Consider the following 144,179-nt stretch of genomic DNA (forward strand, 5'->3'; position numbering starts at 1 on the left):
GGTGTGTCAGCGGAAGATTGTCGGGGAGCACCTGGAGCTCATCCGGGTGCAGATAAAAGGGACCGCCTCCCTCCAGTCGACAGCAAGAGTCGGGTGGAAGAGGACGGAGCTCGGAGGAGAGGAGAGGAGTGGAGGCGGTCAGAAGGACTGAGCAAGGCATTGTTGTGCGGCCAGGACTTTAAGGGGTGATTGGTGCTGCGCCACTGGGTTGTGCACTTTATTTGTATTATAGTGGTGTAAATAAACACGTGTGTGGAGAAAGAACATGTCTACCTGTCTGTGTCCGGGCTGTATCCCACAACATGTACACAGAGAGAGCATGCACATGTCACACAGAAAAGGGCTAAGCTGGGATTTGAATCCAGTTGTGTGCCATTGTCGAACCCCAGAATGTCTGATGTGATGTCAGCAAATAAACAAAATGTGAAACGAGAATTTTGCTCTAAAAGATATTTATGGTTTTAGTGGCACTGGTGCTTACTGGAGATGAATGACGTTCAACGGCCCATCGAAATCCAGAACTAGGCAGTTCATGGAGGGCCACTGGCACCTCAATTTTCACGACTTCCTCTTTTGATGGAAATCTCAGGTTTTCGGAGCCGCTCCTGTAGTAGTCATTGCACCGATAGCGATACTGTCATGTGGACAGAGTACAGTCACAGTCTTACTAACACGTGTACCCAACATGCAATGCTTAGGCACACTTTGGCGGCATATTATGCAGTGGCAATGCCAGGATGACAACACCTCAACGGTCCATGGACCACATCAGGAGTTCGAATGCCAAGTCCTTCCACAAATCACACCCTTTGAATTGCACCCAGCCTGATGACGGCACTTATGGGTTATGACCTCTCAACAGATTAGAATGTTAAACATCGGTGTATCCTGAGATCGGGCGGCTTATCTGTGTGTGCTCACTGATTAACTTGTTTACTTAAGCTCTCCACAAAGGAAAGGCCTGAGTGGCGCTGCCCTTCTTGGGAGCTGAGGAATTCTGTTTTGCCATCCCCGACCCAACCCAACTCAACTGCTGCCATGGTTACACGCCGGTTAGTCCAACGGCCTCGTTGCTCCATGGACCTGCTGTCAGTTCCCAGCTAGCTCAGTGTCCTGGTGTCCTCCTGCGACCTACTGCACTATGCACAGTGCCCATAAAAAGTATTTGCCCCGAAAGTTTTCATATTTTATTGCAAAACAACATTGCATTCCATTGAATTTAATTTGGCTTTTTTCAAATTGACTAACAAAAAATGACTCTTTAATGTCAAAGTGAAAACAGATCTTGTGCACTGGTGTGATCTGCACACCTTAGTTACTGGAGCTTGTAGCTCCTTCTGAGCTCTCAGAGGTCTCTTGGTGACCTCCCTCACCCTTCTTCTTATTGCTTGGTTACTCACTTTTTGTGGATGGCCAGTTCTAGGTAGATTTACAGCTGTGCCACCCTCTTTTCACTTCTTAATGATTGACTAAAGTGGTGCAACCACACAGGGGCGTATCAGATCCCCAAACCCCAGATGCAACTTCTCAGGCACAAGTCCAGGGTTGAACTGAATGATTTTATTTAAAGAAATACCTTCACGGGATTTACTGTACACCCACAATGCAATTCTTTCCCTTTTTGTTTTTTTCTTCCACTTTTCCTCCAGGTGAGCATTGTTCTTCCTCCCAATCCAAATCCAAATCGCCTGTGTGAGGGCAGAGTGGCTTCCTTTAATCTGGACAAGGAAGTACTTTTGGTGCCGCCACATTGTACCCAGGTACTTTAAAATAAGGAATCCTCCTATCATGAAACCCAGCAGGGCCATCCAGAACTACAACTCCCATGCTGCCTTGAGGAGATCTGCCAGATGAATGCTGCCCCCTGTCGTGCTGGGAGAGAATTCTTGACCCCAAGAGGCAGTCTCCTTTCACCCTTCCACTATCAAGGTCTCTCAGCAGGGTGATAATCCACCCATCCTACCCATCCCAGCCAGTGAACTCATGTCCTCTATCACACTGGATATTCAGTCACTTGGATGTTTTCTTGTCTCCATTCCCTGACATCCATCCACCCATCCATTATCAAACCCGCTATATCCTAACTACAGTGTCACGGGGGTATGATGGAGCTAATCCCAGCCAACACAGGGTGTAAATCAGGAGACAAACCCCGGGCAGGGCGCCAGCCCACCGCAGGGCACACACAGACACCAAGCACACACTAGGGGCAATTTAGAATGTCCTTTTCAATCCCCTTTTCATGGAGTTGCTTTTTGTGTTCTTTTGTCTTCACTGTGTAAGTGAGTCCACCATACTGACTCACCACAACGTACACCTTCTAGATAAAGAGCAGTTAGACGACGATCAACTGATTTCCCAGACTGCTGACCTCAACTGAACTCATTCTGGGACTTGGAACACCAAAGGTCTGTTATATCTCATAGTGAATTACTTTGATGAATCATTCTGAATGCTGGTGACTTCAAACAAGGAAACAAGTGTTCCTGTTGTGGACACTACAAGTTGGAACTGCTAAATCCAAATATTAATAACTTTAAATATAAACCTGGGGCACAACCGAGCACAGCGATGTATTCCTGCCTTGTGCTGGCTGGGATTGGCTCCAGCAGACCCCCGTGACCCTGTGTTAGGATATAGCGGGTTGGATAATGGATGGATGGATGGACAATCCGAGCAGGTTTGACCTCACCTTACTGCCACCTACAAGCCTGTTAGTTACAGCAGCAGCTCTCTGTTACCCAAGCCAGAAGTTTTAATGTGTGTAGAGAGAGAGATGCTCTGGGGTCTGTGATTAGTGCACCTGTATCCTTATCAGCTTAAAAGGAGCCCGAGCAAGAGATAAAGGGGAACCGAAAAACCTGAGCACAACCAAGGCAGGATCGAATATGTCAGCTGGCGCCACGGACAGGAGGCAGAGAAGTTAGAAGCCCAACAGAGGAGCGAGAAGAAAGCGTGCTGAGGGGTGTTTCGTCCCCAGCTGACCAGTTTATAGGAGCAGGGGCGATCATGAGGTATGAAGTGTTAGCATCTGTGAAATCTGCTGAATTAGCTGGGGAGATGGAGGTAGGAAAACATGCTGGGTTGGAAGGAATGAGAACCCAATCTATATAAGGTTTTAATCGAGGATTTTAACTATTTGGATAATTTATAGTTGTCAGGTTTTAATATCCACAAGTACACAGTTTTTATTACGGATTATTTATTTATTATTAAGAAGATGGCACCAAATTTTATTTATTTGGACACTTTGTTTGTAATAAAAGCACTTTGCACTTTTTGCAAATTTGCTTTTGAATGTTTATTTGTTCTTGTTTAATTAAAATGAAAAAATTGGGGTTAGGGTTAGGGAAAAAAAAAAAAATTTGGACGTGAGCGTCAATAGGCCTGAACTATTCTATAACATTTCAGTAATTATTTACTACTCTGATGTTTCTGATCATAAAATAGGCCATTACAATATCAATTGATGAGAAAAATGAATAATTAATTGCAGAATTATGAGGAGTTCCTCTTGCTCTTACACGATTTGGCTCAAAAACTAATCAGCATGGGTGGCACGGTGGCGCAGTGGTGGCGCTGCCGCCTCGCAGTTAGGGCACCCGGGTTCGCTTCTCTGCATGGAGTCTGCATGTTCTCGCCGTGTCTGCGCGAGTTTCCTCCCACAGTCCAAAGACATGCAGGTTAGGTGCATTGGCGATCCTAAATTGTCCCTAGTGTGTGCCTGGTGTGTGAGTGTATGTGTGTGTGCCCTGCCCAGGATTTGTTCTTGCCTTGCACCCTGTGCTGGCAGGGATTGGCTCCAGCAGACCCCTGTGGCCCTGTGTTAGACTATAGCAGGTTGGAGAATGACTTACTGAACTAATCAGCATGTCGTCATCTCATAGCAGGCTTAAGTTTCAAGTTTGGTATTTTTCTGCCCAGCTGTTTTAGCTTTAGACCGTCCTCAAGAAACTGTGACACACAGACACACACCCATCATCGAGATATTGAAGTTTTCGGTATCAGGAGAACCTAAAACATCAAGATCTGTCGAAAACCGGAGATCGAAATCTTTCACTCCTCCCCCATAACTGGTTGTGTGAGCAGCACACCGACATCAAGAAACCCTTCTGTTTGTCCCCGCCGTGGAGGATCGTATGGAAAGAAGTCCTCATTATTATCACAGCACAACGCTATGCCACAAAGGTCACATCAGTGTGCCCTCCGTGTGTTATGATCAGCAGTTTTGATTCATTATTTTACCAAAAAAATGCAGATTTAACAAACGGATGGTCCACGCCCATACTTAATTCCTACAGATGTTACTCTACCGCACCATCTGTCAAATATCGCTCTCCAGCAATGTCTACATCCATCATTTGTAATTTAGATTTGATCACAGAACATATGTGGGCAGCATTGACATTCTTAGTATTTGTTACTTTTTCTGTATTTCCCATTATCTTGTAATCTGTGACATTGTGTTGATGAAGGACTCTCTTAGTGTTAATGAACACGTAAAGTGTGTGAGGATTATAGTGGATACAGAAAAAAAATTGGCAGATGAATAACAGAGGTGGCGACGTAATCTAAGATAGCAAGGGCTCAAAACCACAAGATTAAAATAACCAGCCAACCAAGAATGAAAAGGACATTAACTGAAAAGTCAAAGGCAGAACCTGAAAGACAATCCTACCATTAGGGCCTACTTGAAAAGAAGCCAACTACCCTAAGAGAATTTCTGAATGTAGAATATCCACAGAGGGATATTGCATTATACGATTGCCACAATATTTATAGCATAATTCATGTGATGTCACCAGCGAGATAATTGCTGTCCTGAAACACTTTTAAAGTGAGAAGGTGCAAAGATTATTTTGAATTGGAATCGGGAGATCAAGCGTAGTCAGAAATTTTTTAAGCAAGTATCAGTCCTACCTTTTGCCGAAGGCTAAATCTGAAACCAAAGGTCAGAGTCAAAAGGATCAAAATGAAAATGTTTTAAATCATAGGTCAAAAGTGAAGTGAAGTACACTGCACAGTAATTCAATTCAATAATGGATGAATAGAATGGATGACGTGAAAACACACAAAAGACTTCAAATATGTTTTAAACCAGTTTTTAGAGTGCAGAATCGGACTCAAAATGTCAAACCCCTTATGGTAAAAAAGACGTTTCAAAAACAGGTGAATAGAAAGACCAGAAAAAATGTAAAAAGGGAAAAAAATCATAACATCCAGACGGAACTGTGTGAATAAAGAAAATGAAAACAAGAACCAAAACAAATCATCAGCGTAAATCAAAATGAAAACCTTGGAAACTGAAACCTTCTATGTCAAAACCTCAAAATGAACAAATATATATACTAGGGGGTTCGCCCCCTGCCCGCTTCATTCGCCAACCCCCTGGCCTGCGCTACATGCCAGCCACTTTGTGTCTCTGCTGCTCATGTTGTGAATGGGGGGCTGAACGCACCCCAGGGAGATGCGGTCGCTCCCCCGAAACCCCCCCTTAAACGGCAACACAATGGGAAATATATTTTTTTATCTCCTCTTTGCTCGATCAGCTGCTGGTTTACTGCTGTTGCCGTGCCCTGTGATCTGCATATCGCACAGTGCTTTGACCATTTAAGAGCCTGCACAGTAGCTGTCCTACTCTTTGTCTTTTATTTCTGGCCCCGGGCGTGGTCAAATCTCTTCGCACAAAGTCTCATCTCGCTGGACGAGAGTTCTTGATATTTTTAGTTTAGAATTAAAAAATGGAATAAGAATATGAAAATCTAACATCACATTAAAGTTCGACAAATTCTGAAAAGAATGATACCAAATATATATATACGTAGGTTTTAAAATAAACCCGATTTAAAGCATGACAAAAAATTCACATAAAATCGTTGCACAAAATCATTGCACTTTTAGGTTTAGGATTATATATATATATATATATATATATATATATATATATATATATATATATATATATATATATATATATATATATATAGATTAGATTATTTATATATATATATATATATATATATATATACACAATTATGTCCATAAATATTTGGACAGAGACAACTTTTTTCTAATTTTGGTTCTGTACATTATCACAATGAATTTTAAATGAAACTCAGATGCAGTTGAAGTGCAGACTTTCAGCTTTAATTCAGTGGGTTGAACAAAACGATTGCATAAAATGTGAGGCAACTAAAGCATTTTTAACACAATCCCTTTATTTCAGGTCTCAAAAGTAATTGGACAATTGACTCAAAGGCTATTTCATGGGCAGGTGTGTTCAAGTCCATTGTTATGTCCTTATCAATTAAACAGATAAAAGGCCTGGAGTTGATTTGAGGTGTGGTGCTTGCATGTGGAAGATTTTGCTGTGAACAGACAACATGCGGTCAAAGGAGCTCTCCATGCAGGTGAAAGAAGCCATCCTTAAGCTGCGAAAAATCCATCTGAGATTTTGCTACAATATTACGAGTGGCAAAATCTACAGTTTGGTACATCCTGAGAAAGAAAGCAAGCACTGGTGAACTCAGCAACGCAAAAAGACCTGGACGTCCACGGAAGACAACAGTGGTGGATGATCGCAGAATCATTTCCATGGTGAAGAGAAACCCTTCACAACAGCCAACCAAGTGAACAACACTCTCCAGGGGTCGGCGTGATCGATATCCAAGTCTACCATAAAGAGAAGACTGCATGAAAGTAAATACAGAGGGTGCACTGCAAGGTGCAAGCCACTCATAAGCCTCAAGAATAGAAAGGCTAGATTGGACTTTGCTAAAGAACATCTAAAAAAGCCAGCACAGTTCTGGAAAAACATTCTTTGGACAGATAAAACCAAGATCAACCTCTACCAGAATGATGGCAAGAAAAAAGTATGGAGAAGGTGTGGAACAGCTCATTATCCAAAGCATAGCACATCATCTGTAAAACGGTGGAGTCAGGCAGTGTGATGGCTGCCAGTGGCACTGGGACACTGTTTATTGATGATGTGACACAGGACAGAAGCAGCCGAATGAATTCTGAGGTGTTCAGAGACATACTGTCTGCTCAAATCCAGCTAAATGCAGTCAAATTGATTGGGCGGCGTTTCATGATACAGATGGACAATGACCCAAAACATACAGCCAAAGCAACCCAGGAGTTTATTAAAGCAAAGAAGTGGAAAATTCTTGAATGGCCAAGTCAGTCACCTGATCTTAACCCAATTGAGCATGCATTTCACTTGTTGAAGACTAAACTTCGGACAGAAAGGCCCACAAACAAACAGCAACTGAAAGCCGCTGCAGTAAAGGCCTGGCAGAGCATTAAAAAGGAGGAAACCCAGCATCTGGTGATGTCCATGAGTTCAAGACTTCAGGCTGGCATTGCCAGCAAAGGGTTTTCAACCAAGTATTAGAAATGAACATTTTATTTCCAGTTATTTAATTTGTCCAATTACTTTTGAGCCCCTGAAATGAAGGGATTGTGTTAAAAATTCTTCAGTTGCCTCACATTTTTATGCAATCTTTTTGTTCACCCCATTGAATTAAAGCTGAAAGTCTGCACTTCAACTGCATCTGAGTTGTTTCATTTAAAATTCATTGTGGTAATGTACAGAACTAAAATTAGAAAAAAGCTGTCTCTGTCCAAATATTTATGGACCTAACTGTATATGTGTGTGCTTAATATTCCATGTAGGGATGCAGAGACTGGAGCCTATGCTGGCAGTATGGGACACCAGTCAGTAAGCTGCCTCAGACAGTGCCCACTCCCACAAGCACCCACACGGTGCCACTAAGGGTGCTATATAAAATAAAAGGTTACTTGATTGCTTCTTCCTTTGTTTGTGCCTGAGATTTTAACAGTCTGAACATGTGATGCCTGTATCTGACTTGAGATCTGCAGTTTCTCCACCCGATTCGAGCTAAAATGTGAAAATCGTCCTCTTTCACTCTGCTTTAATGGTATCTACGTCATGCACAAAGCGCATTGTTCGGTTTGTTGTCTCCTCATAGCCTGCTGCTGTTGTGTGCTGCTAGACAGAACATTGAGTTATTCCAAAACAGGTTCGACTTGTCCAGGTCTCAGACTCGCCTATCAAAACTCCATTAATTAAAGATTTTTGTTTCCCTGTAGCTGAATATCCTCAAGCAAATGTCAGTCAAATCTTTCAAGAGCTGTCTGCTGTTCTCTCTGATGTGTGTAGCAAAAGGTGCTCAGCATTCTTCACTTTTCAATGAAGCAGCTTTCACTTAATTAAAGTCAAACCCCTCATTCAGAAATGTCTGTGTTAAAATGTGCAGGAATCACCCTTTTTTGTGATTGTCTAAACAAAATGTACGTTCAGACTAACAACACAGCACCAGCATATGGTAAAAAATAATACAGGCTGCAATTTTTGTCTTGTTGGAATGGCAATGCAGCCCAAGATTGGTTCCCACCTTGCAACTAATGCAGTCAGGATAGACATCAGTGCTCTGTGACCCTGAACTAAATTAGGTTAGAAAATGGATGGTTTCTGCTTTATCACATTGGCGGTGGTGTACACAGACAGACACACACCTATCCTCGAGATATTGATGTTTTTTGTTATCAGGAGACCCTAAAACGTCGAGATCCGTCGAAAACCGGAGATCAAAATTTTTTGACAAAGCTAAAGCTTTCGCTCCTCCCCCATAAGTAACTGTGTGAGCAACACACCGACAGCAAGAAACCCTTCCATTTGTCCCCAACGTGCAGGATCGTAAGGAAAGAAGTCCGCATTATTAACACAGCACGTGGCTATGCCACAAAGGTCACATCAGTGTGCCCTCCGTGTGTTATGATCAGCAGTTTTGATTCATTATTTTACCTTTAAAGGTTTGTTATACATAAAAATGCAGATTTAGCAAATGGATGATCCACACCATACTGAATTCCTACAGAAGTTACTCTAACGCACCATCTATCAAGTATCGCTCTCCAGCAATGTCTACATACATCATTTGTAATTTAGATTTGACCGCAGAACATACGTTGACATTCTTAGTATTTGTTACTTTTTCTGTAACTCCCAAGACAAAATGCAAGAATCATTAAATACAGAACTACCACACACAAAGATACCAAGAAAACACGGAAAACAAAGTGGAAAATTATCAACATAAATGGAAACTGACAATATTTGTCCATCAGTTCACTGTAGAACTATGACTAGATGACAACGGAGAGTCAAACCAAAGCCCATGCCAGGTGAGGAGGCCGCACTGCCTGTCTCACTATGTTAATATTAACAAATTTTAAAAAATTCAAGTGGATTAACTGTGAGCAATGGCAACATTTGGCTGTTTGTGGTTATTTTCATTGCTACGTTTCTATAGTACACGCTGCCATCACACAAATGTCTTACAGTGTTATCAGACAGCAGAAGTCTACAAATGCAGGTTTCATTTACACTCCTGTAATAAAGTTCATAGTAACAAATACAGCCATTGTTAGTTGTTTTCTGCACTCAGTTACACGGGGTCTTAAATTCCATTCCTGCGAAGCTTGGCAAGCGTGGAATTTTATTCCGGCTGACTTTTAATGAGCTGTCTCTGTTAACTCTTTTATTCTTATCTAGGCCCCTCTGTGTTTAAACTTGAACAGAATGACAGCGCAGTGGTCAGTGTTGCTGCATCATTGAGGCAGCAAAGTCGGTTTAAAGTCTGTGACTGGCCATTGTGCATGTGGATTCTGCATGCTATCCCCGTCTCTGGGTGATTTTTTCCTTTCCACATTCCCAAAAGTGTGCAAATCATCTGGACTGGTGATTTCAAATTGGCAAGAGTGTGTGTGTGCACGAGTGGGCACCCTTGTAACCCACAATTAAATTAGGCCTGTTTAAAAAGGCATGATATGTATGCAGGAATAAGTCTGCTAGTTTTCAAGTCAAGGTTATTTCTTCACAAACATACGTGCATTTGCAACTTTAAATTGTGTTCTAAAGTTAAGCACTTTCTATACATTTTAAAAAATATCTTGCCCGTTTCGGTGCATTCCATTGGAGGCTATGGGGAATGGAGAAAAAGCTTCAAACTTGCCAGATATGTTAATTTTTCAAGCTAACACAGTTGTAGAGTATTAATCGGTATCTTGTGATTGATTCCACATACATTGTAAAATAGTTTATACTGTACATGTCATTTTTGAAGAAAAGAGATTCAGCCATTTTAAAAAGAAGACTGTGCAACAATCTTTCACCCTCTATGGGGGGTGGCTTCCTCTCGAAACATCAAATCACAGTAAATAAATATAAATATTATTTATGTGAGAACTCGAACAAGGAAATAGAAAATTAAATTTTCTTCTTTTTTGGTTTTTCCTTTCCTTTGTTTTTTTTCCCTGTTAAAATATGTTTTCTGTATTTTCTTCTGGGTTTTGTCTATAAGCCTAATGTTCATGCCCAAATATTGGTAAAAATGTATTGTTTTTTTTATAAAAATAAATAAGATTTTCCACCCCTCTTTGTATTTTATATTGACTACAAGTATGCACATTTGAAAAAAGGTCCAAACACGCTTGGAATCATTGACAGATGACCACGGTGCACTGCACACAGAAAATACAAAATGGCTCGTAGTATTTGGCATTTATGTATTATTATGTACATTTATGTAGTATTTGATGATTTGTGTGTAGAGCTCAGGTGAAAAAATAACATTTTGGTTTAGGCAATAATGTGTCTGCTTTTGCAAGAGATGTCTGACATTTGTTAAGTCGTATGAGTGTTTCTGGGGATTGTGTGTTGAGTTTTGAAAAAATAGTTTCAGAAATACGAAAAAATCTCTTAAGTAGATTTACTTTTCGTTTGAGCATTGGTTAGCAATTCTGTCCAAAATCCGAGGTCCAAATACCCACTTGGGCACTGCCTACATGTATAGTCTCCCTGTGCCTGTGTGAAATGCATTTTATTTTAATTGGCATTTCTGAATTAGGGCAGCATGGTGGCCTGGGTTTGCTTTAAGGGTCCTCCCTGCGTGGAGTTTGCATGTTCTCCCTGTGTCTGCGTGGGTTTCCTCCCACAGTCCAAAGACATGCAGGTTAGGTGCACTGAAGATCCTAAATTGCCCCTAGTGTGTGCTTGGTGTGTGGGTGTGTGCGCGCCCTGCCTGGGGTTTGTTTTTTCCTTGCGCCCTGTGTTGGCTGGGATTGGCTCCAGCAGACCCCTGTGTTAGGATATAGCAGGTGGGATAATGGATGGACAATCTGAGCAGGTCTGTCCTCACCTTATTGCCATCTACAAGCCTGTTAGTTACAGTAGCAGCTCTCTGTTACCCAAGCCAGAAGTTTTAATGTGCGTAGAGAGAGAGATGCTCTGGGGTTTATGATTAGTGCACCTGTATCCTTATCAGCTTAAAAGGAGCCCAAACAAGAGATAAAGGGGAATCGAAAAACCTGAGCACAACCAAAGTTAATTGAGGGTGCCTGTCAGATGGTTCCCAGCTCACATATTCTGCATCTTGGTTAAGGCACCAGCGTCCTATCACCCTGAAATGGGTAAAGCAATGGATAGATTGATAATCTTACAATCTCCAAACAGTCACATTTAGTCAGACTATCTCTTTCCATTAAAACCACAAAAGAATCACAATTTTTCAGAAGATTTGTATTGTTTGTTTTCATATCTAGTCAATATATATTACTAAAAGTAAAAAAATAAGTACAGTAAATGTCTCACAGTCCAACCCATAAACAAGCAATTAGTTTCTAAAGTTGATCTTTTAAAATTTTCAGAAAAAAATCACTGTTAATGACAATAATTATTTAAATAACTCTGTTGGTGAGAGGGCAGTGAGAGAATATGGCCTCTATGTCAAATCTATAAGGTCAGTTGAGCCAAATGTTTAAAGCTCTGGTGGTAACAATACAGGCATACAAGAACAAAGGAGGCCATGACAAGCTCAATCAAAAATCATTCTGATTAGCTGCATCACTGTGATTCACTTTTCACACACTCACTCAGCCAGTCACTCTTAAATAAAACAGCTCATTATGAGGGAATTTGGTCATGAAGATAAACAGGCTAAACGCCTTTTTGTAATGTAATCGTTTGCTTTTGGCACCTCTGCTCATAAATCACATCATAAGCACCTGGGTGGTGCCCTAAAACATCCAGTCAATGTGAAAGGGGTTAACACTGCACGTTAGTACCTTCTAACTCTAGGATATTACTCTCCGAGTTTAGCGGTCTTGAGTGATAGTACTAAGACTCATCACTAAACTGCCTTTTGTTCTAATTACACATGCTTCTTGATATACATATTCAGTATTACGAGAAAAAAAATCCTGAAAAATGTACCTTTTCTGAATGAAACCTGTCTGTTTTCCAGCTTCATCCATGTTCTGTGGAAAATGCTTGGTGCAAAACAAACTGGAATAATGGCCTTAAACGGCCCAGCAACAGGATGTTAACTTAAGTGTTGCCAGTGCTGGATTTTTTAGTATTATTACAGGAATCTTAACACTTTCTGAGCATTTCCAGCGCCATCAACCTTCGACCTATGCAATTTTCTTGTCAACATAGAATTATACATTATGGTACTTGCATTTTTCTTATTTTGGCTGATTTCATGTCAAGACAGTTCAATGCTGTACCTTCTATTCCCTCTGTTATGTACTCCTCTATATTCTGGGCACCATTACTATGCATGAAGAATATTATACAGTACATCATTTTGTATTCTTAAACTCGCACAAATATTACTTGCTTCATATGGTGCTTGCAAAGCATGACAAAAAAACCCATAGTGAGATCTCTGGGAATAACAAATTATGTTGATGCCAGTAAATTGTCCAGTTTTCCTAAAAGTTATTGCATTCCAGTGTGCTCTACCTTCAGTTCAAAGTCACTGTGAGTCCACTGTCATGATAACCTGGTTGTAAAAAAACCACCACATCACGAGGCACACCTGAAATTTGTGATCCTTAAAGCAAAAGATGATGTGCCCCACCTTAACTAAGCAGTCTAGCAGGTGTGCACCTTTCCGGACTGCTTGTCTGACTAAGTGATCTTCACAATTCTATTTCCAGATGATTTGTGACAAAAAAATACTTTCAGGCTGTTCTTCAAAGAGATGTGCTTGGCGCAATGGAACTGGCACACGTCATATGCCATTCTCCCCTTGTACTTCATGTTACATTGAGCATGTGCCATGCTACCACTGTCTTCTCTGGATTCGAGGTCGCATCCTTCCACTGTGTTGCTGCCTCTCCAGAGCTGCTGTCCCAGCCGATCTGAATCTAAAAATAAACACACAGCAAAAAACAAATCAGTCAGCTTGGTCAGAATTCCTTTTATGTCATCACATTTTAGAATTGTAATTATGGGTGGGGTAAAATGATATAAAAAAATACACACTGGTAATGTTTTGTATTTGGGTTGAAATATAAAATATCTGTTGATAATGTTCTGTTAGTAACGGTGTTGTGAGGCTGAGGATCAGGCCATTAGTGCTGTTCTGTACCAGGCCCTACCATATATAATGGTGCTACTGGTTGTATTTGACAAGTTTGCTCTTCTACCTGCGTCTCCAAAGGTTTTCCTCTGAATACTTGGGTTTTTCACCCATATCCAAAAAAGAGTGATCATTAAGTTAATTTTAATTATGTACCATGGGGTGGATACATGAGCAGGCAGTGAAGGGAGGTCCGGAAGAAGACAAGAGAGTAAACTGAATCGTGCTTTGTCCCTGGAAAAGAATACCCAGTTTGCAATGGCATTTCTAAACATTCTGTTCTTGGGTGGAATTCCATGAACATGCTTTACCAAGAAGAACAAACACTTGAATATGGGGAACAAAAAAGATACCAATCACAATAAAATTGTACCAAAAAATGCACTATGCTTTATTATAATACATACATTCTCCCTTACTATCCCAAATGATATTAACATGGTTCAATAAACTGTTTATATGACGTTTTTTCACATCCATTTTTCTTCTCCATTCAGTGTAAAACCATTATCCACTGTCAACATTCGCTCTCTTGGTGAAACCATTCCAGATCCACTATACTTTGTTTTTTTTTTAATTTTGAGGAGTACTGCACCCTCCACCCATCCTTCTGCTGATACCAGCATAGGAGAGACATCCCCACCCACAATTACAGCAGCCCAGGTAAACAGAGAGCTGAGGAGACTTCGTGCCAGCCTGCAGTGGGTCCAGATGGAGTATCGCCACGACTGCTGAAGGCCTGTGCGTTGGAGTTGAGGAGTCCTCTACAGCGCATCTTCAACCTGAGCCTGGAACAGGGGAGAGTCCCGAGGCTTTGAAAAACATCTTGCATCACCCCAGTCCCAAAGGTATCACGTCCTAGTGAGCTGAATGTCTCTCTGATGTCACATGTGATGAAGACCATGGAGCAGCTGCTGCTTCACCACCTGAGGCCACAGGTCCGCCACACCCTTGACCCTCTGCATTTCGCATACCAGGAGATGGTGGGCCATTATCTATATGCTACACCGATCCCTCTCCCACTTGGACAGAGGCAGTGGTGCTGTAAGAATTATGTTTTTGGACTTCTCTAGCGCCTTCAACACCATCCAACCTCTGCTCCTTAGGGACAAGCTGACAGAGATGGAAGTAGATTCATACCTGGTGGCATGGATCGTGGACTATCTTACAGAGAGACCTCAGTATGTGCGTCTCCGGAACTGCAGGTCTGATATTGTGATCAGCAACACAGGAGCGCCGCAGGGGACTAGACTTTCTAGAGTCCTGTTCAGCCATATATACTTCGGACTTCCAATACAACTCGGAGTCCTGCCACATGCAAAAGTTCGCTGACAACACTGCTATCGTGGGCTGCATCAGAAGTGGGCAGGAGGAGGAGTATAGGAACCTAATCAAGGACTTTGTTAAATGGTGCGACTCAAACCATTTACATCTGAACACCAGCAAAACCAAGGAGCTGGTGATGGATTTTACGAGGCACAGGCCCCTCATGGACCCTGTGATCATCAAAGGTGACTGTGTGCAGAGGGTACAGACCTATAAATACCTGGGAGTGCAGCTGGATGATAAATTGGACTGGACTGCCAATACTGATGCTCTGTGCAAGAGAGGACAGAGCCGACTATACTTCCTTAGAAGGCTGGCGATCTTCAACATCTGCAATAAGATGCTGCAGATGTTCTACCAGACGGTTGTGGCGAGTGTCCTCTTCTACCTGGTGGTGGGCTGGGGAGGCAGCATAACGAAAAAGGACGTCTCACGCCTGGACAAACTGGTGAGGAAGGCAGGCTCTACAGTAGGCACAGAGCTGGACAGTTTGACATCCATGGCAGAGCGACGGGCGCTGAGCAGCCTCCTGTCAATCATGGAGAATCCACTGCATCCACTAAACAGGATCATCTCCAGACAGAGGAGCAGCTTCAGCGACAGACTCCTGCCACTGTCCTGCTCCACTGACAGACTGAGGAGACCGTTCCTCCCCCACACTATGCTACTCTTCAACTACAATTGGGCTAAACGTTAACATTATACAAAGTTATTGTCTGTTATACCTGCATTTTTATGACTCGTTAATTTAATATTGTTTTTATCAGTATGCTGCTGCTAGAGTATGTGAATTTCCCCTTGGGATTAATAAAGTATCTATTTATCTATCTTTATTAAGAACTACTCCTAGAAGTTCTGCAATACCAGGATCAGGCCTTGGCCCAGTGGAGCAAACCCCACATATCAGGACCACTATTCCCAAACATCTGTTTAATAGTCAGCAGACGAGGAAGTCTGTCAGATAACAAACTGACAGGAGTAAGGCCACATACACAACCCAGTAAACACCAAGATGCAATGCAGATCCACTACACTGTGAGAGTATGTGGGATGTATTGCATCATGGAGCTTCTAAAAAGTGGGCATGCCACAGTACAGTACACCATTTTGTCTTCAGTACAAACCCATTCAACCCAGCAAATACAATGTTAAGCAGTTTTCCAAAGTGCATAATAGGACTGACATATATTAGGTGCACCAATCACAGTGATTTTTATTTTTCAAGATTTTGAATGTGTACAAAGAGCTATGATATGCCTCTTATGTTTGTAATAAGAAAATATTTATATGGCATAACATTTCAATGCTTTCAGGAACTTAGTTAACTCTACCTTTTATTTACCTTATCAAAGTGACAGATTTGATAATTTTATATTTTTATATGAATGAGCCATTCATACTAAAATATATCAGTGATAATATAATGTAATACTCATATTAGTAGAGTATTTAAAATAAATGCTTTTTAATAGCATTTAATAGCATTTTGGTATATAACATAGTTTAAAAAGCTTTCATAGACACTGGACTCCAACTTTAATGTAAATATTGCATTAAAATTGATGTACTATTAATAGTGGTTGGTTATGGAGTGGCTACTGCTAATTATAGTTCAGAAATCTTAAACATAACATTTTAGAAAGTTCCCAATGGAGGTTTAAAGTCTACAGTATGGTGAACAAGCGGCTCTACTGGTATTTCAATAACTTGTATTGGGGATTTATAGTTATCAGTTATTAAAAAAAGAAAAATATAAAAGTAGAAGTGCACTCCCTAAAGTTAAATTTAAAATGGTAAATTAATCAGTAACTGAACTCGTACAAAATTTATCTGTCTTAAGATAGACGGTTTTGAAGATTGAATTGTTTTTTAAATAGATGTTATATCATTTTAAAAAGGCTCTTTTTGAGATATCTCAACAAAAATGTCATTTTCCCAACAAATTTCCTTGAAGAAAAAGCGTATCAGATTTCAACAAAATAGGTCCACTGGGAGCCCTGGATATTTCATTCTCTCAGGCAGATAGACAGACAGGCATGATCACGATAACAGATTCTTTTCAGATTTTATTCAAATGCACCTTGACAACTAAATAAAATTGAAAATAAAATCAGAAAAACATTTCAAATTAAGGAACCGGGTGAAAAAAAAAATCATTAAGTAAAAGGAGTAAAATTCACAAGGTGTTCTGAAGAAACCAAAGACATGTGAAAGGTTTTACTCCAAGGGGACAAAAAGGTGCTACAACAGACATTTTAGAGGTAAAGTAAATAACATATTTGTATTTCCACCATTGGAATATACTGTATTATTAAGAGTTACAATGGAAAAGGACTTTCATAATTTTTAAGAAGATTTCTCCATGTTTTGTTCATATAAATTGTCTCTGGGCTATGACTTGAGAGCCTGCGCATTTGAAGCTCCATAAACAGAAGGCCGTGCCTTAAGACCAATTACACAAGAATTATCACACACCCCAAACACAAAAGCATCCTTAAATAGCGCAAAACGTCATTGCATCATTCACATTCTTCTTTCTTTCAAAATCCTAAAGCAGCTACGGTAAAACATTACCATGCATAAAAACACCTGTTTTCCGCTGTCTACTTGGGTCTATCTTAAGGAATAATTATGGCTTCATTAAAAGCATCATTATTTACACACGTAATATGCTGAGAATGTCAGCATGCCATAGTGACAATGTAAACTGCATATTTATTGTCAGACAAGAAGATAATCATGCACACCCATCATTTTCACTCTTAAGCAGACAGGGTTTGTGTTTGCAGTATTTCTATTTACCTTTCTTTGTGTTGTTAAACCTAAAAAATTATAAGAACAACCAGAAAGAAAACACTATGTATGATAGGGGCATTAGTGAAAAACTAAGATCTGGAGGAACACTGGTTTCTTCGGCCCAGGTGCCAAGCTGGCAGAGAAGGCTGAGCTGACGTCTCAAGGCACTTCTAACCTTTGTGAGAATGAGATTCAAATAACAATCTCAATTCCTGGCCATGGGTGGTTTTTGTGTGAAATGTGCACAGTTTTCATGTTCTTACTTGGGTTTATTCCTGGTGTTCTATTGAATACCAGCACTAAATTAACCTGGTATTAGTGAGCACGAGTATGTGCATGACTGCTTTCAGAAATGCACTGGCATTATATCCATGGATTGATGGATTGCTTCTTGGTTTGTGCTCAGTGCTGCTGAGACATGCTCTGGCCCCCATCTATTCTATCCTGGAATGAGCAGTTTTGGAAAACGACAATGCAAAGAACATTAGAACAATCTAGACGAGAACAGGCTATTCAGTCTAACAAAGCTCACCAGTCCCATACTGTTAATTCTTCTAAAAAACATCAAGTCGACTTTTGAAGGTCCCTAAAATCCTACTGTCTTCCACACTACTTTGTCACTTATTCCATGTGTCTGTAATTCACAGTGTGAAAAAAACTTCCTAATGTCCATCCATCCATCCATTATCCAACCCGCTATATCCTAACACAGGGTCACGGGGGTCTGCTGGAGCCAATCCCAGCCAACACAGGGCGCAAGGCAAGAATAAACCCCGGGCAGGGTGCCAGCCCAGTGCAGACTTCCTAATGTTTATGTGAAATTTGCCCATAACAGGTTTAATAATCTCAAACCACTGTGCTAATTTCCTTCATGATTGTAAACACTTCAGTCAGGTCAACTCTTGATCTTCTTTTGCTTAAACTGAAAAAGCTCAGCTTTTTTCATCTTTCCTCATAATTCATCCCCTGTGGCCCTGGAATCAAACTAGTCGCTCTTCTCTGGACCTTCTTCTAGTGCTGCTATGTCCTTTTTGTACCATGGAGACCAGAACTGCACACAGGACTCCCGATGTGGCCTCACCAGTGTCTTATAAAGATTCTGCATAACCTTAATTGTCTTGCTACAAATCTTAATGGCTTCTGAAAACTGTCTGGCAGTTGATAGTGTTGAGTCCACTACAACTCCTAAATCCGTCTCATTAGATATACGTTCAATTTTCAGAAATTCCATTGTGTATTCAAACCTAATATTTTTACTTCCTATGTGTAATACTTCACATTTACTTACATTATATTTAATCTGCTACAAAACCTGGGCAGCATGGTGGCGCAGCAGTAGCGCTGCTGCCTCGCAAAAGGAGACCTGGGTTCGCTTAACAGTCCCTCCCTGCGTGGAGTTTGCATGTTCTCCCCGTGTCTGCGTGGGTTTCCTCCGGGTGCTCCGCTTTTCTCCTACAGTCCAAAGACATGCGGTGCATTGGCGATCCTAAATTGTCCCTAGTGTGGGTGTGTGTGTGCCCTGCGATGGGCTGTCACCCTGCCTGGGATTTGTTCCTGCCTTGCGGGGTCCAGTGGCTGTGGGGCATCTGATGGCGAAGAAAGATTCACTGATCTGGACTTTGCTAATGATGCTGTGATCTTCACGGAGTCAATGGAGACTCGGATCACGGCTCTCGAGAGACTGAGTAAGAAGTCTGAGTGTCTGGGCTTACAATTGTCCTGGATAAAAACCAAGATCCAGGCCTTTAATGACCTCTTGGGCACAGCCATCAGCAGTGTGTCTGTCTGCGAAGAGAGTATCAACATTGTCGAGTGGTTTTCTTACCTTGGCAGTGACATTCATGTCTCTGGTGACTCTTCCTATAATGTAAGTAGACGGGATGGGAGAGCATGGGGGGTCATGAGGTTGCTGGAAAGGGGTGTGTGGTGCTCCAGATACCTATACCAAAGGATGATGGTTCAAGTCTTTACAATCCTGGTGCTTCCTGTCTTGCTATATGGTTGTGAGACAATGACGCCATCCAGTGACCTGAGATGAAGACTGGACTCCTTTGGTACTGTGTCACTTCGGAGAATCCTTGGGTACTACTGGTTTTACTTAGTGTAGAATGAGTGGTTACTCATGGAGTCCTGAATGAGGCACATTACCTACATTGTGAGGGAGTGTCAGTTACAGCACTACGGCCATGTGGCACGTTTCCCCGAGGGTCATCCAGCTCACAGGATCCTCATTGTTGGGGACCCGAGTGGCTGGACCAGGCTAAGGGGATACCCATGTAATACCTGGCTGAGGTAGATAAAAGGTCATTTCTGGAGTGTGGGAATGAACCGCATGTCTGCCTGGGGGGCTGCCAACTGGGATCTCATCGGGTGGTGGGTGCAGCACGTTCCCCAACCTGACCTATGCATCACTTAATAGAGGAGAAAGGCATATTGGATATACTGTATATATCACTAAGCTTACGTGACAACAATTCTATTTACACTGAATAGACAATAGATTGTAAACCTGCCAGGCTGGGACTTAGCCTACAGGGCTTAAGGCAGGAAAGCCTAAAAAGTGGGTTCGCCAGCAATCAGTTGACCTTATTAGAGGTAAAGAACAATTCTGATTAGTACAAGCCATTCATCTCGACAAACCTGGACAGCTACTGCCACATAATTTCTCCAAAATAGCACCATGTTGAGTTTTAAAGGTCAATGAAGTACTATTGTCTAGCACACTACTTGGTAACTTATTTCGTGTGTCTATAGTAGTCTGTGTGAAGGTAAATTTTCTAATGTTTATACAAAATGTGTCCCCACATTTTTGTATTGAATTTCTACCAAAGAATGCGACAGGATCAGATTGCTTGCCTGTTCTGTATGAGGGTCACCCCAAGGCAATACCTGAACATTGCTGTGTTTTTAATTGTCTGTGTTCAGTGAGCATCATCGTGCTGAAATGTAAGCAGACACGTGCATGTCTAAAGTACATGCGTAACAGGATCCCTGGGACTGACTGGCATGTCCATCATGCTGTCACATTTCAAATACACTTACGTACTTCAAGGACACCTATGTTAACACCATCTGCTTGTATAAATTTTCTTCTAATAGCCCAGAAAACATTAACTCTATTCTTTCATTGTAGTTTGTGTTGTGCACCTACCTTCAGCAATCATGCAATTTTGTCTTCTGTCAATGTAAGCAAAGTTGCCCTTAGTTATCTAAACAAACAATTTCACAATTTACCTGTCCAAGGAAGTTTTTTCTTCTCACTGAACTGCGGCTGTAGAGGCGGATTATAAACTGTACACCTTGATCGTTCTGGCTCAGAGGAAAGAGGAAGTTCTCATTCCATTTGACCTTCTGTCCGGTGGATGGCTTCAGAATCCGGGTTTTTTTCTTTAATACTAAACCATCAACATTGTGCATCTCCAGTTTAACAAAGAAGCCTACGGACAGACACACAGAGTAAGGATCAAAAGAAGAAAAGACCTAAACACATTATGTTTGAAAGTGGCCTCACATTTGCAAAGACTGCTTCTGAACTACCAGCAATTAAAATATTTTGAAAGTAGGCCACACATTTCTCATTAAAAATAGTTTCTCCAGAACTTTAAAAAAAAAAAAAAAACACCACCCTCCTTTCATGTAAATATTCCTATTCATAAGTTTCAGAATTGATATCTAAGAATTACAAATATTGGGCATTTAGCATTAGAATGGGATGAAGCACAAGAGGCACGGCACAGGCAGGACATACTAAGGCTCAGTGGCATGGAAGGACTTGGGAGGTTCTGCGCTGTCAGGATCTGGAGCAGTATCCTGCTACTGGCTGGCTGAAAACAGGCTCCAATTTGAAGTTCAGCATGGCACGTCTGGATAGGATAAAAATATAAAAAATAAAAGAAAGCATTAATCGTCAGTGAAGCCCAATTTAGAACAGATATTATCAGCTTGTAACAATGTAATACCTGCAGTATTATGCACATGATATAGCTAATGAAAGAGCATTCAGGAAACTGTATTAGTTCCAGGTTACAGATTTCAGATAGTAAATTAGCGTTGTGCCTTTAACAACGCTTATGTCCAGTTATAATCTAGAATTTATTTTTCTATAGTCATCTATTTGGAAGCAGCTTACCCATTCCTCTGCACGCCTTCTCCGCAACAAGGTGGAACACACACTCACCTAAAGGATTATTAGGACCACCATACTAATACGATGTTTGACCCCCTTTCGCCTTCAGAACTGCCTTAATTCTATGTGGCATTGATTCAACAAGGTGCTAAAAGCATTCTTTAGAAATGTTGGCCGATATTGATAGGATAGCATCTTGCAGTTGATGGAGATTTGTGGGATGCACATCCAGGGCACGAAGCTCCCATCCCACCACATCCCAAAGATGCTCTATTGGGTTGAGATCTGGTGACTGTGGGGGCCATTTTAGTACAGTGAACTCATTGTCATGTTCAAGAAACCAATTTGAAATGATTTAAGCTTTGTGACATGGTGCATTATCCTGCTGGAAGTAGCCATCAGAGGACGGGTACATGGTGGTCATGAAGGGATGGACATGGTCAGAAACAATGCTCAGGTAGCCGGTGGCATTTAAACGATGCCCAACTGGCACTAAGGGGCCTAAAGTGTGCCAAGAAAACATCCCCCACACCATTACACCACCACCACCAGCCTGCACAGTGGTAACAAGGCATGATGGATCCATGTTCTTATTCTGTTTACACCAAATTCTGACTCTACCATTTAAATGTCTCAACAGAAATCGAGACTCATCAGACCAGGCAACTGTCCAATTTTGGTGAGCTCGTGCAAATTGTAGCCTCTTTTTCCTATTTGTAGTGGAGACGAGTGGTACCCGGTGGGGTCTTCTGCTGTTGTAGTGTGTTGTGGCTTCACAAATGCTTTGCTGCATACCTCGGTTGTAACGAGTGGTTATTTCAGTCAAAGTTGCTCTTCTATCAGCTTGAATCAGTCGGCCCATTCTCCTCTGACCTCTAGCATCAACAAGGCATTTTCGCCCACAGGACTGCCACATACTGGATGTTTTCCCTTTTCACACCATTCTTTGTAAACCCTAGAAATGGTTGTGCGTGAAAATCCCAGTAACTGAGCAGATTGTGAAATACTCAGACCGGCCTGTCTGGCACCAACAACCATGCCACGCTCAAAATTGCTTAAATCACCTTTCTTTCGCATTCTGACATTCAGTTTGGAGTTCAGGCCATTTATTTGTGAAAGGGACTGGTAATAAAAATTGCTTATGTGGAAAGAAAACTGGAGTAATAAAATACAGTAGATGGAAAACAGTCTCCTCGTAGGAAGAACAAAGCAGTGGGTTGATTTATTAATATGAAATGTTCAGATGAATAATGTTATTTGCCACTCCACTTGCACAAAATGATGTTTAGAAAAGAATCGCACAATTCATTAGGAGGTTGCATTTGTGATATTACAAAATATTCGGGCCACACAAACCTGCCAGGAATATGATGGATTCTAGACCCCTACATGACCCGTTTATTACTAGTAAAAAGGTACATATACTATAGGTTATTAGTTTAAGAAAATGACAAGAATGTGTTTCTTTCTTTATTTTGAATGTGGCATAGTGCCAACCATGCTGCCACGTTTTCAGGTGCTCTTATTCTGTTATGTATATTGAGTGGTTAATATTTGTTTGTTGCCGACTTCAAGAATTACTTTTACTCGTGAAGAGCTTTTGAACTTAATTCCATCAGATTTATTTCCTATGTTTGTTTGTGATGAGGGAGATTTACTGCAAACCTTTTCCCTGTCTGCCTGCAGGAATGCTGCCAGTCAATCATGCTTCACCAGGAGATATGGAGGTAATTAGCCTGGTGTTCTGGAGACACAAAGGCTTTCTTGCTTCACTCCCGGCGATCTGCCTTTCAAATATTCGCTCGCTTGTCAAGTAAATTGACATGTTAGTGTTACTGACTAGAACTAACAAAGGTTTTGCTCGTATCCGCATCTTCTGTTTTACTGAAACATGACTTAACTCAGATCAACCAGATAATGCTGTTCAAATGGCAGCATATCAGTTATTCAGAGCAGACCATAACAGTGGACTTTGTGGCAAACAATGAGGTGGCAGCATGTGCATGTTTATATACAACAGCTGGTACAGGGATGTTTCCAAAATTCTTCCTTTTTCCTCTGCGTTTTAGAAGCTCTTGTCACTCACTCATTGCAAACCATTCTATCTACCCAGGGAATTTCATTCTGTTATACTGGTTGATACAGTACAGGTATATTACATTCCTCCTGTTGCAAATGCTCATTTGGCATAACAGTTGTCATGGGTGGCACAGTGGTAGTGCTGCTGCCTCGCAGTAAAGAGACCTGGGTTTGCTTCCCGGGTCCTCCCTGCGTGGAGTTTGCATGTTCTCCCCGTGTCTGCGTGGGTTTTCTCCCACTGTCCAAAGACATGCAGGTTAGGTGCATTGGTGATCCTAAATTGTCCCTAGTGTGGGTGTGTGTGTGCCCTGCCCGGGATTTGTTCCTGCCTTGTGCCCTGTGCTGGCTTGAATTGGCTCCAGTAGACCCCTGTGTTAGGATATAGCGGGTTGGACAATGACTGACATTACTGTCATTTTCATTATGGGATAATAGATGGATGGATGGAAAGATAGGCGGTAGAATTATTTTATAACTACTTACAGATTTCAATTGGTTCTTTGCCTTTTTGTACTGCTTTTTCTATGTGCGTTCAATACTTTTTCCCTGTGTCATTCCACTTTATTACACATACTTTATTTATGTCCATTAATGCTGTTAATTCTTTATATTTGTGGATTTCTTGAGTTAATACTAATATCTGTTGAGATGTAAAGAGCCTCATCAACCCAATTGCTTAATAAAAAGCACTTATTGCTCTAGAAACACTTCTGCTTCATTTTAGTTATCTCTCTCATTAAGATTTTGAACCCTTATTGCTTATTTAAGTCTTAAACAGCTACATTCTCGGTTTTTAATTGCTGCTTATTAACAATAAGATGCAAATGACAAAATAAACCAGCAGTTATCCATTTTGCTTGTTACCCTTTACACCTGTGTGTTTTTATCGTGCACTCTCTGGTTTAATTAAATACTTGGAAGGAAAGAGAAGAGAAAAAAGTGAAGGGTTGAGAATTACCCATCCGTATTACACTTCAAAGTATTTGGATGATATCCTTAGAATGGAAAAAAAATCTAGGATATGAGAATGACTTGACATAGCAGAGTTAAAGCACTAACAAGCCATGAAATATTATTATTGGCAAGGATTGTTTTCTAATTAAGCAACTGGGTTGGAACAAAAGCCCGCAGCCACTGTGGCCCTCCAGGAATGACTTTGCCCACCCCTGCTCTAGCATCTTCAGTTGAATAGCTGCCACTGACTGATATTGACTGTAGTTATCCCAAATCACACTGTAAGATTTGACACAGAAAGCTGCATTCTTCTGTACAGTGACTTTAGATGCTTTTGTGATAGGCAAGTCATATTCAGCAATAAACGTTTGTATAATGTTCAGGAAACATCAGAATTAAGACGGCAGCGCTTCATCTCATTGTTGACTTATCTTTATTATGCATTTATAACAAAGGTCAAAACCAAACAATAATTAAAAAAAAAAAAATCATTCAGAAGTCCAGGCAGTAGGGTGGCATTTTTGCATGGATGCACTGCATTTGTGGCCACTGAAAATATTCAGCCAAAAAACTGCACATGTGGTATTTGGCTAAGTGAGCTAAAATCCTACATTTTTTGACCAAATACGTTACATAGCTTCTGTTGCTCTTTCAAACAGTGTCTCATCTTCTGTAAAAGGTTAACTTTCCCCGTGGGGACAAATATATCTTCTAAAGGCAATGAGCAACATGTTATACAGCATTGCTTTGTGTGGTGTGACACCATCTTTAGAGTATCATATTGGCTTGTTTACAACAAGGAATACCAATAGAAATGACATACTGTGAGAAACCACAAAGTTTTTGAAAAAGCAAAAGCAAATGGACAAAGGGAAGGAGAAAGGATCATCCTGGGGTAAATTGAACCTGGAACGCAAAGAAGTGTTATTTAAACAAGGTGAGCTTAATAAACAACGTAGAACCATATAACCTGCTAGCCAAGGAACCCACAGAGTACCATGATGAGGATGTCCCACTCACATTAACTGATGTTGTCTACTAGTTCTTTTTCAACTCAATGCACACGTTACGTGAGAGTTTAAAAGCTCTAAATCATTGGAAGTGCACAGACAATTTCTTAATTGCGTGATGCAAGATCTTCATGTTAGAAGCCAGCAAACTGTGAGAGCATAGTCATTCTAGTCAAGGTAAGCTGGCCAAGCTATTGGTCCTCCGTCACCTATCCTCTTAACACTTTTTTATATTTGTCATAACTGGTTCAGGGATTTACAGTATATACGAGTACAATAAGTCATTAGTTAATATTTATAAAACTATATTTGGTTACTTTTTTATTGTATTTACTGTATCTAGCTATACTCAATTTAGATTTTTTAAATATGTCCTCTTTGAAAAGACTGAGTTCAACAATAAAACGTTTTATCAACTTGCAGTTTTATTATTCGGTTTCATTGGAAATCCTAAATCTAAAGTGAAACTGATTTAATTTTTGGCCCTACGCAATGGTACAACAAGAAACTGCCAAAACATAAGTGGAAGCAAGTTATTCAGCCCAGTGATATCTGAAATTGAGTTTTGGCCAAGAATTTTCTTTCTTTTTTTTTGGGTATTTCTCCAGCATCACTCAAAGACCTGCATGTTAGGTTAGCCGCCTGATTTTAAATTAGTATTGAGCATGTGGACCCAGTGATGTACTGGTGCCCTATCCATGGTTGGTTCCTGCTTTGTACCTGATGAAACCAGGACAGACTCCTCATCAGATCCCAAATTTGATCACACAGTTTTAAGAATGTAAATCTATATATTTGTACTCCACAAATGCACAGTAGCTGTATACAGATCAGATTATTGAGTCCTTGAAAAGTTATGAAGTGGGAGGAAAAAGTGAAAGGGTGAAGTTCCGGAATCAACATCTGAATCAGTCAGTCAGTCAGTCATTCTCCATCTCACTATATCCTAACACAGGGTCACGGGGCTGAATCAGTTCTAAAAAAAGTTTCAATCAATTTACAGATTTTTAATTATATATAAATTTTAATCAATTTATATATATAAAAGGGTGCTACAAAAGTCACACTGCTTTTTCAAGACATGTGATTTTCACTTTATGTCACTGTCCTGACCAGTAAAACAATTCTTCTTCCTTCCTTGATGTATTTTTCATCGGTTTAGGTAGCCAGCTGTTCTTTATTAGTATAATAAAAGAAATTAAGCTTATGTGAAAATGAGAATATTTAAGGTTATATTACTGTCATAAAAGGTGAAGTCTGTGTTTGCTGAGACTTTTAGAGCCATCACTGCTTACGTCACATCATCACATTAAAACAAATACTCTGCAGATATTTTCCTGCTCTTTCAGAAATAACCAGATGACAGCAGCTGATATTGGAGGTCCAACATGCCCTGCTCTCCCAGAGAAATAGCCATCATATAAGAATAAGATGATTTTGACACGTAAGGCAAGCAGTATGGTGTAGTAGCTAAAGCACTGAACCCTAAACCACAATGCTGCTGGTTCAAGTCCTGCTAAAGACTCCCTGTGTGACTTTGAGCAAGTCAATTCATATGTTTGTGTTCCACTTTAAAAAATAAAAAAATAACAACCGCAATTCATCCTAGGTTTGCAAATCATACATTATATAATACCAGTGACGGCACAATGCACGATAATGTGCAGTGAATACACTTGACTTGAGCATTCATAGTTAGGGGAAGTGACGGCAAAGGTGGTAGGGATAAGAAGGGCAACCCTGCTGGCTGCTGCCTAGAGCTGATATAAAAACCATCACCCGAAAGTGGACAGTAGACGTCACGTAGTCTACGTGTACCAAATTTCATGTCAATAGTTCAAACGGTTTGCGAGCTGCAGGTGATTTAAAATCCTGGACAGACAAATGAACAGCCACAGTAGCGTATTATATACGAAGATTAAGTAGGGGACAACAGCTAGAAAAAATGACCACATAATTGAATTCACATAATTCTAACACCACCTTTCAAAACTAAAAGGCTCTTACCGGGGCTTTAGGAGGGGTTGTAATATCCAACCAGTGATCTGTTTCTGCAGCGCCAAGATCACGTAGACTGAGTTTACATTCTCCCAGTGTTCTCTTCCGTGGGTTATGGGTATAAATTTTCAACACTAAGGCCACTGTCTGCAGCTGTTGAAGTTTTAAAGAAAACACAAATGTCTCCATGAACTCCACATCCTGTAAACCAAAGCACAGAATGTTAGGAAGCCGCTAGAGCTAGAGTATAAAATGTGTGTATAATTACTACATTTTTCTTTTTGTATGATAGCAAAATGTATCCACTATGGGAATAATAGCTCACTGGCATGACCCGAGTTCTAAAAACTACTTTTTTATTTAAGAAAACACAGATTTACAACAAGCCTGTACATAAGAAAAAATTCTGATCCCTGTATCCCCAGATATTAAGTAAAATCCTTCTAGCTCCTGCAGTTATTTCTCTTTTCTGTGTTGTCTCCCAGAACTCTTCTGCAAAAAGATGTCATACAGCTCTTTCAGGCACACTGTTTTTAAAGAACAGCTTGACTATCAGGTTTTAATTATCAATATGTATTTCCTCTTGCAACTGGTAAGCACAACTGTTATGGTTAATGTTCATACATCTGTAACCCTCCGCTCGGGTTAAAATGTGCTGCAAGAAACAATGCAGAAATAGCAGGTTTTTTTTTATTAATACAGGGTGCCCACAAAAACACTACTTGATTTTAAATGGTTTCAAAATCAAAAGTTATTGGAATATGTTTATAAATAAGATGACAGCAAATACATTAACTCAAAACATTTCTTCTTTTCCACAATTTACTGGGGTAGGTGACTATCTTTTTCAACAAGATGGGGCACCGCTGCATGGGCATCTCGCTGTCCGTAATTTTCTCAATGAGCGCCTGCCAAACAGATGGATTGGTCGCGCTGGACAAAATGACCAGGTGTTCCTCAAGTGGCCCACGAGATCACCGGACATTACTGTTTGTGACTTTTTCCTTTGGGGGTACATGAAAGACAGAGTGTATGTACACCCACTACCTGCAACTATGGATGATCTGAAGGAATGCATTACTGAAGCTATAAATGCGATCACGACGGATCGCATCAATGTTTGCGGAGTAACAGGTGGGGCGCACATTGAGTGTATGTAATCAACAAATACCATATGAAACTTTATGAGTTGATGAAACAGTTGCCTCAAAGGTGAAAGAATATTCCAATGAATTTTGATTTTGTAACCATTTAAAATCAAGGAGTGTTTTTGTGGGCACCCTGTATAATGTCTTTCATTGACATAATTTTCCAGGGGCTTGTACTGATACAATTTTAGCACGGGATCTAAAACAAAACCTTGTGATTACAAATGAGAATATACACCAGGCTACACACTCCATCTCCTTGCTATTTGACTTAAAAGTATAATAGTCCTGGAATGCTACTTACACACCAATCCAGCCAGACTGATATGTTACTTTAAATGAGGAAAAAGACAACCAACTATGGGGACCAATTCCAGCTCTCTATAGTCTGAACAGTCCAGGAGTGTTTTCTTCAAACCACTTAGTAGACATTAAATGATCATTTCTGCCAGGCTTATCATACTTACACTAAGGCCTTCTTTGATGGAGGTTTTGAACTGCACTGGTTTTGGCAGGGTGATTATTCCTTTAATGCTCACTTTATTCTGGTCTCCATAACTCATAGGCAAATATATGTCTTTGCACTGCCAAAAAAGAAAGGTGGTATGTAATGGGATTCACTAAAAAATCATATAAATATTTTAATACTGTTTTTAAAGAATGTTTTAATTTGGTCTGCTTCAGGAAGCACTTGTGAAAGACACTCATAGGTATGTGTTCAGTTGGTTTATTTCTGGAAGATTCTTGGTGACAATAACAGGTGTCCCAAGCCTTGTTCTCACATCAGATTAGCTGACACCAACACAGTAACTGATCAGGTGATAAAATGACTTGTAAAAGCCTTTTATACACTAGCTTTTTTTTGTTTAATAACTACAAGGAGTCTTGACAGGAACAGTCGGTGTTATTCAGATTACACTATAATCCATTTTTAACAATATACATTATGACTGGTCTCAATACTGTAACCTCCCTACAGAATATATCACTTCCAGTTCATGGATCTGCTTAACACCCAGAAAAAAAGGAAAACTACAGTATTTACAAGGCCTTTCCACAAGTAGCAGGATCATCAAAGCACTGGATGTCCACATAACAGTGGACTGTAGAGATACTTGGTTTTAATTCTCCTTCATCAAGGCCTTGCTGCCAAATTTGAATCTAGTTTCTAGAATATGCCCCTGAACTGATTTTGATTAATTAATTAATTAATTAATGTTAAAATAGCTAGATAATGAAATTCAAGGCCTCAAAATATTTGGCCAAGCATTAAATACCAAAGCTTGGCTTCGAGGAGCTCTTACAGTCAGACCATAAGAAATTCTCTCACCGGTTATTTCGAATCTTTTCAAAAATGTACAGTAAGTAAAATCTGAGAAACAAGTGCAACAAGAAAAACCTGAGACAGTGCCGTCATTCTGAAACAAGCTTAATTATGTAATTATCAAAATAAAAACCTACTGCATGGTGTTCAAGTAATAATACTTACCAATTAAAACATACCGTATACGGCATTTATTTGGCTTACCATTCTAAACAGAGAATTACAAGAGTATTGCAGCTTTGTGTGCGGGTACATTGCAGAGTCTTCTGCTCAGAATGTCTACCATGAAGAGGTATGTGGCAAACAACAGGCTTATTAAAAGCTCCATTACTTTCTGGCATGGGAATGCAGCACTTTAATCTTACCCTGACTATGGTGATCCAGATCTGCTCCAAAGATGTCTGGTAACTGAGCGATAGGTTCAGCTTCCCAAGCTCCCGTTCATCGCCAGAAAGATTTATTGCATCTTGAAGAAAAAAAGGCACAAGCACTCAAGATACTGCATTGTTTCCATAATGTAATAATTATTTCCAACTATGTCTTCTAGGCTTACAACGTGTAATTTATTTTACTTCAAAAATCTCAGACAATCTAGCTTGTAAAAATATTGTTTTAATGTGTTGATTTTTTTTGAGCAAAAAAATCGAAAGAAGCTAAAGGTTTGTTTATCTTCATATTTCTGCATAAAGGACACTTGCCCACACTGGATTGACTCCCATTAGGTTGGTATCCTTTTTTAAGAATCTAACATTTTACTGAAAATAATTGCCAAAATAAGAACTTCTAAGAAGTTGTCTTTTTATATTTGCTAGTGGTGGGACATATATTTTCTTCTCTCTTCTACTAAAGAAATAAACACATCAATTATTCAGGAAAAGCACTATATACTTCAGAATCAATAAACAGAATTACTGCATAATGTTGTATTAAAATCATTATGGATTTAAAGGAATACTCCACCACCCAGAAATGATATCTGTATATGTTACTTAATACCATGTTCAGTACTTTGTATTGATGGCCAAAAAAAAAAAAAAGATTAAATCTCATGTTTTCATCCAGAATGGAGAAAACTAAATTTCTAATATACTGTAATTGGGATTTACAGTGATCAACTGAAAACAGTATCAAAAAATCCATGAAAAAAGTGCATTACTTTTGTTATATAATGTCAAGTAATCCAACCATATGCACATAATATCCCAAACACTTGTATTTTTACAAAAATATTGTTAAATAAACAACTTCCAGAAAACCTTCCCATGAAAATGAAAATAAGGTCAGTTGTGCCCGACCGTTTGAACTGAAGATCTGCCTCTGCACCTCATACATTGGTCAGGAGTCCAGTCCAGTACCAGCTTATTCATTATCTAGCACTGTGCTTAAGGTGATATCAACAGAAAGCATGTACTAAAGAGACCTGTAAAATGAATGATTAAAAATGAAAAAAAAAAAAATAGCAAGTGAAAAAATGATCAGGAAAAGACTATGCCTCGTACTTGTGCATACCTGAAATTAGGGAATTCATTCCCGGGCTCCAGATTCCCAGACATTTTTCATGACCGGGAATGAAACTGCTGTAATTCCCGGGAAACCAGGAACGGCCAAGCTTGCATATATAGTGTGTAAAAATCGATCAAGAAATAATCATAGTTGAAAATAATTAAGTGGCACGATTTTTTGGCCCACGGTGTACTGTGTTGCTGATTAATTAAGTCAGCATTCAACAACAGACCAGCTGTAGTCAGTCTCCCGGCAGGCTCTGCACTCTGCAGCTCACGAATGCCGGGAATGGGCAGAGTTTATTGACGCCTGTCAGACAACAGCTTTGAACAGCATTTTGAAATTGCAATGCGTCAGTCGGTTGCATCCGCATTATCTGGGCCAAGAAACTTGTTATCACAGAATGATTACAAGAAACTGGATGCATCAGTAAAAGCTGAAATGGCGGTGTTTCAGAGCAACGGAAGCGCGGGCGTTGTTTAGAACAAGTGTATCAGTATCTGATGACTGTGCCGCCTACGTCAGTGGAGGCACAGTGTGCTTTCTCAGCAGCTGGCACACTCTGCATAAAGATGCGCTCTCGCCTGGACGACCGCACGCTGGACACGTTGTGCTTTCTACGCTCTTATTACCACAACTAACTAGATACATGTACTTATATGGCTTGTAGATAAGGTTAGTCTTTTATTGGTGTCAACATATTGCAGTAGTTTTATTAAAAATAAGTGTCAGTCGTTCTAAAACCGTTCACATGTGAGATGCCCATGCACTGTGTCATCCCCGGGATCCAGGGATTCCTGGTAATGACATGCAGGATTCCCGAATTCCCGGGAATGGATAAACCCATCTGGGAATGGATTCCCTACCTGAAATGCTTCAACAAGCAGAAGGTCAATTCACCTGTGTAGTTTCACAGACCTCCACTAAATAATCTCAAGATATTCCAGTTATGGATATGGATATAAATATCAGGACGGGAGGAAGGTCTACAATTCAAATGCTCTTTAATTTCTGTTCCATTTTCAGTCATGAAAGTGTTTTATTTAACAATGTTTTAGGAAAAATACATGTGTTTGGGATGTTATGAAAATATGGCTGGACAACTTGCCATGACGATAACACAAGTATCGTGAGATTTTTCTTCATGGACTTTTTGGATACTCTTTGATGATGCCCAGTGTTGGTAACCATCGACACTTTTTGTTGCAGAACATTTGTTATCTCTGTTCTGTATTAAAACATAAGAATGACATTTTTATTAGACACAAACTACATAATTTCAAGGTCCTTTATTGCATGAAAATCTCAATTTTGTTTCCTATGGATGGCATTCTATTCAGGGTTTGTATGTTCTCCTGATTTTTCACTGAGGTTTCAAGCCATAAATGATAAATGGGTAATAGAACTGAGATGCAAGGTGTTTGGTTTTCCATTTGTGTGTTTGTCAGGAACTTGTCCTGGACAAGATGCCAAAAAAAACCTATCTAGGAAGGTGTCGGGTACACTGCCTGAAGATGAGGACAGTGGTGTGACAGGAAGTAGTAAGACCTGAATTAAGGTTATACTAGCCCTCAAGAATGATATGTAGCAGCAGTAGCACGATGCTCTAATATATTAGACTCCTGCAAGGTGTAGTAGGATGGACTGGCATTATCCATTTTGCTATGCCTGGAACACACTCCTTCGCTTAAAAAGCCAATGCCAGACACTCTTAATGTTTGCGAAAGAGTCTCTGTCCTCCTAACAGAGCCTATGGAATGCAGTCTCTGTGCTGTATCTGAAAAAAGGATTAGTCACCAAGTTACACCATAGTGATGTCTTGTTGTGGTGCCAGTTAAAATACTTGCTCAAATAAAGAGCTGTAACTCAAAGATTGGCAACTTCTGTGGACAAAACTTTGCATTAATAGTCAAGAAAAAAGAATGTGTTTATGTGCATCCAAGAGAACAATGGCAAAATGTCTACTTCTTTCCTTAAATACTATTGCCAGAAACATCTGTGCTCTCTCAATAAGTTTACTGCTTGGCCTGGCTATAACTTCTGCTCTCTATAGCAGGTATTCTGTTGCCTAGATTGTGGCTGCAACAAAACATACGGTGCTCCCTTTTACTCCGAAGGGCAACCATGTGCAGGACTTGAAGAGAGAAAAGTCTTGTCATTAATTCAAACCTTAGTAAGGAAAAGCAGATGTGCAAGCAAGAGAGAGATCATATGTAAAACCCAAATGTTCATCTTGCTCACGTCAGGAGCTCACTGATCACTAGCTACCCAGCGACATGAACTTCATCCTAGCCAAAAGAGGACAACTGTTTAAAAACCTCCAAAAGAAAACTGTCATACAGCCTGAAATCATAAGGTGCAATCAAGGGAAAGAAAGAGAAAATCTCCTGGGCAAAGAAAGTAAAGCGTGCTTAAAGATCTTTCCACGTAAGCCAGAGAAATTAACAAAGCATCAATTGAACCATAAGTATATCTACTTTGATTCTGAGAAATATTAACTGTAACTTAACAGTTAGGATTAAGTCAGTTAATGTGTTACTGTATTGGTATCACTGTAATTAAAAGGTAATAATCTCTGTGAAGGATAAGTCTTTAGCTGTTTTAAGTTTCTTCCTAAATGCAGTAGGAAAGATCAGAGCAGCATCTCACATGCACATACAGAAGCTCTGTCTGTGTGTGGGTGTGTGTATGTGTATATGGGTGGTGGGGTTTGGGGTAACCCAGTGTAGAAAAGCTGTGAGCAAATGATTGTTGCAATGCAAGAATTAGAAGCTTTATAACTAGCTAAAGAACGTATTCATCTTGACCAAATGAATTAAAAGATCAAAATTCACAAATTATGTGCATTTTTCGATAGGAGAAAGTTGGGTGTTGTACTGTGTTAGTCATTATGGATGAAATGAGAAGCAAAATGACACCTTTTATTGGCTAACTGCTCAGAAGAACAAGTGTTTTTACTAACCCAGCTGTTAACTTGTATAGTTACTCTCCATTAATCCTGGCTGTTCTACAATAAATGCTCCAATAAATGATTTCTGGTCAGACTCTGGATTTGTCTGAAAAGTTGTTTAGGTCTGGGAATGGCTTCAAAGCCCCCTCAACAGGCTACAAAGCGTAAGCCAAAAATATAATATTAGGTTAAATGGTGTGAGTTTTGGGAGTGTGAGCATGTGTTAGACTTGGAGTTATGACATTGCCATCTTAGTAGTTTACTAAATAGTATCCACTTCTTCTAGATCAGGCTATTGTCTCCTGCGCCACAGAAAGCAGGATCACAAAATGGATGGAGAGATAGATGAAAATGTTATTTTGAACATGTTTTAATAACAGCTGGTGATTTTGTGTGTGTGTGTATCAACTGTTTTAAAATAAGAGAAGGACCTAAATGTTTTATAATAAAAAATGATCTTGTTTTATTTGCTTTCATCATTTAATAAAGTTTAATGTTCTATTTTTTTTCTAGGCCAAAAGTTCTAAGTAAACTTCATAAAAGAACTTCATAAAAGCCCACAACCTCCACGTATTGATTGTGTTTACAGTCTTCACTGTGAAAAAATGGACTGATAACTCTTTATGCCAGACGCAGACCTCATGTAAAACAATTTCATACTTTAATGTTAGCTTTCAAAATGTGTGGATCAACGATTGTGTAACCTTTGAATGCTGTTAAATATAATTAAACGTATTGACTTTTTCGTTCTGATTGCGAGTGACCTACTTTGGATTGCTTCCAAGCCAAGCAAAGGCCAAAGAGTAAACAGAAGATCTTTTTGTTGGAGTGAGTTTTGCAAGCAAACCAGTCAATCTACTTACTTGATTTAATAAGTCAACAAAAATCGTGTGCATGTTTTACAGCTTTTTTGAGTGTTGTGCCCTTGTGTACTTTTTATGACAAACCACATTACTGTACTTCCTTTAGAAATAGGAAAATTAAAATATGCAAAATTACGGGAGGAGTTGGGGTTGGGCGGCAGGAGCATTACTTTTCAAGCTGAAGGGCATTTATGCAGTGGAAGTTTTGTGGAAGTTTGCTTATGCACAGTTTTGCGCATCTACATTTTTTTGTGCATACACACATCCATTAGCCATGTTTTAGTGTGAATTCTACGCACGGCATTATGCATGAGGCCCCAAGTCACTCTTGCACTCACTCAAACTTACACTCAATTCAGGGTCTGATAACATTTTCTAATGTGCCTAACCTGCTCAACTGTATGGAAATGGGAGAAAAACTGGAGTACCCAGAGGAAAACCCACACAGACATGGGAAGAACATCCATTCCCTAACTTGCTTATCATAAGAACATAATATAATTTTTGCACTTAATCCATCTGAGGGTTTTGGGGAACTGCAGCCTAACTTGGCAGCACTGGGCACAAGGCATGAAACAGCTCAGGATGGTCCATCAAATCTCCACTTGTGCTCACAACCAAACACAAAAAACAATTTGGAATTAGCCAGTCAACCTAACATGCATATTTTGGTGGAAAAACTAAACTAACTATCCACTATGAGATATTGAAGGTTAAAATAACAGAGTTCAATAACACAGTCTGTCTTGAGAGGCGCTGCTATTTCTCTAGAATTATAAATAACAATGCTATTAATCCCAGAGTCTTATTCTCTACGATTGATCATCTGCTAAACCCAGGTCACTCAATGGAATGCCTCCAGAATACTTCCAGTGAAACTTATGAAGTTATTGCTGTATTTTTCAATCAAAAAATTAATGACATTAGAAATAATACAGTATATCTCCCCAATACTGCGCATCCTCTTAAGCCCCAGTATTTTGTTATAAACAAATTAAATTCTTTCACCAGGATAGATTTACCTGATTTATATAAAATAATTTCTCAACTGAGACTCTCCACCTGCGTCCTTGACCCAATACCAACAACTTTTTTCAAAGAAGTATCAGGTGTGCTAATTGATAGTATTCTTGACACTGTAAACTCGTCATTTGATACGGGGGTCTTCCCAGACTATCGTAAGACTGCTATAGTTAAACCCCTACTCAAGAAAAATTGTATTAATTGTATTTACATACAATCCTATGGGGGAAATTACTTCTGTTCATGACCAAATTGGGTTACGACCAGAGTTTTGGAATGAATTATGGTCGTTACCCGAGGTTCCACTATATAAATAAATTTTGTTGTTGTTGAAGTGGGAGGAAGGCCACAATAACTGGAGGAAAAACTACACAGACACAGGGACAATGCACAGATTTACTTGGACTGCATTTAGGCATGGGATTTAAGCTAAGCACATGGAATCATGAGGCAGCAGCATTATCTGCTGCACCCCTCTATACCAACCTACAACCTTTAAAATTAATCAGTGCTTTTAAAAAAAATAATCATGACCTTTGTGTCCTAGAAAAATATCCTGTGCACAATGGTGGCTCCAGTTCTCATTTTAAGGTCAGCCTTGACAGTTGATACTTCTAAACACAGCACAGTGACGTATGGGAGGAGGGGTTAGAAGAGGTGCAATAACTAATCACATCTTACTGTCACATGGTATCTCGGAAGCTTCTTTGGATTATAAAATCATTTTTCATGAAACAGTACTTCTTTACTTCTTTTATGTGACAACTGATATATCATCATTATGGCTAATTTGACCTAAATATTCTATGGACAGGAGATGAACAATAAAAAGATGTAATCGTAAAGTTGAAAAAAGAAATAATATGAATCAGGTGAGTAATGTCACCCTTTCACAGGTGTATCACAGAAAGTTGCCATGGTAGCTAGTGATTAGAGGGGCAATTACGTTGTTTCTCAAACCCAGACCTGATCTGAATGCAGTAGTTTCACAACATTAAATCTCAATGCTGACATCATTCCAGATAATACACAGAATAAAAAAAGAAAGGTGATGTAAAGCACAGTTATCAAAACCTTTAGTATTGAATCTAACACAGAACAGCCCAATCTACACTTCAAATGATACCTTAGAAATGTCAACTGATATACTATAGCACAATATAATCTGCATGTCTCCACAATAAATGACTTTTTTTTCTATTCAATAAGGGGATGGGTAGTTATTAACAAAAAAAAATCTCAGTTTTTTGACCAACATGGCATGATGACATCTTAAAGGATCTTTTTTCAATTATCTTGAAGTAATCGCACAATAATGGAAGTGGACACTAAAACAAGATTCATTTCTCTTTTTATTTTAGGTTACTTGCTTGTTAAAATTCTGCAATTTTAATTTTTAAATTTTTTCTTAACAAGCAATGAATTCACAGTGAGTTTCAAACAGCTAGCTCCAGATGACTCCATACCCTTTAAACAGCATATATTCACCATAAATTACATGTTTAAATATTAAGAAAAAAATAAGGTGTGGAGAGTTATTAAGCCACTCCAGTACACAACACTTTTGTTGATTTCCTCATAAAAATAAAAATAAATCACAAATACAAATTGTAAATGGAAGAGAATGGCAACAAACTGTACAAGCTATCTTATTAAAAACATAAAGATAAACACAAGAAGTGACTTCTAATCTACCTTAATAAAGGGATAGGTGTCTGTTTGTCTGTCTGTGGGTCAGTCCAGTTGCTATGTCTCAGTCATTCCAAAAGATGCCGCATCGCAAGCATTTTTATTAATAAAATGCATTGCATTTGTCACTCCAACAGATGATGCATCACAAACATTAACACTGCTTTTACTAATCCCATACCAAACAGCATATAACAGTAACCTATTCATTGCATGGTGCACTGCAAACATTAACGCTGAGGTCCATGTTGATTACTTTAACCCATTAGACAGGTAGCACAGCTAGTTAATAAATAAAATGGAATTATAACCTGCCACCACTCCCCATGCAGAACATGGCCTGCCAACCTTTGACCTGAACCAAAGGTAAATTAAGAAACAGAGCTGGTCTTGCAACAAAATACGTAAGCAAACCAGTCAAGAGAAGTAGCCATTAAATCATGACATTAAGCTCAGTTTTTGTTTGTTGTCACTGAGAATAAAGAGAGCACAATATCAGTGGAAAAAATATGCAGAAACAGACAGCAGGAATCCATAAGAAGCATGCTCATTTTGGTAAAAAGACCATAAATATATAATACAATATACTTTACATAAGTTTAATATATTTATATAACATAATATATATTTATATTTATAATATATAATATAATAAATTAAATATTCATATATTAGTGTATCTTCTATACAAAGTACTGTATTTAGATATCCATTCAAAAGTACATCAACAATATAAAAAATGAAGTCTAAATGCCTTATTTAGGTGAATAAAAAATAAAGCTCAGTCATTCTAAGAGCCCTAGAGAATAAGAATTTAAGAAACAAGTGTTCCATCAAAAACACTACTTGTCCCTCTGTTGCAAAAAGAAAAATGTTGTCAAGCAGACAGGAAAGAGCAAGATTAAGAACAGGAAACAGCAACAAATTGTTACCTAGGCTTCGATTGCTGTCTTGGGAATCCATCTTTGAGGATGCACTGCTTTGAACACTGGACACTGAATCATAGCGCTGAGAAATACAAAAAAAGAGACGCTCAGAGAGATAAAACCACCCTGCTGTGAACAACAACCCAATCTTCTTCAAGCAGCTATAAAAAAATAAGTCTACTGCTGTTTGCTTTCCATTTGTAAACCTTTGACAACAGTACATACTGTGGCAATAAAAAAGCCTTTGAATCTTAAAAGAAATATTTTAGGTTGAATAACTCTGTACTCAGTAAACTGTTAGTACAATTTCCAGGTTAGAAAGTATTCTTGCTGCCAGTAATCAAATACAAAAGGAAAAAAAGATTTGACCTGCAGAAAATGGCTCTCATCTCAGCAGTCTACCTTTATATACCAGAAATTGAAATGGCAGCACCCACTTAATACAAAATTCACCCACTTGATATCTCCCATTATTAAAAGAAATTAAGAAAAGGTAACAGTTAACCTATGCATACATTTACTTTACCCCAACAGATGAATTACAATGAATAAAGTAACTCTTGTTTAGAGGTAGCAATATGCTGTTACATAAAGGGAGGCCTGTCCACACCACCTGGAGTTTGATGGATATATTGAGTTTCATTACATTTCCAGCTATAATCCCCATATCATGATCTACCATCAGAAAATGGAGCGGTTTTCAAAATACTGAACTGAGATAAGCATGAATAAGTATGTCTCGGATTTGCTTGTTTTTCATGTAACTTTGACAATACAGTAGATTCAGAAAGTTTTTAAAGCCCTTCATGTTTTTCACTTTTTGTTATGCTGCAACCTTCTGATAAAATCATTTAAATTCATTAGTTCTCTTCAAGCAACACTCAGATGACAAAGTGAAAGAAGGATTTTAACATTTTGACAAATTTATTAAAAATAAAAAAGTTAAAATATTACATTGACAAAACCATTTCAGAGCCTTTGCTTTGGCTCAGGTGCACCCCATTCTATTGATCATCAATGAGATGTTTGTACACAAACATGATTCGAAAAGGCACACACCTGCCTATGGAAGGTCCCATAGCTAAGCCATGGGGTCAAAGCAACTGTCTGCAGAGCATAGGGACAGGATAGTACTGTTGCACAGACATAGGGAAGGCTACAAAAAAATCCTATAGAATTGAAGGTTCTCAAAAGCACAGCGTCCTCAATAATTCTTAGAAGGATGAAGTTTGGAACGATTTTGACTCTACATGGAGTGCACCACCCAGTCAAGCTGAGCAATACTGGGAGAATGTCCATGGTAACAGAGGTGACCAGGGACCTGACAGTTACTCTGGCCGTGTTACAGGGAACCTGTGTGAAGATGGAAGAAACGTCTAGAAGGGCAACAATCATTCCATCACTCCAGTGATCTGAGCTTTATAGTTGAGCTGCAAGAAAGAAGGCTCTCCTTAGTAAAAGGCACATGGAAGTCTGTTTGGAGTTTCCAAAAAGACACCTAAACGACTCTCAGACTGTGGAAAAACAAGATTCTCTGGTCTGGTAAAACAAATATTAGCACTATGTCTGAAAGAAACCAGGCACCACTCATCATCTGCGCTATAATATTCCAGTGGTGAAACATGGCGTTGGCAGCATCATTTTCTGTAGTTGTTTTTTAGTGGCAGGAACAAGGAAACAAGACAGGCTTGAGGGAAAGATGAGCAAAGCAAAGTACAGAGCTTTCCTTAGTGAAAATGTAATCCACAGTGATCTGGACCTCAGACTGAGCCAAAAGTTCACCTTACAACAGCACAATGACCCTAAGCACAATGCAAAGACAACATAAGAGTGGCTTAGAGAAAACTCTAGGAATGTCCATGAGTGGCCCAGCCATAGTTTAGACTTGAACCCAATCAAACATCTGTGGAAAAACCGAAAAACAGCTATCCACTGATGGTCTCCAGGCAAGCTCTCAGAGCTTGAGAGGATCTGCAGAGAAGAATACTGGTGCCCGAAGCTTATTGTGAAATACCCAAGAAGAATCGAGGCTGTAATCACTGCCAAAGGTCCTTCAACTAAGTACCGAAAAAAATAACTTAAAGGAGTTTAGCACAAAGCTGTAACACAGCAAAATGTGAAAGAAGTGAAGTGGTCTGAATACTTTCTATATCCACTGTAAAGGCAGTGGAAAGACAAGGATGACTAAACCGCAATAGGTTTTACATTTCTGTCCAGTGATGAGATGAAACATGTCACCTTTACATATGCTTCAATGGTATTGCCTATGAACACAAATCCGTAGGTCAAAAAATGAATGCAACTATGTATTCTAATGTATTTTATAACCATTAATGTGGCTTTGTTTAAATATATTTGCTAGCTCTGCAGCAACTGATATGCTATTTTTAAATAACACTGAGCACAAAAAGAACAATCAGAGCACCAACTACAAACACAGTTATTACAAGTATAATGTAATGAGAAAAAAATGAGGAAAGCAGAAGACTTCCAGTTTCTAGAATTTTTTTCCCAGTCCTCTTTTTTTTTGTTGCCAGCTTCCTTATTTAAAGTAATGAGGACATTATCAAAGTTTGGATGTGTGTTTTTACAGAGTTTGTTCAGTCCTGCTGATTTAAAATCAAATCATTTACAATTGTGACGTAATATATACTGAGCTACAAGTTCAACATTGCTAAAGCCTTCACAGGACATACAGATATTAGTCAATGCATACTAAAGCACAGAAAAGCAAAGCTGGACTTATTTAGAGCTCACCTGAAAGTGGGGACGTTGGGAAGGAAGATCAAACACAGACCATGTTAGACCAGCATGGTTCAACTGCTTGCCGCCTTTCTGGTCCCATACTATGGATAAATTAAAGAATATAAAAATGAACGATAATATAACAAAAATGCTTCAGTGGATACTGACATAATTTCTTTACAGCCTGAAAAATCAACTCCGGTACATAGAAATAAAAAATACACACCTATAGACAGAATTTAGAGCTTAAAAACATGATCTTGTATTTAGCGTGTTTTAAACTTGATTTGGATATCCTAAAGTTAGCAACAAAAATAATACAGTATAAATCAAATTATAAAATAATAAGGTTGTGAAAGTTAAATCTGTTAGACTTATTGCAAGTGTTCCAAAAAGAACTGTGGGTTCTCTCAAACAGAACTCACCCACTACATTTACTATTCATGTTGTTACCATCAGGTCACAGATTCAGCTTTTCATGAATAAAAAGCTACCAGTTAAAACACTCCTTCATCACAGCTACTATTTATCTTCTACATAAGTTTTACTTTAATAAACAGCTACAGGTTTGACTTGTGGGGCCAAATGTTCGTCATTCTTGACAATCATTGGATAAGCCTAAAAGCTGGTTTACTTTTAAAAGAGCTGATTTGACATTACAATTATTACGTTCACTACTATATATTATTCATTTGTACAAATTATGTGCTATGGATGAGCTACTGTTATCAGTGTTTTTAATGTGATGTTGATCTCTCTGTAAAAACCCTGTTGTCAAACATATTTGTAAGCATAAATTGAAATTGAATTGAACTGAAAGCTGTGGTCTACTTCATTTCAGAGGGAAAGTGTTTTTGAAAAACAGAAATAGCTAATCGTTGTGACGTACATTAAAAACTAATCATTAAGAAAGCACACCCTGCACCCAAGGTAGTCCTTCATTATTCACTCAGTATGTCTTTGATGCATTTTCCTTCAGGAATCTGCTCTGAATGAGGACAAATTGTTAATTGTAGTGCCCACCTGAATAAAACTAAAAAGGTTTTCAAATCTAAAAGCAAACAGCAGTGTCAATGAGAAGCTTCATACTGTATATTAATAGGGCACCTCTGGTTTTTCACGTAACAGTTCAGTTATTCATAAAGATGACAATTACACAATTTTGCACCAGAGTAAAATAATTTGGTGGGAGCAGCTAAGTGGCTAAGATACATGGCAACCTTCAAGTGTTTGAGTGCAAATTAAAAATAAGTTGTTGCCAACATACTAAGAGTATTATCTGCATTCCTTTATGACCCAAAACTGATGAAGCTACACAACAGATCCACATACTCACTAAAAGTACTGTTTCTGCACCAGACTCTCCTCTGCTTTTGAAGCAGGATACAAATGAGCTTGTTGCCTGTCTAGTAAATACATCTGTTCTGTATCATATGCTAAACATTTACCCATGTGCCAGGACAGCATATCCATTCACTGCAAGTGAACCACTCATCTAGATCCTATTCTCTTCTGTATCCTACAGCTTACATATACAGAATGACTGCATGGAACATTGCCCTGTGTAATCAGCCTTTAAGCATGGCTCTATTTTGTTCTGTACAACTTATTCATGTGCCAACATTGCAAATTCAGTGAAATCTAAATATTAACCAGGACTTAATTTTGTTCTGCATCCTTCACTTACACATTTTCCAGCACTCTATATTTGTACATTAATCCATTAGTCCACTAATATTTCTCCTATCCTGTTCTGTACCTTCTAGTTTATATATGTGCCTTTAGAGCACATTGCCGCAGTGCAATCAAACCATATAAATGGGAGTATTTTGTTTGGTATTATTTGTTTAGTAAACTGACATTTTTCTACTGTGCCGACTTAGCACATTTGTTTAGTGCAATCAAACTATTAATTGGAATGACATTATTTTTTGAATCAACTGCTCTGTATCCTAGAGTTTACATTCACTCAAGTGTATTCAGACATTAATCATAGTTCCATTAGAGTAATCAAAAGGAATAAGATTAGCAAACAAATAATATTTACCAAGTTCTGGTTTAAAGTATCGAACTAATGGTTTTTATCGAGTCCTGCCAACTGCCGCCCACACTTCCAAGCTTGAGTTCCTGCCTCAGCTTATCGAGCACTTTAGGACTACCACAACTCGTCCAATAGGAAAGGTCAAGAGTTTTACCAATACTCATGGAAAGATTTTATTTAGCATTTGAAAATAATATGAGGGAAAAAAAAAGCCTACTCTAAAAAGATTAGAGCTTGTCGTTTTCAGCAGAGTTCAGCAAAATCTCTTGTAGTGTTTGTAGAGGAGAAGTCCTTATTGATACTTGTGTTAGCTGAAATTTGAGTAGCAACAGCATGAAATCTGCGATGAAAAATAACTCAGACATCTATTTCATTTGTTTTTCCACCTCCACGCTCATCACGGCAAGGCAGTGCATTGTGCAACAGTTACACAATGATGTGAAACATAACATCCTGAAATATAAGTAGGAGCCACTCACTGATTTCCATTACATATTTACAATGAACTGGATGAGCTCCAGGGACCATTCACACGCAAACACACATACATACAGTATAAACAAAGGGTGCCCAACTCCAGTCCTGGAGAGCCCCAGTGGCTGCAGGTTTTCATTCTTAACCCTTTCCTTAATTAGTGACCTGTTTTTGCTGCTAATTAACTTCTTTTGAATTCATTTTATATGACTTGTTCTTGAAGAATCAGACCCCTCAACTGTTTCTTTTTACTTAATTAGCAGCCAAACAATAATGAGATACAAAATGAGCCAAAACAGGACCAGCAAACTGTGACCATCATGCATTGTCTGAAAATAAAGAAAGAGGAAGGTCTCAGGAATGCTGATCTGCTCTTAGAAAAGAGAAAATCCACAATTTCAGAAATGTCTGCTATTGCATGCTGATCATTTCTGTTAGGTAGAATGCCCAGAGGGAGCTGGGCGGTCTCATGGCCTGGAACCTCTGCAGATTTTATTTTTTCTCCAGCCGTCTAGAGTTTTTTTGTTTTTTTCAGTCCTCCCTAGCCATCAGACCTTACTTTTATTCTATGTTAATTAGTGTTCTCTTATTTAAATTCTTACTTTGTCTTTATTTCTCTTTCTTCATCATGTAAAGCACTTTGAGCTACATTATTTGTATGAAAATTTGCTATATAAATAAATGTTGTTGTTGCACAATGAGAGCTGTAGCAAGCCATGGAATTAAAGAACGTGTTTAATTAACAACAAGACTCAGCGCCTCATTAAGCAACTGGTTGGAGTGAAACTGGTTGGATTTTGAGGCTTAAGGAAAGAAATGAAGCAATTCAGAGGAACAATGAAGAAATTCAGGGAAACTTTCTTAAAAACCAAGTCAATTAAAATTAATTCAAAAGAAGTTAATTAGCAGCAAAAACAGATCACTAATTAAGAAAAGGGTTAGAATGAAAACCTGCAGCCACTGCGGCCCTCCAGGTCTGATATAAACACTAACATCTGGTTAATTCAGAGTCCTTTATTAACTTAAAATACAGATCTTTAAAATCATGACAAGAAACCAGAGTGAGTGAACGACCATGAAGATGCTCAACACAGAAATTTATAGGCAAGGAAATAGAAACCAGGTTTCTGGAGCTATGAATCAACGATGCTGATCATGACACCACTGTATAATACACCCATAATTCACAAAAAAAGTTAAAGCTTACTTTAATCCTGGGTATGTACCAAAGCTTGCATCATTGGGTACTACACATTAAAATAACACTATGTTAAATTAACAATTGATTGATCTGTGATCAATGTAATACTCTGTAATATAGATTTTGTGCAAATATACTTACCATATATACTCGAGTATAAGCTGACCCGAATATAAGCCGAGGTACCTAATTTTACCTACAAAAACTGGAAAAACTAATTGACTCGAGTATAAGTCTAGGGTGGGAAATGCAGCAGCTACTGGTAAGTTTCAATAATCAAAATAAATACCAATAAAATTACTGTACATTCATTTAAATCTTTAAAAACAAGCCAAGTGCATTCTTTAACTGCCTTCTCTGCCTTATGCTCACTCGCTCTCTCTCACGGTATGTGTGTGTGTGTGTCTCTCTCTCTCGCGTGGCAGTTGCGCGTGTGTGTGTGTCTATCTGTCTCTCTCTCGCTCGCAGCGGGACCTGACTCGAATATAAGCCAAGAGTGACGTTTTTCAGCACATATTGGGTGCTGAAAAACTCGGCTTATATTCGAGTATATATGGTATATTTAGCATACATACATTTCTGCAAGATAGTGTACTCCAGTGCATAAAAAGGACTTGCTCAAAGATGAAGACTTTTTCTTGGCAAATGTGACAATGTGAGGAGCCGTAAAAAGGGATCTTAAAAAATTGAGTGCTTGAACCGGGTGCAATGTTCTATTTTGACATAAGATGGTTACACCCAGTAGTGTCAGACAATCAAAGAATGTGCCATGCTGGTGGAAGGGGGACTAACACAGACAAAGCACTGGTCAAAAGAATATGCAACTAGGTCACTCAATATGCTAAACTGATAGAAGAACCAAACTAATTCATGCATAGTATAGGTCAGTAGGTGTTTATGGCTACTTTTCGAATGAATATATAAAATCTGACAAAGCCTCATTGAACCAGTTTCCACAAATGGAAGTCATCCAAATCAGGTATATGTTTAAAAGAAATGCCTATAGCTACTTCAAAGATGTGCATTGAATCTTCAAAGAGCCCACTAAAGAACTGTAATATAATTGTATTAAACTACGGCTTCTCTTTGGCTATATGTACTATAAGTATATTTTATACACAGCAATGAATATTAGTAGTGAAAGCTGCATTTTAAAGCAAGTTTAATGTGTTCTTATTCAATACCATATTTCTCGATTTAATATCTCCATCACAGTTACTGGAAAGGGATATGTATAGGGTCACATATGAGCTGAAATTATAAAAAAACACATTTCCAGGGAGCATGTGTACCTGTTGGAATGAATAATTCCTCCATGTATACACTGTATCTGTTAACACAGGTATTTTGTTTCTGTATTACCTATTTTAATTAACAGATTAAACTCAAGCCAATGATTTCAATCAATCAATCAACATTTATTTATATAGCACATATTCATACAAAAAAATGTAGCTTAAAGTGCTTTACAAGATGAATAGAGAAATAGAAGACACAATAAAAGATAAACATAAGTCAACATTAATTAACATAGAATAAGAGTAAGGTCCGATGGCCAGGGTGGACAGAAAAACAAAAAACTCCAAAGGCTGGAGAAAAAATAAAATCTGTAGGGGTTCCAGACCAAGAGACCGCCCAGTCCCCTCTATTTCTTATAAAATACTAGCTGTCCCCCGCAACTCTGCCCGCAAAGCAGGGAAAAAGGACAAACTATAAAAATCATTGAATAAATAGGTATTGCTAGCTAGTAGTGGGGAGGTACACTTCAACAAGTGGCGAGAGGTAGACTGACTCGAATGGAGTCTGGCGATTGAGTGAGTAGGGCCTCGCCCAGCTCCCCACTCCTGACGTCACGCTTCCCACTCCCCTCTGCCCGCAGCCACTGCCTCAGATTAGTGTGAATAAATCACTCCTGTAAGCAAACTATGATACTTAGCAGGATGAGAGAAGTCGCAAAATCAACCAGAATATTGAAGCAAATTATAGAATAAATATGTTATTATAGAAATATATATGTTAAGTAGTTCTCTCGTGAAAAGTGGACAGACAGACAGACGCTGGATTTTATATATATAGAATTTGCTTTATTAAGTTATTGTAAAAAAGTTATTGCATAAAAGTAAGAGGTGTGTTCAATAATTTATCTACCTGTGTATGAAAGAAAGTAGCAAGCATGTTGAAACAAGTCTGGGCTTCTTGTGACTTTTCTTAAGGTTTCTCACGCAGAGTTGTGGCTCAATGCGAATCTAACGTTCCAAGAGACAGGATATCAGGAGAGTCCTCGTGCAAATCAAATAAGCTTCTTCACGACAATGCGCCTACCGGTTCACATGTCACGTCAATCACAATCTGCCATCCAAGAATGTGGGTTCCAGCAGTTGAACTTTCCACCCTATAGTCCTGACCTGGAACCTTCAGATTATTTCCAGTTTTGAAGAAATCTCTCCGTGGACCGCGGTTTTCAAGTGAATAAGACGTCAAGGCAGCTGTGACGTCCTGGTTTGAAGGTCAAACAGAAGCTTTTTTTTCAAAGGGGATAAAGTTATTGCAGGAAAAGTTGATGAAGTGTATGGAGCTACCAGGGGACTATATTGAAAAATAAAACAAAAATTTTCTGAAAACTCTTTTCTTTCCTACTAAGGTAGATAAAGTATTGAACACCCCTTATATATTATGGACAAATGCATCCATTCATTGATTAGTGCCACAGAGAATCAGAGCCTCCACTGGCAGCAATGAACATAAGCAACCCTAAACAGAATGCCATCTGACTTCAGAGCACACATGCACACATGCCCACTTGTATTAATAACAATAAAACTAAAGTCAACTGATTAACATAACCTACATGGATTTGACATTTCCGTGGAAAACCACAGCACCCAGTGAAAAACCCTCAGACATAAAGAGAGAAGGTGCAAACTCCACAAGGACTGAGACAGTATTCAAATCCATTCTTCCGGAGTTATGAGGCAGCAGACATAGTGCGCTGCCCAACTTCAAATATTTGGAGTATCATCTGAACATGATATAGGAAAATTGGTATAGTAGATGACAAATATTTGGTGCACTTAAGGTTTGCAAGTGTATACTTTTTGTAGCTCTCAATACAACTGTAACAAAACCTTAACATGCCACTAGCAACGTTGCTCTAGGCCAGAGGAGGACTGATGTTTATTCACAATTTAATTCCAATACTATGCATGATTTAAAGTAAAAATTCCTAACAGATCTAAAAGTGTCTTGTGTGATTTTACGTGACATTAAGAGAAGATACTTTAAAGATTTGTAAAGATTTAATAAAGCAAAACAAAGATGTCTTGTTACGTTATACTGGAAACTATTTATACACATAAGGACAACACCTTTTGCCAAAACTAGTCTATAAAGCATTTGGGTAAAGAACAAAACAAATTCTGAAGCTACACAGTGTACAGTGTTTGTATTTATCAGGCCTGCCATAACACCGATATGTACTGCATGATGGGCAGGCATGCTATCTGTTGACTGTCCATCCCTTGATTTAATATCTTCAAAGAGCCATAGCAAGAATAAACAGGCAGATCAGCAGATGCCTGAATGTAATAATAAGGCTTGTCTGGAATCCAGTAACTATAATTTCCATATTATATAAACAGTGTCAGTAAAGAAGGTGATTAGACAAAAATGGCAAAGACTCTAAAAATGTCTGTTTCAAGAACTGCATATTTTGAACAAAGACATGCAGTCAAAGCACTGCTTATGAAAATATGGTAAATTCACCTTGCTAAATAAGCATGCTCACCATCTGAGCCCCAATGTGAGGCACTTCTGATCAAACAAATTCAATGCTCTGAGGTCCTTTACAAATTGTAAATATGAGAAAGTTCATGAAAAAGCATAAAAGAAACTGGGATGCAAATGTTTAGGCAGAAATGTGTGGAGGTTCACTGTGGCAGATTAAGACAGCTGTAGAGCTGAGAAACTGTATTGCTGTGGATGGGTTATGTGTTGTACTGAAACTGACTTAAGTGTTTTGGGAATGAGGAACAAAAAGCACAGATGGCTATGAAGGACATGAGATAAAGAGATTCATTCAAGAGGAAAAAAATGAAATGAGAATATAAGGATTCCAAATTTTGCAAACAGTGGAGAAAGGAACAGGGGCAGCCAACAGGCCAACTAGCTGCTGTTGTTATAGATGCCTGACATAGAAGCAATAAAGTAGCAACAGAAAATTATTACCTGACCCATAGGTGCCAAGTCCTTTTTCGTTTTGTAAGCGTTTGATTGTTCCTGGAGATATGTGCTGCATCATGTAGCTTGGGTGGTAAACAACATCAAAGTCATGGTTCAGCTGACTCTGTGTAGTCAACTCAGCCTTTCTGTCACTGAAAATACTTTGTGCTGGACCTGTACATAAAGAAAACAAAACATAAATGTGCACGGTTTAAATAAAAAATCCAAAGAAGTGGGTCATTTGGCACAAAAGATATGTTTTACAAAGATGCCTCATAATGGATTTCTTACAAAGTTAAGTTTGAAGTCATTTCTCAACAAAAACAGCTATTTCCTGTTATTGCAAAAATACCAGGAATTCATAAGGAACAAAATCAATGTTTTTGTGCCCTGAATTTTTAGAGGGTGGCTTTTCATTATTTTGCTTCCTAATTAAATTGTCACCATTTGTATGTGCACAGTTGGAGACAAATAAGAATACCATTACAATTTATTTTAATACATAAAAGTAAAGTAAAGTAAAGTAAAAAAAAAAGAAAGAAAGAAAGAAAGAAAGAAAGAAAGAAAGAAAGAAAGAAAGAAAGAAAGAAAGAAAGAAAGAAAGAAAGAAGTTTAATTAGAACACATAAATAAAAGAATCTATTCCTGTAACAGTGTGTGGGCAGAACAACTCTATGTTGTTGACTTTAGCGACCTATTTTAATGTCTTACTTTACAGAGCAGGTCCTTTTTTGTTAGGCACCCTTATGCCTAGTCAGTGTACACTATGCCATGGGAGACTACTATCACCAGTACTGCTTGAAAGTCAATATAATACTGTATTTGCACTTGCTTTAGAACACAGTATTTCACAAATAAAGTATATAGTGACTGTTGCATGACCTTGTGCTCTGTTGAATACTAAAGGAACATTGGCACTAGAGACAAAGCAAGTAGGGGTGAACAACAAAAGGATTTTTATCCACATAATCTATTCAACTACACATTTTAACTATGCTTAGAAAATTGTATGGTATAATCATACTGTAACAAGTTTCTGTGTGTGAGGGCCCTAATGTTTGACCAAAATAAACTCTTTCTAGCTTACAGTTGTAGCCTTTGCGTACAGTTTCGTACAGTAGGTTATGCAGCATTCCGTTAAGTTTAATGGTGGCTTAAGATGCAAAAGAGGTAGAAGTGCAACTGTCCTCTAGGCAGAAATGTACAGAACAGTATACAATTGCATTGTACATTGTTACAAAATGTAAGTATTGGTACTTTTGTACTCATAACAATAAGAACACTTGTTATCTCTTGTACAAGTTGGCAACACATACCTGGCAGTCCATCTGCATAACCAGGACTCAGTTGAGAGGAGGGCTGGATATAAGATGACCTGAAGGTAGGTACAATGAACGGGATTTGCCTACCATCAGGGGGTATCTTAGAAAGTAGATAATCCTCTGTACATCCAATTATATTTTTCTGATTGGGTGATGTCACTGGTGACTTTGCAGTTCCTGTTTCACTTACTGATTTCCAGGACTTGACTGCTTCAGCATTGACCACTGTGTCTGATGAACAAACACCAACAGAAAAAGGAATAGGAATTAGCTATATCCTGCGCTAAATTAAGACAAAAACCTTGAAGCCAACTTGGTGTATCAGGCAAAATTTGGACAGCAGCGGAAAGTGGTTTAGCTGATCGATCATTTAATTAATAACAATGTAAAATTAACTGAAAGCGGAGTTAACAAAGAGAAAACAAAACGAGAGTAGGAAAAATGTCATTCACAGAAACAGGGACAATTTTCAGCTAAATTATGCTGCCTTACATTTTCTTTACCTTCACATCATCTTCATTTAACTCACAGATGTGGTTCTTCCACTGTTTTGTCCGTTAACTTTTTCTTATGTCTTTCGTGAAAGTGGCCATCCAGGAAGAAAACATGATGGGGAATCAAAGATTTTCTTGGCATCAACAGATTTTTCAATGTAGCACCAAATAATTATTGAACTAATATTCAGACTTTCTGAAAATTGACTATATCAAGACATGCTATTAAGTGTAAAAGACACAGAAAATCTGCCACATTTGTGACTGTTATATAGAGTATGTCACTAGATAGAACTTTTTATTGAAGAAAGTTTAAAGCTACATCTGTTTTAATAAAAATAAATACCCACATTAACTCAATGTATTTTATAGTTGAAGTATATTTGGTTAAAGGCTTTGTGCATCTTTCCTTAATAGCTATCATGGATTAATTATAATTAACTAAATATGTTGTGATGAGAAAACATTATTTCAAAATTAATTTATCTTTAAAAAAAGCAAGAGAATAAAGGAAACTCACAATTACACACTAAGAAAAAAAAAACAAAAACGTCTGGCAACATCCTCTTAGGGATTAATTTGAGTTTTCAGGGCAATTATGTAATCATCCTCTTTAATAAAGCCCTTGTGTGCGTCCAGGTGTCCGTGTGTGTGTGTCTTCTGGTGAAGTGCGCATGCGCGGGGCCACACAGCACGTGTTCAGTCTCTTCCTGTGCATTCCCTGTGCAGTGAGAGAGACAGATACACACACACAGGTGCGCGCGCGTCACACACACACTCACACAGGTGCGCGCCCTTTACACACACACAGGGGCGCGTCACACACACACACAGGCGCGCGTCACACACACACACTCACACAGGCGCACGCGCGTCTCACACACACACACACACACAAAGGCGAGGTTCCACTGTATTACTGTCAGACAAAATTACAGGCATTTCACGGAAATACAAACCAGTATTACTGAGAGAGAAAATTAAAGGCACACAATACAGTGACACATATTACAGCCACATACAAGGTCTCTTGCCATTTAATATAGACTGTTCATACAAATGTTTATGCACTACTGTTCTAGCGCCCGTTATTTTAACGGGCTTAATGTCTAGTTTAATATAAATGCCTATCATTGATTTATAAACCTGGAAGTGGCATCACAGTGGCTTGGGTCAGGAAAAGGGGCTTTTTGTCAAGTTGCATTGAGTTATCTGTGATTCTGCTGCCTCATGCTGCGTTCCATTTACTTCGGAAGTTGGATGTTGGAGTTAGGAATGACATCACACCTGAGTTAATCGCATTCCAGTACAATATTTGAAAAAACAATACAGACACCACCAGGAAAACCTTTTTAGTTGTGCTTGCTCTTTCGGACAACTACTGAACAATGCATTACATGGTATTTTGTGCTGTCACACACATGCACATGGGAAACAGCCAAATAAATAGTAATTCTATGCCAGACCAGGGGGCGGCAGAGTGTGCTGTCTCACTCAGTTTCTTGCAGACCATTCTCGGGAAATCCGGCGCTGACGATGACGTCACTTTCCTGTCATGAAGACGTCACTTCCAGTTCCGTCACTGCTGACGTAATTTCTGGTCCTATCTGTTAAAACCGCCATCTTGTCTCAATGCAAGTTAGTTCTGTTTTGGACTCTGTTCTGTGAACATCTCTCATATAAAAGCAACTTTTACAGCCGGGAAAACAATATACGAGTGGCTGCCCCAAATCTTCATGACGTCTGTGAATCATTTGTTTGACAGTACACAAAAACACCGCAGCAATATGTCCACGGATAGAATTTGGACAATATAGTGTGTAAGACCGTTATAATGAGACACAAATAGAAGTGCTAATAAACACTATAATACTAAAGTTAGTAGTGTATGTCACCATTTTGGATTAACATCATAATCTGAATTTGGACAAACTCAAATTTGACAGATCAGTTCCAAGTAGGAAATCCACCTACCTACTTCAAATGGAACACAGCATAAACCACAAATGGCAAATCCTGAAAGCTGCCTTAGAGGTTTGCTTTTTAAAAGCCACCTAGGGGTGCTGGTACATGAAGAACCATCAAATGGTACTCAAATCTGTTTGCCTTGTAACTTTAGAATGTTGAACTTCACTTCCAGACTTATTTAGGTGTTTGAATCAGAAAGGGCATCAGAATTGCATTTTAAGATTGTTCCTTAATAGAAGTTAGAGGAATCTACTGCCAGGATTTAAGCAGATGGAAGAGACAATGTCTCATAAACTGGGAGGAAGAGAGGACAAACAAATGCAGCTTGTTTGACATGATAAAGCCACACCATGTGACAGTTATGGATAAAGTTCATATAGGCCAGCATGGGATAAGCAAAGTATTACAGTGTTTTTTTCCTATCCTCCTTTGTTAACTTTATGTTCTTATTGCAATAATCATCCACTTCTTTGTTTTGAAAATAAATCCAACAATTTTGATATTTCCCCCTTGGGATTAATAAAGTATCTATCTATCTATCTATCTATCTATCTATCTATCTATCTATCTATCTATCTATCTATCTATCTATCTATCTATCTATCTATCTATCTATCTATCTATTTTTGTGTTCTTTCATCAGTCTCCTGCAATGTAAAATCTGTAAAATGGATACAGCAAATCTACATATTTATGATTACAAGAATTGTACTGGCTGGCTTACGTACAAGAGAAAGGGCTGCTCATTAGGAATAAGAGAACATTTTGAAAATACAGCAGTTTATAAAAAAATTTAATATACACTTTACCAGGAGAACAGATATTACTACTGTGAATGGACAGATATTATGACTGTGCATAATGTATAAGCTAGGAACAAAATGCTATATTTTGCACTTATGATTAAAAAAAACTTCTACAAATATATTTCAATGTTGATACAAAGTATTAAAAATACGCCCTTATGTTAAGTAAATGCTGGATCCAGGAGAGGAGAAGGATTAAGAAAATCAAATCACTTTACTTGTAGCTTTTTGTGTGTCCTTTGCTTCAGATTACATTACCTTGTGACTCTGGTCCTTCATCTTTGCACAGTAGTCCTTTGCAGCAGCTTTTGATGAACTCTGTAGACATCACCCTTATGTTTACGACTTGTAGCAGGCAAAGTAAGATTCTGATGGCCACTGATCTGCTGGAAGACAAGCAGAAGCAGTTATAAACACTTTATTTACTAAACAAGAGAAAAATCAGCATACCACATTCCTGTGATCATAATGGAAGAATCATATCTTGTTAAAAAATGTATATCCTCCTTCGCCAATTGTGCTGCAATTGGATTGCAAATTTGCACGAAAAAGGAAAAGTCAGTATCTCTGTATAATAAACTCTGTAGGAGTATATTTGCTCAAAATCAACATGCATCTCACATTTTTACATTGCTAATAACCATGCCTAGTTTCATGTGAATTTAATCATTAGTTTTTTAATTACCATTTCAACAGGCACACCTTCTGACATACACGCTCAGGTAGACATCATGGTGAAACTGTGTGAATTGTAAAAGCTCATTGAAAACGCAAAGTCAACATTTTGACCTCATAACAATAGTTTTCCTGTACAGTGAAATTCGTTCAATCTATGTATGCAGAGAAAGCAAAAAAAAAAAATAATCATAGGATTCGGTAAGTTTAGCGTGCAGACACTACTTTTAGTTCTACAATAAGCCAAGAGAGAAAACGAGCTAGTAAGAAACTCAGAACAAACAATAGTACAAAGAACAAAGAAACCAAATGAGGTTGTAGTGAAAGTGGGACCAAGCGGGTGTTACAGCAGGAGTGGTTTATTACCAATGCAGCATGGAGCAAATAATAAAGCTACCTGTAGTAGAAACTCCGGAAACAATAAATTGTTAGTCCTAATCAGTCTTTGGGTTGGATGTAAAAGCAAGACACACCATACAGTCCAAACAGAGCTGATCCTAAAGTTAAACATTGGCCTCAAGGTTGAAAATGTTGTGGAACAGGATGGATCCAGAATACAAAGCACAAAATCATAATCTGTGTTAAAAAACAAAACAACAAACAGAAATTAATTATTTCTTTGTTATGCGCACAATGAGGCAGGCTGAGAGATACATTACTCCACTCTTCTCATTTTCCGGTGCTATCGTTATTCTGGTACTGTAATATATCTGCATTAGTATGATATGTGAAGAGTAGGTGCCAGCATTGTGTTTATGAGATGATATGACCCACTAACACATATGCGAGCAGCCTGCCCAAAGCGAGAAATGATACTTTTCTGAGAATTAGAGCTGGCGCCTCTGCAGCATGTGTGTTTACTCGGTGTGCACCCTACATCCCCACCTCTATGTGCTCACTCTGCAGTGCTCATTTTTCATTGATTCATAGAATTCCATAAAATGATGACTCTTGAACCTAATGAAATATTCAGCACAATGCCACTGCTAAATCAGTCTTCACTTTATGCCACATCTTTCACAGTGAGCACTATCTGAAATATCTCACAATATTATAATTAAAAGGAATGCAACAGTGCTTTCATATTTATAGAAAACTGTTTGATAAACAGAAGTAACAAGTAGGATGCAATCAGCATGACAAACTGATACTTTATACCAGGGGTGGGCAAAGTCGTTTCTAAAGGGCCGCAGTGGCTGCAGATTTTTGTTCCAACCCAATGGCCTAATAAGGAACACTTATTACTCAAGTAACACTTCTGCTTCATTTTTAATTGTCTTGCTCATTAAGATTGTGAACGCTTATTGCTTATTTTAGTCTTAAACAGCTGTATTCTTGGTTTTTAGTTGCTCCTTATTAGCAATAAGATGCAAATGACAAAGGAAAGCAGCAGTTCTCCATTTAGCTTGTCACCATTTATATCTGTGTGTATTTATCGTACACTATTTGGTTTAATTAAATACTTGGAAGGAAAGTGAAGAGAAAAAAGTGAAGGATTGAGAAATACTCAAACATTTTAGCCTTCAAATCATTTGGATGATATCCTTAGAAAGAAAAAAAAATGTAGGACATGAGAATGACCTGACATGGCAGAGTTAAAGCACTAACAAGCCAAGAAATTTAAATATTAGCAAGGATTGTTTTCTAATTAAGCAACTGGGTTGGATCAAAAACCTGCAGCCACTGCGGCCCTCCAGGACTGACTTTGCCCACCCCTGCTTTATACAATGGTCCTGGTAAGCGCCTTACCAAATGTCTTAGAAATTAATAGTTTCAGTATACTATTTAATTCTACTTTTACAACTGGGACACGTGCTTCACCCAAGGATGAATTCTGAACAGGAAATCTTGCAGACGAAACCACAGACAGTATGGTGTAGTCAGTGAATAAGGTGTTTGACCTTACACCACAAGGTTGCTAGTTTCTCCCCTTGTGTAGCACTCTGACCTTGAACAAATCACTTAACCTGTTTATGCTCTCTTAAAAAAAAAACAACCAAAGAAACTGTTGAAAATGATCTTAATGTTACAAGTTGTCTTGTATAAATTCATCAGCTAAATGCACAAATACAAAAGTCCCAAACTGTTCCCTGTTTGAAGTTTGCATATTCTCTCTGTGTCTGCATGGGTGTTCAAAACATGCATGTTATGTGATCCTAAATTGGCCTTGGTGTGTGTGTGAGTGTGTGTGAGTTCACCCTGTCAGGGACAGGTGACCAATCCAGGGTTTGATCCGGCCTTGCACCCTATGGTAGCTGGGATAGGGTCCAGTCCCAGTCCCATGACCCTGGTCTGGATTCAGATGGTTAGAAGATGACATGACATGATTTCACGCAATAGTTTAAACAACCTGCACGATGTAGGCAGATGGTGATGGCGTTGGACTATAAATGATAAGTTTCAGGTTCAGCCCTCTCCATTCTCACTATGAAAAGGTGAGAAAGCCGCTTAACCCGCAATGCCTCCATTTTAAAACTTGCTTAAACCAAGCTTTTGGAGTCATGGGAAGCCAAGATAAAACCTGACTGCATCAAGTACAAAGAAAAATCTGGCTCTGAATGCGGTACCAGTAAATCACAGAACACATACTGTACATGCACACACATGTAGTTTCTCCCACAATGGTTCTCTAAATGTACACATTTGTATATTGTACATGTGAAACTACTACTCCAGTCAGTCAGTCAGTCAGCCATTGTCCAACCCATTATATACTAACACAAGGTCACGGGGGTCTGCTGGGTCCAATCCCAGCCAACACAGGGCACGAGGCAGGAAACAAACCCCGGGCAGGGAACCAGCCCACCGCAGAACTACTACTCCATACTTGTTAAATGTATTATAATACAGTTAACTAGAGAAAAGCACTCTATAAAATAGGTTTATTCAGTCCTTACCACATTCTTCAACTATACTGTAGATGTAAGGAGCAACATACTAAAGCTGTAAAATGCTTTTAAAATGCCATTCCCTATGGACAGATGGTGCATGAAATTACATTTCTTTGTACACTTGTACAGTAAAGCTTTTAAAATGGCATTCCCTATGGACAGATGGTATATGAAATAACATTTCTTTGCACACTTGTAAAGTAAACCTATCAAGAGAAATGTGTGGTTCAGGATAACATAAAGTAAAGTGGCTCCAGAAAAAAAAAAATACAAATGCTCAATACATATAAAATATAAAAATGTTACCGTCTTTAAATCTACACACACACATGTTTCAGAGGGTATGTTAACAAAGAATAGCACGAGGATTCTGAAAAGTGACAAGCTCAAAAGATCCCAGCCATGTTAAGCCATACTGACAAACACTTTGAGATGCTGCATTTTAGGTTTTTTCCTGGTATTGATGATGAGCCTGAAAAATCCAAGAACCCAATGTACATCATCTTACCAAAAGATTATGACAAGGCAAAGCACACCTTATTAAGGAGTGTCAGAGGGGCACAAGGTTGTCCCTTATAGCCAGTCCAGCAATCACCAGCTGCTTTGAGTTTGTGACTAAGCCGCTTACCTAATGTATTGCCTTGTTGAACTCTACCTGCATTTTAAAGGACTGATCAGGGATTGTCTTGCTGATTTTCAAAATAATTCTGCATTATTTTTGATACTGTAGCATTGTATATGCTCTGGTAGCTTCACAAATGCAGGTTGCATCTGATGTGCAGATAGCTGACTAATTTACTAAATAATACTTTATCTATCACACCAGTATTGATACAGCAGAAACCTCCTTTAAGGAGTACTTTAGAAAGTAGTAGTTTGAATAAACCTAAAGAAACCTCAAAACTGTCCAGTGATTGTTGCAATAACAGACGTCTATGCTAATGTTTAAACGAAGAACAAAACAAACACAAAAAAATCAATTGTCACTATGACCACGGCACACAACCATGGGCACTATGGCCCAACAGATCAGAGTTTGCCCACAGTTAGTACGGGCGACAGTAGAGTTTGGTGTTGGGCTGTAACTTTAACCAATCATTGAGATCTGAATGTTAAATGTTCAAAATATGCTTAGAGGAAAGCTGTTTGGGCTATATGTATATTTCTTCTTAGAATTCATGACTATAACACTGAGACTGTTAATGTACTGTTAAAATGACTCTGTCTTTTTAATTCAACTCATCTTTTAAATCACATTTCAGTAAGGGCAGCACAGTGGTAGTGCTATTTTGCTTAGTAGTAAGGAGACCCGGGTTCGCTTCTCGGGTCCTCCCTGCGTGGAGTTTGCACGATCTCCCCGTGTCTGCGTGGTTTATGCTCCCACAGTCCAAAGACATACAGGTTAGTTGCACTGGCGATCCTAAATTGTCCTGTGTGTGTGTGTGTGCCCTGCAGTGGGTTGGTGCCCTGCCTGGGGATTTGTTCCTGCCTTGCACCCTGGGATTGGCTCCAGCAGACCCTCGTGACCCTGTGTGTTAGGATATAGCGGGTTGGGTACTGACTGACATTTCAGTAATTAAAACAGATCGATCAAAGATATGTTCAGTGCTACATCCCATGCTTTTTTGTCATCTATCAGTCTCAACATCCTTCCCCTGTCCAATTTAGTCAGCCACATGATCAGATAGTCCCATATGCAGTATTTCCTCAGAACTACTTAGACATCAAAAAGGCTAACAGAAGCATAGCGTATTTATTTTAAAACAGCATTAACTTTCTGATAAGGATTTGGAACATTTCTCATAAAGATTTTTTTTTTCTAATTTAAAATAAGTTATCCTTTTCCACCGCTTTATAGGAGGCACACTCAAGATTGTTCTAATTAAGTAAGACTAAGACGACAAGCAAGCAAGCAATATGGTCTAAGACGTCACAGTTGGTTGTTTTTGTAACAGACAGTTGTCCAATCTGGTGCAACATTCTCCACCTTGGATAATTTAGGTCAATGTGCTTTGGGTGGGTTGGGGTTTGGGGCAGCACCAACCTCAGGAGCATCAGGTGTAAAACAGGAATCAATCTACACAAAGCATCAGTCCATAATGGGTCACATTTACGCACACACACTTTTTTTTCCCTTGAAGAGCTTTCTTGTAACTACAGTAAGTTCGGATTTACACATCGTGCAGGGGTGAGCAAAGCACCATCAGAGTATGTAACACTTAAGAGTTTGTGTGCCATCATTTAAAGGCTATGCAGAATTTAACAATGCCCTCTTGCTAGAGCACCTTGGCATTGCTCAGGTTTTCTATTTCTTTGCTGTCCTCCTGGACCTACAGCTATTATAGCCCTGTTAACTGTGAAGCAGCTGAGGTTTTGTTAGATTGTCATTTTTCTTTCTAACCTGACTGCACTAAGCTTCTTGTGCACTACTTTAACATTCTGATTTCTATCATTTTCTAACTTTTTATATTAGTGATAATCACATTTATTTTGATTTTCTAAAAATCACTTTGAATAAAGGAACCTGCTAAATATAATAATGATGAGCTATGGCACATTCAGTTCTTAAATTTGAGAAATTTAGAGACAAAGCACCAGTTTTTAGTTAAATAATAATGATCCATGAAATCATACATTTTAGCTTCTAGCAGCACCCAGAGAATTGGTAGTGTGTAAAATGCTTCACCAATCACATGCAGTTTTGCAAAGGTTTTCCTGCGCTAAATAACTACTGCCTCACAGTGTGCACAGCAGGAGAGCGAAGCACATGGTATGATCTACATACTGCTCCTTTATCTCTTTAATTACGCTAGCCTTTGCAAACAGAAATATCTGAAAATTGTATCCACTTGAAATATACTCATCTTAGCAGGTGTTTAGAGATTAGGAATCCACTCAACTGAAACAAAAGTTCAGCACAGTAGCCAGCACTTAAAAGAAAAAAGCAGGTCTTTCTTATTGGACAGAAGGCTGTCTGTTTTACTGAGAATAATAGAACCTTTTCAACATCCCAGTGGTTAAAACCGATTCTTCAGATACTTTGTGAACCATAGAAAAAAGGCTAAATGAAGCTGAGAATAATACTTTAAGGATTTTGACCTGCTACTGATATCCAACTGGCTCATCACAGACAAGAAGAGAAGTAGATTGCCATGTCTGACATAATGACAAAACAGATTACCGTGTTTAATGGAGGACGTCATAAGTTAGATTGGTAGTGTTTAAGCATTTTCTGATGTCGACGAGCCAAATATTGAGACTGCTGATGCCTAAAGTGTGACCTTCACTAAAGAGCTGTATGCAAAGTTCCTAAACACCCTGGAAGTCAGGAGGAATGAAAATGTTAACATGCTGTCTATGCTTCTTAAATGTTCTTACAGTTTTTGGTACCTTTTAGAGCAACAAAACGGTTATATCAGCTTATATTTATTACCTTTTTTAAAGAAAGACAAGTCCTATAATTTAACAGGAGGATAAGAAAGGTATGCATACTTAATAAGCATGTCCAAGCAATTTCACTCTCAAATCATGTAATAATAATAAAAATGATTTAAAAAGGGATGGTAACTAGTGAGTAAAAACTAACAATCCATATCTGAAGGACATTATACCCGCTACACTATAACGTGAACCTAGATGTGACTGCAGGGCTGTGGAGTCAGTACACAAAATCTTTGACTCCAACTCTGACTCTGACTCCCCTATTTGTAATTAAACTCATATATTTACTTTGTTGATTGAAAGCAAACAAAATACAAGAGGCAACGCATTTCATCACTGCTGGCGTGAATCATCAGGTTGCTTTTTGGCACTCTAACTTATTAAAGTTTGGGTTAAAAGGCTGTAGCAATGCTGCTGTGGTTGCAAACACTGAGTGACATTAAACAAAAGACTAAACTTACCACATTAAAAAACAAGCTATATTTTAATCAAAAGCCTAGAAGAAAAAATAGTTTAATCGATTCGGTATATGTGAAATTGTAAATTTTAACTCATTATATTAAAATTTACATTTAGTCAGGGTCGGTGTTGGTACATTTTTACCGACTGCAACTCCAATAACCCAATTATTACTTTTGATTCCGATTCCAAAGCCCTGTATGTCTTACCAGTTGTCTGACTCAATGCTTTTCAGTTGCAAAACAAGTGAACAGTACATTGTAAAAAGATTGTGGTGGTTAGAAGAGGCCAAACCCACTGTAAAGAACAGACAAACATTAGCACAATATGTCGACAAAAGTACTGATCTAAGAAAGATTGCAGACAACCACAAAGTTCAATTAATATCAATGTGTCACCATGATCTGTGTACACAGTAAGCTTTAGACTTATATAACAGGTCATGTCAGGTTGGGGAGCATGCACTGGTACAGTGTGTTGCCACACCCACCACATCAGGAAACAATTTGGGATCCTGGTTGTCAACCCCCTAGGCAGATACGCGGTCCAGTCCCACCCAAACGAAATCACAATCTATCTGCAACAGCCAGTTGTTACATAGGCGTCCCCTTGGCACTCGGGTCCTCAACAATGTGATCACCCTCGGGGAATCGTGCCACATGGCCGTAGTGCTGTAACTGACGCTCCCTCACAATGCAGGTAATGTGTCTCATTCGGGACTCCGTGAGCAACCATTCATTCGACACAAAGTCAAACCAGCGGTACCCAAAGATTCTCCAAAGAGATATAAGGAGTTCAGTCTTTGTCTCAGGTCACTGGATAGTGTCCATGTCTCACAACCATATAGCAAGACAGGAAGCACCAGATCTCTAAAGACCTGGACCTTCGTCCTTTTGCACAGATATTGGGAGCACCACACATACCTTTCCAGCGACCTCATGACCCCCCATGCTCTCCCAATCCGTCTACTGACTTCATAGGAAGAGTCACCAGAGTCATGAATGTCACTGTTGAGGTAAGTAAACTTCTCGACAAATTCGTCGCTCTCTCTGCATTATCAATGCACGGAGATTGTTAGAATTTGTGGGTTTTTACTTGTCTACCAGCCTCCTGAGGATTGACCACAAGTTCTCCATGTGATTAAGGTCTGTGGAGTTTCCTGGCCATGGACCCAAAATTCTGATGTTTTGTTCCCCAAGCCACTTAGTTTTCACTTCTTTTTTATGGAAAAAGGCACTGTTGCTCACCAAACTGTTCTTGGATAGTTGAGAGAAGTTGCTCTCGAGTATGGTCAGGTCAGCAGTATGATCGCTTATACTCCTTTTTTATAGGAAATGCTACATGGGTTCCATATCCCCTCAAGTCTACTTAAAAGTATTTTTTTTAACATCCTCAAGTTAGAAAATAAAGCAGGCAATATGAAGAAGCACTGGTATAAATCCATTTTGGTACTGTAAATGTCATAATTAGGTTCTAATTTCTTTCTAAAAATTAGATGGAGAACTGTCACCCACTATAAAACAACCCCCATTAAAGATACATTTCAAGGTGGTGCAGTAATTAAAACCAGTTTAATTGTTCAGTTTTGAATTGCCATTCTTGAAAACGTGTGTTTGGTGATCCATAACTAACTTCAGTACTTGGGTCAAATATGCTTACGTTTTACCTCTGCTAAACATCATCACTGCTCTTACCATTGGACAGCAATATTTCATGCTTTATTTCATAATATCAAATTAAAAATTGCTTCCTTTAGATCAAATAACTGTAGATTGGTATCAGTTTTCATGATTTTATTTTATTAATATTCATAATATTTGGAGTTTGCATGTTGTCTGCGTGGGTTTCCTCCGGGTACTCTGGTTTCCTCCCACAATCCAAAGACATGCAGGTTAGGTGGATTGGTGATTCTAAATTGTCCCTAGTGTGTGCTGGGTGTGTTTGTGTGTGTCCTGCGGTGGGTTGGCACCCTGCCCAGGATTGGTTCCTGCCTTGTGCCCTGTGTTGGCTGGGATTGGCTCCAGCGGACCCCCGTGACCCTGTATTCGGATTCAGCGGGTTAGAAAATGGATGGATGGATGGATGGATGGAATATTTGGAGTTTGCATGTTGTCTGCGTGGGTTTCCTCCGGGTACTCTGGTTTCCTCCCACAATCCAAAGACATGCAGGTTAGGTGGATTGGTGATTCTAAATTGTCCCTAGTGTGTGCTGGGTGTGTTTGTGTGTGTCCTGCGGTGGGTTGGCACCCTGCCCAGGATTGGTTCCTGCCTTGTGCCCTGTGTTGGCTGGGATTGGCTCCCGCAGACCCCGTGACCCTGTATTCGATTCAGCGGGTTAGAAAATGGATGGATGGATGGATATTATTTTCTTTAAGATAAATTGCTTTGTCGTGATAAAGTACAGGGGTGGTGTAATATAGGGCACATGCTTTAAAATAACTGCATACCCCTGTAGTAAATTGTGAAGTAATATTGTTCCATTTATTAGCATATATCAGTGAAGTGAAAAAAATAAGTTTTTGCTTCCTGGAAAATGAGCCAATGTTTATTTTGACAGTCATGGGTATTCCTCAATGTGCTGCAACTTCTAACTTCTTACATCACCAGGTAACTATGGCAAAGGAAGTGGCCTACGGCAAATAAATTAACTCTTCAAACCTTAATGAAAATGGGTAGGTACACATACTGCTTGATGGACAAAGTGTTAGGGAACTAATCTTGATGGTGTGGTTTTTATTTATATATATATATATATATGATCTGGATTACAATTTAACACACTGACAAATCATACTTACATACTACACCAAACTAGGGGTATTAGAAGATATTCTAGAGTTGGCATATTGATTGCAGATGTAGAAGGACATAATGCAGGCTCAAGCAGATATGTGCCCAATGCAATTTTGGTGTAAATAAATTTACATTGTACCATTATGGACTGAAATTGTGAGATATTACACAAGGGGAGTCTGAAACTTGAAAGTATGAGAAAAAACTTTGGTGGATTGTGGACCTGCCACTGTTCACAATCAGAGACAATACAGAAGTGATTTAAACACTTAATAGAGTTATAGTTTATATTACAAAAGGAGAAAGTTATTTTTAAGTTGAAAAACACTTGTTTGAGAACAGATTTGAAATACTGCTTGCATTTCCGGTCTTCACAGCACCAAATTAGCATGATGGCATTGGAGAAAATCCAGAGAAAAGCTGATGAGGTAAGCAAACCAAGATTAAGAAGTGACATGAGAGATAATACGCTGTAGATCACGGGTGTCGAATTCCAGTCCTGGAGGGCCGCAGTGGCTGCAGGTTTTCATTCTGACCATCTTCTTCATTGCTGAGCCGTTTTTGCTGCTAATTAACTTCTTTTGCTTTAGTTTTAATTAACTTGACTCAGGCCCCTTAGTTGTCTCTTTTTTAATTAGCAGCCGAACAATAATGAGACACAAAACGAGCCACCACATGACCATCTTACCTGTGCCCGTCACACAATATGTGAAAATAAAGAAAAGTGAAGGTCTCAGTAAGGTTGATCTCTTAGGTCACCAAAAGATTTTGACGAACAGAAAATCAACAGTTTTGGAAATGTCTGCTGTGGCAGAATCAGAGCAGCAACAGGCCACAAAATTAAATAACGGCCATAATTAACAGCAAGAAGCAACTTCTCATTAATAGATTGGTTGGAAGTGAAATTGGTTGGAGTTTGAAATACCAGTTCAACTGCTCATCTGTTGGCTCATTTCACGTCTCATTTCTGTTTGGCTGCCATTTCATGAAGAAATGAATCAATTCAGAGGACTGAATCCTTAAAAATGAATTGAAATGAAGGGAAAAGAACTTAATTAGCAGTGAAAATTGGTCACTGATTAGGAAAAGGGTCAGAATGAAAACCTGCAGCCACTACGGCCCTCCAGGTCTGGAGTTTGACACCCCTGCTGTAGATACCATCTATTACCTTAAATTTATTTAAAACAGAGACATAAAACAAGTTACTAACAATAAAAAAAGAAGTTCCTTTGTTATTAGAACTTCATTGATGACCTGCAAATTTCAAATTGTAACAAGGTTGCAAATCAAAGGTGAATAAGGACTGGAAAGCATTGTTCGGCTAAATGGCCTAATTTTGTGTAGGCTTTTCTAATGTTTTTATGTACACCTTCAGACTTTAGCAGATTCAGATATACAAAATTACAGTAATAAAAAGAGTTCTAATGGTCCGCTATAGCATTTGTGTGTTTCAAAGAGATGTTATTAACTTGTGTGGCAAGGTATACATCAAAACTGTTTTGATGTGGAAGACGAGAATTTTCAGCAGCTACTATTCTGGCACCACTCAGCGCAGGGCAGGAATCTGAATTAGAATGCACACATCGCTGAGATAAGGGAGGAAATCTGACATACCTGGAAGAAAATCTACACAAGCAAAAGAATGACAATCCACAAAGACAGGAGTTTCTGCTGTCACTGTCAGGCAACACTATCCACTCTGGCAAAGTCTACTTCTTGTTCTTTTTACCAACTCGGATCCCTTTGCCAAGGACAGGCTACCTAGATGACTGTCCTCCATCTTTGCCTAGATAGATAGATAGATAGATAGATAGATAGATAGATAGATAGATAGATAGATAGATAGATAGATAGATAGATAGATAGATAGATAGATAGATAGATAGATAGATAGATAGATAGATAGATAGATAGATAGATAGATAGATAGATAGATAGATAGATAGATAGATAGATAGATAGATAGAGATACTTTATTAATCCCAAGGGGAAATTGCGTATCCTTTACCCTTAACTCTCTTTCCCTCATATTGCTCCTGAAACAGTCCACCCTCTCTTCTCTTGGCCATCTTTTTGTGAGAGGCCTACTCCATCTCCACTTGATCATCTTAACCTTTGTTTTTGCTAACCACATACCAATAAAATACAATACAATACAATTTATTTTTGTTTAGCCCAAAATCACACAAGAAGTGCCGCAATGGGCTTTAACAGGCCCTGCCTCTTGACAGCCCCCCAGCCTTGACTCTCCAAGAAGACAAGAAAAAACTCCAAAAAAAACTCTTGTAGGGAAAAAATGGAAGAAACCTTGGGAAAGGCAGTTCAAAAAGAGACCCCTTTCCAGGTAGGTTGGGCGTGCAGTGGGTCAATAGAAGGGGGGTCAATACAATACAATATAATACACAGAACAAATCCTCAATACATTGTAAAAATAAAAATGTTACTATTACGGAGCAGAATTTAACAGTACATGATATCACATAATATGATTTAGATTTGTTTAGTGTCCTGGAGACCTCAGCCATCAAGCAGCCTCCCCTATTTGGCCGTTCCACAGCTGAAACAGCGCTGGGCCAGCCAATCTGATGAAAGGACCCCTCTCCTGCGATCCTCCATCAGGGATGACTTTGCCTTAGGCAGGCAAAACAACTTGGCAGAGAAGAGAAACAGAATAGATGAGGGTTAGTATCCAATTCTAACTATCATGTTACTTATGTTTTAGTGCTAATGTCTAACAACAGAGATGCAGTCTGTACAGTTAATCAGCAGCTCTAGTCAGGGTGTGCTAAACTGAAGTAGCGAGTCTTCAGCCGGGATTTAAAAGCTGAGACCGAAGGGGCATCTCTTATAGTAGCAGGCAGACCACTCCACAGTTTAGGGGCCCTGTAAATAAAGGCTCGACCTCCCACTGTTATTTTATTAATCTTTGGAATCCTAAGCTGACCGGCATCTTGAAATCTTAATGTACATTCTGGTTTCTAAGTCATGATAGGTTCAGACAAGTAAGCCGGACCTTGGCCATTTAATGCTTTATATGTTAAAAGGAGGATTTAGAAATCAGCCCTAAACTTAACCGGGAGCCAAAGTAAGGATTTAAGAACTAGAGTTATGTGTTTGTATTTTCTTGTTCTTATAATAATTCTTAAAGCAGCATTTTGGATTTAACTGGAGGCTGTATAAAGAACAGTTTGAACATCCAGTGAACACCGCATTGCAGTAGTCAATCCTGTAGAAATAAATGCATGAATTAATTTCTCAGAAAGTAGTCTTCTAATCTATCTTCTCTACTTTTCTCACTGGTCTTCACTGCTCTTGCACTTCTCTAAACCTCCTTATTCCTTAGTCTCTGTCTCAGTAAGCCCTTAGCATGCTCTATTTTCCTTATTGCACATGTCTCGGCACCCTACACTAACACTTGTCTCATTGCTGTTAAACACATCTTTACTTTCATTTTGACTGACATGATTTTTTTCACATATCACCATACCACCTACTGTAATTTCTTCAATGCTGCCAATACGTTATCAACAATTTACACTTCAAAGCTCCAGTGTACCCCTGTGCTGCCCCCTAATTTGAATGAAAATATAACATTTAACTCTTTGAGGGCTAAATATTTTTTTCATTTTTCTGAATAGCACACAAAACAATGGTTTCACACATAAATCAACATAAAACGTCTTTTGCTGCATGTCGTGACTGCTGTTGGTGCCCGATCTGTGTCTCTGGTGCGTTGGGGCAGCTCGATGACCTGCAGGAATACGCGACAGGCCGTCTGCCTGGCTGTCTTCGTGTAGCAGTTTCAGTCTGATGCAAATTGGGTTGTACCTCTTGTCATCGTAAGAGCCGGTCCTCGAAGGTGCATTAGCTATACGGACATGTCCAGCACCACGATCAGCTGATGCTGGCCCCTCACTTTCATTTTCGATCTCCAGATCTCTTACATCAAAATCCGACAACCTCAAGTCCAACTCAGCGATATGATACACAAAATGTCATCCACAGAGTATCTGGCTTTCCGCATTCGCTTTAGTCTCTCGCCAGATGTCGATGCCAATTGAGGGGTTGTTTGCTCTTCGCTACTCATGCACGGACAGGAAATCTCAGTCAAATCAACGAAGCAAACTTTGAAGAGAGTCGAACTAAAACATAATGGTGAGTTTTGTCACCGTTTACTGCTAATTACCGTCCTCTACCCCTGAATTTCGATGGAAGTCGACATCCGCCCTGAAAGAGTTAAACACTGCCTACTGTAAGCTATTAACATGTTTTTTTCATTGTTGGTTATACATAATCACCATATAAATACTGCGAGTTAATAATACCTTCAATGGTTCAGGTATGGGCTGCCTTTAAGTTTGGCACCTTTAGAAAAAGGCTAGGCTGGAATGAACCTCAGGGATTTTTTCAACTGAACTTTGCACAAATGTTAACATCTGCTGTATAGCCAACATAGGAATGTATTTCGTCATAACTAAAAATAGACTTTTTATTTCATATTGACATAATATGCACCTTTAACTGCCAAGTTGCTAACAATGCTGTATTAAATTCAACAAATGCAGCAAAGGGACTAAGAAAGAAAATATTAAGCAAAACAACTTTACTGCCCAAGTATTCAGTTTACAATATTTAAGAAACAGATACACAGCCTCAAGATTAAGAACTATTTCATTCTTTTCCCGGTTTTGATGCAGAATTTCTCTTTCAATTCCACTAAAACCTGAAGCACTGCACAAGGTCCCAGGTGATTTCTCAGAATAATTGTGAATACGAGGAATTACATTACAGTTGAACCAAGTTGCCACGACAACCACAACTTTCTTAGCATAGTGTCATGTTTGTCCTAAATGTGTGATAGCGTCGAGCTTGGCTAATCACTCAAGTTATCCAAGGTCTTTTTAACCACAGAACTCACTTAGGTGTCTTGCCTTAGCTCCTTATTGCATTTATTTACTTGTCTGCCGAGTTCAGAAGAGCCATTATTCTGCGAGGATGAACATCTGTGACACTGCTGCTATCCTGTAAGATTTCAGATAAACAAAGGGAAATGGGGAACAAAGAACACTGACATCTGAAGAAAGTGGGACAAAAGGATGAGAGCAGCAGTGTTTGTACTTACATAAAGTACATACATAACCTTTCATCCTCACAGCTATCTGGAATGAGAGTAGGGTGTGAATCAAGAAACAAAAACCACTGCAGGCACATTACTTTCTCAGTTAACCCAAAATGCAATTCAGATTTAGACTGAAGGAATCACATTAACAAGCATGTAACTCATGTAAAAATGTCTACAAGAAAACTTAAGAGCCTTTGAAGATAGTTTTGTTGGCCTGAAATCTATTTTTTCTTAATTTGCCCGATTTCACCGCATCATCAGGTTGGAAGAAAACTGCCACTTTATGTAAAGCTTGGTATATTTAAAATTATTTGCTTTGAAATGTGTGAAAAAGGGCCTCCTAGTGGAGACATTTAATCATGCACCTTTTTTCTTCCTTCTGAGACCGGAGTATTTGTCAAATGGATTTTAGCTCATATGAAGATCCTTTGGCATACGTATATTTGCCATAAACATCTGTGAATTGATTCTTTCGAAACAAAAAAAAAACACACACATTCTCAAATGAAAAAGAATATACAGTATTAGGCATCTACAATGAACTAAAAATGCCTTTTATTCTTGAAAGCTCTTAACTGAATATCTGCCTTTCATGGTATCACAAAGACTGAGACCAACTAATAAACTTCATTTAATAGCCCATCATGTGAATTACTGTGTAAACAGATTTAAAAGTGAAAAAAATGATTTTAAAAACCTGCTTTTTGTGCTGTTTATACCCACAAAAAAGAAAAAATATGTTGCAGAGGAACATCTTACAACAATCTACATGGAAGACACATAATTATGAGCCTATATGCAAAATAGAATTAAAAAAAAATCACTCTTTGGGTCACACTAGCAGTCTTGTAAAAAACAGGAATGTTAGCTTTGTAGCTCATAAACTGGGTAAACTGTAACTTTATATCTGGTTTACAGTATACTTAAATCTGTAAGAAGGCATCATGCAGATATGGTATACAGTACTGTATGCAAGAAAAATAATTTATTTTTAGGAGTTCAGTACTAAACATTCAGAAAATGTGGCAAAACCTTGAACACCAATTTATGTGATGCAGCAGTAGAACAGCTTAAATGTTATGTTGCCTCATTATTAAGGAAAATATCCATCCATCCATTTTCTAACCCGCTGAAACCGAACACAGGGTCACGGGGTTCTGCTGGAGCCAATCCCAGCCAACACATAGCGCAAGGCAGGAAACAATCCTGGGCAGGGTGCCAACCCACCGCAGGACACACACAAACACACCCAGCACACACTAGAACCAATTTATAAACGCCAGTCCACCTAACTGGCATGTCTTTGGATTGTGGGAGGAAACCCATACAGACACGGGGAGAACATGCAAACTCCACGCAGGGAGGACCCGGGAAGAGAACTCAGGTCTCCATACTGCAAGGCAGCAGCACTACCACTGCGCCACCATGCCACCCTAAGGAAAATATACAAAATGTAAAACAATCATCTGCAATACTTACAGTATGAGTGTTGTGGAAGTGCTTTGCCAAGTAAAGAGTGCTAGATATTTGTATAATGCAACAACGAGAGGTGCTTCAAATTATAAATGGAGACTTATTGACATGGCACATTATTATTGAAAACTGACAAAATACATAACCATGTAGAACAATGACGGGTATAGTGCACATACTGGTGGTCCTTCACTGAGGAAAGGGTCTCTCTTTTTCATTTGGGACCATAGATATACAGTAAAAACTCTGAGTAAACTAAACCTTAATTCATGTATATCACACAAGCAGGAGTACACCTACACCAAGTGAACTTTTTACAAAATGAGCTACAATATTAAGGAATAGAAAAGAGATAACCACGTTTAGAACACTAACACTTGTAACATCCATCCATTATCCAACCCGCTATATCCTAACTACATGGTCACGGGGGTCTGCTGGAGCCAATCCCAGCCAGCATAGGGCGTAAGGCAGGAAACAAACCCTGGGCAGGGCACGCACACACACTAGGGACAATTTAGAATCGCCAATGCACCTAAGCTGCATGTCTTTGGGCGGAAACCAGAGTACCCGGGGGAAACCCACGCAGACACGGGGAGAACATGCAAACTCCACGCAGGGAGGACCCGGGAAGCAAACCCGGGTCTCCTTACTGCGAGGCAGCAACGCTACCCACTGCATCACCATGCCGCCCCACTTGTAACATGAGTACTGTAATTGCTAAAATGAGTAAATTACATCTTCTCTTTCCCATACAACAGGTTCAGTGAATGTGGACAAAATATGTACAACATATCTGTGTAATCTATTCTAGACTGTTACTGCCCTTTGGTATCTGGTCATTCATGGATATATAGGTGCGCGTATTTCTACTGCATTGGAGATTCTAAATTGTCCCTAGTGTGTGGGTGTGTGTGTGTGGGTCCTCCCCGGGGTTTGTTTCCTGCCTTGCGCCTTGTGTTGGCTGGGATTGGCTCCAGCAGACCCCTGTGACCCTGTAGTTAGGATATAGCAGGTTGGCTAATGGATGGATGGATTTCTACATTTGATCGCATTTGTTTTGTGCTCAACTCAGTACAATGTTTTTCCATCCATTGTCTAACCCGCTGAATCCGAATAGGGTCACGGGGGTCTGCTGGAGCCAATTCCAGCCAACACAGGGCACAATGCAGGGTGCCAACCCACCGCAGGACACACACAAACACACCCACACACCAAGGCCAATGCAGAATCGCCAATCCACCTAACCTGCACGTCTTTGGATTGTGGGAGGAAACCGGAGCGCCCGGAGGAAACCCACGTAGACACGGGGAGAACATGCAAACTCCACGCAGGGAGGACCCGGGAAGTGAACCCAGGTCTCCTAACTGCGCGGCAGCAGCGCTACCACTGCGCCACCGTGCCGCCCCACAATGTTCTTATATTGTTCTATTTTATTTAGTTATATTTCATGTAATTCTTAAAATTGGACTAAAATATTCAATCACTAATACAACAACAGACTACAATGTTTTGAAACAGACACGTAAACACACTTAGACCATCAGTGTTTATAATATGAAGTATGAGAGTACGTCAGTGCTTCTTGAACCTGACACACTATATCTTTAATAAACACGAAACAAAAGTATACAGTGCAGTACTGGGTAGCGCTGCTGCCTCAACAACTAACATTCTGGTTTCAAATCACTTGCCTGGATGTCATCCATGTTGACTTTATGCCCTCACCATTTGCCCATGTGGGTTTTTCTCACACATCCACTAAAGATGTGCAAGAAAGTTTAATTATCAGTTCTACAATTGTAAGTGTAAGGGTACGCACGAGTGTGCCCTGTGATGGACTGGCAACCTGTCCAGAGTTATTTCCTTGAGCATTGCTGGGGCAGACTCTGCTCAACCCTAAACTGGAAAAGACGTTTTGACAATGTTACATAAATGAACAGCTTTACCATGGAGACACAGTGGCCAGAGTCGCTGCTTCACAGCTTTAGAATACCGAGTATAAATGCCAGCCGGCCCCTCAGTCTGTGTTCAGTTCTGCATGTTTTCCCCATTTTCACTAGATTCTCAAGATCTTCTCCCATATTTTTAAAATGTGCATGTTAGGTTAACTAAACACGATTTTGAGGTACAGTTGATCTCTGTGTCTGAGTGTGCCCAGCAAAGGTCTGATGCTTCATTCACAGTTGCTTGATGCCACTTGACGCCAGTCCAGCATCTGAATTATACTGAGCAACATAAAAATATACATAGAGAGATGGATGCAGCTCTACACTTCTTAGAATAATGGCTCCTTAATGGCATTTTACAGGGCTGTCTGTATTCTTTCATGTACATGCCCTGCTTGACAAAGAGACATTTCATTCTGCGATTCTGTATGTAGATGGTCCTTCTGAGAACTACACATGGTTCTTCTATGGCATCAGTCTAAAGAACCACTTTGGCACCTTTATTTTTAAGAGTGCAGAATGGTGAGGTCAGTCAGTCATTTTATACCTCGCTTAATCCTGAACAGGGTCGCAGGGGTCTGCTGGAGCCAGCCCTAGTTAGCACATGGCTCAAGGAAGGAACAAACCCTGGAAAGGGCGCCAGTCCATCGCAAGGTGAACACAAACACACATCTGCACACACAACACAACCACACACTGGGGAAAATTGAGGATCGCCAATTCACCTAACCTGCATGTCTTTGGACTTTGGGAGGAAAGCAGAGCACCCAGAGGGAACCCACACAGACACTGGGAGAACATGCAAACTCCACGCAGGGAGGGAGGACCCGGGAAGAATTTGAGGTGTATGTGCAAATACTGTAAGTGCTTAACATAATAATTGTCTCAAATATATTATGGACTGCTTAATGGAGGATTAATATCCAAGCGCATGCAGAATGGAGAGGGGTAAGGAGCTAGAATTAGATGGGAATCCGTGTTTACAGAACGTTTTCTTTACGGAATACATCCATTCATCCACCCATTTTTGATGTGTATGTTGCTATTTATAGTTGAAGGGCAGTTTATATGGTATCAAAGAATACAATATGAAAACAGAATACTGCATTTTGTTGTTGTAGTTGAAATATTTCAGAGTAATGCCTGTGTCTTGCACTTGCCTACAAATGTTCGCTTCTCAGATGATTAGCCGCAATTTTAACACCACACAACGTGCCCTGTTTGGTTGGTTCACTACACAACTTTCCCTGCCGCTCTGATAAATTTTTTAAACAAACTGAAAGTAGTCATCTGTCCACACGTACTGCATACATGTGTAAAAGGCCGTAATGCAATGCAGTGATAACACTGCCATGAGAACCTCTGCCTAGCCCCGCGGACCCGAGCATCGTTTAGGACCGCTGCTGGCTCCAGATGACGGTCCTCGTTTCCTTGTGAATAAGGCAGAGTCCCACGTCCACTCACAACACGTCCGTTTCTGAACGCCAGCGAACCAAGTATACTATCTCTTAAGTGGCCAGTCCAGTCCAGACGAAATGTGGACACTCAGTTTCAGAACCCGGCGGCAACGGCAGACTCGGCACTTACGGCGTTACTTGTCGAAGTTGCTATAATCGCGAGTTCTCAAGACAAGGAGTGCCCCATCCGCAATTAACAACGTAAGAGAAAGAAAGGAGAGAAAAACACAACTGAGTAAAATATGACAGACCATTATAGCTTGCCAGTTACTTACCTCGTCCACGCTTCCAAAGCAAACCGCTCACTTCAGAGTAGTAAGATGCTTACATGAACGGCAGCCGCTCAAGACCACTGGCGCCTGCGGGAACGCGCAAACTTTTTGTACAAACCCTTTCGAGTCTGCCTCCGCGCGGTCCTAGCGCCGCCGTATTAGGCGAAGACATTGATAAGTACAGTAAGTACAATACATTAACAGAGATCTGGAATGATCAACACATTTTCTGAATTGTGAGGAGGTGGATCCTACTCTGACAGCATCAAAATCAACCCATTAGAGAAGTCACTATGTCATTGAGTAAAAAAAGTAGCTTATCCCGGTGGGCGAGCGAGGTAAGCAAGAGCTGCGGTAAGGGGTGCAAAGTGGGGGGCCCGCTTTTGATGTCCGCGTGTCCCGTTTGAGCGGATTTGTCAAGTTATATATTGGTCCAGATCTAACTATGCAGATCCAGATTGTCTGGATGACTTTGATTTATGCGGGGACGATTCCAGTTTGGCGTGAAGACGATTCTTCATGTCGACAGTTCGCACACTTCACGATGGTCCACGCTCATCTGGACCATATATATATATATATATATATATATATATTTGAGATGTTTCTAAGAGGGGCACTTTTAAAATCCCCCTTAAAGGTCAAACTCTGTACATGTGAGTCTTTGAAAACATTCCATAATCTACCTTCATTGCCCGAAAAGGGTTGCGAGTATAATCCCTACCTAAAATAGTTATAGCCCATTAGTCGCTGGGTTGGCGTCTCTACATATCTATAGAAAAAGAAAGTGCATCCAGATTGGACTACGAAGATGTCATCAACGAATTTTAAAATCAGAAGGCAATAAAAGTAGACTTTCTTCTTTAAACCTGGAAACCGGTAAGAGATTTCATGATGATACCTCTACGTTAATTTCACACTTCCTGTGGAAATAATGAAACTCAACATTTTATTTCAAGGCCATAAACATGTCCGAATATTTTTGCACGAAAACATGTATCGCTAATGATAATGACATCAACGTGATTTATGGCTATGACACCCTGCATATCGAGACTCGCAGTGTACTTGCCATTTGAGGACTTTTCTAGATGAGGCCCTGCTAATTTTTCCGCATGACACCGCATCGCATTTCGCACTGTCGTGGTATTGTCTTGAATTATGAATTGCACTTTTTTAATAGATTATATCGTTATATTTTGATAAAGTCCACGTGTTATCTTGCAAAAATTTAGCTGAGTACTGTAATGAGAAAATCCGGTGTATGTGAACATTATTTTTATTACATTCGCGCGCTAGTTTATACAGTTGGCACATACCTGTAACAGCGTTTGACGTAACCGGCCCCGCGTGGGGTTGGTCAGCCCAAGGCCCTGCACACCCCTAAGGCCGCCTCTGGAGGTAATGCTTGGGTAGGTCATTCAGCCTTCGCCAAACTGTTAGCGGTCATAAAAATAAAATATAATAAGTGCGTAGTGATTCTAAAATATTCTTTACGTTTTATTTAAAAACTGGAAAACACACAGATTAAATCCGTACATTAAAACTTTGGCATAAGTGCCAAAAATGCGTAGCCGGCATGAATTAGCTTCTTTACTCATAATGGTATTTTTGGAGTACAGATATTATGAAAAATCAAGAACGCATGTCATGACTTTCATTTCGACTTTCCGTGTACTACAATACATTATTATTACTGTAGCTACATTGTCTTCTACTTAGCCTGCCGTGTTGGGTTTCAAAGTGTTGAGATAGCCACGATCTAAATTACATCTGCTAACATTTCAGTTAACATTAGCTCACTACTGTTGCGACTTTGTCAGTTGATAAAACTTGGTTGTGTGCCCCTCGCGACTCAGAAGGACCGTTAGCGTCAGGGGTATTACATTACTCTCGATGAGCAAAAACGCCATTTGTGCGAAAATTAGATAAATAAAAGCGTGCTTATGAAATAAGCAATCACATGAAAAAGCGCAATTATATATGCACTCACCGGCCACTTTATTAGGTACATCTCTTCAACTGCTTGTTAACACAAATCAGCCAATCCCATTGCAGCAGCTCAACGCATTTCAACATGTAGACATTATCAAGACGACCTGGCTGAAGTTCAAACAGATCATCAGAATCGGGAAGAAAGGTGAAAGGTGTATTTGAACATGGCATTATTGTTGGTACAAGACAGGCTGGTCTGACTATTCAGAAACTGCTGATCTACAGGTATTTTCACCAACGTCCATCTCTAGGGTTTGCAGAAAATGTTCAGAAAAAGGACAAATATCCAGTGAGTGGCAGTTTTCTGGGTAGAAATGTTTTGTTGATGCCAGAGGCCGGAGGAGAAAGGCCAGACTGGTTTGAGCTGATCGAAAGGTAACAGTAACTCAAATGACCACTTGTTACAACTGAGGTATGCAGAAGAGCATCTCTGAATGTACAACATGTCAAACCTTGGAGCAGGTGGGCTACAGCAGCAGGAGACCACACCGGGTGCCACTCCTGTCAGCTAAGAACAGGCAACTGAGGCTACAATTCATAAGAGCTCACCAAAATTGGACTAAAGAAGATTGTCTGGTCTGATGAGTCTCGATTTCTGCTGCGACATTCAGATGGTAGGGTCAGTTGCCTTCAAGAACATGAAAGCATGGATCTATCCTGCCTTGTATCAATGGTTCAGGCTTCTGGTGTTGGTGTAATGCTGTTGTGGATATTTTCTTGGCATACTTTGGGCCCCTTTATGCCATTTGAGCATTGTTTAAATGCCACAGCCTATCTGAGCATTGTTGCTGACCATGTCCATCCCTTTATGACTGCAGAGCACTCAACACCTTAAAGGGTGTGTGTCTTATCACCATTACTGTTTACTCTGTACACAAGTGACCTGAGACAGAGCAATGACCGCTGCTCCATTATCAAGTATGCGGATGACACTCTGCTCATAGGACGCATATCTGGGGAGTATGAAAGCCGCTATCTAAATCAAGTGGACTGTACGGTAAACTGGTGCAAAAAAAAACTTTCTCACTCTGAATGTAAAAAAGACCAAAGAAATGATATTTGATTTTAAGAGACAGAAATCTGTATGTTCACCTATTGTAGTTCTGGGAGAGGAGGTAGAAATAGTGACTGAATATAAATACTTAGGAACTTACCGAGCATGACAGATAGGGGGCGCTATCGCTCCCTTGAACCCTCTGATCAAACGTCAGACACCAAGTAAAAGTCCAAATATTGACTTTATTAATAATGTTCAGTGCACAAAGCACCCTCCTCTCCACTATACTCATTAATAACACAATACCAATAACTTAATAAACTCTCCACCACTCCCAGATGCGTTGCCACCCTTCCACCCAGTTTAGCTCGCCTTCTGGGAGCTGTCACAGTCTTTTTATAGTCCCTGACCCGGAAGTGTTCCAAACCCCAGTTCATGTGATCCTTATCACTTCTGGGTCAGATAAAAAGTCCTTTTCTTCATCCTGGAAGGACGTCACTTCTGCTGTCGCTTTGTTTATGATGCTCTTTCGGGTTATAGGGCACATATAACTCTCTGGGCCTTCCTGCAGCATCCTCTGTTGGCCCCAGGGGTATCCAGCAGGTTTGTAGGGGAAAACTCCATAGTCCATGATTCCCTGCTGGTATCCGGGGCGCCTCCATGCTGCAGGGAGAGCTCCATCTGGCGGCCTGGGGGTAATGGCCGTGATGACAAGCCGGCCATAGACCACACTAGATAACAATCTTAACTGGAATACAAATACAAAAAAAAAATTCTCTAAATGCAACCAGCGCTTATTTCTTCTCCATAAACTCAAACTGTTTAAAGTAGACAAGGACCTCATGTTGTCCTTCTGTCGCAGTCTGATCCAGTCTGTCATTACTTTCAGTTTCATTGCCTGGTTTAATAGTCTGACAAACCAAAAATCAAAAAAGCTCCAGCAGATTACGAAGTATGGAGCTGAAGTTATTGGGGCTGATGGAGATGATTTGAGTTGTGTGTGTGTGTCAGAGGGCAGGCAATGTTAAAGAAACTGGAAATCATCTGATCAACTGATGACAGCCATCCATTACATGTACAAGTAGAACTAAAGTTCAGTAAATCAGGAAGGAGAGTCGCTTTGAAAACCCACACAAATCGCTCCACAAACTCCTTTCTTCCTAGTGCCATATGACTTTTCAATAAGAAATATCAGAGATAATGATGAAGGTTTTGATAGATATCCTGTAACCTTTTTTTTTGTTGGTGTAAATATGTATTATCTAACTGCCTTACCTTAACCTTTCTTGTTTCTATTTGTCTGTTTTATTTCATTTTGTCAGTAGTGACCGAAAGAACGAGATCACAAATACAAGCGGCTGAAATGAGTTTCCTCCGCAGGGTGTCTGGGCTTTCCCTTAAAGATAGGGTGAGAAGCTCAGTCATCCGGGAGGGGCTCAGAGTAGAGACGCTGCTTCTCCGCATCGAGAGGAGTCAGATGAGGCGGCTTGGGCATATGATCAGGATGCCTCCTGGACGCCTCCCTGGTGAGGTGTTCCGGGCACGTCCAACCGGGAGGAGATCCTGGGGAAGACCCAGGACACGCTGGAGGGACTATGTCTCCCGGCTGGCCTGGGAACGCTTTGGGATTCTCCCGAAGAGCTGGAAGAAGTGGCCGGGGAGAGGGAAGTCTGGGCTTCTCTACTTAAGCTGCTACCCCCGCGACCCGACCTTGGATAAGCGGAAGAGGACGGATGGATGGATGGATATTTCATTTTGTCTGTTATTAGATGCAACTGAGAAAGCAAATTTCATGTTTTCTTGTGTAAACATGACTAAATAAAGAAACCGTAAACCTTAAACTTCTGATGGCTCCTTCCATCAGGATGACGTGCCATGTCAAAAAGCTCAGATCATCTCAAACTGGTGTCTTGAACATGACAAGGAGTTCACTGCACTCAAATGGCCTCCACAGTCCCCAGATCTCAATCCAGTAGAGCACCTTTGGGTTTTAGTGGAACTGGAGACTTGCATCATGGATGTGTGGCCGACAAATCTGCAGCAACTGCGTGATGCTATCATGTCAATTTGAAGGAAAATTTCTGAGGAATGTTTCCAGCACTTTATTGAATCTATACCATGAAGAAATATGGCAGTTATGAAGGCAAAAGGGGGTCCAGCCTGGTATTAGCAAAGTGGACCTAATAAACTGGCCGGTGAGTATATAAATGAATCGTCACATTTTGAAAAACTGCAACAATTTACATAAAATACTTGAGTGATAGATAACAAAACCAGGTTAAAAGAGACCTTCTGAAATAAATAATATGGTTATATTTGGGATCAACAGTACAGAGTAATGGGGATTGTGGAAGAGAGGCGAAAAAGAGAGTACACGCAGGGTGGACTGGGTGGAGAAGAGTGTCAGGAGTGATTTGTAATAGATGGGTATCAGTAGGAGTGAAAGGGAAGGTCTACAGGACGGTAATGAGACCAGCTATGTTATATGGGTTGGAGACGCTGGCACTGACCAGAAGGCAGGAGACGGACCTGGAGGTGGCAGAGTTAAAGGTGCTAAGATTTGCATTGAGTGTGACGAGGATGGACAGGATTAGAAATGAGGACATTAGAGGGTCTGCTCAAGTTGAACGGTTGTGAGACAAAGTCCGAGAGGCGAGATTGTGTTGGTTTGGACATGTGCAGAGGAGAGATGCTGGGTATATTGGGAGAAGGATGTTAAAGATAGAGCTGACAGGCAAGAGGAGAAGAGGAAGGCCTAAGAGAAGGTTTATGGATGTGGTGAGAGAGGACATGCAGGTGATGGCTGTGACAGAACAAAATGATGAGGATAGAAAGATATGGAAGAAGATGATCAGCTGTGGCGACCCCTAACGGAACGTAGCTGAAAGAAGGAGAAGAAGAAAAGTCTCACTTTAAAATATAAACAGTCTTTAAAAATGAGGATGTTTTTAAATAAAACATGCAAAAGTCAAATTAAAAGTACAGTATCAAAACTGAATAAAAACCTGGATATAGCATTTCATGATAGTAGTATTCATCCATCCATCCATTACCCAACCCGCCATATCCCAACTACAGGGTCACGGGAGTCTGCTGGAGCCAATCCCAATCCCAGCCAACACAGGACGCAAGGCAGGAAACAAACCCCGGGCAGGGCGCCAGCCCACCGCAGGGTGCACACACACACACACACACACACCAAGCACACACATAACAGGGACAATTTAGGATCACCAATGCACCTAACCTGCATGTCTTTGGACTGTGGGAGGAAACCCACGCAGACACGGGGAGAACATGCAAACTGCATACAAGGAGGACCCGGGAAGCGAACCTGGGTCTCCTAACTGCGAGGCAGCAGCGCTACCCACTGCGCCACCATGCCACCCCAACAGTAGTATTAGTATTATCAAATATTTTTTATAAAGTTTTTTTTTATTCATGTAGATCAGTTATAATCAAAAAAACATTTGATAAATTTTCTTTTGAACTTAACGCAATTCACACTGTTTTAAGAATTTGAATGAGAAACAGACAAAGCTATGCACTGAATAATGAATGTCACTGTCCCAATAGGTCTGTCTTGTTGTATCTCTGTTTATTTGAACCTTTTCACAACAAACCCTTAGGCCGGGGAACATAGAAAATGAACAAAATGGTAAGGCAATTTAAATAAAGTGTATTTTTTTTTTTTTTTTGGAAAATAAGACTCACCCTACCTGGGAGGCTGGCTGCGCCCTTGTAAGATAAAACCGGGACAATTCTAATTATGCTTTAGAAAGTAGATGGAAACTGCAATACAAATAGAAAACAAGCACAGGTTGACTGAGAAGACACATTGTAAGTATTGTGAGGCCGGATAGCATCAGGTTCAAGAACATTATAAATCCTGGACAGGACTCTCACACACCAAGGAATACTGACATATATAGCATGTTCATCTTTGAGACAATTCAAAAAAAGCAAAGGACCTGAGGATAAACCGTGTTGACACAGGAGAACCTGCAGACCCCACAGAGACAGTGCTTAATGGCTTAAGGCTGGGTGTTAGAACGCAGTGTTTTGCAACTTTAAGGGAACAGCATTCCACAATGTGTGATATAGCGCCTTAATTGGAATGTAGTTAACCTTATCATATCGGAAAACCCCATGCAGGCATGAACAAAACATGTCAACTCCAGAAAGACACTAATCAGGTACAACATAAAGGATCCTCCATACTTCTCTTATCCTTTCCTTTCAAGAGAACCTTTTCTCAAGCATAAACTCTTTTACAATGATAATTTCTCTTGTAATGTATTATTAACCCTGCAATGGAGCGAAGCCCCCTCCAGGATTGTTCCTGCTTTGCACCTGAAGCCTGCTGGAATAGGCTACAGCTTCCCCCATGACCCTACAATCTGGATTTCCAGGTTTAGAAAATGGATGGACAGATTTACAAGTGTTCACTTTGAAGTTATCATGAAAAAATAAAGTTTGCGTCCTCCTCAAGTCCGACTCCAGGGGGTCGGACCTACCCCACACCCACTAACGGTGTCTAGTATTACTAGTAGGGGTTTTTGCGACTTCTACATACCTTGCCCCACCTAGTATTTCAGATGGCCCACTTACTATGTTGGTCTGGAGCTGGGGCTGGACCTCCTGTAATCTTCTGTCATTTCACTAAAGTCAAAATGAAACTGAACTGAGTAGCGGCGCCTCTTCTCCTCACTGGTTACCAGTAGCAGGCCCGTTTCAGGGTATCGGCAGTTTAGGCGAGCATCTTGGCGCCCTCTAGTGGTGCAACCCTCTGTAGCAAATCCTGTCTTTATTTTGTTTAGAAAAATTTGTCCGGGTCGGACCACAAAAGAAACACAAAGACATCTTTATGTTGTGCGTCTCAGCAGCGCCTATGCTGTCTGCACAATGCACAACACAGTGTGTTGCTCAGAGACGGTCCGGAGCGACGCGAAATTTTTTTAAACAACACAGACCTACGAACACTCGGGCTCAAAGCGAATGTCCGATTACATTGTTTTATATTATTTTCGCATAGATGTTCGGTCTTAACGTCTGTCGACCTACACAGTACAACAATAACTCGAACATGATACCAATGATAATAATCCTCAAGCTGTAGCACAGAAGCGACAGGCATGGGAAATAAAATTAACGGTAACAGGACTTTACCTCTTAAGTGAATTGGTAAAAGCTGATTTAACCCCAACTATGATCGTCTCCCAAATGGACATACATTAAAGCCTGTGTTAAAACCTAGCAAATAACGTCCTCTGTTGCTCACCATAATTTGTGAGATTCGCTCAGGACACATTAAAGCAGCTGTGCGTTTATTTCAATAGATAGATTACTTTATTTGCATATAGGAGCATACGGTAAATAGGAATTGTGGGTAAAGATTCCTATTTAAAGATAATCATTTCAGTGAATGTTGTCATTAAGCTAAATTTTATTTTATTAAGTTAAATGAAATGTATATGTTACGGTAATGTCTTAGTTAATATACTGTATATATGGAATTTTTTAAATTTTAGCAGTAACTGAAATGTTTATAAATTTTCTTTAGAGAAACGTTAAAAGCAATAAATAAAGCCTAGTAATACAGCCCGATTCCTACATATTTTTTGAAATGGCACCACTCAAGAACGTATTTTTCTGAAACAGTCTAGTAAACACACGTTGCCATAACTCGACATTCTCAGATTCTCAAAAAAAATCATAGATCCGTTTCCAGAACCACCCAGATCTCACGGATTTCATAAAAAAATCAATTCACAAAAAGCCGCTTTCTTCCCAGCTTTACAAAAGTGTGGCAGTGCTTTGGACCAAAATGCAACAAAAGGGGCGGATCTTTATGCATATATAGGATAGTCACGTGCATACATCAACTTAAATTTAGCTGTGTGTAGTGAAAATGGGCGTGACCAAGGCTGATTAAACCTATGATAATTGAAAATGATTTGACGCTTTTGTTTTAACATCATTTAATTAAATGTGACATCAAATAGAATCAATCATGCCAACGTAATTAGAAAAAGATACATAATATAAACAAACAGGACTATTTTAAGCTATATTACCTTAAATTAGATAAATAAAGTAAACAACTCTGTTACTTAATGTTTTTGAGTATAGATAGATAGATAGGTAGATATAAAAGGCACTATATAATAGACAGATAGATAGATATGAAAGGCACTATATGATAGATAGATAGCTATGAAAGGCACTATATAATAGATAGATAGATATGAAAGGCGCTATATAATAGATAGATAGATGTGAAAGGCACTATATAATAGATAGACAGATAGATAGCTAGATAGATAGCTAGATAGATAGATAGATGTGAAAGGCACTATATAATAGATAGATAGATAGATATGATAGGCACTATATAATAGATAGATAGATGGATGTGAAAGGCACTATATAATAGATGTTTTAACTTAATAGTATATTCTGAATCATTTCTCTGGCAGGATTAATTTAATTTCTCAGTAGGCATATGGCAGCTTAACTTGTCACTGCCTTTTCTAGATACTTCAATAATGAAGACTTCCCTCGCTCATCTTTCAGACTTTCTACACCATTGGACTCTTTATTGAGGCCCACATTCCACTGATGAAGGTCTGCTCATTGTCTGCCACACTAAATACTTGTCTCTGAACGGCCATGCACACAGTGCTACTGTCCCCAAGCTGTGGATTTCCCTCCCCCTTCACATATGTTGGCTCCTCAATCACTGCCATTTTCAAAATAAACCTTAAGACTTACCTATTGAGGCAGACATTTTTTTTCTAATGTCTCCCTTGTTTTAAATTAGTTATTTTTTTTCTATTTTCATTTTGTTTTCTGCACAGCATCACTGGATGTTTTGAGAGCCATTTTCAAACGAGGTGCTTCATCATCTCCATTATTGTTGAATGAACTGTTTTCCTCCTTGCAATGTTGACATTTTGTAAATGCCTTAATGCTTGTGTGCAGCAAATGTCTAATATGTCAGAAAAAGTTTGACAATTGCATGTTGGGCATCTATGTGTTGTCAATTTCTTCACAGTTCCTTCTGACTTGAAGATCTGAATGCTGGGAAGGTTCTGCACATGTCAGTGTGGGCTTTTCTCTAGATTTCTGCTTGCACCATCCAAAGTCATGCAGGTTGCATTGATTTGCTACTCTATTTTGGCAGTGTACGAGTGACCCTAACACAGGGTCACAGGGTCCAATCCCAGCCAACACAGGGCGCAAGGCAGGAATAAATCTTGGGCAGGGCACACAAACCCACACACCAAGCACCCACTAGTGACAACTTAGAATCGCCAATGCACCTAACCTGCATGTCTTTGGACTGTGGAAGGAAGCCGGAGTGCCCGGAGGAAACCGATGCAGACACGGGGAGAACATGCAAACTCCACGCAGGGAGGACCCGGAAAGAATGTGAGGTGGGCATGTGATATGACCTAAACTGAAGTGTAGTTATGTTTATATTGTGACTGCTGGAGAGTTAATAGTCAACAGTATACAGTTAAAACAATCGTGTGATGAGCTTCAGTGTATGTCTTCAGCTGAGCTTGTCTTCTTTTGCACACTTTGAAACGAGTCCTTTAGCGCGTAGTTTTCAAGTTAATAATTGTGGAAAATGCATCAATACGCAAACACAACTGTTGTCAACTTTCCGTGGTGTTTTTTTTTTTGCATGGGAAGAAAAAAATATTTATTGATGCTTCTGCATAACTTGACAGGTTTATAGTACGAAACACAACCGAATTATCTAGGAATTTAAACAAACTAAGAAAACAGACTACGAGTGTGAAATCGCCTGAAAGGAAAGCAGGCTGTTGACGCTTCAGGACAGAGTTTGCTGCAGCGCACTGTATTTCAGTCCACCACGCTTTAATGGTGCCAAACTACATGACATCAAACAGCCAATCACAGTCAAGTGCTGGCGCAGGGGGCGTGAACAATGTGACGAGGCCTTGCAGTTATGATGCACGTTCTAGCTATGAACTTGTTCTTCAACCTAGTGTATGGTGTGACTTGCCAAAACGGTGGGAGGTGTAATTCTGGTCTTGCCGAAAATGTTTATTCATGAGTTAAGTTCTCTGCTTTTGTTTGTGCCTAAATATCAATGCGGTTAAATGTTCCAGGTGTGTCAAGTTATCTGTTTTAACTTGCTAAATATAGAATACAGGCAAACATATGTGAACGTTAGTCATTAACGAATTTTTTTTTACTCTTTGTGATAGACAGATATTATTTTATTATGTATATTTTATCACCCTAATTTGCAGAATATTTGACAGAAGATTCTCAGCACATAAATTGACCAAATGCTCTTGATCAGCAGCAGCAGCACTCCAGGAGTGGGATAATAAGAGCACTCCCAGTCAACAACAACAAAATTTATTTATATAGCACATTTTCATACAAATTAGTCCTCCCTGTGTGGAGGTTGCATGTTCTCTCCGTATCTGCGTGGGTTTCCTCCGCGTGCTCCGGATACCTCCCACAGTCCGAAGACATGTAGGTTAGGTGCATTGGCAATCCTAAATTGTCCCTAGTGTGTGCTTGGTGTGTGTTTGTGCCCTGCGGTGGGCTGGCGCCCTGCCTAGGGATTTGTTCCTGCCTTGTGCCCTGTGCTGGCTGGGATTGGCTCCAGCAGACCCCTGTGACCCTGTAGTTAGGATATAGCAGGTTGGACAATGGCTGACTGACTGCTTGATTAACATAGAGTAAAAGTAAGGTCTGATGCCCAGGGATATACTTCACCAAGTGGAGATGCTTGTTCCACCTTGGCTGCATTTCCCGAACACTTCATAAGGGTAAATACTTTGTTATTTCTTACTTATGATCATGTTTGCCGAAACCCCTCATAATTAAAATCGTACTTAATCTCGTTCATAAATTAACGAGTGAGCTGACCCACTTGTTATTTTTAACATCGTTCTTTATTTGGACTTTTGCCTGCAATTCTCTCTCAGAAAGACAGGAGTCACCATAAGTAAATCACAAAAAACACTGATGCTTTCATTTAGATAATAATAATAATAATAATAATAATAATAATAATAATAATAATAGTTATTATTAGGTCAGGTCAGGTTGGAGAGCATGCACTGGTACCCACCACAAGACAAAACAGCTTGGGGTCCTGGTTGGCAACCCCCCAGGCAGGTACGTGTCCAGTCCCACCCTCCAGAAATGACCATCAGTTTGCAGCAGCCAGGTGTTATATGGTGTCCCCTAGGCCTGGTCCAGCGAGCCGAATCACCATTGGGAAATCACACCACATGGCCGCAGAGTCATAACTGACGCTCCCTCATAATGCAGGTAATGTGGTTTATTTGGGACTCCATGAGCAGCCGCTCATTCCACACAAAGTTAACAATACAATTCCTGAAGCCTACGAAAAAACTTGTAATCCTGGCCCACCTTGAATCCCTTCGCACCTCCACCATCAGCGTCTTTTGTTTTGTAAATGCGTCGATCAGCCTACTGGACGGAGCTCAGCTCGCGGGGAAAAAGTTCTCTCAGCTCAAGCCAAGGCTCCTTATCTGCATGTAAGGTGCCTGGAGTTGTACAGTATATGGTAAATAATACAGTATATCATTATTTGGAATACATGCATTTCATGTGTGTTCTGTCTCTACAAAGTTCTGGTTAAATGTAGGATGAAAGGAAATAAATGTGAGAAATGCAAGAAATTTCTGAACACATACCTAAAGCAGAAACTTTTTCCATGTTATACTAATGATGATGTGAAGTGTATAATGTGTGAAGACTTTAGCCCAAATATCAAATAAACACGTGAGCTTTTATTCAAGAATATAACCAAAAGAAAACAAAAAGCATTCGATTTACATGTGGCTGTCACTGAGTTAAAAACTCAAGCTGAAATGTCAATCGAAAGGGAGTTTACATGTATTCTTGAATTGTGCAGAGGTAAGAACTGCTGCCTTATAAACCAAAGGTCCTGGGTTCAAGACCGAACACTGTGTTTTGATTGGTAAGCTGCTAATATTATTATTATTTCTACAACTAGGGGGCTTTGCCCCCTGCTCGGTTCGCTCGCCAAGCCCCCCTCACTAGCACCATGTGCCGTTGTGAAGAGGGGGGCTGAACAAACCCCATGGTGATGCCGCCGCTCCTCCAAACCACCTCTTAAACGGTAATACAATGGGAAACAAATGCTGTTTTTTTTTTACCTCCTCTTTGCTCGATCAGCTGCTGGCTTGTTGCTGCTGCCATGCCATGTGATCTGCATTTCGTGCGGCACTTCAAACGGTTAAAAGCCTGCACAGCAGCTGTCCTCTTGTCTCACTGCCTTGTCTCTCTTCTCCCCCAGACATCACCAAACACTATTCTCTTTTCGCTGTTCCGTTATTTCACCGAGTAATATTTTCCGTTTGTTTGCGATCTTTCCTCTCATTTATTTGAGACTTTCGAATTTTCCTACTTCCATTATCTCTAACCTGCTCTGCATGTGTATCATGGGACTTGCTTCATAAGGTTGTAAGGATGACGTGACTCGACCGTCTCGCGGGAAGTGAAAGTGTCTCTCTGTCTCTCTTCAAAAGATCACGTCTTGTTGTAGGAAAAAAGTCTCATGTCGTCGCAAGTTTTTTTTTATAATAGAGAGATAATAAAATCATACATTTGATTTGAGTCTGTAGCACCTGGTGTAAATATTCTTATATTCTTATATACCCAAGGATTTACCGAAGAAACACAGTACTAATGGAGTCCAGTGTTCGTCTCAGGTCACTGTATAGCGTCCATGTCTCGCAACCGTATAGGAAGACAGGAAACACCGGGACTCTAAAGACTTGGACCTTCATCGTTTTGCAGAGATATCAGGAGCGCCACACACACCTTTGTAGCGACCTCATGACCCTCCATGCTCTCCCAATCCGTCTACTGACTTCATAGGAATGACATGAATGTCACTGCCGAGGTAAGTAAACCTCTTGATGAGGTTGACACTCTCTCCACAGACAGACATGTGACTGATGGCTGTGCCCATGAGGTCATTAATGTCCTGGGTGTTGGTTTTTATCAGGACATTCACAAGACCGGACACTCAGACTCCTTGCTCAGTCTCTCTCTCGAGAGCCTCCATTGATTCTGTGAAGATCACAGCGTCATTGATAAAGTTAGACCAATGACATCTCCCATTACAAGCTCTAACAGCAGTGAATCTTTTTTCACCCACAGACGCCCCACGGCTGCTCGACCAGAATGCCCCCTGCTCGAAATCTGGGAGGAACCACTTAATCAGACTCCACACAGGCCTGTTTCTGTTCTGTCAAAAACAAGCATGGGACCCTGCTAGCAGATTTTGCACATTGCCTCCATGAATTTCACAGAGGACAAAATGATTTCAACTGTTCATTGACATTTTGAAGTACAGTACAGTATATGCATTAAAAGAAAGAACAGATTCCAGTGGCTTGAATGCACATCTTAAACTGACGTTTGGATCTCCCTTTGTACAACCCTGTGATGGACTGGCATCCCATTCAGAGATTGTTCCTCACTTGCTTGGTGTAACAGTAACCCTGCTCCGGGTTAGCGGGCTCGTAAAATGTATGGCTGGACACACGCATTGAGCAATTACACAGTTAATAAAGTGCTGAACCGCTCCTCAGATACTTTTCCACCTCTGCTTACCTGCAGACTGTCACACCCTTCGGATGTTTCCAATACTTTATTGTTAATTCCTTTCAACTTAAATACAAGAGACCTTTTGTTCAACACAAAAGCCTTACGGTGACCTTCACCCTTTCCAAGGCTCTCCCTGTCCGTTTCAGTCAGATTAAACAGAGCAAAAAAGTCAACTTTAGAGAGGACAGGTGGCCTTGTCTGAGTCACGCACGTCAAATTCACTGATTGGCTTTATAAGTGGAGAGGCGATGGGGTCAGCGGTGTAGCCAGTGCAGCAGGGGACCCCATATGATATTAAGGGCAAGTAATAGGAAGACTTCAAGAAAAACAGTTTAATAAAATGTAGGTATAATTAATTGAACGTAGAGTTTCCTTAAAAAAAGGTTTTGAAAGTAAAATAGGTCATTTGACACTGTATATTTACTTCAGAAATATGAATATCCATCCATCCATTATCCAACCCGCTGTATCCTAACTATAGGGTCACGGGGGTCTGCTGGAGTCAATCCCAGCCAACACAGGGCACAAGGCAGGAAACAAACCCCGGGCAAGGCGCCAGCCCACCGCAGAGAAATATGAATAGGCTGCTTAAAATGGATATACAGTACTTGGTAAAATATTTCTGGCTGATCCACAAAATACTGTATGGGTTCGATTTTTACAAAAGATGTACGTTCGGTTCACATTCCCTTGTGGGTGTCCAAGAGCAGCGAATGTCCGATGGGATCTCAGTGGCTGAGCCTGCTTTGTGTTATGTGCTGTATGAATTGTAAGTGTCACGTTTACTGCACTTCTGACAATCCCATGAACTTATAAAAGTAGCAAATAAATCACTTCAATTAAAACAAAAAATATTGTGCATAACACAGAGCTGCCTGGCGTAAATACACAAACAGAATTTATCGTACCTTGCATATACGCATGTGGGCCTGGGGCTTCCCCTTGGGGTTCACTGAATCGAGAGGAGGTGCTGTCGCTGTCCTTTCTCTTCCACCTGTAGCTCTGAGATGACATCCAGTGAGGTTGTGTGGCCCCACCCATGGCACACGGCGGAGGCTCCACCCCTTCCTGTTGGGTCACCTTCCAAGAGGACGTGCCCAGAGAATGGCGTCTCATTTGAACCCGGGTTTTGGGTGAGAACAGAGCTCTGAGGTGACCTGGGATTAACAGCCGTCGTACAGGCAGAGTGGGCTACTTCTTTTTATTGTGCTTTTTGCTTAATTTGCCTTTTCTTTTGCCAACCAAATCAATTTGGCATCCTTGTTGGCACTCCAGCCTTTCTCTGTGGACCTCTTGCCTCATTCGGACTGCGACAACAGTTTTATTTACTAGATGGAATAAATACTGTGACCTGTAGGGGGCATTGCAGTACCCCAAAATCAGACACCACTGCACAGGCTCAAATGTGAAGTTCAATGCAATGAAAATATTTTCAACATGTGGAGTTAAATATTCTCTTCTTTTTTGTTCCTTCCTCTACTACCCCCAGGTGATTTTTTTCCCTGTCTTCCACTCCCGACTACAACTGGCCTGGCTGAGGCAGAGTGGCTCCTTTTATCTGAGACCCATAACTATTTCTGGTGCCAGGGCACTACCCACGAAAAACACTTTGGACTCAATCAGAAGTCCCATAAATTGAATGCATTTTATTACTACAAATCTTTGTGATGCACCATCTCTTGCAATGACAAATGCAATGCATATGTCCCAGTTATATGTCATTTGGTATGGGATTTGTCAAAATGGTGTTAATGTTTCTGTTGTGCCATCTGTTGGAATGATAGATGGAGTGCATTTTATTACTACAGATGTTTTGTGAGGCACTATCTGTTGGAATGACAGGGACACTGCAACTGGGCAGACATTTTTCCTTTTAAGGTGGATTGTGTATGCGTCTAACTTAATAACCATATTTTCTTTTATACAGGGTGAATCAAAATTATGTTAACATTAATGGTACTGCTATATATATGTATGCTATACAGTGGTGTGAAAAACTATTTGCCCCCTTCCTGATTTCTTATTCTTTTGCATGTTTGTCACACAAAATGTTTCTGATCATCAAACACATTTAACCATTAGTCAAATATAACACAAGTAAACACAAAATGCAGTTTTTAAATGATGCTTTTTATTATTTAGGGACCTACATGGCCCTGTGTGAAAAAGTAATTGCCCCCTTGTTCAAAAATAACCTAACTGTGGTGTATCACACCTGAGTTCAGTTTTCGTAGCCACCCCTAGGCCTGATTACTGCCACACCTGTATCAATCAAGAAATCACTTAAATAGGAGCTGCCTGACACAGAGAAGTAGACCAAAAGCACCTCAAAAACTAGACATCATGCCAAGATCCAAAGAAATTCAGGAACAAATGAGAACAGAAGTAATTGAGATCTATCAGTCTGGTAAAGGTTATAAAGCCATTTCTAAAGCTTTGGGACTCCAGAGAACCACAGTGAGAGCCATTATCCACAAATGGCAAAAACATGGAACAGTGGTGAACCTTCCCAGGAGTGGCTGGCCGACCAAAATTACCCCAAGAGCGCAGAGACGACTCATCCGAGAGGTCACAAAAGACCCCAGGACAACGTCTAAAGAACTGCAGGCCTCACTTGCCTCAATTAAGGTCAGCGTTCACGACTCCACCATAAGAAAGAGACTGGGCAAAAATGGCCTGCATGGCAGATTTCCAAGACGCAAACCACTGTTAAGCAAAAAGAACATTAGGGCTCGTCTCAATTTTGCTAAGAAACATCTCAATGATTGCCAAGACTTTTGGGAAAATACCTTGTGGACTGATGAGACAAAAGTTGAACTTTTTGGAAGGCAAATGTCCCGTTACATCTGGCGTAAAAGGAACACAGCATTTCAGAAAAAGAACATCATACCAACAGTAAAATATGGTGGTGGTAGTGTGATGGTCTAGGGTTGTTTAGCTGCTTCAGGACCTGGAAGGCTTGCTGTGATAGATGGAACCATGAATTCTACTGTCTACCAAAAAATCCTGAAGGAGAATGTCCGGCCATCTGTTCGTCAACTCAAGTTGAAGCGATCTTGGGTGCTGCAACAGGACAATGACCCAAAACACACCAGCAAATCCACCTCTGAATGGCTGAAGAAAAACAAAATGAAGACTTTGGAGTGGCCTAGTCAAAGTCCTGACCTGAATCCAATTGAGATGCTATGGCATGACCTTAAAAAGGCGGTTCATGCTAGAAAACCCTCAAATAAAGCTGAATTACAACAATTCTGCAAAGATGAGTGGGCCAAAATTCCTCCAGAGCGACGTAAAAGACTCATTGCAAGTTATCGCAAACGCTTGATTGCAGTTATTGCTGCTAAGGGTGGCCCAACCAGTTATTAGGTTCAGGGGGCAATTACTTTTTCACACAGGGCCATGTAGGTTTGGATTTTTTCTCCCTAAATAATAAAAGCCATCATTTAAAAACTGCATTTTGTGTTTACTTGTGTTATATTTGACTAATGGTTAAATGTGTTTGATGATCAGAAACATTTTGTGTGACAAACATGCAAAAGAATAAGAAATCAGGAAGGGGGCAAATAGTTTTTCACACCACTGTATATGTATGGTACTGCTAAATGTATGTATATACTTATAAACAATTTTTGTGGTCAATTTATGTGCCACATATGGTACATGTGTTGAACATGATGACGAACAGGTTGAGACATTCCTATAAATCATCTTGCACATATGAAGTATGTTTCATGAATAAATTGTTTCCGCCATTCAAATGTTAACATAATTTTGACTCGCCCTGTATATATCACAGTGTGCAGCGGCTCACGCTTGATGTCCAGTCACTTCCACCATTAGCCTCCATTGTCTCAAGGGCAGGATTGTGAGCAGAAGTTTGAAGGCGTCTGGTTTCAATGCATATGACCAATGACAGCTGCTGTTAGAGCTTGTAACTGGAGATGTCATTGGTCTAATGTTCTGAATTCATATGCTTTAATATTGCCAGTCTCTGGCCTGATCATATGTTCTTACTACATGAATAGGTAAACATGAAACGTCAGGAATTTTTGAGAGACAAAGAAAGGCACGTAGTGGGGCCCGTGAGATTTTCCACCTACTCCAGATGGTTGCTACTGCACTGGATGGGATGGCCTGTAAGTTTATTTATTTTGTGGTCAGTTTCAAAAAGATGCTTGAGGGCATCACCAAGACATTGCCACTTTAGAGCCTCTTGGACCTTAATTGCAATTACTTCCAGAACTATCTCCTTTGTGAAGACTACATGCCTTTTTCAGTTGTTGACTTTTATTTAGCCAGTTTTAGGACAGGAGTGTGCACCACGTCTGAATGGCACCCCACTGAGGGCACACTGCTGAACAGGAATAACGTGGCTTCAGAAGTGAAGTGCCTCGCCGCACAAAGCATCAGATGTGAGCATTTTAAAGTTTCTTTGACTTGGGTGACTTTACCCACCTCAGGATGTTGCGTACTCTGCTTTGCTTTCGCCACATCTACACAGTCCAGAGAAGGCAGCTGTTGCTACCCTTGAGGAGGTGCAGTAGAGGACCCATACAGAGTGGTGTGTTCTGCTCTTTCCTTATAGACGATGACATTTTAGGTATTGCATTGCATTTCAGAGGCGGTTAGAGGAGTTCAGTTGAGCACAGAAAAGCTCTCAAAGCCCTATGATCTGCTACAAGAGCACATCTTGTGGAGACTTGCCATGTGTTCTGAAATGAGGCTAGAATGAGCTTGAGACCACCACAGTGAGAAGCCATGCCTACCCAGTCATAACATACATACATGCATACATACATATTTCAATGCATTCTCAAACAGCTTAACTCAATTCAGGGCCAAGGGAGGCCGAAGCCTGTCTCTGCATTACTGACCGCAAGGAGGGACACGTCCCTGGACAGGGCACCAGTCCATCAAAAGGCTCACATGTACACACACACACACAGGGCCAATTTAGAGTTGTTACTTCATCTAACCTGGCACATCTCTGAGGATTTCAGAGGAACGCTCACCTAGATGTAGTGAGAATGTGCCAATTTCATACCAGAAGAGCAGGATTTACCAGATCCAGGATACACGAGACAGCATTGTTAGCCACTGCATATTTTTTTATTTGTTTATTTTTTTGGTAGCCATTACTGATAGAGCAATGATAGCCCATAGGTGAATAGTTTTGAAAATCACCATTGCACTGACCCAATGGATGGCACCATTTTATGCCATTTCTCTTGCTGACATTGCTTAAACAATGTGAATAAGGATTGGCGATGTGCTACCGAATGTCTCGCTGGCTGGGGTGGACCTTATTCAGTTACATGGCTTGTAATGGACTGTGAAGAAGAGATGGATGGGCATCCCAAGCAAGATACTTAATGGCTGGGATGTCATCAGGGATGAACCAGCTAATGAAATGGCATCCCAACCAGGATGGATGAACAGTGGGATTTTGCCACCTGGGACTGGTTGACAGCATTCCTCAGTGTGAGAGTTGTAGTCCCCATGCACAGCCCAGTTTGGGTCCAAGGGGGAGTCTCCTCTGTCCTAGTGAGGTTCTGGCTGATCTACAAGAGCTTCTTGGGGACAATAGTGTCACACTGGAAGTACTCCTGAGTCAGGAGAGGAGGAGAAGGTAAGCAGAAGAAGCAGAATTGTGCGTACCGGATACACATAACAATAAACTTAAACTTGAAACATGACCGGTTGAATATGACATAGCCATACCAAACAGTTGTCTACAGAGAGAAAAGACATTTCCATGAAGGACATGCTGGTGAGCAGACCACATGTATAATTGTGAACAATAGCACTCGCTCATCTCTGAGAAGATCACCGTAGCCTTTATCAACAAATCCTGCCACCTCCAACTCTATTTAATGGTGAACCTCAACTTGTTCTTACCCTCTGGTGTTGCTGCCAGTATGTTACAGGACTATCAATGAGTTCTCCAAAGAACACTTGATTGCTTTTATATCCTACATTCTGCATCATGTTTGTAACAGCTATGTTTTCATAATATTGTAATATTTTAAAAACATTTTGGAAGGTTTCCTATTCAACCACAGGACTCGGTAGTTTACTTTTTGGGTGAAGTTTTTCCAAGCTTCAGTCTGAAATTCACATCTCTTTAATTTCCACGACTTTGTGATTTAATATTTAATTGAAACAGTACATACTGACACTTTTGAGAATTTTTGCAGACCTCAATCAGGTCTTCACACCGCCTATTCTCTTCAAGACTAACATTAAATCCTGTTGGATCTGGGAGACATTTGCACCTTAAATGATGAAAGAATCTATGGCATGCAACTATTCGCTTATGACTGTGTGCGTTCACTGAAGGGTATTATATAAAACTAGCAGGCGCCCGCTGTAGCATATGGCGGTGTAAGAATAGGAACGGAAAACAGTGAGAAAGGAATTCAGAAATCAAGAAGAAAGAAATACTTCTTGAAAGACGCAGTTGTGAATAGGTGTTTTGCTGGAGAAGACAGATGAGTCGAAAGATCTAACCGTAGAAAAAGCCACGTACAACAAATAGTTTTGTTGCATGTATCTTGGACTTCCTGGAAATGTGGACGGTAATATGATCATTTTGCCTACACGTACGCTGTTATTTTCAGCCTTTGCTTGCAGTGCGTCTGATAGTCCTTCGTATTGTTCCACACACAGATCTCGTTAATGTAATCTGAGATAGTCGAGACGGGCACCCTCTGTTTTAACATACGCATCTACGACGTACTGTTGGTATAGTTTGCCACTGGAGTGCAAAATACTAAATGTATTCCTCTTTGATAATCTGTACGTGTAAAATTGGCATTGAGTAAGCCTGATTCGGTTGGCGGTTCTTTTATCGGGAACATGATGTAAATGTTTGTGCCAGCCAATGTCTCCGTAAGGGAATAAAAGTGGGTAAACCATAGGATCGCAATTCATATTGAGCATGGAAATCTGTTTACAGGAGTTGCCTCTGGGATTGATGCAAATGTCCCTTTTGGCAGGAGGTTCGACATCTTCTCTAACGAAAATCGCTGCAACATCGGTGTGACATGTCGGGGCATTGTATCGTCGTAAATCTTGCCCCGGGTTTTCCTTGAAAACCATTCGTACAGATGCTGTTGGATTGGACTGAGTGATTTCATGCATGTGTTTGTATGATTTAGCAAAGGGGTTGATGGTTCTGAGCATGGAATCTAGCTGGAGAAGTACATTTTCGCTGCATGCAGAGTTTGCTTTATTTTGAAAGCATACTTCAGTAGCTTGTGCTGTGTCAAAAACATACAACTGTCCATATCCTGGAGAGGTAGAAGTGTTAGCGTATAGTGGAGAGAATTGGTAATAAATTTGCCTGTGTATTTTAAAACAGTCCGTGGCCAGTAGGTTGAGTTATTTGTGGAAGAGGACGAATAGGAATCGAGAAATGCCGTGTTGGCTGCATGTGGGCGGGACCGGTTTTGAAGTGGAAGCAGGACAAACCAGAAGAGAAATATATATAAGAGATAAAGATTTAGTGACTGTTATCTCACTTCCAGACAACCCTTTTTTTTTTCTCTTGCTCGGTATGATGGGACTCATTCCTTCACCTTATCTGTGCCATTTGGTACTATTCAAGTCAACATAATTTCTTCACAATCAAGGTATACTGTATATAAATTTCACACATGAAATTGTGTTCTAAAGTGAAGCATATTTTATACATTTTAAATATTAACTAGCCTGCTCATGCATTTCATAATAGGGGTCCCTCACCATGAAAAAAAAAGCTTTAAAACTCACCAAATGTGTCCATTTTTGAAGCTGGAAATGATACAGAGTATTGATCCATGTCTGGAGATTGCACACAGGTTGCGAAACAGCATATCCACGTCGTTTTAAGAAGGAGAAAAAATTCGGACGAGTGTCTCAGTAGGCTTTGCACCCAAGGAACCAAGATACCCAAACTATCCTATAGCATTTCAGTAATTATTTACCGCTCTGATGCTGATCTTTCTGATCATAACGTTACCAATTGACGAGAAGAATTCATAATTAATTGCAGAATTATGGTGTTTGAGGGTTCCTCTAGAGTGCCTATTTCTCTTGCACGATTTGGCTCAAAACTAATCAGCACATCGTCATTTCATAACAGGCTTAAATTTCAAGTTTGGTATTTTTCTGTCCAGCTGTTTTAGCTCTCGACTATCCTCAAGAAACTGTGACACACAGACAGACATCCATTATCAACATATCAATGTTTTCAGTATCAGCAGACCCTAAAACGTTAAGATCCATTGATAACTGGAGATCGAAATTTTTTGAGGAGTCTAAAGCTTTCGCTCCTCGCCCACAGGCAATAGGTTATGGTAGGGGAGGTCAAAAAGCAAAACATGTTTGTGTGATTCTGGGATTTGAAAAGAAGGCTGACTGTGTGCTTGGCTTCACTTCACTGCTGGTCTGCCACTAAGGCAACCTTTCAGGACCAGGTGGCATGGATTCACCTTAGAAAGTCCTCACCAAGTGCCATTATCGAGAGTTGATGTAGCAAACGGACATGAATTCTGTAGACAACAATGACAGTAAAAACTTCACATTGTCACTCACATTATCCAGAAGTTTATTTCATTATTTTGCAAAGATAATGCCTGCTGCCGCTGGAATGGGAACACATGTGTGTGCTTCTGTGCTCAAGCGAGAGGAACATTGCAATCAAGTGACAAGAACTGCAGACATTCTAGCCGTACATTTAGTTTTAATCAGACTGGAGTTTGGTAAGTTTAGTCCAGAGCCTTAAGCATAGACAGAGTGGTAGTAGCACAGAGCTGTCATTCCTGCCTCACAGTGCCAGGGTCTTCATGGAGTTTTCACATTCTGCCCATGCAATTATGGATTAGTTGGTGTTAGCAAGTCTCAGTGAGTTTATTCATATAAGAAACACTGTCCTCAGTTCCTTTATTACCATATTCTATTTGATAATTGTTTTGTAGTACTTCCGTTGGCTCTGTTGCACAATCTAACCTTTTTTGAGTCATTTTTTTAAATAACCAAGCATGCGCCTCACACACCATGGGAAATGCGACATGGTAGTGGATTTCAAAAATCAAAGGCTCTTAGTAAAAACACAATGCAGTGTAAATCAGTACCAATTTATTTTGTTCATGTGATGGTCAACATAGTACTATCATACAACGTGAATCTAACTCCATAGGTTATTAGGACATTAGAACAATCCAGACAAGAACAGGGCATTCAGCCCAACAAAGCTCACCAGTCCTATCCACTTATTTCTTCTAAAAAAACCGTCAAGTCGAGTTTTGAATGTCCCTAAATCAGGGGTGCCCACACTTTTTCGGCTTGCAAGCTACTTTTAAAATGACCAGGTCAAAATGATCTACCTCCATTAAAATTAATATTTATATATATATATATATATATATATATATATAGAGAGAGAGAGAGAGAGAGAATATATATATTATATATTATATATTGTATACACTAACCTAAAGGATTATTAGGAACACCTGTTCAATTTCTCATTAATGCAATTATCTAATCAACCAATCACATGGCAGTTGCTTCAATGCATTTAGGGGTGTGGTCCTGGTCAAGACAATCTCCTGAACTCCGAACTGAATGTCAGAATGGGACAGAAAGGTGATTTAAGCAATTTTGAGCGTGGCATGGTTATTGGTGCCAGACGGGCTGGTCTGAGTATTTCACAATCTGCTCAGTTACTGGGATTTTCACGCACAACCATTTCTAGGGTGTGAAAAGGGAAAAACATCCAGTATGCGGCAGTCCTGTGGGCGAAAATGCCTTGTTGATGCTAGAGGTCAGAGGAGAATGGGCGACTGATTCAAGCTGATAGAAGAGCAACTTTGACTGAAATAACCACTCGTTACAACCGAGGTATGCAGCAAAGCATTTGTGAAGCCACAACACGCACAACCTTGAGGCGGATGGGCTACAACAGCAGAAGACCCCACCGGGTACCACTCATCTCCACTACAAATAGGAAAAAGAGGCTACAATTTGCACGAGCTCACCAAAATTGGACAGTTGAAGACTGGAAAAATGTTGCCTGGTCTGAGGAGACTCGATTTCTGTTGAGACATTCAAATGGTAGAGTCAGAATTTGGCGTAAACAGAATGAGAACATGGATCCATCATGCCTTGTTACCACTGTGCAGGCTGGTGGTGGTGGTGTAATGGTGTGGGGGGGTGTTTTCTTGGCACACTTTAGGCCTCTTAGTGCCAATTGGGCATCGTTTAAATGCCACGGGCTACCTGAGCATTGTTTCTGACCATGTCCATCTCTTCATGACCACCATGTACCCATCCTCTGATGGCTACTTCCAGCAGGATAATGCACCATGTCACAAAGCTCGAATCATTTCAAATTGGTTTCTTGAACATGACAATGAGTTCACTGTACTAAAATGGCCCCCAAAGTCACCAGATCTCAACCCAATAGAGCATCTTTGGGATGTGGTGGAACGGGAGCTTTGTGCCCTGGATGTGCTTCCCACAAATCTCCATCAACTGCAAGATGCTATCCTATCAATATGGGCCAACATTTCTAAAGAATGCTTTCAGCACCTTGTTGAATCAATGCCACGTAGAATTAAGGCAGTTCTGAAGGCGAAAGGGGGTCAAACACCATATTAGTATGGTGTTCCTAATAATCCTTTAGGTGAATGTAGATAGTATGTATATATATACGGAGTATCAGAGGTGGGTAGTAATGAGTTACATTAACTTGAGTAACTTTTTAAAAAAATTGTATATCTAAGAGCAGTTTTACTGCACCATACTTTTTACTTTTACTTGAGTACATTTGTGAAGAAGAAACGTTACTCCTACTTCGTTACACTGGGCAACACTCGAATCGTTACTTTTTTTTCCATTAGATAAAGTCTGACAGACAATTTTCAATCTGCTCTGTGTGGCGTATGCTGTCAAGTTGCGCACACGCCTTCCATTGCGTTTCCAGCTCAGACGCGAGGTTTTGGATGTTCCCCAAATCTAGGCTCTGCAGCTTTGAGGACAGATGTTGGATTTTCCTTTTGAAAGCATTAACTGAGCTAATCATATGGACCATATTGGTTTTCTCTTTTCCTTGCAGCTGTAAATTAAGCTCATTCAACATGTTGGTCAGATTGGAAAAAAATGCCAAGTCTAGCGGCCATTGATCGTTATTAAGTTGCTTGTATTCTGCATGTTTAATGACAAGGAGAAACTCCTTTTTCTCTGGCCTGGGGTCTTGAAATCTCAGCAGGAATTTCTCCCTAGCCATCTGTCTCAACGAAGGCCTCTTTTATCATCTCTCCATCTTGGAAGGACTTCTTATGCTTAATGATTGAGTGACTCGCCCTGAACGATGCTTCAGTGTGTCTGTCTCTCTTTACTTTTGATTTCAGCAGAGTGAAAAATGACGGCTGTCCGATTAACTGCGATTTTAGTTCCCTCTCCTTTCTCTTTCTCAGATCGGTTTTTGGAAGGACGTCAGTTTCATAGTTTTTATGAACAGTTCAGAAGTGCCTTTCCACATTTTCCCTCTTTGGAATAGCAATGATAGATTGACAGATCAGACAAATGCACTTCAGTTGTGACATTGTGAGAGAAAAAAATCCTCTTCCATTTCCACATTCAGCCCATACCCTCCCCGAACAATTTTTAAAAAAAAAATCCCTTCTTTATTATTTATTTAGGCTAACTAGATCACAGCTGGAGTTCTGCAGTAGCTCGCGCGTTTAATCGTGGGTGCGGGATGACCAGTGTGTTAGAAGAAAAGATCTCAGACTGGCCGCCCTGTATGTCAATCAAGTGGCAAATGCCATATGGAGGATACATGAGAGACTAACGTTTAAAAAAAATTTTTTTTGAATGCAACACGATCTACCTGCACTACCTTTCTGATCTACCGGTCGATCGCGATTGATGTATTGGGCACCCCTGCCCTAAATTATGTAAAATAACAACTCATGTAGATGCCAAATAATTTGTGTGTGTATCTGTCTTTTATTACAAGCTATGGCAGAAAATAAGCGGTGAAGAAACAGAAAAAGCAAAAGTAGGACGAGCAGAATATAATGCAGGCAGTGTGGTGTAGTGGTTAAGGCTTTGGATTTCAAACCCTGAAGTTGTGGGTTCAAGTCCTGCTACTGATACTGTGTGACCATGAGCAAGTCACATGACCTGCCTGTGCTTCAGTTGGAAAACCAAAAAGAAATGTAACCAATTGTGTCATAAATGTTGTAAGTCGCCTTGGATAAAGGAGTCGGTGAAATAATAAGTAAATGTAGCTTGATGAGATGGGGTTTGTTAGAACTCCACCGGTGACGAGAGCAAGAAACCTTGAGAAAATAAAACCAAGAATCCGTGACCACAAGTATTACTTTTGTTGTCTCAAGCGTTTCTCTGAATCATGGAAGGCACATTATCTTAAGTTGAAATCTTTGCTACTTCAGAATGGACGTATTCGGTAAGTTTCAAGACCTTTTTTTCTCCCCCCCACAATGGGACCTCAGTACCCATAGGCTTCATTATAAAACGCAAGGGCTTGCTAGATAATTTTTTTTTTTTTTTAATTAAACTTGCTAAAATAAGCTTCACTCTTAAATGCAGTTTCAAGTGGCAAATTAATATACACCACGATTGTGAAGAAATAACTTTGACTTGATAAATACCAAACGTATCCTTTAACTGTTCACCCTACAGGCCCACCCCGCACATGTGAACCACATCTTTATACACCATGCACAACTGGCCATGTTTTTTAGTTTTAAAAAAAAAAAAAAAAAAGTTTATTTGGTTTGCATTCTGTACATGGAGCAGATAGTGTGGAGGAAGGGGTGAAGATAGGTTCTCAGTTTTCATAATTCCAGCAAGGTCCCGGTGACTACAAAAAACACATAACTGGTATTAGATGCAGCAAATTCTAGAGTTGGGTCAAAGCTTGAGTCGTCCCCGCCAGATGATCACTCTACGGAGATCTTCTTCATCTTATTGGTCATTGTGCATTAACTGGTGTTCCGGTAGAGGATACGCTAACTTCTACCGATGGAGGATGGTCTTTCTTCTGTGCTCCATAATGCAAGTGCTAGTGTTACATAGCAAGTGGTAGTGCTCATCTGGGGTTCCACACTGATCAGCATAGGACAGGTAATGAAAAATTCAAAGCCTTCTCTTTCTACTGGTGTTCCACATGGGCCAGCAAGCTGGTGTGTCTTGAGAGCTTGGTGACAGTGGTGGGGCCGGGAAAGCATTCTGCTGAGAAGCAAGCACAAGCATCACTGGGCTGGAAATACATACAGTGGTGGTGAGGAGAGTCGTATGACCAAAAGAAGGGTTGGTAAGCCCTGTATCTGAGAATCCTTAACAGGCAATATTTAAGGCAGGAAGGGAGAGGAAGGTCCTCACGTCTCAGAAGTCCCATGAGCAGCAAAGAGAAGGGAGTCTTGAAACAATGGTGTATGAAGCTTGCATAGCTGTGGTGTTACCTCAGTTGACGTGGAGGACTGATGGTTTCAGACTCAATCAGAAGGTGCAGCTCATCTCTTAGATGCACGAGGAGGTAACAGCAAGGAAGAAGATTAGTAGGAGAATTCTGAGACGAATACCGTTAGCCTGATGACAGAGCTCCCCCTAAAGTTGATGACTGTGTGGACCGTGACCATTTCCAGGTCCAGAACAACATCTTTTGGCCCGCTGAGTGGGCGCGTAAGCACCAATGTGGCACTGTAAGGACCTGTTTGCTGTGAGACAGAGAAGAGTGAAACGTTTGAGGGGATAGAAACTGTGGTGCTGCCTCCAGCAGCACGCCTGCAAATTCAGACCTCAGCAATGAGTATCAACAGGCACGTCAGCACTCATCAAAAAAAGAATATGAACAGCACCAATTTAAAGAGTTTCAAAGGGCAAGCAAACACTCCACTTCCTCCACCATTACTCTAATAACTAGGAAACGACCCGGGGGCCCGACATTCATTTAAATATCTCCCAGTGCAGTGGTCTCCAACACCATTCCTGGAGGGCTGCAGATTTTCATTCCAACCCTTTTCTTAATTGGTGTCCAGTTTTTGCTGCTAATTAGCTCCTTTTCCTTTCATTTTAATTGACTTGTTTTTTAAGATTTGTTCCCCTGAATTTCTTCATTGTTTCATTTCTTTCCTTAAATGACACCCAAACAGAAATGAAATGCTTGCTGCTGCTCTCATTGTGCAATAGCATACATTTCCAAAATTGCTGATTTTCTCTTTTCAAAAGACCTGAGCAGATCAACATTCCTGAGACCCTTATCTTTCTTTATTTTCAAATATTGTATGATGGGCACCAGTTGTTTCGGCTCATTTTGTAGCTCATTATTGTTTGGCTGCTAATTAAGGGAAAAGAAACAATGAAGGGCTTGGAGTCTTCAAGAACAAGTTGATTAAAATGAACTCAAAAGAAGCGAATTACCAGTAATAAACAAGTCCCTAATTAAGTAGATGATTAGAATGAAAACCTGCTGCCACTGCAGCCCTCCAGGACCAGAGTTGGGGACCCCAGTCCCAGTGCATTCTCCAGCACTAGCCTGACCCTACAAAAAGGCACCAAGCACCACCACTCTCAAGTATGGAAAACAAAACACAACAACTAGGAGAAAATGGCTATGCCTAAAAGAAGTTAATCTGGCCAAGGTCTCACATGAGAGGCTTATGTACTGACAAGAAAACAGCACAACATGATGGCTGCATGCAGGGCTTAGTTTCAATGTTGACCCTTGAGCCACTTTGTCATGAAAACCTCCCAGCCTGATGACCTAATGCACTTACTCTCATGTAAAACTCGCGTCCTTCATTCCCTGACTTGATCTGGAAGATGAAGTAGACTCCAGGGTAGCGGGTGGTCGCCTGCATCTGGAACACATCAAGGGGAACGGTGCGGCCGCCAGCGATGTCCATGAACTTGTAGAGCACGGTGAAGGGCTTATCCCTGCAGCCAGGATTTTCTGATTGACACATGCAACGGCTGAAGGAGGAAGAACAACTCTATGAGAATAGGCACATGAACAATGGTGTGGGCTGCACATCACAGCTAGGGGGACGATGAATATTAAACCTTTTCATTCAGGAGTTTGAGTACAGATGTCAACTGGAAAATCTACAAAAGGAAGTAGCATATGGCTGTGTCCCTCGGCATTTGCTGAGGGAGATGCTGCAGGAATATGAGCTAAGGGGACCGCACTTCGGGGGTATTCGTTAAACACAGAGATAGATGTGTCCAAATGCTTGGTGTTAAGTCAAATTTGTTCACTGAGGATGTTGGACTCCATGAAGACTGTCTTGTCACCGCTCCTGCTTGGAGGTTTAACAGACCAGTTTATAAAGAGGATGTAAGGGTGACTATCTGGGGAGGCTATAGTTATCACCATTGCTTTATACAATTGAAGATGACATCTGACTAAGCCCTTCAACTCCCACTCACCACTGCCAAGTGTGAAGTGGCTGAGAGGAGGATCTGCACCTCCAAGTCTGAGGTCATGGCTCTCTCATGGAAAGGAGTGGATTACTCTCTCCAAGTGAGAAGGGGAAAACATCCTTTAGTGGAGGAGTTCAGGTATCTCGGGATCTTGTTCATGAGTGATGGAAGAAGGGAATATGAGATCGACAAGCGGATTGGAGTGGCGGCAGTTTTTCAGCAGGCACTCTACCAGTCTACGGTGGTGAAGCGGGAACTGATTCTAGAGACAAAACTCTTGGTTTACTGGTCGATCTATTGTACTGTATATCCCTGTCCTCAACCATGATTATGAGCTGGGGGTAATGATCAAAAGAAATAGATAATTAAAATGAGGTTTCATTGCAAGGCCGCTGGGCCGACACTCCATAACAAGCTGAAAATCTCAGCAATTTGGGAGAGGTTCAGAGTAGCAGTGCTACCCCTCAGGATCAAGAGAAGCCAGTTAAGGGGATTTCGGGCTGTCCTAAGGATGCGCCCCCCCACACGGCTCTCCCTGGAGCTGGTCCAGGCACATATAAATGGCTGGAGACCCAGTGACAGACCCAGAACATGGTGAAGGGTTTAGATCTCTCAGCTGGATTAGGAACATCTGGGATTTCCCCCAACAAGAACTGGAATCTGTTGCTTGGGACAGGAACATTTGGGCTGACCTTCACTAGGGGTAGCAGTTTCAGATTATGAGATGAGATGTCCACTGGCATTAGCAACTGACCAGATCTGTGCCTGATGTTTAACACCTGATAGAGAATAAGTTGTAATTTGAGTCTGATTAAGTGAGGGCAAGAGAACCAGAGAACTTCAGAGGATAGCTCATAGTGATTCCAAACAAGTTCACTACAGGCAGGAAGGGCCGAGGAGCAGTTACATAATGTAAGTAACGCCATCTTGGCGGGCACTGCATCAGAAGTAAACTCACAAGTTAACCAGACATGGCATGTTATAGTGATAATAAAAGGAAAACTTCTACACTCTTAAAAATAAAAGTGCCAGAATGATTCTTTAGAGAGATGCCACAGGGGAACCATTTTTGGTTCCCAAAAGAGCCATCCAAATGAAATTTCAAGAAAGGACCTTGTCACGCAGGTCCACTTATGGGCATCTTCAGGGTTCTGCAGAAGTAACCCTGTCCACTGTGGAACAAGCGGAGGTGCCGTCACTAACAATCTTGTTGTTTTGCTCCACAACTTCAAAAGATAAACATCAGAAGATCCCTGACCATGCTCTGCTATGGCCTCTAGAAACTCTGCCCCTTCTGGGACGGTCACTGTATATTTGTTCTGCAGACCGCAAGTGGATGTTCATTTAGGGATCAGACTGAGAGACAGACTGAGTAACTTAACAGAATCTACCTTGTATTTAAGAGTGTATCCTACAGATGACACAGGAGGCCAACCAAATGTAGGCACTTGCCTAGGATTTTTGATCATGCGTCATAATTTTCTTAGCTGATGCCAGAGGCCTTTGTGGTAAACTACAGACAGCTCCTTCTCACTTACTTTTCCCCAAACAGAATGTATGGCTCTTCACATCTGACTGGATCCAGACACTTGTAGCCCCCCTGATAGTTGAAGCACTCCTGTGTCCGCGTACATGTGGCATTGCCCGTCTCACACTCGTTAATGTCTGGAGAGGAACAACACCAAGTCATGAAGTAGTGTGTGATGAACTGCAGAGGTGTGTGTGCCCACACATGCATACAATCCTTACCTTGGCATGTTGTCCCATCTGCCATGATGGTGTATCCAGGTGGACAGATGCAGAAGAATGATCCAGGTTGGTTGACACACTGATGCTGGCACAGTAGGTTTGAGTAACTGCATTCATCAAGATCTGGAGAAAACAAAAATGGCTGTTCAATAGGAGTAAACAATATTTAAAACGTGAGAGAGAGGGGCGCTACTCACCAGTGCACGTCAAACCATCTGATCCCAGCTCAAAGCCGGCATTACAGCGACAGATGAAGGAGCCATACGTGTTCATGCACCCATGCTCACAGGAATTTTCTCCCTCACATTCATCCACATCTGTAAAGAAGAATTTCACTTGTGATTCTCTGACACATTCAGTTCTCAGGTTGTTTAGTCTCGCGGGGCCAGGCTTGATTTTCAAGTGAGAATACACATCTGAGGACAACTTGTTAAAAAGTGTGAAGTGAGCAGCAACAGAACTCACTCCTGCAAAGGCTCTGCCCACTGGTCTTCTTCATTAAACACTTGCCCCCCACCCCCCAATTCGTCCAGTCCATGCATTTTAAACTGCCAGTGGGGTTTCAGGGACAGATAAAAAGATATTGAACAGAAAACAACTCTGAGCAAAAATAAAAGGCTAAAATTATTGTCATCAGTATAGGAGCTCAGCAGAGGTGGGTAGTAACGAGTTACATTTACTCCGTTACGTTTACTTGAGTAACTTTTTAAAAAGATTGTACTTCTATGAATAGTTTTACTGCACCATACTTTTTACTTTTACTTGAGTTCATTTGTGAAGAAGAAACGATACTCTTACTCCGCTACATTGGGCAACACTCGACTCGTTACTTTTTTCCATTTACACATTTATATACGCTATATTTTAGTCAGAGAGAAGTCGCCAGTGGATCTCCTGAATGACTGTTTCACCAATCAGGCGTCGCAACAATAATCACATGACTCCATTTCACTAATCAGACGTAACCATGCAGTCACATGACCACATACAAACTTCCTGCGTCTGCAGCCTGTGAGAGACTTTTTAGTCATACAGGGCTCCTTGATCACTGCTAAACTGTGTCACAAGAACGAGACATAAACAGATAAAGGTTTGGGGCAGCCACCCATATAATATGGTATCCTGGCTGCAAAGTCGTTTTTATCAAATACACAGCACTGATGTGCATCCAACTGAGTCCAGAACAAGACTGAGGGAAAAGGGAAAGGGGCAGGCTTTTAAAGGGCAAGACAGGAAGTGAGGTCATAAGGATCGGGCACGTGTTCTTCATTCATTGGATCGAGCCCAGACGTGACGTCAGAGGGGCCGGAGCTGGTAAGGTCTACTTCCATTGGCTCGGTCCCGGAAGTGATGTCAAGAGAGCCAGGTGGAATCTCCCGGGAATGGTCTACAGGAAAGGGAGAAAAAGAGTCTGTGCACTCTGCCACATCCCGGCAAGCCTCAGAACTGCCGACACTCAAGCCCTTTAGCTGCCTCCCATGCGCACGTGTGTGACAACGGTCACAGCTTCACTGCAGGAACCTTGACAGCCAACTCCTGCTGAAGCTTAAACATCACTTCACTGAGTGAAGAACACACACGTTTTAACCAAACAGGCACAGACAGTCAGGGTGAAGTGAGATTTCTTGGACGTGCACAAGGTGCTTGTTCTGATGTTACTGTATTGTCTATCAGCTGTGCCATTTGGAGGGCACGTGAATCTGCAGTATGAGACTGTCAGTGTACAGGAGATCTCGTCACTGTAAGTAGTCTGCACTGTTCACACATACATGTTACCTTACTGTAGGTATCGGCTTCAAAAGCTTTGTTGTGAAAAACTGAGAATTGGAACTTTGTGTTATTTGTGCATCTTTATTTTGTAAAGATGTGATTTATTTTTACTCATTTTTTATTTTGTTATTTGGAAATAGCAGAATTTGCGCATTACTTTATATTTGTCTGTCTTATTACATTTCTAAAAAATAAATCATTTATTATGATCAAACAGTTACTCAGTACTTGAGTAGTCTTTTCACCAAATACTTTTTTACTCTTACTTGAGTAATTTTTTGGATGACTACTTTTTACTTCTACTTGAGTAATATTATTTTGAACTAACGCTACTCTAACTTGAGTACAATTTTTGGCTACTCTACCCACCCCTGGAGCTCAGTAGCACAAGGTAACTTAAGCTTAATGATGATTTTTTATGTTGAAGTTAGCGATACGACAGAAGAGGCACAGGATACGCACGTAGACCACAGCAGCTACCACTCCTATGATATCTATCAGTCATTTCACTATTGCATCACTATATGACATAACAGCAGAAAATGGTGTTTAGATCAGCTTTGTGCTCTGTGGACATACAACGTGTTGAAATGCTGTGGATATTCTAGCACGTTTGCATTTCCAGTTTGACAGTAATGTTAACTTACTTTAGTTACTTGTTTAGATATGCAGTCTGAGATTATATGTTGTACACTCTTGCCATACAGGCGGAGTGGTGGCTCTGAGGCTAGGGATCTGTGCCGGTTCAATCCCATAATCACCAGAAATGACTCTACTCTGTTAGGCCCTTCAGTGATACCCTTAACCTGCATTTGCTTTGTCCTGAGTTTGATGTTAATCTGCATCCAGTCCTGCAATTTACAGGGAAAACCTGGGGGTTGGTCGCAGGACTGGCACTCCAGCCACAGTAAAAATTCTCACACTGTTCCAGTATGGTGCCAAGGTGTCACCTGCTGCCCTCTGGTCCCAGTCCAGGTGGTCTGCGGTAACACAGTGTCAATGTCAATTTATTTATATAGCACATTTAAAACAATATATGAATGCTGTGGCCAAGGTGCTTTACAATAGCAGAAGAAAAAAAAATACAACTAACAGAAATAACAAACAGTATTAAAATAAATGAACATAAATAAAATAAATCATAAATAGAAGTAATGTTACATAATCACAATGAGGAAACCATCAGTATTACTGAAGGTCATGGAATGAAGTGAATAGAAATGAGTTTTTAATCTCGTTTTGAACAGTTCAGTTGTAGACGACTCCTTTATGTGACGAGGTAAAGAGTTCCACAGGCGAGGAGCAGCAGCTGCACAAGTCCTGTCCCCCTTAGTTTTACACTTGGTACGAGGGACAACAAGAGACAACAGACCAGAAGATCTAAGCACTCTGGATGGCTGGTGTAAAACATACAATTCAGATAAATAGGCAGGAGCCGAGCACATGTAAAGATTTAAAAACTAGCAACAAGATTTTAAAATCAATTCAAAAACTGACAGGCAGCCAGTGTAAAGAAACTAATATTGGAGAAACAGAATCGACTTTCTTGCCCCAACCAGAAAGTGAGCAGCATCATTCTGGACCAACTGTAACCTGCATATCAGGGATTTGCTAATCCCAGAATACGGCAAGTTGCAGTAATCAAGGCGAAAAAAGATAAAAGCATGAGTAGCTTTCTCAAGATCCCTAGAAAATAAAAAAAAGCTTCATCTTACCTAATAGACAAAGCTGGAAAAAGCAAACTCTTGTCTACAGAATTAATCTGTTTCTCAAAAGAGAGGTTATTGTCAAAGTTAACACCAAGATTGCAGACTTGAGGTTTGCAATAGACAGAGAAAGAGCCGAGAAGTCCAAGACCAATTTGGGCTTTAGCTGATGGACCCATGATAAGCACCTCCATTTTATTTTGATTCAGATCAAGAAAATTATTAGCCATCCAGGAAATTAGTTCAAAAAGACAGTTGGGCAGTTGGTTCATTGCAGAGTTGCAGACGGGAATATAAACCTGAGTATCATCAGCATAGCAGTGAAAAGAAATGTTCAATTTCCTAAAAATAGCTCCAATAAGGTGAAGGTATATAGAGAATAAAATAGGACCCAAAATGGATCCCTGAGGAACACCACATTTAAGAGGAGCAGTAGATGATAAAGAGGAATTTAAAGTCACTGAAAAGTGTCTACCAGTTAGATATGACCTGAACCAGTTAAGAGCAGCCCCTTTGAGCCCAACAAGATGTTCAAGCCACAACAGCAATGTCTCCTGGTCAACAGTGTCAAAGGCAGCAGTCAGGTCCAGGAGGACAAGGACTGCAGCGGCACCTGAGTCAGTAATAATAGAGATGTCATTAAATACTTTCAGGACGGCCATCTCAACGCCATGATAACGCCGAAAGGCAGATTGGTAGATCTCAAATAAATTATTGGAGTTAAGGGGATCAACTAATTTATTATAAATAAGTCTTTCTAATATTTTTTTTTATTTATTTTTTATTACAATCCATACAAAGCAATCAAGTTTTTACAAAGAGAAAAATTAAGTTAAGAACAGATCGATCCCCACCCTGAGAGAGAGAGCAAGCCAAACGGCGTAAGATTTAAGGCTTGTAAACATACCTAAATTAATAAATTCTCTGTGCTTTATGAACTTATTTTAAAATATTACTGATTAGATCCTGCCATGTTTTGAAAAAAGTCTGTACGGATCCTCTAACTGAGTATTTGATTTTTCCAATTTCAAATAATATAACACATCGGTTTCCCACTGACTTAAAAGAGGAGAGTTTGGGTTCTTCCAGTTTATCAGAATAAGTCTGCGTGCCAACAGTGTAGTGAATGCGATCACAATTTGTTTGTCCTTCTCCACTTTAAACCCCTCTGGAAGAACCCCAAACACAGCTGTTAATGGGTTAGGAGGGATTGTGAGTCCAAGGCTGTCTGAGAGGTAATTAAAAATTTTGTCCAGAATAATGTTAATTTGGTGCAGGCCCAGAACATGTGACCCAGTGAGGCTGGGACTTGGTTGCAGCGTCGCAGGTTGGATCATGCCCTGGAAACATTTTGAGAGTTTTAGTCGAGACAGATGTGCTCGATATATAATTTTGAGTTGTATAATTGTATGCTTTGCATATGGAGCTCGAGTGAATTCTCTGCATTGCTACTTTCCACTCCTTTTCTGATATATTAATTGAGAGATCTTTTTCCCAGTGTCCTCTTGGATCTTTGAAAGGAAGGGATTGTAAAATGATTTTATATATTGTAGAGATGGAGTCTAACTCCTTGAGATTGAGCAATATTTTTCCCAGCATGGATGAGGGTGCAAGATGAGGAAAATCTGGAAGGTTCTGTTTAACAAAGTTCCTGATTTGAAGATAGTGAAAGAAATGTGTAGCTGGAATGTTAAATTTGGAATGTAATTGTTCATAGGATGCAAAGACGCGTTGTCTATATAAAGATCTCTAAGCAAGTTAATTCCAAATTTTTCCAGATATTAAAACTGCATATGTTTGTGAGGGTTGAAAGAGGTGGTTCTCTTGCAGGGTGCCACAGATAGAAGCTTCTCCTCTTAAAATGCTTTCTACATTGGTTCCAGATTCTAAGTGAGTGGAGCACAATTGGGTTATTAGTGTATTGCCGATAACGTGTGTTTATTGGAGCACAGAGCAAGGAATACAAAGAAGTACTGCAGGATTTTACTTCTATTGCGGTCCAGCCTGTGTATGTTCTTCTATTTGTGTCCAGGTTCTTATCGACTGTATATTTGCTGCCCAGTAATAAAACTGGAAGTTAGGTAGAGCCATGCCGCCTTCTGCCTTTTGTCTTTGTAGGGTCGCTCTTTTGATGCGTGGATGTTTTGAATTCCAAATAAATGAGGTTATTGTTGAATCTAATTGCTTAAAAATGATTTATTAATGTATATTGGGATGTTTTGAAATAAAAAAAGGAGCTTAGGAAGAATATTCATCTTAACAGTGTTAATTCTTCCAGCTAGTGTGAGATGAAGGGTTGACCATCTATGCAAGTCTTGTTTAATTTTTTCCATGCAGACGCTAAATTTTGTTGATATAGAGCTTTATGTTTACTTGTGATGTTTACCCCAGGTATTTAAACTGTTCTGCAATGATAAAAGGTAGGGTGTCTAATCTAATATTATATGCTTGAGAATTCACTGGAAAGAGTACACTTTTATTCAGATTAATTCTGAGACCAGAGAGCTTTTGAAATTCTGTGAGTGCTGCTAAGACTGCAGGCACAGAATTTTCTGGGTCCAATATACAGTACCATATCATCTGCATATAATGAGATTTTCTGTTCCAGTCCTTCTCTGCTAATCCCCTTTATCTGATCAGTATTTCGACAATGTATTGCCAGTGGTTCAATGGCAATCGCAAACAGCAGCGTGACAAGGGCATCCTTGTCTAGTGCCACGCTCTAGTTTAAAGTAGTCTGAGCAAATGTTGTTGATGCAAACTGAAGTTTCTGGGTTAGTATACAGTAATTTAATCCATGCACAAATGTTTGGGCCAAACCCAAACTTCTCCAATATAGTAAAAAGGTATTTCCATTCAATCATGTCGAATGCTTTTTCTGCATCCAATGATAATAATATTTCTGGGGTGTTTGATTTAGTTGGTGAGTATATTACATTAAACAGGCGAAGATTTGAAGATAAGTGCCGGCCCCTAATAAATCCAGTTTGGTCTTGTGATATTACCGAGGGGAGCACTTTCTCCATCCTTCTGGCTAAGATTTTAGAGAGTAAGTCTTTCTAATAATTTAGCCAGAAGTGGCAATTGGGAAATTGGGCGAAAACTGGCTAAAACTCCAGGATCTAATTCAGCCTTTTTTAGACAGGGACGCGTCACAGCATGTTTAAAAAATGAGGGCACAACCCCTTCACTAATAGAATCATTGATAATGGCTAGTAAAGATGGACCCAAAACATCAAAGGATTCCACTAAGAGGCATGGTGGTACAATATCAAGAAGTCTGAGAGTAGGTTTAAGGGTGTCAATAGTAGTTTTTAACTGTGAAAGTGAGACAAGATCAAAAGATTCCAAGACAATGCCATGATTAACAGTAGGAAGTTCATAGTCAGTTGTATCAATACCACAGCAGATTGTATCAATTTTACTGACAAAGAATGAAAGAAACTGCTCACATGAAAGAACAGTGCTATTTAATCCCATCACAGAATGAGGGTGAATGGCTGCATTATTTGAATTAAATAAGATCCTAGGATTCTTAGAATGACGGGATACTAAATCAGTGAAGTAATCATGTTTAGCTTTCTTAACTGCAACCTGGAAATTGAACGGAGAAGTCCTAAAAATCTGTTTAGAAATAATCAGTACATCTTTGTTACCCCCAACGCCGTTCTGCAGTTCGACAGGCACAGCGCAGCGATCGCGTACTTTCATTTAGCCAGGGAGCAGGTCTTACCTTATTAGAGCGTATCTTGAGCGGAGCAATTGAGTCTAAAACCGTTTTACAAGAAGAATTAAATTCTAAGACAAAATCATCAATACCATCATATTGGACATGTACATCAAGACTAGAGAATATGGTTTTAAAATTGGATATAATAGAAGAATTTACAAAGCGCATGCTCTCAACCTAATTTGGTATTCTTGGAGTAGAACATACCTTACAAGATCTTATCTTTCTTTGAGTAGAGCAGGTTTTCTACTGGTTCTGATCCAGTACCATTTTGCAAAGTCCAGAGAAGAGTAAGTAGTTAATGCTAAAAAACCAAAAGTTAAATAACAATATAAACAAATTGAAATGCTTGCTAAATGTCTGCTTGAAGATCCACAATCTCGGACAACTTAGAAATACTGTCCATGCTTTATTATAGTACTAGCAACTTGCCGCGCGCTATGCTGTGCGTTGGATGACCACAGTTGAAGGACTCCTGGTTTAAACGCGGCTGCCAGTCGTGAACTGGGTCCTTCATTGCACCACATTTATGTCTGTGAGTGGTGAGAGCGTTCACTCGGAGTGTCTTGCGAGACCGTACGTTTCTGTATATTACGGTTGTTTTGCAATTGTAAGGACCTGTCGTCGGGTGTCTCATTGGCGCGCTTTTGCCTCTTTCTTTGGCGGTCACGGCGTAATGTGTCCTCTCTCTCTGTAGGAGTTTGTCTATTATGGTTGTTTTGCAATCGTAAGGACCTCTCGTCGGGTGTCTCATTGGCACGCTTTTGCCTCTTTCTTTCGCAATCACGGCATAATCTATCTGCTCTCTGTAGGGATTTCCGTTGCCTTCGTTGTAGCGGCAGAGACGCGTCGTTGAACTAATCTGTGTGAATGCTGAGTGTCCATTTCTTGCAAGCGACTGTCACGCCTTTGCCTCTTTGCTTCGTGATCACGCTGTAATGTGTCCTCTCTCGCAGCAGCAGGTTTAGTTGCGCTTCGTTTCGGCATTGTTCCATAAGGTCTCCTCCGTACAAGTGCACATGGGTAGCTGAAGATGGAAAGGCATAGTGGGCATAGTGAAACACACAAATTGGTGACCAGGGGAACCATCTTACTCAGACTCGGGGCTCGAAATACTCAAGTGCACATGTTATTTATAATTTAATTTTTTTTTTGTTATGAACTTCCCCAAAAGAGTTGATCCCTGTAAATAGTTAATAGTATATCAACAATATAATCTGTTGTAGTACGGGCGTTAATTAGCATCACACCTCATAACCTGCATACACCACGTGTTTGGCTGTAACGCCAGAAGCGCGGTGGACACTGTAAGGGTAGGTTGTGGTTTCTGTTTCTTTCGTGATTTTTTTATTTCATTTTATTGTTTATTTAATAGGCAGAGGGGAGACGACGTTAATGTGACGCTCTGTCTATTTCTTTACTTTTGTTTTGAAAAGATTTTTGGGAACAGGAAAAATAAAAGCAAAGGGGAAAGAACGGAGGGGGGTAAGCAGGAATTCTGAGAGGGGATGGACTGGGGCTTTTCTACGGGGCGGCTATACAGCCAAAAGGAACGCGGACACGGACAAGGACACGGACACCGCGCTGGGCTTTTATTATATAGATTATATGTAAAAGAAGAAATCAAATCACACCATCCTTATGTCAGCCTCAGTTTAGAATAACAGCTAACTTCCACGATGCTAATTTCCATCATAATTTTGTACATTATCTGTTTTAGCCTTAATCATTTCCTAGTCATAGCTCATACCACACAGTGCTGGGATTAGTCTACTTACCCTTCTCTGATCTTTGTCTAGCAGTACAATATCAGATATGTATTATGGAGATCAAGGCAATACCTCCAGATGAAGCCTAACCAGTGTGTTACAAAGTTTAACAATAACCTTGCTTGAATTGTATTCAACATGAGATACCATTGTGATGCAGTGAAGATTGTACGGAGTGGGCAACAAGGCTCAGTGGGTGAGCCTGTCACTGTGCAATATGATTTCCTCCTGCCTGCTTATTCAGTTGGAGGGAAGGATGGAAATGTCCCTTTCTCTCACTTGAACAAGCTCTGAGGAGAAGTTCCAACTTAGTAACTGGAACTGACTGAGACACCCCATGAAAGAAAAGGAAATTAGTAAGGGTGAGATTCTGACTGATTCCTCATCACTGGCACAGATCCAGCCTCCAGTGTTGAAATCTTGCACCCAGTTGTTATGCATGTGATTTTACACTTCTACCGGTGTCTGTATGGGTTCTCCTCCTGGTACTCTGGTTTTCTGCCCACGTTCACAAAAAATGACTGGCAATTCCAAATTGACTTTCTGTGAGTGAGCCATGCAAAGGGCTGGCATCCCACTCAGGACCGTTTCTTGCCTCTCAACCAGTTCAGCTGGGATAGACTTCCCTACCCCCATGACCCTAAGTTGAATGTAGTGATTGTGAGAAAGTTGGACTGTGGTATGCCGGACTATGAAAACCCAACCTCATTTAAGCTCTTCTTGAAGGCTCCTATACACTATCAGGATATGGACAATGACCAGTCCACCATGACTCCTAGGTCTTCCTCAAAGTGTTTCAGACTCCCATTTTACGTTTATTTAAATGAAGTTTCATCAGCCCAAGTCTGGATTCTGTCCAGGTCCATCTATGAAGATTCTACTGACCCTTGGATCTTTGACCTTTCACCTAGTTCAAAATTTAAGAAATATGTTTATTATAAATTTTAACTGATTATTATCACATACAATTTTTATTATTTTTTTTTAACATTTATTCAGATTAAGTTTTTGTTAATATCTGTTTTTGTTTTTTAATAAAGAACATGTTGCTATTGTTATTTTTCTTTCTGTGTGTTGTTTTGAATTAGTTTATATTTTTTCAAATCATATTTTGTTTATTATGAGACACTGTTTTGTTTTTCTTGGGCATCATCATTTATAAAGAAATTTTGTTTCTAGCCTAGCTATTATGATATAGTAACTAGAAGTGTGCAACGTGTATAGAATTTGTAGTTAATTATTTACAATCTATTACAAGAATAGATATGTATGAAGCTATAACAGAATTATTAAACATAAGGAAAATGATTGAACCTAACTTGAAGCTTAAGCACATGAAGCCTCTGCCTCTTCTTAAAGAAGCCACAAATGTAATTTTTCAAGGTTAGAATGAGGTAAATGAGTAAAGAAAACCCCTCCAGAAAGCAGCGATTAACTGATAGGAAAGCCCAAACACCCCTCTTATAAAGCGATGCTAAGAATAATAGGGGATTCCGTAAAAACCCCATCTTAATGAAGCAGTGTTCAGAATAAAGGGTGAATCAAAATGAGTCAGGAATTACTGGTGCCATTAGTTGATTGGAGGAAGTAATAAAGTTCTACATATGAAGAGTCAGAGGACGTGATGTATTTGATATGGTGAAGTAACAAGAAAAGGTAGAAAATATGATGATTTGTTTAACTGATTACTCACTCGATGGACTGAGACATTTGTGCATAACTCTATACACATAAAAAAATGTTCTAAATTCTCATCTGGACTCTGTGACTGCCTTCTTTGTAGATAGAGAAGGTTTTTGTTTCCATGACACATGTGACATCACTGTCACAACAGTATCATAGTACTTCCAGTTTGTCCAAGATTGTGGATATTGAAAAACACATTTAGCAAGCATTTCAGTTAAGTTTCATGGTTATTGAACTTTTGGCTCTCAACAGTGACTTCTTGTTTTGTATGTTCTCGGACATTAAAGAATGACCTAGGAATTATTTCGGACCACAAATATGTCTAACGATTAGGAGCTTAATTTATTACTGTGGCTACATTTTCATCTCCTGCTATTTTCTCTCGCATATACTTATACTGTTGCTTCATGTTAGTAAATCATTATTATATTGTTACTCCTGCTGCAGGTTCAGATTTTTTAAATTTTTTTTCTTATTATTTAAATATTTTGTTTTTAATTTTGTTTTGGGTCTTGTTATATTTATGGAATATTGTGACTTTTATTGATATTGTGTTGTTTTGCATTAACTAATTTTCTATGCTGATTGCCCTGACTCCTATAATTAGAGCCCAAGGAGGCAGGTCCACCTCATAACTATAAATGGAGACACTGCTGTTCCTGTAGCAGCTATGTCATTGATTTAGATGACTGGACTTCTTGTTTGTGAATCTTTTTGGTTTTTCTGGATTTTAGGCCACTACTCTTGTTTAACGGTACTGTCTTTATTTAGTGATTATTTTAACTTGTTTATCCTTTTGACAAGTCTATTTTTGTTCTGGCCTTCTGTTTTTGAAATTCTTTGTTATCTTCTAAATAGCTTTCAAATGTTTAATATTTATTTTTTGAAAGTCTGAGGGTTTCTGGTTTTCTCTCTTTCCCTTTTCTGTAAATATATAAAAACCTAAGCCACATTTATTAGGCCTGTATAGGCCAGAAAGCCTGTCTGTTGAGTTTGGAGGTAGGCTTTTAGGGCCTCAGACCAGAATCACGGGTGGTCTGGCCCCCTGTGTAGATTTTTGGAGGCCCGCTTCCTTTTCTGTGATTATTTATGGAAGGAATCATAACATAGGCACAACAGGGAAGGACTCTATAATTCTTTTAGTATGATTCTTCCATTTCATTCCATATAATAAAATATTGGCCTGTAGCATTTTGCTATTAAAACCACAACTTTATTCAGGAAAGGCCTTGAGGTGGACACTTCAGATCCTGGTCAGATGCGGACATTTGTTTTGCTAAAAACAGACAAAGTAAAACAATGAGACAGATAGACAGACTCACTATCCAGAAATTCTAATATATTTATACACCCAGTTATCTCTTAATAGCCCCCCAGAAAACCAATAATGACATCAATTTCTGGTTATGAGTGTGCCTCCCACTCAAGCGCCAATGGAGCCATGTCAAAAAGAAATGATAAACATGACAAACAATAACCAAAAGCATATTAAATATAAAAAATAAAACAGTATAAACATAGTGACACCTCAGCTTGAGCACAGAAGCTAGACTGTGTCATGAGCGTCCATCATGACCCTAAATCCAACTCATGAATGGCACAGAAAACGTGGAACTTCTTATTACCTTGACAGGACCTTCCATCAGGATTCAGAATGAAGCCAGGGTTACAGGTGCAGGAGTAGGAGCCAGGGATGTTGGCACACAGCTGATGGCAGTACCCATAACGGCACTCATCAATATCTGAAATGAAAAGAGAGTAGCAATGACTGCCAACAAAAGCACTTGAAGTATTGCAAGTACTGCATCCCCTGCCATATATAAGTCTGGATTATAAAGTGTTTATTAGCAGCATGTCCATTTTTTCTTAAGCATTATCAGTTTTTACAATTGTGGCAAATCTGAACATCCAATATATCTGCAATTTAGTTTTCGAACAGAAAATGAAGATAACCGAGAGGTTATGAAGATAACCAAAAGAACAGTCTGTAAACAATGAGAGTTCAAAGCTATTAAGGATTATTGTGAGCTCAGCTAAACTAGGAGATGATGAGTTGTGGTCCGAACAAACAACTGTCAGAATACCCTAAAAAACAAACAAAACTGAGAAACGAGAAAAAAAACGGGCAGATGAACTCCAAAGTCAACTGCAGAAAAGGATGCAACCAGAACACAAATCCTACCCTCCTAGGGCAACTTGTCTGATAAATAACAATGAAAGATTTTAACATCCACCAGTGGATAAGTAAAGGTATAATCACCACCATATTTAATTTGTCACTTCTTACAACATCGTCAGCATGACAATCTTGGTTACGAGATCAACTAGTTAGGTGTTGTGTGAACAAAGAAAAATAAAAACAGTAACGAAAATGTCACAAACACCAAAAAAGACAAAACTGCCTGATTAAATCAGACAAACACTACAAAAGCCAGAAATAAGAATTTAAAAACAATTTGTAAAATGTAAGCCAAGTTTTGTAGTCAAAAGAGACAAAAAGAATCGAAATCTATCTAGTGTCTTTTCCCAACGTGAACCTAACGATGAGAGCATTCATTTTTATAGTAACTTGTAACACCTTATAACAACTTTCATTAATGAGTGAGCATCAGACATATATGATGCTTCTTCATAGCTTTACACAGAGCTGGTAAAAGCTCATTTAAGGCTCCAGGGTGGGGATGGTGGCCCTCAGTATCCATAGTGCGTAGTCAGTATTAGACTTCGACAGACGTTTTGTGTACCCAGAGGTTTCCTTTGGTTACATAAATGGCACTCCTCTGTGTACACCCCTTTACCTTTCCTCTATGGTGCCCAAACAGTTTTAGTAAACTTCGACAACCAGGGCGTGGGAATCCCAGGAGGTCCTACTTGGTGTTCAGAGCGTGTGACCCTTATATAATGGCCACCGCTCTGTGCAAATAATGAGGACTTTACAGAGTGAGCACAACTTGGTGTTCAGCACACGTGCCTCTATTGGAGTGACCAGCTCAGGCTGTAATCACCATTCCATACTTTTTGGCAAAATGCTGCCAATGTCGCCTCTACCTAAATCTGCCACTGGCTTTACACATCATTTATTTATTAGTTCAACACTCAGAGCACAGGATCACATTATTACTAGCATGTGAAACACACAGGAATTGACTTACCGTATATACTCACGGATAAGTTCTCCTACGAATAAGTAGGTACTTGATTTTAATCGTATAATTTCTTGTATTTTATAATGTCGGTCAAATGCGGAAAACTCACGCTATTGGCCCAAGAGATTATGATATTCTAACGCCCCCTTTTTTTCTATGTGGGTGTGGCAATGCGCTGTATCAGCATGTGCTCCTAACCTCTCTCTCTCTCTCTATTGTGCCTACGTGACCACATAGTAATACCCAAACTATTCTGATGCAACGTTTGCACTGATTTGTGATGCGTCCCACACCCTCATACGCCGTTATCATAAGAGCATCCCTTATCTACGATGGAGCATTCGTTTTTAAATTAAACGTCGTTGAAGTAGCAAAAGAAATTGGTAACTGCACTGCTGCAACAAAATTTGATACGTCTGAGAAACTGGTGCGAGATTGGAGGAGACAAGAATGAATTGCCGCATATTTGAACGGGCGTAAAAGTCTGGGTTTGATTTTATGATCAATTTTTCGGGTTTCAAGACCCACCATATACGTGAGTATATACAGTAGGTGCAAATATGAAGTACAAGACATTACCAACTCAAAACAGCGCAATTACAACCCACCATTAACCTAACACGGTGCAAGCCACTACACAAATCAATTTCTTGAACAAAACATTTTCAGACTTCAATAGTTAAATGAAATAAATAAAAAACTACAAAAAATAATATAATTATCAAATAGTACAAGTTGAGCAAGTAGGAAGTATTTATGAATGGACAAACAGCACAGTTTCCAGTTTTTTTTTGCAAAAACAGTTAGGAGTGACCCTATGTAAGTTTATTTAGGACCTGAATACTTTGAGGAAAGAAACTGTGGAGATGGCATGTAGTTTGGGTCACAACAGAGCTGTACCACCTCATTAATGGCAAGTTAATGAACTGATGGCTGCTAATCAGCTGCAGTCTTTCCTGCTCTTTTTCACTCAATGTTGGGAGACAACAGCCAATCATTTTCTCAGCTGAACAAATCACCTGCTGCAACCGACTCTTAGAAAGAGAGAAGGCAGAAGGAAACCAAACGGTGATAGAGATGGTCACAATATTCGCAATGATGGCCGAGTTAAAATTTAACAATATCTGCCTTGATATGCTAAGCTTTTTTACCTGGCAAAAGAAGAACAATTTCTGCCTGGCTTTCTTGATGATGGAGGTGATGTGCATATATCGTTTGTGTGTGAGTTAGTAGACGTACATAGTAAAGAACTTAGTATTCATCAGCCCATGATAATACAATAAATAAATGTGTCATTAAACTCCTGTCTGTTCTTTCACTCCATCGGTTAGCGATGTAAAAGGGAAGGGAGAGGAACTGCTGAATGACAGTCCCTGCCATTGTGGTAAATGTAAGAGATTTGATGCATTCTGGTAAAGTCCACATACTGTAATATAAACTGGGAAAATAGTGTCATCTAGAACTAATACAATGAAACGCACAGAAACTTACCATTGTGATCTGCCTCCCAGCTGCTATCGGGGCAACCGCCTCATCCTAGCTGAAAATATGCACACTTCCAACAAAATATATTTTTTTTCCCCCAATTGAGATCTTTATTTAAAAACTAACTGACAGGCAGACACATGCAGAATTAACGCATTGAAATACTTCCACACAGGAGCTAAATGTCTTTCTTCTTGTGTGATTGGAACAGATTACATTTGACAAGTGACAAGCAATTTATTTCACTACCTTTTTTTCCAGAGCTGTGTGTCACTATAAATTCAGTTTTACGTGAATTGTTTCACTCCCCACTAGCGGTGATCATAAGAAAACCCAACTAGAAGATGGCGATGACCGCATGCAAAACAAACACAATGACATCATCAAGATTAAAAAAATAACAATAAAGTGGATTCAGAAAGTATTCAGACCCCTTCACTTTCTGCACATTTTGTTATGTTGTAGCCTTGTGCTAAAATCATGTAATTAAATTTTTTTCCCCTACATGGAAGAAAAAGTAGAAGAAGAAAAAAAAAACAGTCAATATCCCAAAATGACAAAGTGGAAACAGGATTGTAAAAACGGGGTCACACAATCTGTAAACAGACACTGTACACCTGGTGGTCCTCTCAGTGGTGACGCCTGTTGGTAAGTGACATTTTCCAGAGTAGGCAAACGGAAGTGTCCAGAAATCAGCTGATCGGGATGGCCCCTCGGTGGTGGCCGTCAGAGTGGTCTGCGGGACAAGAACTAGAATGGCGGGCCTGCAAGAGTCAAGTCGTTTGTCTTACCAAGGCACTGTCCCTCTACCAGCCAGTAGCCGTCTGTGCAGGAGCAGGTGTAGCCACCCTCCGTGTTGATGCAGATCTGCGTGGGGTTGCACTGGTGGCTGTTGGCTACACACTCATCAATATCTGAAAGACAAGAGCACATCTTTCACAGAAGGAAGATAACCTATATGAAAGAGAAATCAACAAAAGTCTATGGCCAAAAAAGAAGTTCTTTCATTTACCAAATCGTAAATAGAAACCAAAATGTGTAATGAGAGAACAAAGCTAAAGAAAATTAAGCAAAGTGCACACCACTTATAAAAGTATTTTTATTCAGCTCTGGTAGGAGTGCACGGTGTTGACCTTTAAAACTGTTGCATTGATGACAACCCGTGCCATGCACGCCCAGTTGGTAACCATGGCAACCAGCTTGACACAAATTTCACAAAATGGCATTTATGCTGAGTCACGAGAGACAGGAAAAAGAAATTGTAAATTACTGGGAAAATGAAAAGTCAAAATGACAAACTGTTGTGATGTGAGATTTTACATATAACTTGATAAATGTTTTGTATGTCTTTATTTATAATTTAGGCAAACCAATGTAATTTAGTGGTACCTTGGTGAGAGGCATTCTTGTTTATCCCCCCATGTTTACGACTTTTCTTTGTAATTTTACGACAGGATTTGGGGGATGTGTCTTAAACCAGTTTGATGAGGATTTCTTTGCTAAAGTCTTTTCCCCATCCCCCACACAAAGCCAGGTTAGTGTAATATATGGTCTTCTGGGGGGCAGGAGATAAGATGTTCTATTTCACCCATTGGTCTGAGGTATGGCTGTTTGGAATTAGCTTGTCTCAGAGGCCTTCAAGTACCATGATGTCCTATTGGTTCTAGGAATTGGAGAGAACATCTATAAATTTGCTTGCTCAACCACATTCTCTCTCTCTAACTGACCCACATATGAAGAAGCATCTCTCTTGCTAACCTGTGATGATGAAGACAACACAATGAAGAGCACAGCTCAGCAGCCATATTGAACAGGCAGGTGGCTGAAAGCTGAGCACCAACGATGCCTTAACTAGAGACATTTTTAAGTAACTGCAAGTCTGTGTGCCACCTGAATTACACGTCACCATTTGATCAGGTTGTATGGTTGCCAATATTCAAATGTACTTTGCATTTTGTTATTATTTATGAATATTATCAGTAATACATTATTTTATGTGTAACTTAACTCCTGCTTGTCTTTTTACTACATCTAATTGCCTGAGGTTATAGATATAGAAGGGAAGGTGGGGATAAGTTATATACAGCGGTAAGTCTGTGAGATTAGGCATTCTAAGGCTACATATTAATAATACAATAGGGGAAAGTAGAGCAATACATATATTACTCTACCAAGATAAAACACAAACCAAAGGTCAAAATTTGGAGACAAGGATGCGAAAACACGATTAGAACAACAGCAGGGATTCAAAAAACTAAGAAGGACTAAATAAAGATCTTTTAATGCAGCGATACAAGGTTTATATATATATATATATAAAACTTTATATACCTATATATCTAGATCTCTATATATATCTACTAGGGAGCTCCACCCCCTGCTCACTTCACTCGTCCACCCCCGGGTTTGGTTTACCGGATATACAATGGGAATTATAACATATGCATTAATTTCATTTTTACTTCAAAACATTTGTAAAAACAATACTTGTCCTTTATTTCAGGCCCCGGGCGTGGTTACATCTCTTTCTCGCAGGACTATAATGCTGCTCGCATTGTGAAAGGGGGGGGCGGATGAACGCACGCTAAGGAGATGCCTTCGGATCATCTGCTGTCTTCCAACTGCTGCTGCTGGCAAGCTGTGTGTTCTGCTTGTCATTGTTTTAAGAGCTGGGAGCACATGATGTCTGACTACCAAAAGCATTCCAGCAACTGCTTGGTTAGATGTCCGTGAACTTGTTTTAAATGTTGTCTCACTGCCTTGTCTCATGTGACGTTAAAGTGTCTCTCGTGGGACGTCAAATTGCAATCTCTTGGCACCAAGTCTCATGTTTAAGGTCCCTGCAAAACGCTCCATGGCCAATCTCTTTCATCTCGCGAGTCTTTTAAGTGTCTTCTGAGAAGATCACGTCTCATCTCCCTGGTCTCCCTTCCACCAAGATTTTTTTTATAATAGATATACAGTATAGATATATATAGATAGATATAATCAAAAGGAAAATCATCAGACATACATGGAACAAAGGCGATATATAGCAAGTGACGAGTGGGTTGGTCTTAAAGTCTTTCCTCCGATGATGACACCTAATAGATGTTGAAAGTTCAGGAGTAAAAGACTATTTTAAAATAAATGATTAATTTTCTCTCTTTGTGGATTACTAGCTATAAATATGCAAACCATATCATAGACCTTCAATACTAGAGATTATATATATATATATATATATATATATATATATATATATATATATATTGTGTGTATTTTGGCAACCAGGCGGCACTCCAGCTCCCCAAACACCTGTCACGAAAACTTGGACACAGGAATAAAAAAGCACCAAGAGCTTTTTATTGTGGGCAACTCTTCCAATAAGCGTTTCCCAGCATCAGCACAAGTACAAAGCACAATGATTTAGCACACAGCAATATGGTCCTCTGCAGTGCTTTCTTTCTTTCTTCTTTTTCTCTCTCTCTCTCTGTCTCTGTCACTCTCTCAGCCTCCACACCTCTATGACAGTGTTATCCTCCTTCCTCCCAATCCTGGTTCCTCAAGCAGTGGCAGGCAACTCCTTTTATCTGAAAGCCAGGAGTACTTCCGGTGTCCCACAATTCTGGTCTGGAAGCATTTCTGGGTTAGGCTGAAGCCTGACAAAGTAGGGCTCTTTAGTCCCCACAGCACCCCCTGGAGGCACCCATGGAACCCAACAGGGCGGAGTTCAAGAACTCCAATTCCTATGATGCCCTGTGGGAAACCATGGCACCGCCACAACACAGTGGGGGGGCTGCGATCTGGCAGTCCATGGGAGAAAATGTCCTGTGTATGCTATCTCCCTCAGTCTTTCCTGGCTGAGGGCATCCCAGTTGGGCCAGGTTCCCGGCCGCCCCTCAAAATAAGTTTGCCAACTGTCTGTAAGGGGTTGAAATGTAAATCTTCAACGTAGACGTCAGCCTTACCATTTGCAATGCACAATCTGTTGGAAATATCTTTTGTAACGCATTTTGTAATAAAATGCATTTGCATTTGTCATTCCAACAGATGCCACTTCCCAAACATTTGTAGTAATAAAGTGCATTAATACAAATGCTTTTGCTGCACCATGCAATGCACATGTCTCTGCTATATGCCATTTGGCCTGAGATTCATAAAAGCAGTGTTAATGTTTGTGATGTCCCATTTGTTGCAATGACAGACACATAGCAACCGGACAGACACATGGGTACACTAATCCATTTATTAAAACAAATGCTAACGGTTGTTTGTCTGTCACAAAAATTCATGAAACACTGGGCCTTGACCCTCGATCTTGGTCTTAATCAAGAACTTATGATGTGACACATGCAACACGACTCCAGAGTTGGAGGACCAGGCTTCCTGATACTGGAAATTGGGCTTCAGGTCCTTCTCACAGCCTGACAGGAGCACAACTGCGACACGTGCACACGGTGTTGACGGTGAAGCACATTGTACAGGCTGACCGATTGTTGTCACCACAAACTCACACGTGCACTTCGGGAAACACAATGCAACTGAAAGTATGATGAGGAAACCAAGCACTGCGCACTGCTAACCAAAAGTCAGGCACTCGGATTGCATTACAAAGCACACATACCAAAGTGAGAGGTCAACCACACGACACAAGCTTTATAAATGCAAGTCACTCACTTATTCCGAGCACAACAGACGCTCATACACGGGTTTCCTCCGCCAAATTATTCCCAGAATTGAGGAGCAACGCAAGCATCCAGCATGTTAAAAAAGCAAAAAAGATAAATCACACAGCACATCTGTCAGGAAGAGTCGCAGCGCTATGGGCTCTTAGTGAGGGACATTGCAGCCGCCTCAGCGGAGTGAGCCAGCATGATGTGTCTCGTGTTCAGGACCATAAATCTAAGTGTTTCTACTAATCCATTTAGAATTTTTTTTAAGAACTGTACAGGAATTTACAAAAAAAAAAAAAATATATTATATATACAGTGGTGTGAAAAACTATTTGCCCCCTTCCTGATTTCTTATTCTTTTGCTTGTTTGTCACACAAAATGTTTCTGATCATCAAACACATTTAACCATTAGTCAAATATAACACAAGTAAACACAAAATGCAGTTTTTAAATGATGGTTTTTATTATTTAGGGAGAAAAAATCCAAACCTACATGGCCCTGTGTGAAAAAGTAATTGCCCCCTGAACCTAATAACTGGTTGGGCCACCCTTAGCAGCAATAACTGCAATCAAGCGTTTGCGATAACTTGCAATGAGTCTTTTACAGCGCTCTGGAGGAATTTTGGCCCACTCATCTTTGCAGAATTGTTGTAATTCAGCTTTATTTGAGGGTTTTCTAGCATGAACCGCCTTTTTAAGGTCATGCCATAGCATCTCAATTGGATTCAGGTCAGGACTTTGACTAGGCCACTCCAAAGTCTTCATTTTGTTTTTCTTCAGCCATTCAGAGGTGGATTTGCTGGTGTGTTTTGGGTCATTGTCCTGTTGCAGCACCCAAGATCGCTTCAGCTTGAGTTGACTAACAGATGGCGGACATTCTCCTTCAGGATTTTTGGTAGACAGTAGAATTCATGGTTCCATCTATCACAGCAAGCCTTCCAGGTCCTGAAGCAGCAAAACAACCCCAGACCATCACACTACCACCACCATAGTTTACTGTTGGTATGATGTTCTTTTTCTGAAATGCTGTGTTCCTTTTACGCCAGATGTAACGGACGTTTGCCTTCCAAAAGTTCAACTTTTGTCTCATCAGTCCACAAGGTATTTTCCCAAAAGTCTTGGCAATCATTGAGATGTTTCTTAGCAAAATTGAGACGAGCCCTAATGTTCTTTTTACTTAACAGTGGTTTGCGTCTTGGAAATCTGCCATGCAGGCCGTTTTGCCCAGTCTCTTTCTTATGGTGGAGTCGTGAACACTGACCTTAATTGAGGCAAGTGAGGCCTGCAGTTCTTTAGACGTTGTCCTGGGGTCTTTGTGACCTCTCGGATGAGTCGCCTCTGCGCCTTGGGGTAATTTGGGTCGGCCGCCACTCCTGGGAAGGTTCACCACTGTTCCATGTTTTTGCCATTTGTGGATAATGGCTCTCACTGTGGTTCGCTGGAGTCCCAAAGCTTTAGAAATGGCTTTATAACCTTTACCAGACTGATAGATCTCAATTACTTCTGTTCTCATTTGTTCCTGAATTTCTTTGGATCTTGGCATGATGTCTAGCTTTTGAGGTGCTTTTGGTCTACTTCTCTGTGTCAGGCAGCTCCTATTGAAGTGATTTCTTGATTGAAACAGGTGTGGCAGTAATCAGGCCTGGGGGTGGCTACGGAAATTGAACTCAGGTGTGGTACACCACAGTTAGGTTATTTTTGAACAAGGGGGCAATTACTTTTTCACACAGGGCCATGTAGGTCCCTAAATAATAAAAACCATCATTTAAAAACTGCATTTTGTGTTTACTTGTGTTATATTTGACTAATAGTTAAATGTGTTTGATGATCAGAAACATTTTGTGTGACAAACATGCAAAAGAATAAGAAATCAGGAAGGGGGCAAATAGTTTTTCACACCACTGTATATATATATATATATAAAAAAGGTAGAGATCATAACAGTGTTGATTACTGGATTAGATTCAGGAGGATTCAAAACCCAAAAGAAACTAACGACGTCAGAAAAGGAAACCAAATCACGACGGCAGCCTGCTTTAGTGGGTCAAGCGAAACGATGCTCAGTCCTACTGCAGAGGCGAGCGGCGCAGGCGGGTACCGGTGCCACACTTGCCTTTTTAGGACAACAGACTCCTTTAAGTGCCAGCATTTTTCTGCAGTGAGTTAATTTCCAACTCAAGCAAATCCGAACATTTGGAGTACAGTAATTACCTCAGGCAAACACAGGGCGAGCCAAGTCTTTCATGGTGGTGCTGGGGCCCAATAATGGTTTCCACACTGACACACTGGGGGTCTGGCTGCCTGCCAGGTGTCACTTACAGGAGACATGCTTTTGCTCAGACTCCAGTGTGCCAGTTTAGAGCACAATGAGCTGCTACATGGCATGTGGGCCAGATGTCATTGTCCATCAAGCCAAATGTGTCACAACACCGTTACATTCCTGTGAGAAATAAGTACACCTTATGGAAATTGTCGACAACTCTCATGGGGTGTACTTACTTTTTCACAATATTACACACTTTAAGGTAACCTTAAAAATGACAGCATACATCTTGAACCCTCACCTACACACTCGTTGCCTTCACTCAGGGTGTATCCAAAGCGGCATATTACAGGCTGTCCAGAAGAGGGGTAGCTGGGTGCAGGGACAGGAGCAGGGGGTGGAGGGTATGAATTTGGGTAGGTCATGCCAGGGTAGGAGGGAGCATTTGGCCTTGGATAAGTCTGGGAAAACATGGAGCGTGGGATGCAAAGATATCCTCCATTCTGATTGATACATTGCATCTCGCCTCGGCAGGCATTGGGAATCGTCCGGCATTCATCAATATCTGAACATAAAAAAAAAAAAGGTTAACACAGATGTCACGTTGGCATAGCCATACCTGCATTGTGGCCTCCTCACCCATCCCTATGCACATTCAGTGTCAATTGTATGCCAGGCTTACCTATGCACTGCCGGGTCTGACGATCGACGTGGAAACCGTCTGAGCACGTCTGCAAAGAAAAACGTCACGGCCTGTGATTAGCCATTGGGTATCTGAATATTCCTCATGTGAACTAAACAGCGAGGACCATGCCCCATGGAGGACTCTCTGACTTAATTATAGTTAGACGTCTGTCAATTGTCTGAACGTACTTTTGTTCGGACACCACACTGGTGTGCAGATGGTTAACAGAGTGACAGGGAACTCAAACATAGCCGAAGTCGAAACCAGATAATTCAAGCTGATCTTTCATTCAATCAAAAAGGGAATTCAAAACTCAAAGTCAAAGAGCAGAACTGAAAGCCATTAGCCAGAAAGAAAAATTATATGAAGTTGCAAAGGGTAGCCACACACAGTAACCACAAGCTTGGCCTGTGACGTCTCCATGATGTTGGCTTAAAAACCGTCACTGTATTTGGCCAATCCATAGTCCCTCCTCATCAATAGTACAATTATACTGTCGACAACGACAAGGAGCATGTGGCACATCGATGGCCTGGACATCCCAGACCTGTCCTTAGCCTCCCGCTGAGATAGTCCCGTCGCTAAAAAGCCAAGTGAGGCGAAGATCTGTAGATGTTAATGGACTGGCACAGGTTTTGAGATTTGGTCCAAAACGTTACGGAAATGCAAAAAGAATTGGCCTGGGTCATCAAAAACAGCCACACATTTATCACTCTCAGCCAGCGTTATCAGTGCAATCCTTAAAATTGCGTTGTCTCGAAAGTACAGCCTGCGCCAAATCATCTAAAGGTGGAGAATCAGCCATTGGTATGTTACACTAGGGTACGGTACCATGTTATTGAAATTTTAATAAACAGAGACGGATTGATTTATAGATAGAATGGGCAAATTAATATGTGGAGATGGTCAACTGACACATGCGACCCGTAAAAAAATAAAAATAAAACCCAAAACCGCTTTCATTATACAGTATACAGGTCCTTCTCAAAAAATTAGCATATTGTGATAAAAGTTCTTTATTTCCTGTAATGTACTGATAAACATTAGACTTTCATATATTTTAGATTCATTACACACAACTGAAGTAGTTCAAGCCTTTTATTGTTTTAAAATTGATGATTTTGGCATACAGCTCCTGAAAACCCAAAATTCCTATCTCAAAAAATTAGCATATCATGAAAAGGTTCTCTAAACGAGCTATTAACCTAATCATCTGAATCAACTAATTAACTCTAAACACCTGAGAGGGCAGCAGTAGCTCAGTCGGTAGAGCGGGTGGTCCAGCAATCGGAGGGTCGCAGGTTCGATCCTCCTGTTGTGTCCTTGGGCAAGACACTTAACATACCTTGCCTGCTGGTGGTGGTTGGAAGGATTGGTGGCGCCAGTGTTCGGTGGCCTCACTTCTGTCAGTGTGCCCCAGGGCAGCTGTGGCTACATAGTAGCTTATCATCACCAGCGTATGAATGTGTGTGTGAATGGGTGAATGACTCTTGTGTTGTAAAGCGCCTAGGGGGGTTCTTGAACTCTAGTTAGGCGCTATATCAAATACAGGCCATTTACCATTTACCTGCAAAAGATTCCTGAGGCTTTTAAAAACTCCCAGCCTGGTTCATTACTCAAAACCGCAATCATGGGTAAGACTGCCGACCTGACTGCTGTCCAGAAGGCCATCATTGACACCCTCAAGCAAGAGGGTAAGACACAGAAAGAATTTCTGAACGAATAGGCTGTTCCCAGAGTGCTGTATCAAGGCACCTCAGTGGGAAGTCTGTGGGAAGGAAAAAGTGTGGCAGAAAACGCTGCACAACGAGAAGAGGTGACCGGACCCTGAGGAAGATTGTGGAGAAGGACCGATTCCAGACCTTGGGGGACCTGTGGAATCAGCGGACTTAGTCTGGAGTAGAAACATCCAGAGCCACCGTGTACAGGCGTGTGGTGCAGGAAATGGGCTACAGGTGCCGCATTCCCCAGGTCAAGCCACTTTTGAACCAGAAACAGCAGCAGAAGCGCCTGACCTGGGCTACAGAGAAGCAGCACTGGACTGTTGCTCAGTGGTCCAAAGTACTTTTTTCGGATGAAAGCACATTTTGCATGTCATTCGGAAATCAAGGTGCCAGAGTCTGGAGGAAGACTGGGGAGAGGGAAATGCCAAAATGCCTGAAGTCCAGTGTCAAGTACCCACAGTCGGTGATGGTCTGGGGTGCCATGTCAGCTGCTGGTGTTGGTCCACTGTGTTTTATCAAGGGCAGGGTCAATGCAGCTAGCTATCAGGAGATTTTGGAGCACTTCATGCTCCCATCTGCTGAAAAGCTTTATGGAGATGAAGATTTCAATTTTTCAGCACGACCTGGCACCTGCTCACAGTGCCAAAACCAATGGTTTACTGACCATGGTATTACTGTGCTCAATTGGCCTGCCAACTCTCCTGACCTGAACCCCATAGAGAATCTGTGGGATATTGTGAAGAGAAAGTTGAGAGACACAAGACCCAACACTCTGGATGAGCTTAAGGCCGCTATTGAAGCATCCTGGGCCTCCATAACACCTCAGCAGTGCCACAGGCTGATTGCCTCCATGCCACGCCGCCTTGAAGCAGTCATTTCTGCAAAAGGATTCCCGACCAAGTATTGAGTGCATAACTGAACATAATTATTTGAAGGTTGACTTTTTTTGTATTAAAAACACTTTTCTTTTATTGGTCAGATGAAATATGCTAATTTTTTGAGATAGGAATTTTGGGTTTTCATGAGCTGGATGCCAAAATCATCAATATTAAAACAATAAAAGGCTTGAACTACTTCAGTTGTGTGTAATGAATCTAAAATATATGAAAGACTAATGTTTATCAGTACATTACAGGAAATAATGAACTTTATCACAATATGCTAATTTTTTGAGAAGGACCTATATATGGTATTTACGCTTACTGCTTAAACAATCCTTAACTTAAAGCTGATAATTGCCAAATATTTTTTGCAGAATGCGTTGTATTTGAAATATTTTAGAAGCTTTTGTAATCATGTTTCAAAGGGGCAGCATGGTGGTGCGGTAACAGCACTGCTGTCTCACATTGACGGGGCCAGGGTTCACATCACGGGTGCTCCACGCATGGGGTTTTTCATGTTCTCCCCATGTCCACATGGGTTTCCTCCCTAAATTGGTCCCTATTGTGTGTTTGTGTGTGTGTGTGTGTGTGTCTGAGGATCACTGTCCAAGCTCTTCCCAGTTATGAAATACCACCCCAGGCTGAGAGAGGGCACTGCGGCCAACAGCCTTCTCATTTATTTCCACCGCAGTCTCGAAAAAACCACCCAGTGAGTGCAACTAACTTCAAAGGGACGACTGCCCGAAAGGAGGCATCACTGACCACTGAGACAACCGAGAGAAAGGGGCTCCAAGTTGAAAGAACCCAACGGCACAGCCGAGTGAATAGAAGCCACTTGGCTACGTGGCATTTGTTTTTGTTTATCGTTTTCATGGCAGAGCGTTGTTTTTGGGCTTGTTGGTAAACGGAGAAGGCCACGTTGGCACCACAAACTATTCCAGTGTTTGTCCACCCTTCTTCCCTCGGCCATCACAATGTTCACCCAGCAATGTTCAGGGCTTGTTCCTGCCTTGTGTCCTAGACTGTCTCGGAATAGGCCGTAGATTTCCCAGAACCCCACTCAGAGTATAGCAGGGTTTGGAAAATGGATGGATGGATGTTGTAAAGGCATCTGCATAGTATAGTGAGTATAACAGAGCTCAAAAAGAATTTAAATTGTGATTTGTGACAAGCAATATTTACAGTAGCTACATTTGCAATTTACACACACACTATGATCTAAGCTACTAGAGTATTAAGGAGTTCCAAAATGCACGGATATTTGCTCTGCTCCCGTTTCACGAATAAGACCCAATCATTTTTCGCTTGAAATTATATAATCCCCAAAATCGCATCTTAATTACCTCACATAAGTGGACGAAATATCCGGTGCATACCTGTCAGTGGACAAATCTTACCTGCTGCGCGTGTCCTCCATGGTGGTGCAACAGCAGTACTAAGAGCAGAGGCAATAGCATCCTGGGAAATGCGGGCACAGATGTCATCATTGAGTTTAAAGCAGAAGAGGTACAGCAGGCCAGCAGCAAGTCTGGAGTAACGCGGTCACCACCCTGTTTAGAACAACACTGATGAGCACAACATCCATTACTGGTCAGCACAAAAATACCCAAATTCAAGATTATTGTCAAGTGCACACAATTAACTGAAATTCTTACTTGCTGGTCTCCCACAGACTAGTGACAGTAGGACGACAGAAAATGAGAACACCACCAGATGTGAAGCACAACCTCAGGCGGTAGACTCATGAAGTGGTCTCAGTGGCTATTGAGGAGCCCGATTACTTGTGTCAGAATCTGATGGTCCTCTGTGTAGTTGATTGGACTTCTTTATCAAGTATGCAGTAAAGAGGTCGTTACTCCGGTCAGCACCCACTCAAAAACACCTCATACTTCTGGGGGGGCTGTGTGGTCTGATGTCTTAGATGCTGGATTTCATACCCCAAGGTTGCCAACTCAATTCCCACCTTGACTCCCTATGTGGTGTGGACTGATGTACTACCACATAACTCCTGTCCTTGTGACATTACAATGGCTTCCAGTCAAGTTTAGGGCCTGTTTTAAAATTTTAAACATAAAGCGTTAAATGTCGAGGACCCTACTTAATTAAAAGACCTCACAGGAGTGCATACATGCCAGACTGGACATTACGATCTCAAGATGCTGGTTATCATGGCTGTGATGAAAAGTGCAGACTTTAAAGTTATTTTATTTTAGAGTTTGGAGACAGAAAAAAGGAAAGGCCAGGAAAGGGAAAAATCTTTCAGAGCAAAACCAAAGATGTTACAACAATAACCAGGATTACAATATACGTAGAGGAAGAGATTTCGAAGATCTGAGTCGAGTAAACAGTGCTGTAATGAGAGACGTAAGCCATGTTCATAACCAGGAAGTCAAAACTAATATTCTTTGATTGACACTATAAAATGAGTGAGGATCCACAAACTCGGAGAGTGCAGATATGTGAGACGCTGACCTTTACCCACTCCATTAACGCCTATTAAAGACCCCACAGCAGCAACCATAACACAACTGACAATCTTGTTAAATCTCTCTGTAGCGAGAAGAGCGACCAGGCCCACTCCAGGGCTACATGGGATGAATCATGAGGTAAGGCTGAAAGAGTCGAGCCTTTTTAGTTCAAAAAAGAGAGGATTAAAGAGAAGACCTGACTAAAGTGTTTAAAATTATGAAGGGAATTAGTCCAGTGGATCGAGACGGTGACTTTAAAATGAGTTCATCAAGAACACAGGGACACAGTTAGAAACTTGTTAAGGGTAATCTTTAGGAAGTTTTACTTCACATAGAGAACCACTGACACTTGGAATAAGTGACCTAGTAGTGTGACAGACAGTAGTACTTTAGGGACTTTTAAAACTCGACTTGATGTTATTTTAGAAGAATTAAGTGGACAGGAAATGCAAACATTGAAACGGATGGTGACGTTCTTGAACAATTATGGCCTAATTGCAAGAGAGAGGAAGAAGAGCCAGACCTTCTTGAAAGCGAAGTAAAAGCAGCCATTATGAAGATCAAGATACGGAAAGCTCCTGCTATCGACGACATTGAAGGAGAGCTAATCAAAAGTGGCGGAAGAGCAATGGTTCAAATCATGCACAAGATCTGCAACAAGATATGGGACACAGAAAAATTTCCGACGCTTTGGACTGAGTCTCTTATAGTTACTGTTCCAAAAAAAGGGGACACCACTAAATGCGAGAACTACCGCACGATAAGTCTTATCTGTCACGCAAGTAAGATCATCTTGGAGATTATCAGGAGCCGGATGAAGAACGCGATAGAAGTGCAAATGGCGGAGGAGCAAGCCGGATTCAGGTCAGGACGTGGTACAATTTGAGCAGATCTTCTCACTCAGACTGTTATGTGAAAAGCATCTCTCATTACCGGATAAAGAGCTTCACTTGATTTTCATCGACTTCAAGAAAGCATTTGACCGAGTGTGGCACCAAGGCCTCTGGAAAGTATTACATCACTACGGCATACAACCAAAGCTAATCAGTCTGATGGAGAACCTGTACAAGAGAACGCAGAGTGCCATAATAGTCGGAAGAGAGGTGACAGAGTGGTTCAAACTAGCAATCGGAGTACGCCAAGGCTGCATACTGTTGCCGGATCTCTTTAACATCTATCTAGAGCACATTATGTGGGAGGCACTTGACGGACTAGAAAGCAAAGGAGCATGCGTGAATGACAGAACGATTAACAATCTTCGTTTAGCTGATGACATCGGTCTTATAACTGAACTCCGCAGTCACGCACAACTCCTGCTAAATAAGGTGGAAAGCGTCAGTTCTAGATACGGACAAGAGATAAGTGACACCAAGACAGTATGGATGCTGCTGAGCTCAAAGCCTGAGCAAGAAACGAAGAAAAGAGTTGAAGAGGGCATGTTGCTCAGAGGAAAGAAACTGCAGCATGAAGACAGTTCTAAGTATTTAGGATCAACCTTAACCACAATGTGCGACAGCTCAAAAGACATCAGAACGAGAATAGCCATAGCCTTAAGTTCAATGAGTGACCTGGACAGTATCTGGAAGAACAAGAACATCAATAAGATAACCAAAATGAGACTATAGAACTCGCTTATAGTAACGATTGCCCTGTACGCATGCGAAACGTGGACTCTTAGAAGTGCTGAAGAAAGACAACTGCTCGTGTTCGAGATGACAGCGCTCAGAAAGATACTTGGAGTACGCATCATAGACAAGATGAGAAACGAAGACATCAGGAAAGCCCTCAACCAGACAGAAACGAGTACAACGAGTGCACGAATGACAACATAAGTGGCTAGGTCATGTACTCCGGATGGACAAGTATAGGATTGCCAACATCACACTACATGGAAGAGTGGATGGAACCAACAAGAGAGGGCGCCCAAGAATGACATGGGTGTCGACGGCACTCTCAAGATATGACATGGGACTACAAGATATAACACGGAAGGCCCAAGACAGAGATCTGTGGCGTTTGATGTCTCCTCATGCTAGAGCCAATGTCGACGTGTAATTACAACACTGAGATATGGCAAAAGAAGAAGAAGTGGACAGGACTGGCAAGGTTTTTTTGGGTTGAATGGCTTGTTGTTGTCTAATCTGTTCCAACATCCTAATAGTGAAATTTGTACGTACCCGATCCTCGAAAACCTCCATAATGCTTTTGGACCTATTTTTAGGTCCATTAACACTGCAAAAAATGTAAACAGAGTTTAAATAATGACACTGGCCTACTTCTATTACAAGAATCCATTCAACAACAGTAGGAGGTCAAGCTTTTACTTACAGTGCCCTGAAGCTGTGGAATGATCTGATTGCTTATATAAGAGAAGCGCCTTCGGTCTCAGCTTTCACTTCTGGACTTTAGTCCGGCCGGCCTTGATTAGAGTTATCGATTAGCTGAGCATATTTCAGATCTACTTGGAGGTCATTTACACACAAATACACGTGTCAGCCATGAGGACCTGTTACTGGCCCTCTTTTGTTTCACTGCTCTTTTCAGTATCCTTCACTGGGGACACTGCTACAATGCCATGCTGTTACTCCGACCCATGGGAAGTGACACAGAGACAGTGGGAGCCTTCGCATTCTAAAACGCAGAGCCGGAAATCGTTAACCAGACATATTTCAAAACAACAAAGTGTGGTCACGAGGGCATTTTTTGGATTTGCTGTTGATTTGCAACATGGTCTGCAAAAAAGGCAATTCAATATAAACATATTTTATTATAGAAATAAAGAGCAAACAAAATACACTCACCTAAAGGATTATTAGGACCACCATACTAATACGGTGTTTGACGCCCTTTCGCCTTCAGAACTGCCTTAATTCTACGTGGCATTGATTCAACAAGGTGCTGAAAGCATTCTTTAGAAATGTTGGCCCATATTGATAGGATAGCATCTTGCAGTTGATGGAGATTTATGGGATGCATATCCAGGGCACGAAGCTCCCGTTCCACCACATCCCAAAGATGCTCTATTGGGTTGAGATCTGGTGACTGTGGGGGCCATTTTAGTACAGTGAACTCATTGTCATGTTCAAGAAACCAATTTGAAATGATTCAAGCTTTGTGACATGGTGTATTATCCTGCTGGAAGTAGCCATCAGAGGATGGGTACATGGTGGTCATGAAGGGATGGACATGGTCAGAAACAATGCTCAGGTAGCCCATGGCATTTAAACGATGCCCAATTGGCACTAAGGGGCCTAAAGTGTGCCAAGAAAACATCCCCCACACCATTACACCACCACCACCTGCCTGCACAGTGGTAACAAGGCATGATGGATCCATGTTCTCATTCTGTTTACGCCAAATTCTGACTCAACCATTTGAATGTCTCAACAGAAATCGAGACTCATCAGACCAGGCAACATTTTTCCAGTCTTCAACTGTCCAATTTTGGTGAGCTCGTGCAAATTGTAGCCTCTTTTTCCTATTTGTAGTGGAGATGAGTGGTACCCGGTGGGGTCTTCTGCTGTTGTAGCCCATCCGCCTCAAGGTTGTGCGTGTTGTGGCTTCACAAATGCTTTGCTGCATACCTCGGTTGTAACGAGTGGTTATTTCAGTCAAAGTTGCTCTTCTATCAGCTTGAATCAGTCGGCCCATTCTCCTCTGACCTCTAGCATCAACAAGGCATTTTCGCCCACAGGACTGCCGCATACTGGATGTTTTTTCCCTTTTCACACCATTCTTTGTAAACCCTAGAAATGGTTGTGCGTGAAAATCCCAGTAACTGAGCAGATTGTGAAATATTCAGACCGGCCTGTCTGGCACCAACAACCATGCCACGCTCAAAATTGCTTAAATCACCTTTCTGTCCTATTCTGACATTCAGTTTGGGGTTCAGGAGATTGTCTTGACCAGGACCACACCCCTAAATGCATTGAAGCAACTGCCATGTGATTGGTTGATTAGATAATTGCATTAATGAGAAATTGAACAGGTGTTCCTAATAATCCTTTAGGCGAGTGTATATTAAATGTGCATCACTTTGTGCCAAATGCAATTCAAATGGTATTTCTGGCTTACCAGTAATATTTTTATTTTATACAACTGACTAACGCTGATGTCACATTACACATATTCCAATCGTTGTGTATGTCAGACTTGCTGCTAAATGTAGGTTCAGATAGACAGATAGATAGGGAAAGGCACTAGACAGACAGGTTCACCGACAAAAGCACGATAGACATATGTGCCCCCACAAAACCGCGACCGACAAATAAGCGCAGACAAACCCGCTAACTGGTTTTCGACAAATGCGTGCGGACAAAATCGCGAGAGAGGCCAAGAGAGTGGGATGCCCATATGCAGGGCGTGATCTTAAGGACTATCTGTGTGCCGTGCTGATGGCATGCCGCGTCTCATAATATTGACTTCTAAAATATACATTATTATATATGCTTTAAACTAGTAATTCATATCTAATGAAACTTTTGCGATTTTGTCGGTGCGCATGTCTATCGTGCAAATGTCGGGTCACATGATAGACAGATAGATAGGGGAAGGCACAAGATAGACAGATAGGGAAAGGCACTAGATAGACAGACAGACAGATAGATAGGTAGGTAGATAGGAAAGGCACTGTATAAATTGTGAATTTCCCCTTGGGATTAATAAAGTACAAAGTATCTATCTAATAGGATAGACAGACAGACAGACAGGAAAGGCACTAGATAAACAGATGTAACCACAAGGGGCGCCGGAGAACCCCAAACCTCACACACAATAATGCCCACACACACTTCCAGCTCAAATTAAGGCTTTTATTGAGCCCAACACCTTCTTCACAGGAATAAAAACAAAGTAACGCACCAAGCACAACTCCTTCTTCTCCAAGATTGTAGCCCACTGCCTCCTTCCTCTAACTCATTAAACTAAAGCAGCAGGCTTTCTTTTAAAGTCAACCTTGGAACTGCTTCCAGTCTCCCCTCTAAGTCATCTAGTATACTTCCAGGTTGTATGGGAACCAGGGCAGTCCTACCACAGCAGCGCCCTCTGGTGGTCCCCAAAAATTTGATAGGGTTCCCATGCAACCCTGCAGGTATCCTAATCAGGTTTATTCCCAAGGAACACTGCCACCTGCTGCTGTGTGGGAGAATGACCTGCTCCTGGCAAGTCCGTTCTCCCAGTCTTTCCATTATGGCCTCTTGGCCAGGTATGAAAGCTTTGGTTATCCCGGGCCAAGATGCCTGTCCTTCTCCTGGGCACCCACGATCGATCGATAGAGGCACTATATACTAGAGACAGACAGACAGACAGACAGACAGACAGACAGACAGACAGACAGACAGACAGATAGACAGATAGATAGATAGATAGATAGATAGATAGATAGATAGATAGATAGATAGATACTTCAGCAATCAGTCCTTTTATTTCCAATAATTTATTTCAATTTAAAATGTCCTTTATTAGACAACGCTGTCAACCGTAACAGACATCTGTTAGAATGAAAAGTGAAATGCATTTTAAAAGCCCACATGACAAACGCCTTGGAACGGGCGGGTTGAGAATGGCGTTCATGAGCGAGTACGTTGTGAGTGACATTCTGAATTGTGGACCACAGTCCCGTACTTTCTCTCTCTGTTGAATTCATTTCAATCAGTTGACGCTTCTATTGTTTGATTTAAGCACTAGAACAATCAGCCACGACTTATCGCAGACTTGGTCAGCTTGTGCAAGAATGAACTAAATACTTCATTTTAACTGGTTCAGGTTCACGCAACGAGGCAGTGAAGTGGGCAGCTCGAGACCCCTTCAACACCTTCTTCACAGGAATAAAAACAAAGTAACGCACCAAGCACAACTCTTCCTTCTCCAAGATCGTAGCCCACTGCCTCACTGGCCACACTGCCAGTCGCGTCACTTTATTTTTATTTACGTCCTTAAATGTAGAAGTGTGACAGTTTACATTTTTCAAAGGTTGCACTCATTCAGAGCCTCCCGACGAGTGACTGAGCGGTGGGCACAAAACCCGCAACTTTGTGATTTTCTTTCCAAAGCCTCAGCCACCACGCCACAGTGATGTAGTTCTGGATGTGACAGGTTGAATTCAAAAGACACTTTGCTTTCTGTCCCCTTTTGCAGTGACCTCTCATGTTTAGAAATCAGAAACAGTTTTGGGATGAGGTGTGTCGTGTGCACATGACGATAAATTTGAACTTGGAAGGATGGACACCTACCACCAGCCAAACATGCAGACAGCGCAGTCACCACAGTAAAGCCTTATATAATTATGGTAAACGATTGTCATCAAGTGCCACCCCACCACACACCAGTCCCTGTTGCTTGTCACCATCCTTACCTGACCTTCTTGAGTCTGTGTAACTGGTGGGCCTTTTTCTTCACTCTCACCAGTGATTCAGATTGCGTCCTGTTGGTTGTGGACCCCGGAATGTTAGATTAGGTTTCCTGGCCTCCTGGATTCTGTAAAGCTCCTCCTGCAAACACACAAGTTAAAGGTGGTCCATTTTAAAAACAGACTGTCTTCTCAGTAGGTCCCCCGCCGCTCCCCACCACTTGCATTTCCCATTGGGCTGCACCATCCACTTGAATGAAGAGCAAAATGGAGCTCAAGTGTCAGACCAGCAGCTCAGCTCTGTCTCTCCCATTGGGTAACATACCAGAAGTATGGAGGTATCTTGATGCCCACAGAGGTATATGAACAAATGACCATGGAGCAATCAGTGGTCTTCAAGTAGACACAAAGGAGACCAGCAGCAGTTAATGAGATTGGAAAAGGAAACGTCTTCTTGTCTGCTACTTAAACCACACAAGTTAACTTCCTGGCCCACCTGACACCTCCACTGAACAAAAGTGAAGCTAATGAGGCTATGCAGCTAAGCATTATGGGATACGAGTGACTAGAGAGCAGATCCACTCAGCTGTGCATAACGCATCATGGCACCTTCAGAAAGCTTCACATTTTTGTTATGTTGCACCCTCATGCTAAAATCATTTCAACTCAGCGAACCTTCAGCCTGCAAGACAATCGGATTCAAGACATGACAGCTTAGTGGTCACCGGGGCCAGTTCTAGCAGATCTACCCAGCCAAGCTTTAGTCCAGAACTCCAAATGAGAAACAGGACAACAGAATACAATGCCCATGATGGTCATTGGCCAACTACTCAGCCAAGCTTCAGCTCATAACTCTGAAGAAGTAGAAAAATGAGATACAGTGACCAAAATGGTCTTCAGCCAATTCTGGCAGATCCACTCAGCTAAGGTTTAGTTCAGAACTTTGAATGAGTGGAGACAACCAGGCAGTAAAATGCAGGAGGTTTATAGGGTCATTATTTCCAACCCTAACACTAACCCTAACCCAGTGGAGTTCTTCTAATGTAATACATAATCATAATGGTCATCAGCTGAGCCCAGAACTGTGAATGATTGTAGAAGCAATGCAATACAATATGTGACCATAATGGTCATCAGCCTGTAACTATGAATAAGCAGAGACATGAGTGCAGGGGACCATCATGACCAACAGCTGATTCTGACAGATCTACTCAGCCATGCTTTAGTTTAGAATACTGAAAGAGTGCAGAAACAATATCACACAGTATAATGGCTGTAATGGTCATTAGCAAAGTCTGGCAGATCTACTCAGTCAAACATCAGCTCATAACTCTGAATGAATAGAGAAGTATTAAAATACAATGTAATGGCCATCTGCCAATTCTGTAATATCCACTCAGCCAAGCTTCAGCCTGTAACTCTGAATGAAACATTACAGTACAATGACCATAATGGCCCCCAGCTGACTCTAGCAGATCTACTCAGCCAGGCTTCAGCCATTAACTAATAATAAGCATGGAAATGAGATACAGTGACTGTAATGGCCACCAGCTTATTCTAATAGATCTACTCAGCTATATTTTAGTTCATAAAACTGACAGAGTGCTGAAACAATTCCACACAGTATAATGGCTGTAATGGTGATCAGCTGATTCCAACAGATCTACTCGGCCAAACTTCAGCCCACAACTCTGAATGAGTAGAGAAACATTAAAATAAAATGCAATGCCAGTAACTGCCATTGGTCATTTCTGCAATATCCCCTCAGCCAAGCTTCAGCCTGTAACTCTGAAGGAGTGGAGAAACGCCTCACTATAATACAATACAATGACCATAATGACCACCACCTGATTCTAGCAGATCTACTCAGCTTTGCTTTAGCTAATAAAACTGACAGAGTGCTGAAACAATACCACACAGTATAATGGCCGTAATGGTCATCAGCCGATTCTGGCAGATCTGCTCAGTCAAACTTCAGCCTATACCTATGAATAAGCAGAGAAATGAGATACAATGACCATAATGACCACCAGCTGATTCTAGCAGATCTACTCAGCTTTGATTTACTTAATAAAACTGACAGAGTGCTGAAACAATTCCACACACTATAATGGCCGTAATGGTCATCAGCTGATTCCAACAGATCTACTCAGCCAAGCTTCAGCCTTTAACTCTGAAGGAGTGGAGAAACACCTCACTATAATACAATAGAATGACCATAATGGCCACCAGTTGATTCTGGCAGATCTGCTCAGTCAAACTTCAGCCTATATCTATGAATAAGCAGAGAAATGAGATACAATGACCATAATGACTACCACCTGATTTTATCAGATCTACTCATCTATGCTTATCTAGTTAATAATTCTGAAACAATGACCACAATGGTCATCGGCTGACTCTAGTCCCATCCATTATGCTAGAGCCCCCACATCTAATGGACTCCAGACCATTCTCTTTGTGGCCATCGCGTCTGAATGGGTGAAGCAGGACAATCCATTCAATCTAATGGTCAACAGCTGACTGCATGGCCTCGTGCTACTGAACTTCACCCTGACAAGCCAGTGTTGACACACTGAGCCAGATCATACTCACTCGGCCATTCATAATGACCTGTAATGGCTCCCTGCACTCTCTGCGAGTCCGAGGTTAAGCAGATGATCCTAACAGCCATAACTTCTGGCACAGTTTGAACCCTGGTGTTTCTACTTATGTGTAAAAGAGAAATATGAGAAACTGAAACCTCGTCCAGACTAAACAGATAGCCATTTGACCGGCGCGATTTACAATGCCGCAGAGCAGTGAAGAAGAAGCGAGTCAGATGAACTTGAGAGTTGCCCTCCTCCATGATCCGGTGACCGAGTCCGAGCAGAACGAGCAAGATTTTGAAATTAAGAAACATAACCTGGCGACAAATAGAACTAAAAAGTTTAAACAACAAAGAGAAAGGGGGAAAAAACTGCAGAAAGTTCACATGCAGCCTCGACATTTCACGGCGGCTAAGCTCGGCGAGGGGCCCCGCACGGGAGAGTAAAGAGCGCATGTCGAGGAGAC

The 144,179-nt window shown here is 40.4% G+C and overlaps 2 protein-coding genes across 4 annotated transcripts; both read right to left on the reverse strand.

The window, feature by feature from the left end:
• Positions 1-11,598: 11,598 nt before the first annotated feature.
• On the reverse strand, positions 11,599-75,056 carry LOC120518782 (tandem C2 domains nuclear protein). 3 transcript variants are annotated; one of them, XM_039741747.1, is made up of 13 exons: positions 74,974-75,046; positions 55,511-55,689; positions 54,697-54,824; positions 51,165-51,401; positions 49,855-50,022; positions 41,927-42,015; positions 39,176-39,251; positions 30,581-30,681; positions 29,359-29,475; positions 27,753-27,944; positions 21,325-21,439; positions 20,811-21,013; positions 11,599-13,239 (listed from the first exon to the last, which is right to left on the reverse strand). In XM_039741747.1, exons 3-13 carry the CDS (start codon positions 54,764-54,766, stop codon positions 13,129-13,131), a joined length of 1,479 nt encoding a protein of 492 aa, XP_039597681.1. In that variant the 5' UTR covers positions 54,767-54,824; positions 55,511-55,689; positions 74,974-75,046; the 3' UTR covers positions 11,599-13,128. The 3 variants fall into 3 exon arrangements, with proteins under 3 accessions (XP_039597681.1, XP_039597679.1, XP_039597680.1); XM_039741745.1 differs by lacking the exon at positions 55,511-55,689 and having other exon boundaries at positions 74,974-75,056; XM_039741746.1 differs by lacking the exon at positions 55,511-55,689 and having other exon boundaries at positions 54,697-54,821.
• Positions 75,057-102,370: 27,314 nt separating this feature from the next.
• fbln5 (fibulin 5) lies at positions 102,371-133,858 on the reverse strand. Its single transcript, XM_039741515.1, has 10 exons — positions 133,709-133,858; positions 129,704-129,752; positions 129,323-129,586; positions 122,894-123,016; positions 119,097-119,213; positions 107,008-107,127; positions 106,811-106,933; positions 106,600-106,726; positions 104,416-104,611; positions 102,371-103,356 (listed from the first exon to the last, which is right to left on the reverse strand). The coding sequence occupies exons 1-10, from the start codon at positions 133,796-133,798 to the stop codon at positions 103,195-103,197; spliced, it is 1,371 nt and encodes a 456-aa protein (XP_039597449.1). The 5' UTR covers positions 133,799-133,858; the 3' UTR covers positions 102,371-103,194.
• Between the last annotated feature and the right edge of the window lie 10,321 nt (positions 133,859-144,179).

Source organism: Polypterus senegalus, chromosome 18 (genome assembly GCF_016835505.1).
Source record: "Polypterus senegalus isolate Bchr_013 chromosome 18, ASM1683550v1, whole genome shotgun sequence".
Classification (NCBI taxonomy): Eukaryota; Metazoa; Chordata; class Cladistia; order Polypteriformes; family Polypteridae; genus Polypterus; species Polypterus senegalus.

Coding starts and splice junctions, on each gene's coding strand:
- LOC120518782 (XM_039741745.1), bottom strand. CDS start 54,766: ATGTCTACAGAGTTCATCAAAAGCTGCTGCAAAGGACTACTGTGCAAA. Junction 39,252..41,926: donor CCCAACGTCCCCACTTTCAG/GTGAGCTCTAAA, acceptor TGTATTTCTCAG/CGCTATGATTCAGTGTCCAG. Junction 30,682..39,175: donor AGACAGCAATCGAAGCCTAG/GTAACAATTTGT, acceptor TTTTTCTTCAAG/ATGCAATAAATCTTTCTGGC.
- fbln5 (XM_039741515.1), bottom strand. CDS start 133,798: ATGATGACATCTGTGCCCGCATTTCCCAGGATGCTATTGCCTCTGCTC. Junction 129,587..129,703: donor TCAGACCCGGCAGTGCATAG/GTAAGCCTGGCA, acceptor TTTTATGTTCAG/ATATTGATGAATGCCGGACG. Junction 106,727..106,810: donor AGATGGGACAACATGCCAAG/GTAAGGATTGTA, acceptor GTTCCTCTCCAG/ACATTAACGAGTGTGAGACG.